This window comes from Ranitomeya imitator, chromosome 1 (assembly GCF_032444005.1).
Source record: "Ranitomeya imitator isolate aRanImi1 chromosome 1, aRanImi1.pri, whole genome shotgun sequence".
NCBI lineage: Eukaryota > Metazoa > Chordata > Amphibia > Anura > Dendrobatidae > Ranitomeya > Ranitomeya imitator.
Window position 1 is genome coordinate 1,221,722,413 of NC_091282.1, and position 107,500 is coordinate 1,221,829,912.

At 47.6% G+C, this 107,500-nt stretch overlaps 1 protein-coding gene across 6 annotated transcripts; it reads left to right on the forward strand.

The window, feature by feature from the left end:
* The first annotated feature begins 25,191 nt into the window (after positions 1-25,191).
* Positions 25,192-86,728, forward strand: LOC138657356 (uncharacterized). Of its 6 annotated transcripts, none has more exons than XR_011317038.1 (10): positions 25,192-25,383; positions 44,802-45,119; positions 47,520-47,582; positions 52,522-52,602; positions 61,216-61,275; positions 76,342-76,449; positions 80,732-80,800; positions 81,024-81,065; positions 82,312-82,702; positions 82,813-82,838. XR_011317038.1 is itself a non-coding variant. In XM_069745096.1 (10 exons), the coding sequence occupies exons 1-10, from the start codon at positions 25,344-25,346 to the stop codon at positions 86,358-86,360; spliced, it is 1,035 nt and encodes a 344-aa protein (XP_069601197.1). In that variant the 5' UTR covers positions 25,192-25,343; the 3' UTR covers positions 86,361-86,728. The 6 variants fall into 6 exon arrangements, 3 of the variants coding, with proteins under 3 accessions (XP_069601197.1, XP_069601198.1, XP_069601199.1); XM_069745096.1 differs by lacking the exon at positions 81,024-81,065 and adding an exon at positions 86,272-86,728 and having other exon boundaries at positions 82,586-82,702; positions 82,813-82,902; XM_069745097.1 differs by lacking the exon at positions 81,024-81,065 and adding an exon at positions 86,272-86,728 and having other exon boundaries at positions 76,345-76,449; positions 82,586-82,702; positions 82,813-82,902.
* The last annotated feature ends 20,772 nt before the right edge of the window (positions 86,729-107,500 follow it).

Here is a 107,500-nt window from a genome sequence, read left to right on the forward strand (position 1 = left end):
TGGGGGGGGCTGCCTTATTAATAGCATCTGTCTATTGGGGGGGGGGGGTGCTGCCTTATTAATAGGATCTGTCTATTGGGGGGGGCTGCCTTATTAATAGGATCTGTCTATTGGGGGGGGGTGCTGCCTTATTAATAGGATCTGTCTATTGGGGGGGGGTGCTGCCTTATTAACAGGATCTGTCTATTTGGGGGGGGGTGCTGCCTTATTAATAGGATCTGTCTATTGGGGGGGGCTGCCTTATTAATAGGATCTGTCTATGGGGGGGGGCTGCCTTATTAATAGCATCTGTCTATTGGGGGGGGGTGCTGCCTTATTAATAGGATCTGTCTATTGGGGGGGGGGTGCTGCCTTATTAATAGGATCTGTCTATTGGGGGGGGGGCTGCCTTATTAATAGGATCTGTCTATTTGGGGGGGGGGTGCTGCCTTATTAATAGGATCTGTCTATTGGGGGGGGGTGCTGCCTTATTAATAGGATCTGTCTATTGGGGGGGGGGCTGCCTTATTAATAGCATCTGTCTATTGGGGGGGGGTGCTGCCTTATTAATAGGATCTGTCTATTGGGGGGGGGGCTGCCTTATTAATAGGATCTGTCTATTGGGGGGGGGGGTGCTGCCTTATTAATAGGATCTGTCTATTGGGGGGGGTGCTGCCTTATTAATAGGATCTGTCTATTGGGGGGGGGTGCTGCCTTATTAATAGGATCTGTCTATTGGGGGGGGGTGCTGCCTTATTAATAGGATCTGTCTATTGGGGGGGGGCTGCCTTATTAATAGCATCTGTCTATTGGGGGGGGGTGCTGCCTTATTAATAGGATCTGTCTATTGGGGGGGGGTGCTGCCTTATTAATAGGATCTGTCTATTGGGGGGGGGGTGCTGCCTTATTAATAGGATCTGTCTATTGGGGGGGGGTGCTGCCTTATTAATAGCATCTGTCTATTGGGGGGGGGGGTGCTGCCCTTATTAATAGGATCTGTCTATGGGGGGGGTGCTGCCTTATTAATAGGATCTGTCTATTGGGGGGGGGTGCTGCCTTATTAATAGGATCTGTCTATTGGGGGGGGTGCTGCCTTATTAATAGGATCTGTCTATTGGGGGGGGTGCTGCCTTATTAATAGGATCTGTCTATTGGGGGGGGGGTGCTGCCTTATTAATAGGATCTGTCTATTGGGGGGGGGGTGCTGCCTTATTAATAGGATCTGTCTATTGGGGGGGGGGTGCTGCCTTATTAATAGGATCTGTCTATTGGGGGGGGGGTGCTGCCTTATTAATAGGATCTGTCTATTGGGGGGGGGTGCTGCCTTATTAATAGGATCTGTCTATTGGGGGGGGGGTGCTGCCTTATTAATAGCATCTGTCTATTGGGGGGGGGTGCTGCCTTATTAATAGGATCTGTCTATTGGGGGGGGTGCTGCCTTATTAATAGGATCTGTCTATTGGGGGGGGGTGCTGCCTTATTAATAGCATCTGTCTATTGGGGGGGGGGTGCTGCCTTATTAATAGGATCTGTCTATGGGGGGGGGTGCTGCCTTATTAATAGGATCTGTCTATTGGGGGGGGGTGCTGCCTTATTAATAGGATCTGTCTATGGGGGGGGTGCTGCCTTATTAATAGGATCTGTCTATGGGGGGGGGGCTGCCTTATTAATAGCATCTGTCTATTGGGGGGGGGTGCTGCCTTATTAATAGGATCTGTCTATTGGGGGGGGGTGCTGCCTTATTAATAGGATCTGTCTATTGGGGGGGGGTGCTGCCTTATTAATAGCATCTGTCTATTGGGGGGGGGGGTGCTGCCTTATTAATAGGATCTGTCTATTGGGGGGGGGTGCTGCCTTATTAATAGGATCTGTCTATTGGGGGGGGGTGCTGCCTTATTAATAGGATCTGTCTATGGGGGGGGGGCTGCCTTATTAATAGCATCTGTCTATTGGGGGGGGGGGGGGTGCTGCCTTATTAATAGGATCTGTCTATGGGGGGGGTGCTGCCTTATTAATAGGATCTGTCTATTGGGGGGGGGTGCTGCCTTATTAATAGGATCTGTCTATTGGGGGGGGGGTGCTGCCTTATTAATAGGCATCTGTCTATTGGGGGGGGGTGCTGCCTTATTAATAGCATCTGTCTATTGGGGGGGGGGGGTGCTGCCTTATTAATAGGATCTGTCTATTGGGGGGGGGGGTGCTGCCTTATTAATAGGATCTGTCTATGGGGGGGGGTGCTGCCTTATTAATAGGATCTGTCTATGGGGGGGGGGCTGCCTTATTAATAGCATCTGTCTATTGGGGGGGGGGTGCTGCCTTATTAATAGGATCTGTCTATTTGGGGGGGGGGTGCTGCCTTATTAATAGGATCTGTCTATTGGGGGGGGGGGTGCTGCCTTATTAATAGGATCTGTCTATTTGGGGGGGGGGGTGCTGCCTTATTAATAGCATCTGTCTATTGGGGGGGGGGTGCTGCCTTATTAATAGGATCTGTCTATTGGGGGGGGGTGCTGCCTTATTAATAGGATCTGTCTATGGGGGGGGGGCTGCCTTATTAATAGCATCTGTCTATTGGGGGGGGGGGTGCTGCCTTATTAATAGGATCTGTCTATTGGGGGGGGGCTGCCTTATTAATAGGATCTGTCTATTGGGGGGGGGTGCTGCCTTATTAATAGGATCTGTCTATGGGGGGGGGTGCTGCCTTATTAATAGGATCTGTCTATGGGGGGGGTGCTGCCTTATTAATAGGATCTGTCTATTGGGGGGGGGTGCTGCCTTATTAATAGGATCTGTCTATGGGGGGGGGGTGCTGCCTTATTAATAGGATCTGTCTATGGGGGGGGGGCTGCCTTATTAATAGCATCTGTCTATTGGGGGGGGGTGCTGCCTTATTAATAGGATCTGTCTATTGGGGGGGGGGTGCTGCCTTATTAATAGCATCTGTCTATTGGGGGGGGGTGCTGCCTTATTAATAGGATCTGTCTATTGGGGGGGGGTGCTGCCTTATTAATAGCATCTGTCTATTGGGGGGGGGTGCTGCCTTATTAATAGGATCTGTCTATTGGGGGGGGGGTGCTGCCTTATTAATAGCATCTGTCTATTGGGGGGGGTGCTGCCTTATTAATAGCATCTGTCTATTGGGGGGGGGTGCTGCCTTATTAATAGCATCTGTCTATTGGGGGGGGTGCTGCCTTATTAATAGCATCTGTCTATTGGGGGGGGGTGCTGCCTTATTAATAGGATCTGTCTATGGGGGGGGTGCTGCCTTATTAATAGGATCTGTCTATTGGGGGGGGGTGCTGCCTTATTAATAGCATCTGTCTATTGGGGGGGGGGTGCTGCCTTATTAATAGCATCTGTCTATTGGGGGGGGGTGCTGCCTTATTAATAGCATCTGTCTATTGGGGGGGGGTGCTGCCTTATTAATAGCATCTGTCTATTGGGGGGGGGTGCTGCCTTATTAATAGCATCTGTCTATTGGGGGGGGGTGCTGCCTTATTAATAGCATCTGTCTATTGGGGGGGGGTGCTGCCTTATTAATAGGATCTGTCTATTGGGGGGGGGTGCTGCCTTATTAATAGCATCTGTCTATTGGGGGGGGGTGCTGCCTTATTAATAGGATCTGTCTATTGGGGGGGGGTGCTGCCTTATTAATAGCATCTGTCTATTGGGGGGGGGTGCTGCCTTATTAATAGCATCTGTCTATTGGGGGGGGGTGCTGCCTTATTAATAGCATCTGTCTATTGGGGGGGGTGCTGCCTTATTAATAGCATCTGTCTATTGGGGGGGGGTGCTGCCTTATTAATAGGATCTGTCTATTGGGGGGGGTGCTGCCTTATTAATAGGATCTGTCTATTGGGGGGGGGGCTGCCTTATTAATAGCATCTGTCTATTGGGGGGGGGTGCTGCCTTATTAATAGGATCTGTCTATTGGGGGGGGGTGCTGCCTTATTAATAGCATCTGTCTATTGGGGGGGGTGCTGCCTTATTAATAGCATCTGTCTATTGGGGGGGGGTGCTGCCTTATTAATAGCATCTGTCTATTGGGGGGGGGTGCTGCCTTATTAATAGGATCTGTCCTATTGGGGGGGGTGCTGCCTTATTAATAGCATCTGTCTATTGGGGGGGGTGCTGCCTTATTAATAGCATCTGTCTATTGGGGGGGGTGCTGCCTTATTAATAGGATCTGTCTATTGGGGGGGGTGCTGCCTTATTAATAGCATCTGTCTATTGGGGGGGGGTGCTGCCTTATTAATAGGATCTGTCTATGGGGGGGGGTGCTGCCTTATTAATAGGATCTGTCTATGGGGGGGGGGCTGCCTTATTAATAGCATCTGTCTATTGGGGGGGGGGTGCTGCCTTATTAATAGGATCTGTCTATTGGGGGGGGGTGCTGCCTTATTAATAGGATCTGTCTATTGGGGGGGGTGCTGCCTTATTAATAGATCTGTCTATGGGGGGGTGCTGCCTTATTAATAGGATCTGTCTATTGGGGGGGGGTGCTGCCTTATTAATAGCATCTGTCTATTGGGGGGGGGTGCTGCCTTATTAATAGGATCTGTCTATTGGGGGGGGTGCTGCCTTATTAATAGCATCTGTCTATTGGGGGGGGGGTGCTGCCTTATTAATAGGATCTGTCTATTGGGGGGGGGTGCTGCCTTATTAATAGCATCTGTCTATTGGGGGGGGGTGCTGCCTTATTAATAGGATCTGTCTATGGGGGGGGCTGCCTTATTAATAGCATCTGTCTATTGGGGGGGGGGGTGCTGCCTTATTAATAGGATCTGTCTATTTGGGGGGGGGGTGCTGCCTTATTAATAGGATCTGTCTATTGGGGGGGGGTGCTGCCTTATTAATAGGATCTGTCTATGGGGGGGGCTGCCTTATTAATAGCATCTGTCTATTGGGGGGGGGGGTGCTGCCTTATTAATAGGATCTGTCTATTGGGGGGGGCTGCCTTATTAATAGGATCTGTCTATTGGGGGGGGGTGCTGCCTTATTAATAGGATCTGTCTATTGGGGGGGGTGCTGCCTTATTAACAGGATCTGTCTATTTGGGGGGGGGTGCTGCCTTATTAATAGGATCTGTCTATTGGGGGGGGCTGCCTTATTAATAGGATCTGTCTATGGGGGGGGGCTGCCTTATTAATAGCATCTGTCTATTGGGGGGGGGGTGCTGCCTTATTAATAGGATCTGTCTATTGGGGGGGGGTGCTGCCTTATTAATAGGATCTGTCTATTGGGGGGGGTGCTGCCTTATTAATAGGATCTGTCTATGGGGGGGGCTGCCTTATTAATAGCATCTGTCTATTGGGGGGGGGGGTGCTGCCTTATTAATAGCATCTGTCTATTGGGGGGGGTGCTGCCTTATTAATAGGATCTGTCTATGGGGGGGGTGCTGCCTTATTAATAGGATCTGTCTATTGGGGGGGGTGCTGCCTTATTAATAGCATCTGTCTATTGGGGGGGGTGCTGCCTTATTAATAGCATCTGTCTATTGGGGGGGGGGTGCTGCCTTATTAATAGGATCTGTCTATTTGGGGGGGGGGGTGCTGCCTTATTAATAGGATCTGTCTATGGGGGGGGGTGCTGCCTTATTAATAGGATCTGTCTATGGGGGGGGGCTGCCTTATTAATAGCATCTGTCTATTGGGGGGGGGGTGCTGCCTTATTAATAGGATCTGTCTATTTGGGGGGGGGGGTGCTGCCTTATTAATAGGATCTGTCTATTGGGGGGGGGTGCTGCCTTATTAATAGGATCTGTCTATTTGGGGGGGGGGGTGCTGCCTTATTAATAGCATCTGTCTATTGGGGGGGGGTGCTGCCTTATTAATAGGATCTGTCTATTGGGGGGGGGTGCTGCCTTATTAATAGGATCTGTCTATGGGGGGGGGGCTGCCTTATTAATAGGATCTGTCTATTGGGGGGGGGTGCTGCCTTATTAATAGGATCTGTCTATTGGGGGGGGGTGCTGCCTTATTAATAGCATCTGTCTATTGGGGGGGTGCTGCCTTATTAATAGCATCTGTCTATTGGGGGGGGGTGCTGCCTTATTAATAGGATCTGTCTATGGGGGGGGGTGCTGCCTTATTAATAGGATCTGTCTATTGGGGGGGGCTGCCTTATTAATAGCATCTGTCTATTGGGGGGGGGTGCTGCCTTATTAATAGCATCTGTCTATTGGGGGGGGGTGCTGCCTTATTAATAGGATCTGTCTATTGGGGGGGTGCTGCCTTATTAATAGCATCTGTCTATTGGGGGGGGGGGGTGCTGCCTTATTAATAGGATCTGTCTATTTGGGGGGGGGGGTGCTGCCTTATTAATAGGATCTGTCTATGGGGGGGGGTGCTGCCTTATTAATAGGATCTGTCTATGGGGGGGGCTGCCTTATTAATAGCATCTGTCTATTGGGGGGGGGGGTGCTGCCTTATTAATAGGATCTGTCTATTGGGGGGGGGGGGTGCTGCCTTATTAATAGGATCTGTCTATTTGGGGGGGGGTGCTGCCTTATTAATAGGATCTGTCTATTGGGGGGGGGGGTGCTGCCTTATTAATAGCATCTGTCTATTTGGGGGGGGGGTGCTGCCTTATTAATAGGATCTGTCTATTGGGGGGGGGTGCTGCCTTATTAATAGGATCTGTCTATTTGGGGGGGGGTGCTGCCTTATTAATAGGATCTGTCTATTGGGGGGGGGGGTGCTGCCTTATTAATAGGATCTGTCTATTGGGGGGGGTGCTGCCTTATTAATAGGATCTGTCTATGGGGGGGGGGTGCTGCCTTATTAATAGGATCTGTCTATTGGGGGGGGCTGCCTTATTAATAGGATCTGTCTATTTGGGGGGGGGGGTGCTGCCTTATTAATAGGATCTGTCTATTGGGGGGGGGTGCTGCCTTATTAATAGGATCTGTCTATGGGGGGGGGCTGCCTTATTAATAGGATCTGTCTATTGGGGGGGGTGCTGCCTTATTAATAGGATCTGTCTATTGGGGGGGGCTGCCTTATTAATAGGATCTGTCTATTGGGGGGGGGTGCTGCCTTATTAATAGGATCTGTCTATTGGGGGGGGGTGCTGCCTTATTAATAGGATCTGTCTATTGGGGGGGGGCTCCCTTATTAATAGGATCTGTCTATTGGGGGGGGCTGCCTTATTAATAGGATCTGTCTATTTGGGGGGGGGTGCTGCCTTATTAATAGGATCTGTCTATTGGGGGGGGGTGCTGCCTTATTATTAGGATCTGTCTATTTGGGGGGGGGTGCTGCCTTATTAATAGGATCTGTCTATTGGGGGGGCTGCCTTATTAATAGGATCTGTCTATTTGGGGGGGGGTGCTGCCTTATTAATAGGATCTGTCTATTGGGGGGGGGGGGTGCTGCCTTATTAATAGGATCTGTCTATTGGGGGGGTGCTGCCTTATTAATAGCATCTGTCTATTGGCGGGGGGTGCTCCCTTATTAATAGGATCTGTCTATTGGGGGGGCTGCCTTATTAATGGGATCTGTCTATTGGGGGGGGGGGTGCTGCCTTATTAATAGGATCTGTCTATTGGGGGGGGTGCTGCCTTATTAATAGCATCTGTCTATTGGCGGGGGGTGCTCCCTTATTAATAGGATCTGTCTATTGGGGGGGCTGCCTTATTAATGGGATCTGTCTATTTGGGGGGGGGTGCTGCCTTATTAATAGGATCTGTCTATTGGGGGGGGGGGGTGCTGCCTTATTAATAGGATCTGTCTATTGGGGGGGCTGCCTTATTAATAGGATCTGTCTATTGGGGGGGGGGTGCTGCCTTATTAATAGGATCTGTCTATTGGGGGGGGTGCTGCCTTATTAATAGCATCTGTCTATTGGCGGGGGGTGCTCCCTTATTAATAGGATCTGTCTATTGGGGGGGCTGCCTTATTAATAGGATCTGTCTATTTGGGGGGGGGTGCTGCCTTATTAATAGGATCTGTCTATTGGGGGGGGGTGCTGCCTTATTAATAGGATCTGTCTATTGTGGGGGCTGCCTTATTAATGGGATCTGTCTATTTGGGGGGGGTGCTGCCTTATTAATAGGATCTGTCTATTGGGGGGGGTGCTGCCTTATTAATAGGATCTGTCTATTGGGGGGGCTGCCTTATTAATAGGATCTGTCTATTGGGGGGGGTGCTGCCTTATTAATAGGATCTGTCTATTGGGGGGGCTGCCTTATTAATAGGATCTGTCTATTGGGGGGGGGTGCTGCCTTATTAATAGGATCTGTCTATTGGGGGGGGGTGCTGCCTTATTAATAGGACCTGTCTATTGGGGGGGGGTGCTGCCTTATTAATAGGACCTGTCTATTGGGGGGGGGGGGTGCCTTATTAATAGGATCTGTCTATTGGGGGGGGGGGGTGCTGCCTTATTAATAGGATCTGTCTATTGGGGGGGTGCTGCCTTATTAATAGGATCTGTCTATTGGGGGGGGTGCTGCCTTATTAATAGGATCTGTCTATTGGGGGGGGGGTGCTGCCTTATTAATAGGATCTGTCTATTGGGGGGGGGGGGTGCCTTATTAATAGGATCTGTCTATTGGGGGGGGGGGTGCTGCCTTATTAATAGGATCTGTCTATTGGGGGGGTGCTGCCTTATTAATAGGATCTGTCTATTGGGGGGGGTGCTGCCTTATTAATAGGATCTGTCTATTGGGGGGGCTGCCTTATTAATAGGATCTGTCTATTGGGGGGGTGCTGCCTTATTAATAGGATCTGTCTATTGGGGGGGGTGCTGCCTTATTAATAGGATCTGTCTATTGGGGGGGGTGCTGCCTTATTAATAGGATCTGTCTATTGGGGGGGTGCTGCCTTATTAATAGGATCTGTCTATTGGGGGGGGTGCTGCCTTATTAATAGGATCTGTCTATTGGGGGGGCTGCCTTATTAATAGGATCTGTCTATTGGGGGGGTGCTGCCTTATTAATAGGATCTGTCTATTGGGGGGGGTGCTGCCTTATTAATAGGATCTGTCTATTGGGGGGGCTGCCTTATTAATAGGATCTGTCTATTGGGGGGGTGCTGCCTTATTAATAGGATCTGTCTATTGGGGGGGCTGCCTTATTAATAGGATCTGTCTATTGGGGGGGGTGCTGCCTTATTAATAGGACCTGTCTATTGGGGGGGGGTGCTGCCTTATTAATAGGATCTGTCTATTGGGGGGGGGGGGTGCTGCCTTATTAATAGGATCTGTCTATTGGGGGGGTGCTGCCTTATTAATAGGATCTGTCTATTGGGGGGGGTGCTGCCTTATTAATAGGATCTGTCTATTGGGGGGGGGGGTGCTGCCTTATTAATAGGATCTGTCTATTGGGAGGGGGTGCTGCCTTATTAATAGGATCTGTCTATTGGGGGGGGTGCTGCCTTATTAATAGGATCTGTCTATTGGGGGGGGGGGTGCTGCCTTATTAATAGGATCTGTCTATTGGGAGGGGGTGCTGCCTTATTAATAGGATCTGTTTATTGGGGGGGGGTGCTGCCTTATTAATAGGATCTGTCTATTGGGGGGGGGTGCTGCCTTATTAATAGGATCTGTCTATTGGGGGGGGGTGCTGCCTTATTAATAGGACCTGTCTATTGGGGGGGGGTGCTGCCTTATTAATAGGACCTGTCTATTGGGGGGGGGTGCTGCCTTATTAATAGGATCTGTCTATTGGGGGGGGTGCTGCCTTATTAATAGGATCTGTCTATTGGGGGGGGGGTGCTGCCTTATTAATAGGATCTGTCTATTTGGGGGGGGGGGGTGCTGCCTTATTAATAGGATCTGTCTATTGGGGGGGGTGCTGCCTTATTAATAGGATCTGTCTATTGGGGGGGGGTTCTGCCTTATTAATAGGATCTGTCTATTTGGGGGGGGGGGTGCTGCCTTATTAATAGGATCTGTCTATTGGGGGGGGGTGCTGCCTTATTAATAGGATCTGTCTATTGGGGGGGGTGCTGCCTTATTAATAGGATCTGTCTATTGGGGGGGGTGCTGCCTTATTAATAGGATCTGTCTATTTGGGGGGGGTGCTGCCTTATTAATAGGATCTGTCTATTGGGGGGGGGGGGGTGCTGCCTTATTAATAGGATCTGTCTATTGGGGGGGGGGTGCTGCCTTATTAATAGGATCTGTCTATTGGGGGGGGGGTGCTGCCTTATTAATAGGATCTGTGTATTGGGGGGGTGCTGCCTTATTAATAGGATCTGTCTATTTGGGGGGGGTGCTGCCTTATTAATAGGATCTGTCTATGGGGGGGGTGCTGCCTTATTAATAGGATCTGTCTATTGGGGGGCTGCCTTATTAATAGGATCTGTCTATTTGGGGGGGGGTGCTGCGTTATTAATAGGATCTGTCTATTGGGGGGGTGCTGCCTTATTAATAGGATCTGTCTATTGGGGGGGGGTGCTGCCTTATTAATAGGATCTGTCTATTGGGGGGGGGGTGCTGCCTTATTAATAGGATCTGTCTATTGGGGGGGCTGCCTTATTAATAGGATCTGTCTATTGGGGGGGTGCTGCCTTATTAATAGGATCTGTCTATTGGGGGGGGGGTACTGCCTTATTAATAGGATCTGTCTATTGGGGGGGGGGGTGCTGCCTTATTAATAGGATCTGTCTATTGGGGGGGGGGTGCTGCCTTATTAATAGGATCTGTCTATTGGGGGGGGTGCTGCCATATTAATAGGATCTGTCTATTGGGGGGGGGGCTGCCTTATTAATGGGATCTGTCTATTGGGGGGGTGCTGCCTTATTAATAGGATCTGTCTATTGGGGGGGTGCTGCCTTATTAATAGGATCTGTCTATTGGGGGGGTGCTGCCTTATTAATAGGATCTGTCTATTGGGGGGGGGTGCTGCCTTATTAATAGGATCTGTCTATTGGGGGGGGGGCTGCCTTATTAATGGGATCTGTCTATTGGGGGGGTGCTGCCTTATTAATAGGATCTGTCTATTGGGGGGGGGGTGCTGCCTTATTAATAGGATCTGTCTATTGGGGGGGTGCTGCCTTATTAATAGGATCTGTCTATTGGGGGGGGGTGCTGCCTTATTAATAGGATCTGTCTATTGGGGGGGGTGCTGCCATATTAATAGCATCTGTCTATTGGGGGGGGGGCTGCCTTATTAATGGGATCTGTCTATTGGGGGGGCTGCATTATTAATAGGATCTGTCTATTGGGGGGGGTGCTGCCTTATTAATAGGATCTGTCTATTGGGGGGGGGGGTGCTGCCTTATTAATAGGATCTGTCTATTGGGGGGGTGCTGCCTTATTAATAGGATCTGTCTATTGGGGGGGTGCTGCCTTATTAATAGGATCTGTCTATTGGGGGGGGGTGCTGCCTTATTAATAGGATCTGTCTATTGGGGGGGGGTGCTGCCATATTAATAGGATCTGTCTATTGGGGGGGGGGGCTGCCTTATTAATGGGATCTGTCTATTTGGGGGGGTGCTGCCTTATTAATAGTATCTGTCTATTGGGGGGGGTGCTGCTTTATTAATAGCATCTGTCTATTGGGGGGGGGGGGCTGCCTTATTAATAGGATCTGTCTATTGGGGGGGGGGGCTGCCTTATTAATGGGATCTGTCTATTTGGGGGGGGGTGCTGCCTTATTAATAGGATCTGTCTATTGGGGGGGGGGGGTGCTGCCTTATTGATAGGATCTGTCTATTGGGGGGGGGGTGCTGCCTTATTGATAGGATCTGTCTATTGGGGGGGGGGTGCTGCCTTATTAATAGGATCTGTCTATTGGGGGGGGGGTGCTGCCTTATTAATAGGATCTGTCTATTGGGGGGGGTGCTGCCTTATTAATAGGATCTGTCTATTGGGGGGGGTGCTGCCTTATTGATAGGATCTGTCTATTTGGGGGGGGGGGGCTGCCTTATTAATAGGATCTGTCTATTGGGGGGGGGGGGCTGCCTTATTAATGGGATCTGTCTATTTGGGGGGGGGTGCTGCCTTATTAATAGGATCTGTCTATTGGGGGGGGGGGGTGCTGCCTTATTGATAGGATCTGTCTATTGGGGGGGGGGTGCTGCCTTATTGATAGGATCTGTCTATTGGGGGGGGGGTGCTGCCTTATTAATAGGATCTGTCTATTGGGGGGGGGGTGCTGCCTTATTAATAGGATCTGTCTATTGGGGGGGGTGCTGCCTTATTAATAGGATCTGTCTATTGGGGGGGGTGCTGCCTTATTAATAGGATCTGTCTATTGGGGGGGGGGGTGCTGCCTTATTAATAGGATCTGTCTATTGGGGGGGGTGCTGCCTTATTAATAGGATCTGTCTATTGGGGGGGGTGCTGCCTTATTAATAGGATCTGTCTATTGGGGGGGTGCTGCCTTATTAATAGGATCTGTCTATTGGGGGGGGGTGCTGCCTTATTAATAGGATCTGTCTATTGGGGGGGGGGGGTGCTGCCTTATTGATAGGATCTGTCTATTGGGGGGGGGGTGCTGCCTTATTGATAGGATCTGTCTATTGGGGGGGGGGTGCTGCCTTATTAATAGGATCTGTCTATTGGGGGGGGGTGCTGCCTTATTAATAGGATCTGTCTATTGGGGGGGGTGCTGCCTTATTAATAGGATCTGTCTATTGGGGGGGGTGCTGCCTTATTGATAGGATCTGTCTATTTGGGGGGGGGGGGCTGCCTTATTAATAGGATCTGTCTATTGGGGGGGGGGGGCTGCCTTATTAATGGGATCTGTCTATTTGGGGGGGGTGCTGCCTTATTAATAGGATCTGTCTATTGGGGGGGGTGCTGCCTTATTAATAGGATCTGTCTATTGGGGGGGGTGCTGCCTTATTGATAGGATCTGTCTATTTGGGGGGGGGGGGCTGCCTTATTAATAGGATCTGTCTATTGGGGGGGGGGGGCTGCCTTATTAATGGGATCTGTCTATTTGGGGGGGGTGCTGCCTTATTAATGGGATCTGTCTATTTGGGGGGGGGTGCTGCCTTATTAATAGGATCTGTCTATTGGGGGGGGGGGGTGCTGCCTTATTGATAGGATCTGTCTATTGGGGGGGGGGTGCTGCCTTATTGATAGGATCTGTCTATTGGGGGGGGGGTGCTGCCTTATTAATAGGATCTGTCTATTGGGGGGGGGGTGCTGCCTTATTAATAGGATCTGTCTATTGGGGGGGGTGCTGCCTTATTAATAGGATCTGTCTATTGGGGGGGGTGCTGCCTTATTGATAGGATCTGTCTATTTGGGGGGGGGGGGCTGCCTTATTAATAGGATCTGTCTATTGGGGGGGGGGGGCTGCCTTATTAATGGGATCTGTCTATTTGGGGGGGGGTGCTGCCTTATTAATAGGATCTGTCTATTGGGGGGGGGGGGTGCTGCCTTATTGATAGGATCTGTCTATTGGGGGGGGGGTGCTGCCTTATTGATAGGATCTGTCTATTGGGGGGGGGGTGCTGCCTTATTAATAGGATCTGTCTATTGGGGGGGGGGTGCTGCCTTATTAATAGGATCTGTCTATTGGGGGGGGTGCTGCCTTATTAATAGGATCTGTCTATTGGGGGGGGTGCTGCCTTATTAATAGGATCTGTCTATTGGGGGGGGGGGTGCTGCCTTATTAATAGGATCTGTCTATTGGGGGGGGTGCTGCCTTATTAATAGGATCTGTCTATTGGGGGGGGTGCTGCCTTATTAATAGGATCTGTCTATTGGGGGGGTGCTGCCTTATTAATAGGATCTGTCTATTGGGGGGGGGTGCTGCCTTATTAATAGGATCTGTCTATTGGGGGGGCTGCCTTATTAATAGGATCTGTCTATTGGGGGGGTGCTGCCTTATTAATAGGATCTGTCTATTGGGGGGGGTGCTGCCTTATTAATAGGATCTGTCTATTGGGGGGGGGGTGCTGCCTTATTAATAGGATCTGTCTATTGGGGGGGGGGTGCTGCCTTATTAATAGGATCTGTCTATTGGGGGGGGTGCTGCCTTATTAATAGGATCTGTCTATTGGGGGGGCTGCCTTATTAATAGGATCTGTCTATTGGGGGGGGGGGTGCTGCCTTATTAATAGGATCTGTCTATTGGGGGGGGGGTGCTGCCTTATTAATAGAATCTGTCTATTGGGGGGGGGGGCTGCCTTATTAATAGGATCTGTCTATTGGGGGGGGGGTGCTGCCTTATTAATAGGATCTGTCTATTGGGGGGGGGGGGCTGCCTTATTAATAGGATCTGTCTATTGGGGGGGGTGCTGCCTTATTAATAGGATCTGTCTATTGGGGGGGGGTGCTGCCTTATTAATAGGATCTGTCTATTGGGGGGGGGGTGCTGCCTTATTAATAGGATCTGTCTATGGGGGGGGGGTGCTGCCTTATTAATAGGATCTGTCTATGGGGGGGGGGTGCTGCCTTATTAATAGCATCTGTCTATTGGGGGGGTGCTGCCTTATTAATAGGATCTGTCTATTGGGGGGGGCTGCCTTATTAATAGGATCTGTCTATTTGGGGGGGGTGCTGCCTTATTAATAGGATCTGTCTATTGGGGGGGGGTGCTGCCTTATTAATAGCATCTGTCTATTGGGGGGGGGGTGCTGCCTTATTGATAGGATCTGTCTATTGGGGGGGGGTGCTGCCTTATTAATAGGATCTGTCTATTGGGGGGGGGTGCTGCCTTATTAATAGGATCTGTCTATGGGGGGGGGGGTGCTGCCTTATTAATAGGATCTGTCTATGGGGGGGGGGTGCTGCCTTATTAATAGCATCTGTCTATTGGGGGGGTGCTGCCTTATTAATAGGATCTGTCTATTGGGGGGGGCTGCCTTATTAATAGGATCTGTCTATTTGGGGGGGGTGCTGCCTTATTAATAGGATCTGTCTATTGGGGGGGGGTGCTGCCTTATTAATAGCATCTGTCTATTGGGGGGGGGTGCTGCCTTATTAATAGGATCTGTCTATTGGGGGGGGGGTGCTGCCTTATTAATAGGATCTGTCTATTGGGGGGGGTGCTGCCTTATTAATAGGATCTGTCTATTGGGGGGGGTGCTGCCTTATTAATAGGATCTGTCTATTGGGGGGGGGGGTGCTGCCTTATTAATAGGATCTGTCTATGGGGGGGGGTGCTGCCTTATTAATAGCATCTGTCTATTGGGGGGGTGCTGCCTTATTAATAGGATCTGTCTATTGGGGGGGTGCTGCCTTATTAATAGGATCTGTCTATTGGGGGGGTGCTGCCTTATTAATAGGATCTGTCTATTGGGGGGGCTGCCTTATTAATAGGATCTGTCTATTTGGGGGGGGGGCTGCCTTATTAATAGCATCTGTCTATTGGGGGGGTGCTGCCTTATTAATAGCATCTGTCTATTGGGGGGGGTGCTGCCTTATTAATAGGATCTGTCTATTGGGGGGGTGCTGCCTTATTAATAGGATCTGTCTATTGGGGGGGGGGTGCTGCCTTATTAATAGCATCTGTCAATTGGGGGGGGGGTGCTGCCTTATTAATAGGATCTGTCTATTGGGGGGGGGGGTGCTGCCTTATTAATAGGATCTGTCTATTGGGGGGGGTGCTGCCTTATTAATAGGATCTGTCTATTGGGGGGGGTGCTGCCTTATTAATAGGATCTGTCTATTGGGGGGGGGGTGCTGCCTTATTAATAGCATCTGTCTATTGGGGGGGGGGTGCTGCCTTATTAATAGGATCTGTCTATTTGGGGGGGGTGCTGCCTTATTAATAGGTTCTGTCTATTGGGGGGGGTGCTGCCTTATTAATAGCATCTGTCTATTGGGGGGGGGTGCTGCCTTATTAATAGGATCTGTCTATTGGGGGGGGGTGCTGCCTTATTAATAGGATCTGTCTATTGGGGGGGCTGCCTTATTAATAGGATCTGTCTATTGGGGGGGCTGCCTTATTAATAGGATCTGTCTATTGGGGGGCGGTGCTGCCTTATTAATAGGATCTGTCTATTGGGGGGGCTTCCTTATTAATAGGATTTGTCTATTTGGGGGGGGGGTGCTGCCTTATTAATAGGATCTGTCTATTGGGGGGGGGGTGCTGCCTTATTAATAGGATCTGTCTATTGGGGGGGGTGCTGCCTTATTAATAGGATCTGTCTATTGGGGGGGTGCTGCCTTATTAATAGGATCTGTCTATTGGGGGGGGGTGCTGCCTTATTAATAGGATCTGTCTATTGGGGGGGGGAGGCTGCCTTATTAATAGGATCTGCCTATTGGGGGGGGGTTCTGCCTTATATACGGGATCTGCCTATGGGGGTGCTGCCTTATTAATAGGATCTGCCTATTGGGGGGGGGTTCTGCCTTATATACGGGATCTGCCTATAGGGGTGCTGCCTTATATACGGGATCTGCCTATAGGGGTGCTGCCTTATATACGGGATCTGCCTATAGGGGTGCTGCCTTATATACGGGATCTGCCTATAGGGGTGCTGCCTTATATATGGGATCTGCCTATGGGGGGTGCTGCCTTATATACAGTAGAGTATCTGCGTATGGGGGATTCTGCCTTATATACAGGATCTGCCTATAGCGGGGGGTGCTGCCTTATTCTACAGGATCTGCCTATAGGGGGGAGTACTGCCTTATTCTACAGGATCTGCCTATGGGGGGAGTGCTGCCTTATTATACAGGATCTGCCTAGAGGGGGGAGTGCTGCCTTATTCTGCAGGATCTGCCTATGGGGGGAGTGCTGCCTTATTCTAAAGGATCTGCTTATGGGGGGTGCTGCCTTATACTACAGAGTCTGCCTATAGGGGTGCTGCCTTGTGCTATATTGAGGACTATCTGGCACATTATACCATATGGAGGTTATCTATGGGGTCATCATACAGTGTGGGGATTACAGTGTTGGAGCCATCAAACAGTTTGAAGGCTACTAAGGCGTCAGTATACTGTGTGGGTGGTACTATACAGTTAGGGGGCATTATACTGTGTATAGGGGAGCTGTACGGGGGGGAGACTCAGGACATTATTAAATGTAAAGTGGGCACTTATTGAAATAGGGGAACTCAGGTTACTGTGACTATCAAAGGGGCACACAGGGGGCATTATTACTTTCTAGGGGCAAAATGTGGGCTCTTTTCTAGGGCACTTGCACCCAGCATTACTATATTATAGAGGGGTGCTTTAGAATTTAGAGGGTACAGAGAACCACAGAGTAGGTGCAGTAATAGGGTCACATACGGCAGCAGCGGCTCAGTATTGGGGTATCAGGTGTAGTAATAGGGACACATACGGCAGCAGCGGCTCAGTATTGGGGTATCAGGTGCAGTAATAGGGGAACATACGGCAGCAGCGGCTCAGTATTGGGGTATAAGGTGCAGTAATAGGGACACATACGGCAGCAGCGGCTCAGTATTGGGGTATCAGGTGCAGTAATAGGGGAACATACGGCAGCAGCGGCTCAGTATTGGGGTATAAGGTGCAGTAATAGGGACACATACGGCAGCAGCGGCTCAGTATTGGGGTATCAGGTGCAGTAATAGGGGAACATACGGCAGCAGCGGCTCAGTATTGGGGTATCAGGTGCAGTAATAGGGGAACATACGGCAGCAGCGGCTCAGTATTGGGGTATAAGGTGCAGTAATAGGGACACATACGGCAGCAGCGGCTCAGTATTGGGGTATCAGGTGCAGTAATAGGGACACATACGGCAGCAGCGGCTCAGTATTGGGGTATCAGGTGCAGTAATAGGGGAACATACGGCAGCAGCGGCTCAGTATTGGGGTATAAGGTGCAGTAATAGGGACACATACGGCAGCAGCGGCTCAGTATTGGGGTATCAGGTGGAGTAATAGGGACACATACGGCAGCAGCGGCTCAGTATTGGGGTATCAGGTGCAGTAATAGGGGAACATACGGCAGCAGCGGCTCAGTATTGGGATATCAGGGGCAGTAATAGGGACACATACGGCAGCAGCGGCTCAGTATTGGGGTATCAGGTGCAGTAATAGGGACACATACGGCAGCAGCGGCTCAGTATTGGGGTATCAGGTGCAGTAATAGGGACACATACGGCAGCAGCGGCTCAGTATTGGGGTATCAGGTGCAGTAATAGGGACACATACGGCAGCAGCGGCTCAGTATTGGGGTATCAGGTGCAGTAATAGGGACATATACGGCAGCAGCGGCTCAGTATTGGGGTATCAGGTGCAGTAATAGGGGAACATACGGCTGCAGCGGCTCAGTATTGGGGTATCAGGTGCAGTAATAGGGTCACATACGGCTGCAGCGGCTTAGTATTGTGGTATCAGGTGCAGTAATAGGGTCACATACGGCAGCAGCGGCTCAGTATTGGGGTATCAGGTGCAGTAATAGGGACACATACGGCAGCAGCGGCTCAGTTTTGGGGTATCAGGAGCAGTAATAGGGACACATACGGCAGCAGCGGCTCAGTATTGGGGTATCAGGTGTAGTAATAGGGAAATATATGGCAGCAGCGGCTCAGTATTAGGGTATCAGCAGGATTAGGGGTTTGTGCAGGTTGAGAATAGATGGTGATGGCTGGAATGTGAGAAGTGAAACGTGTCTTTGTTGTTTTCTCTGCAGACAAGTTGTAGCTGGAAGAAGCTGTCATGTCGGTCTGGGCTAGATGGAAAAGATGGGAAAAGTGACGATTCCATCATAAAGAACGTCAATGGTAAGACATTATCAATAACTGTGCTGTGATCTCTTATATGCTCTGTAGGGCTGGTATATACCACTGACCATATGGCGGTAATATCCATGTTGGTCGTTATATAGAGATTATCTTCAGTAACAGCGCGGTCATCTGCTGAGGTTCTCCTCCACTATTAGGGGGCGTCATCGAGTTGTAATCAAGGTTATCTGGTTAGGGGCCCACTCAGAAGCTTCGCCCCCCCTGGACCAAAACCCTAGCTACGCCTCTGGAGAGAACAGAAGTGGGCCAAGGACTGAGCCCTGAGGTACCCGACAGTGAGAGGAAGAGGAGATGAAGTGGAGTCAGAGAACAGAACACTGAAGGAGCGGTCAGAAAGGTAGGAGAAGAACCAGGAGAGAGCAGTGTCCTTAATGCCCAGTGACTGGAGCCTAGAGAGAAGGAGAGGGTGGTCAACAGTGTCGAAAGCTGCAGAAAGGTCGAGAAGAATGAGCAGAGAGTGGTCACCATTACATTTTGCTGTCAGAAGGTCATTGGTCACCTTGATGAGTGCAGTTTCTGTCGAGTGTAGGGGGCAGAAGCCGGACTGTGAAGGGTCTAGGAGGGAGTGAGTGGAGAGGTAACGGGTAAGGCGGGAGTAGATCAGGCGCTCCAAGAATTAGAGATGAAAGGGAGGTTGGAGACTGGTCTGTAGTTATTTGTGCAGGATGGATTGAGAGATTTTTTTTTTTAATAATGGAGTAATGATAGAGTGTTTGAAGGAGGATGGGAAAATGCCAGAGGAGAGGGAGAGATTAAAGATTATAGTTAGGCGAGTTGTGACGACTGGAGAGAGAGAGACCGGAGGAGATGTGAGGGAATGGGGTCGGTGGTGCATGTAGTCGGATGAGAAGAAGAGAGAAGCCTGGAGACTTCTTCTGTGATGGGATCAAATGTGGAGAGTGAGCCAGGGGAAATGCAGGGATGTTTTACTCTATGCTTGGAGGTTCTGAGGGTGAGGGGAGCTACTTGCTTAAGGGTGCTTCTAAGAGTGTCATTGTAGTGGTGTACAGCCAGATCAGGACAGGAAAAAGAGGAGATTGGGGACAGTGATGAGTGTAGGGAGTCTGAAAGTGTATGAGGGTTAATGGCGTGTAGATTTCTGAATGTGCGGTTAGTAGGAGTGTGCTGGGGTGGGTGAGGGATTGTGAGTGTGAAGGAGAGAATGTTGTGGTCAGAGAGGGGGAGTGGGGAGTTATCTAGGTAGGAGATTGAACAGAGCCGGGCAAAGATCAGGTCAAGGGTGTTACCGTCTTTATGTGTTTCAGAGGTTAAAAGCTGTGAGAGGCCTAGAGAAGTGGTTAGTGATAGAAGCTGGGATGCAGATGTGGAAGTGGGGCTGTTAATGGGGATGTTGAAGTCTCCCAAGATAAGGGTTGGTAATTCTGAGGACATGAAGTGTGGTAGCCAGGCTGAGAAGTGGTCAAGGAAGTGGGTGGGTGAGCCTGGGGGCCAGTATATGACAGCTACTCAGAGGGAGATGGGACGGATGAGAGTGATGGAGCTGAGGGGATGACCTGGAAGGTGCATTGTGGGGAGAGGAGTATGCCGACTCCACCACCAAGTCTGTTTGTGGGTCTCATGGAATGAGAGAAGTGTAAGCCACCATGAGAAATGGCAGAAGGGGAGACAGTGTCAGAATCCTGGATCCAGGTTTCCGTGAGGGCCAACAGATTCAGAGAGTTGGTCATAAAGTAATTGTGCAGGAAAGTAAGCTTGTTACATACAGACCGTGGATTCCAGAGGGCACAATTGAAAGAAGGAGATGAAGGAGTGCAAGTAATATTAATAAGATTACTAAGGTTTCGATGTGAGGTAGGGTAGGGGTTGAGGTTGGGGGATGGTGGACCAGAGTTGGAGGAGATGTCCCCCGAAATCAGTAGGAGTAGGAAGATAAAGAGCAAGCAGTTATTGGAATTGTAAGAAGTTTTTTTTGTGCAATGTGTTTGGGCAAGATGGGCTGAGGTTTTTCAGGAAGATGAGAAGTACATGGGAGCTGTACATGGGAGAGGGAAGGAGAGAGGAGCTGATGTGTACCAGTTGTGATGGAGGGGGAATGGGGCGATGAGTGTGGATGGCAAGGGAACACAGGAGGATAGAAGTAAAGCACATGGATAAAAGGGACTGCAGGGTGTGGTTTACCTGACTCCTGCCCTGATTAACTGCCATGGAGTAACTGCCTTTTGCTTGGTGCTTAATGAAATTGCTTTGTACCCCCACTGCATTTACCCCTTACAATAAATTGCTTGATGCTGAATGAAAGCTCCAGTTTTTACTGAGCAGTGTGAGATCTTAGCAGGGGAGAGGGACATTCGGGAGCTGTCAACTGCTCTGTTGCGGTGATTGATCTGTGTTTTTCTGATCTATGGTAGTTGCCATGTTCTTCGATATGATAACACACCCTGAGCACATCTAGGCCTTCGGGTGGTACACATGTGACTTTCCCCAGACCTAGACACCACAATGTTGTCTGTAACATGTAGACAAGTCTGTGCCATGGACTGATGGCCACTAATTTGATCATAAACTTAAACTTAATAAGTTGAATTGCATAATCCACCATCTGGATTCTGAGATGGAGACATTGCAGATCAACTAAACATGCATGAGCCATCACTTTGCCAGGAAAATATCTGCTTATCATGACAGAGGTGAGGATCTGCACATTGTCTCCATTTTATAGCGCAGGGGTCCCCAACTCCAGTCCTCAAGGCCCACCAACAGGTCATGTTTTCAGTATTTCCTTTCCATTGCACAGGTGATGCAATTATTACCTGGGCAAGACTAAGGAAATCCTGAAAACATGACATGTTGGTGGGCCTTGAGGACTGGAGTTGGGGACCCCTGTTATAGCGGATGAGTAACCAGTGTAATGACTGGAACAAGGTGGAGGCATTGGTGTACAAGCTGTAGAGAAATGCAACCTTGATGCTGATGCATTTAGGATGGATCAGAGAAGAGACGGTTTAGTGACAGAGAGACCAATTAGTAGATTCTTGAGATGTTTATAAGGTGCAGGTTACAGGAGTGAGTGCATGATTGGCTATAGAAAGATATGAGTCAAATATAAGCCCAATAGAGAGAGCATGCTGCTTGGGAGTTGTAGTAGAACCACCCATGGAAAAGGTAATGATGGTTAAGGTAGGTTAGAAGAGAAGGAAACAGATGGAGATTCAGTTTCAAATACAGGCCTAGCACCACCTATTGGGGGTAACAATCTTAAAAGCCAATATCAACACTAGCCTTGTAACATGACTTAGAATAAGAACTCAAACTATATGTGCCTTTTCCAGACAAGTGTTTTGGGAGCTCTGATTTGGCAGGGATTGTTACCTTAACAGGTGGCGCTAGAGATGACGTCCTCTTCCTCCCTTGAGAAGCACTGCATGACGTATAAGGCTACTTTCACACTAGCGTCGTGCGCTGCAACGCAACAACGCTAGTGTTGTTTGTGCCGCCCAACGGGTGCAGCGGATGCAGATTTTCATCGCATCCGCTGCCATATTGTGAGGTGCGGGGAGGTGGTGGGGGAGTTCCGGCCTTGCATGCGCGGTCGGAAAAAGCGGTCCGTCAGCAGCAAAAAACGTTACATGTAACGTTTTTTGCTCCCGGCGGTCCGCCACAACACGGCGCAACCGTCGCACGATGGTTGCGAAGTGTGTCAATGTGTCGCAATGCGTCGCTAATGTTAATCAATGGGGCAAAAACGCATGCTGCAAACAACTTTGCAGGAAGCGTTTTTCCCCCTAAACAACGCATTGTGACGTATTGATAACAACGCCAGTGTGAAAGTAGCCTAAGTCTCCGTTTGTCAGCTTGGCACTCTCCAGAAGGAGAAATGTTCCCCATTATTCCCTAAATAAAGGGTTGATACATGATGATAGAGACAACAGACAATCACTGATATTTTGTAGTAATGCAGGGGTGATGTTAGGAGACGATGTGTGTAATCGGGGACTGGTTACTATCAATAGCTTGGGTGCCAATTAGTATCTTATGGTTTTGGCTATATCATGATGGATTAACCTTGGTATATATTACTATACAAGCCTTATAGGCTGTCTGGGCAAAACAGCTACATATTTATGCACATTGGCACTTTAGCATGGTCCACTTTTTTCTTAGGCAATTAATTCGACATAATACCTATTAACTGGGTTAACAATAACTGGGGAATAAGCTATTTAGACTTACCTCATTATGTACCATAAGTGGGTTATTGTTTTGACATTTGCACTGTACATGGAACCAGTTTTTGGACTGGAGGCATTCTGTATATTATGAAAATTGTATATGTTAAGTAATGAACTTTTATTTCAGTTGTTCATAAATAAATTATTTGTTTGAACAGAACATTATGTGGCCTGATTAATTATTTGGCAGGCCTCTTTTTTGGTGTATCATAGTTTTGAGTGTGTTCTGTGCAAACCCTTGGACTAATATGTATAAACACTAGAAAACATATACAGCTCCCCTATACACAGTATGATGGGCCTACAGCTCCCTATACATGCTAGAATACATCTACAGCTCCCCTATACACAACTCCGCTATTCACAGCATGATACCCCCACAGCTCCCCTATAAACAGTATAATTCGTCTACAGCTCCCCTATACACAGTATGATGAGCCTACATCTCCCTATGCACACTAGAATACATCTACAGCTCCCCTATACACAGTATGATGAGCCTACATCTCCCTATGCACACTAGAATACATCTACAGCTCCCCTATACACAGTATGATGGGCCTACAGCTCCCTATACACGCTAGACTACATCTACAGCTCCCCTATACACAACTCCGCTATTCACAGCATGATACCCCCACAGCTCCCCTATAAACAGTATAATTCGTCTACAGCTCCCCTATACACAGTATGATGAGCCTACAGCTCCCTATGCACACTAGAATACATCTACAGCTCCCCTATACACAGTATAACAGCTCCCTATGCACACTAGAAAACATCTACAGCTCCCCTATACACAGTATGATGGGCCTACAGCTCCCTATACACGCTAGAATACATCTACAGGTCCCCTATACACAACTCCGCTATTCACAGCATGATACCCCTACAGCTCCCCTATAAACAGTATAATTCGACTACAGCTCCCCTATACACAGTATGATGAGCCTACAGCTCCCTATGCACACTAGAATACATCTACAGCTCCCCTATACACAGTATGATGAGCCTACAGCTCCCTATGCACACTAGAATACATCTACAGCTCCCCTATACACAGTATGATGAGCCTACAGCTCCCCATGCACACTATAATACATATTCAGCTCCCCTATACACAGTATGATGAGCCTACAGTTCCCTATGCACACTAGAATACATCTACAGCTCCCCTATACACAGTATGATGAGCCTACAGTTCCCTATGCACACTAGAATACATCTACAGCTCCCCTACATACAACTCCGCTATTCACAGCATGATACCCCACAGCTCCTCTATACACAGTATAATTCGTCTACAGCTCCTCTATGCACTGTATGCTGTAGGGTTCCATGTAGGCTTCCATGGAGGGAGCTGTAGGCTCATCATACTGTGTATAGGGGAGCTGTAGATGTATTCTAGTGTGCATAGGGAGCTGTAACTCTGCTATACACAGTATGATTCCCTAATGCTCCCTTATAAATAGTACACTATGCTCACAGCTCCCCTATTCACAGGATTTTGGGCCTACAGCTCCTTATGCACAGATTAAAGGGTCAACAGCGCCTCTATACACAGTATAATGCACCCACAACTCCCCTATGCACAGTATGATGAGCCTATAGCTTCCTATACACAGTAAAATACATCTACATCTCCCCTATACACAGTATAGTATGCCCACAACTCTGCTATACAAAGCATATCCCCACAGCTCCCCTATGCAAAGTATAATGGGTCAATAGCTCCCCTTCACATAGTATGATACCACAACAGCTCCCCTATATACAGTATGATACCACTACTCCCCAAAACAATGAATAATGGCCCCCACATATGTTCCCACAATGTATGAGAGCCCCACACTGTATGAGGATCCCTTACACTGTAATAAGACCCACCACAGTAACCCCCAAATTGTATGATGCCCCCCCACATTAGCTCCCACACTGTATAATGACCCCCACATTAGCCTCTAGACTGTATAATGGCCCCCATACATTATGATGCCCCCACAGTCACATCACAAGTTACATTTAAAATAAGAACATCATATAGTCACGTAATCCAGGACCCTGACCGGGCCTTGGGGGTGATAGAGTCCCAACTGAGAGCGGTGCCTGAGAAAATGGCCTCATCTGTCCTCCTGGCCATTACGCTACAGGTCTTCATCCAAGTGTAAATCATGTGCATGGTCACAGGCTAGTGCAAATACTGCTTCTAATCTTCGCATAGTCTACTGTAGACGCTGCCACTGATCAGTCCACTGTTTACTATATACTTTGTCACTAGTCAGTCTGAACTGAAGGCTAAACGCTGCTGCTAGTCATTGCACAGCCGGCGTCTGCTCATGCTCTGAATACAGCTTTAAGACTAAGCCTCTGATCTGCTCTAGTTGTCGTCACATCAGGCGATGTGTCATTGACAAAGAATAATATCAGCTTTCAGTTCACAGCCGTGAGACTCATCACACCCCTAATCCCTCCTATATAATGGACTCCTGAGGGCAGTCCGTGGCAAAACAGAGGGAAGATCACTCTGTACCAACAGAGATCACCCGGAAGGAACCAGCATGGCTGGAGTGCTGCTGTCACTGCTCAGTGCAACCCTCTGTGAGTACCGGTGCTCTATGACCCCTTTATCAGGACTCACCCCATAGTGGTACATACAGGGGAGTGCCTCCCCAGCTGCCAGGGGGCGCCATGCACTGATAGCACTGCTTTACCACACAGTACATAGCTCCCTCTTCAGGAAATAGACAGGAAATGATGCAATATCACATGGCTGATGTTTATTCATCTCATAGAATAGCTACTAGTGATGAGCGAGTGTACTCGTTGTTCAGGTTTTCCTGAGCACGCTCGGGTGGTCTACGAGTATTTATGACTGCTCGGAGATTTAGTTTTCATCCCTGCAGCTGAATGATTTACAGCTACTAGCCAGCCTGAGTACATGTAGAGATTCCCCAGCAACCAGGCAACCCCCACATGTACTCAGCCTGACTAGTAGCTGTAAATCATCCAGCTGCAGGGATGAAAACTAAATCTCCGAGCAGTCATAAATACTCGTAGACCACCCGAGCGTGCTCTGGAAAACCTGAGCAACGAGTACACTCGCTCATCACTAGTAGCTACCAAAGGAAATGCTTGGTGTTATGACACCCCCTGCTGTTACTGATAAGTCATAGCGCCCACTGATGGTGCAGACTTGTTATGGAGGTCTCTGGTGGTAGAGGTTTGGTATGGCGCCACTGGTGTTACAGACCTGTTGTGGTGACCTTATTGTTACAGACGTGCTATGGCCCACCTATTGCTACAAGATTTTTATGTCACCCCCTGCTGCCACCTACTAGTTATAGCGCCCCCTGCTGCCACCTACTTGTTATAGCGCCCCCTGCTGCCACCTACTTGTTATAGCGCCCCCTGCTGTCATCTACTTGTTATGGCGCCCCCTGCTGCCACCTACTTGTTATAGCGCCCCCTGCTGTCATCTACTTGTTATGGCGCCCCCTGCTGCCACCTACTTGTTATAGCGCCCCCTGCTGCCACCTACTTGTTATGGCGCCCCCTTCTGTCATCTACTTGTTATAGCGCCCCCTTCTGTCATCTACTTGTTATGACGCTCCCTGCTGTCATCTACTTGTTATAGCGCCCCTGCTGTCATCTACTTGTTATGGCGCCCCCTTCTGTCATCAACTTGTTATGACGCTCCCTGCTGTCATCTACTTGTTATAGCGCCCCTGCTGTCATCTACTTGTTATAGCGCCCCCTTCTGTCATCTACTTGTTATGACGCTCCCTTCTGTCATCTACTTGTTATGACGCTCCCTTCTGTCATCTACTTGTTATAGCGCCCCCTTCTGTCACCTACTTGTTATAGCGCCCCCTTCTGTCATCTACTTGTTATAGCGCCCCCTTCTGTCATCTACTTGTTATAGCGCCCCCTTCTGTCATCTACTTGTTATAGCGCCCCCTTCTGTCATCTACTTGTTATGGCGCCCCTGCTGTCATCTACTTGTTATGGCGCCCTCTTCTGTCATCTACTTGTTATAGCACCCCTGCTGTCATCTACTTGTTATGGCGCCCCCTTCTGTCATCTACTTGTTATGACGCCCCCTTCTGTCATCTACTTGTACCTGTAATGACAGTTTTGCTTTAATTCTTATTTATGGCAACACACTTTAAAAAGACATTAAAAGAGGTCTGGATACACATGATGAGAGCATTATACTGCCTCTGTACAAATCCCTAGTTAGACCGCACATGGATTACTGTGTCCAGTTTTGGGCACCGGTGCTCAGGAAGGATATAATGGAACTAGAGAGAGTACAAAGGAGGGCAACAAAATTAATAAAGGGGATGGGAGAACTACAATACCCAGATAGATTAGCGAAATTAGGATTATTTAGTCTAGAAAAAAGACGACTGAGGGGCGATCTAATAACCATGTATAAGTATATAAGGGGACAATACAAATATCTCGCTGAGGATCTGTTTATACCAAGGAAGGTGACGGGCACAAGGGGGCATTCTTTGCGTCTGGAGGAGAGAAGGTTTTTCCACCAACATAGAAGAGGATTCTTTACTGTTAGGGCAGTGAGAATCTGGAATTGCTTGCCTGAGGAGGTGGTGATGGCGAACTCAGTCGAGGGGTTCAAGAGAGGCCTGGATGTCTTCCTGGAGCAGAACAATATTGTATCATACAATTATTAGGTTCTGTAGAAGGACGTAGATCTGGGGATTTATTATGATGGAATATAGGCTGAACTGGATGGACAAATGCCTTTTTTCGGCCTTACTAACTATGTTACTATGTTACTATGTTACTTGCATTTCTGGTGTTTGGTCGCCCCCATGTGTTCACTGGTTGAAATGACTCCTCTACAGGCTCCCTCTTTTCTCTCTGTGATTGCTGCTTTCTATTCTCATATTTCTTATGTATCTTAAATCCTGTTTTTTTTTGTCGATAAAGCTTTCTGCATTTTTTGGCATAATTTCTATATGTGTATTCTATTTCTGGTTAGTGCTATGGCCGCCTCATGTTTATTTGGTATTTAGTGGGGGTGTTACAATACCCCACTGATGTCCCACCACATATTCTCATTGGTAGCTGACCAGGGTCTCCCCAAACACTCTGCATTATACAGGGGCTGCGACACAAGATCTCCAGAGTATTTATACACAGAAAAAATGCTGGCGCACTACAAATACTACCTATGCACTAATATCAAACGGGGGTGCAGTAAAGTGGCCAAAAGCAATCTAACCAAAAGGAAAAGAAGCCACAATATAATCTGCACACCACCAATAAGTTATATGAAACAAAAGACAATTTTATTGGTAACAAAGGTAATTTAAAAACAGTTAAAAATACACAGAACAACTCCCCCATGAGGCCTGTCCAAAACAATATCTCATAAATGGTATAGATAACACATGGTGCCTGACACAAGTACACAAAATATAAAGGCACAGCTGGGTTTAATCCATACAAATGTATACACCACCTGTTATTCCATCCCAGTAGGGAAATCCAAATCCCGGCTACAAGCCTAATAATATAGATAACCCATGGGAGAAAATATAGAAGATAATAAGATATCAGTCCCTACTAAAGGATGGATAGAGCATGGCCATTGCCCCTAATAAGGCTGTCAAATAAACAAAAAACAAAAAAACCTCAACAGCGTGCGCCCTGACGAAGCGGTCGTTGTAACCGCGATACGCGTTGGGTTCTCCCACCCTGCGGTCCTGATCCATGCATTGGTTGCCGGAGTTACCCTCCTTACTATAGGTTCCTTTTTGGGTTCTCTACGCACGCTGTTGAGGTTTTTTTGTTTTTTGTTTATTTGACAGCCTTATTAGGGGCAATGGCCATGCTCTATCCATCCTTTAGTAGGGACTGATATCTTATTATCTTCTATATTTTCTCCCATGGGTTATCTATATTATTAGGCTTGTAGCCGGGATTTGGATTTCCCTACTGGGATGGAATAACAGGTGGTGTATACATTTGTATGGATTAAACCCAGCTGTGCCTTTATATTTTGTGTACTTGTGTCAGGCACCATGTGTTATCTATACCATTTATGAGATATTGTTTTGGACAGGCCTCATGGGGGAGTTGTTCTGTGTATTTTTAACTGTTTTTAAATTACCTTTGTTACCAATAAAATTGTCTTTTGTTTCATATAACTTATTGGTGGTGTGCAGATTATATTGTGACAAGATCTCCAGAGCTGCCATGTCTGCAGCATAGTCAGAGGTGAAGCACCCAGTAATGGCCTCCTCTGACTGACACCTCCGCCTCTGGTGCAATGGCGTCTGGCAGGAAGCAATGATTCACTTCCTTACAGGGATCCTGACAATGGGGGCCAAACTTTGTGGCTGTGCAAAAAGAAACGCCAATATTAACCCCAGGAGACCTGCTCAAGGGGCCTCACGTGTGGCCGCGTGTGCTTCCTGAGAAAGCCATGCAGCCATCACATGATTGATAGGCGTAAAGATGCGCACTCAAAAAATACGAAAGCTAGGAGACAAAATAGGAGTATCAAATAATTCTAGTAAAAATATATATCTATTTTATTAGAGTATTCTTGTAAAATAGCAATTAGGTAAAAATGACAAAATACAAGACAGACACATAGAAAAGGGTCATGTGCCATGAATATTGCATATAAAGCATCACCCATGTGCTAAGGTAGTATAACAAAGTCAGAGGTATATAAGAAAAACTTTTAGTACAGCGACAAGTGTATAGCAGGGGCAGAGCTTACCAGAAAGCAGGGGCACAGACCCTGAACTGGAAGGCAGAGACCCCAACGCGCATTTCCAGACCGCTTTCTGTCCTCTGACTGTGACGTTCAGGTCAGAGGGTGCAATGATGTGACTGGTGTGCGCCTTTGCCTGAACAGTCACAGTGCGGAGCAGCGGCCAGCGAGGAGCCGGAAGATGGTGGCACTGAGGAGCCCGGAGCAGAGCAGCGGCCAGCGAGGAGCCGGAAGATGGTGGCACTGAGGAGCCCAGAGCAGAGCAGCGGCCAGCGAGGAGCCGGAAGATGGTGGCACTGAGGAGCCCGGAGCAGCGGCCAGCGAGGAGCCGGAAGATGGTGGCACTGAGGAGCCCGGAGCAGCGGCCAGCGAGGAGCCGGAAGATGGTGGCACTGAGGAGCCCAGAGCAGAGCAGCGGCCAGCGAGGAGCCGGAAGATGGTGGCACTGAGGAGCCCGGAGCAGAGCAGCGGCCAGCGAGGAGCCGGAAGATGGTGGCACTGAGGGGCCCAGAGCAGAGCAGCGGCCAGCGAGGAGCCGGAAGATGGCGACACTGAAGAGTCCGGAGCAGAGCAGCGGCCAGCGAGGAGCCGGAAGATGGTGGCACTGAGGAGTCCAGAGCAGTGGCCAGCGAGGAGCCGGAAGATGGTGGCACTGAGGAGCCCGGAGCAGAGCAGCGGCCAGCGAGGAGCCGGAAGATGGTGGCACTGAGGAGCCCGGAGCAGAGCAGCGGCCAGCGAGGAGCCGGAAGATGGTGGCACTGAGGAGCCCGGAGCAGAGCAGCGGCCAGCGAGGAGCCGGAAGATGGTGGCACTGAGGAGCCCGGAGCAGAGCAGCGGCCAGCGAGGAGCCGGAAGATGGTGGCACTGAGGGGCCCAGAGCAGAGCAGCGGCCAGCGAGGAGCCGGAAGATGGTGGCACTGAGGAGCCCGGAGCAGAGCAGCGGCCAGCGAGGAGCCGGAAGATGGTGGCACTGAGGAGCCCAGAGCAGAGCAGCGGCCAGCGAGGAGCCGGAAGATGGTGGCACTGAGGAGCCCAGAGCAGAGCAGCGGCCAGCGAGGAGCCGGAAGATGGTGGCACTCAGGAGCCCAGAGCAGAGCAGCGGCCAGCGAGGAGCCAAAAGATGGTGGCACTGAGGAGTCCAGAGCAGTGGCCAGCGAGGAGCCGAAAGATGGTGGCACTGAGGAGCCCAGAGCACAGCAGCGGCCAGCGAGGAGCCGGAAGATGGTGGCACTGAGGAGCTCAGAGCAGAGCAGCAGCCAGCGAGGAGCCGGAAGATGGTGGCACTGAGGAGCCCGGAGCAGAGCAGCGGCCAGCGAGGAGCCGGAAGATGGTGGCACTGAGGAGCTCAGAGCAGAGCAGCGGCCAGCGAGGAGCCGGAAGATGGTGGCACTGAGGAGCTCAGAACAGCGGCCAGCGAGGAGCCGGAAGATGGTGGCACTGAGGAGCCCAGAGCAGAGCAGCGGCCAGCGAGGAGCCGGAAGATGGTGGCACTGAGGAGCCCGGAGCAGAACAGCGGCCAGCGAGGAGCCGGAAGATGGTGGCACTGAGGAGCCCGGAGCAGAGCAGCGGCCAGCGAGGAGCCGGAAGATGGCGACACTGAAGAGTCCGGAGCAGAGCAGCGGCCAGCGAGGAGCCGGAAGATGGTGGCACTGAGGAGTCCAGAGCAGTGGCCAGCGAGGAGCCGGAAGATGGTGGCACTGAGGAGCCCGGAGCAGAGCAGCGGCCAGCGAGGAGCCGGAAGATGGTGGCACTGAGGAGCCCAGAGCAGAGCAGCGGCCAGCGAGGAGCCGGAAGATGGTGGCACTGAGGAGCCCGGAGCAGCGGCCAGCGAGGAGCCGGAAGATGGTGGCACTGAGGGGCCCAGAGCAGAGCAGCGGCCAGCGAGGAGCCGGAAGATGGCGACACTGAAGAGTCCGGAGCAGAGCAGCGGCCAGCGAGGAGCCGGAAGATGGTGGCACTGAGGAGTCCAGAGCAGTGGCCAGCGAGGAGCCGGAAGATGGTGGCACTGAGGAGCCCGGAGCAGAGCAGCGGCCAGCGAGGAGCCGGAAGATGGTGGCACTGAGGAGCCCGGAGCAGAGCAGCGGCCAGCGAGGAGCCGGAAGATGGTGGCACTGAGGAGCCCGGAGCAGAGCAGCGGCCAGCGAGGAGCCGGAAGATGGTGGCACTGAGGAGCCCGGAGCAGAGCAGCGGCCAGCGAGGAGCCGGAAGATGGTGGCACTGAGGGGCCCAGAGCAGAGCAGCGGCCAGCGAGGAGCCGGAAGATGGTGGCACTGAGGAGCCCGGAGCAGAGCAGCGGCCAGCGAGGAGCCGGAAGATGGTGGCACTGAGGAGCCCAGAGCAGAGCAGCGGCCAGCGAGGAGCCGGAAGATGGTGGCACTGAGGAGCCCAGAGCAGAGCAGCGGCCAGCGAGGAGCCGGAAGATGGTGGCACTCAGGAGCCCAGAGCAGAGCAGCGGCCAGCGAGGAGCCAAAAGATGGTGGCACTGAGGAGTCCAGAGCAGTGGCCAGCGAGGAGCCGAAAGATGGTGGCACTGAGGAGCCCAGAGCACAGCAGCGGCCAGCGAGGAGCCGGAAGATGGTGGCACTGAGGAGCTCAGAGCAGAGCAGCAGCCAGCGAGGAGCCGGAAGATGGTGGCACTGAGGAGCCCGGAGCAGAGCAGCGGCCAGCGAGGAGCCGGAAGATGGTGGCACTGAGGAGCTCAGAGCAGAGCAGCGGCCAGCGAGGAGCCGGAAGATGGTGGCACTGAGGAGCTCAGAACAGCGGCCAGCGAGGAGCCGGAAGATGGTGGCACTGAGGAGCCCAGAGCAGAGCAGCAGCCAGCGAGGAGCTGGAAGACGGTGACACTGAGGAGCCCGGAGCAGAACAGCGGCCAGCGAGGAGCCGGAAGACGGTGACACTGAGGAGCCCGGAGCAGAACAGCGGCCAGAGGGGACGATTTCATTTTTTTTTCTTTTTCATGTTTTTAGAAATACATGGGGCTCATTATACTGTATGGGGATCATCCTATACTGTATTTATTTATCTTACTCACACTACGGTTCCAAAGTTTAGGGTCACCCAGACAATTTTGTGTTTTCCACGATAACTCATACTTTTATTAATCCAATGAGTTGCCAAATGAATTGTAAATCTAGTCCAGACATTGACAAGGTTCAAAAAAAAGATTTTGATTTGAAATAATAATTTTCTCCTTCAATCTTTGCTCCTTTGCAGCAATTCCAGCATTGCAGACCTTTGGCATTCTAGCACTTCATTTGCTGAGGTCATCTGGAGACATTTCCCCCCATGCTTCCAGAAGCTCCTCTACAAGTTTCTTTGGCTTGATGGGCACTTTTTGGTACCATATGGTCAAGCTGCTCCCACAACAGCTCAATGGGGTTGAGGTCTGGTGACTGCGCTGGCCGCTCCATTACAGATAGATACCAGCTCCCTGCTTCTTCCCTAAATAGTTCCTATATAATTTGGAGGTGGCTTTGGGTCATTGTCCTGTTGTAGGATGAAATTGGCTCCAATCAAGCTCTGTCCACAGGGTATGGCATGGCGCTGCACAATGGAGTGATAGCCTTCCTTATTCAAAATCCCTTTTACCTTGTACAAATCTCCCACTTTATCAGCACCAAAGCAACCCCAGACCATCACATTACCTCCACCATGCTTGACAGATGGCGTCACACTCTCTTCCAGCATCTTTTCAGTTGTTCTGCATCTCACAAATGTTCTTCTGTGTGATCCAAACACCTCATACTTGGATTCGTCTGTCAATAACACTTTTTTCCAATCTTTCTCTGTCCAATGTCTGTGTTCTTTTGCACAAATTAATCTTTTCCTTTTATTAGCCAGTCTCAGATATGGCTCTTTCTTTGCCACTTTTCCCTGAAGGCCAGCATCCCGGAGTCGCCTGTTCACTGTAGACGTTGACACTGGCGTTTTGCGTGTACTATTTAATAAAGCTGCCAGTTGAGGACCTATGAGGCGTTGATTTCTCAACTACAGACTCTAATGTACTTGTCTTGTTGCTCAGTTGTGCAGCGTGGCCTCCCACTTCTCTTTCTACTCTGGTTAGAGCCTGTTTATGCTCTCCTGTGAAGGGAGTAGGACACACCTTTGTAGGAAATCTTCAGTTTCTTGGAAATTTCTCACATGGAATAGCCTTCATTTCTAAGAACAAGAATAGACTGTCGAGTTTCACATGAAAGTTCTTTTTTTCAGGCCATTTTGAAAATTTAATGGAACTAACAAATGTAATGCTCCAGATTCTCAACTAGTTCAAAGGAAGGTCAGGTTTATAGGTTCTCTAATCAGCCAAACTGTTTTCAGCTGTGCTAACATTCTAACAAGGGTATTCTAACCATCCATTAGCTTTCTTACACAGTTAGCAAACACAAAGTACTATAAGAACACTGGAGTGATGGATGTTGGAAATGGGCCTCTATACACCTATGAAGATATTGCATTACAAACCAGACGTTTGCAGCTAGAATAGCCATTTACCACATTGTAACAACTCTGCTGGCATCACGTCATGGCCTCACATCTCTCACACAATCTTACCCACTGCTCCAGGCCATGATGTGGTTTCTGTTTCATGCCAGCTCCATGTTCTGTCTCTCTGCTCTCTGCATGCTTCATGGCTGTGTGTATAGGGGGCCGGCGCCTGAACTCTCTGGTTCTTATAGGAATCAGGTGCATCTGTCTAATCAGTTCCTGACCAATTACCAAGAGGCCTCCTGTATATAGTGCAGCTCCACCCTGTGCTCTGGGCCTGTGCAACTTACTCCCTCAGTCAGTTCTTAGCTGCTGAGGTGCCAGGTCCTGTCTCGGTTACTCTCTCTTATCTGCCACCCAGTGGGGCTTAGTACCCTGGTCTCTGTCTTGTGTAGCCACCCAGCGGGGCTTAGTACCCTGGCCTTTGTCTATGTCTCTGTGTCTTGTCTCGTTCCTGACTCTGTCTTAGTCTAGTCCTATTCCACTGTCTGTTTATATGTCTTGGTTTGCCTTTTCTGCTATACTCGCCACTGTCTGTGGCTCTGCTTCTCTTTGCTCAGTTCTACCACAATCTGTGGTTCTGTGTCTCTCAGCTTTTCCCTCAGCTCTGCTCTCTGTAACTTTGCTCTGCACTCTGACCTTGCTTTACATTCTGTGGCTTTGCTCTCTGCTCTGCACTCTGACCTTGCTTCGCACTCTGTGGCTTTGCTCTGTGGCTCCGCCTCCAGCGTCTCTGCTCTTGGCTCCGCCTCCAGCGTCTCTGTTCTTGGCTCTGCCTCCAGCATCTCCGCTCTTGGCTCCGCCTCCAGCGTCTCAGCTGTTGGCTCCGCCTCCAGCGTCTCCGCTCTTGGCTCCGCCTCCAGCGTCTCCGCTCTTGGCTCTGCCTCCAGCATCTCCGCTCTTGGCTCTGCCTCCAGCATCTCCGCTCTTGGCTCTGCCTCCAGCATCTCCGCTCTTGGCTCTGCCTCCAGCGTCTCTGCTCTTGGCTCCGCCTCCAGCGTCTCCGCTCTTGGCTCCGCCTCCAGCGTCTCCGCTCTTGGCTCCGCCTCCAGCGTCTCCGCTCTTGGCTCCGCCTCCAGCGTGTCCGCTCTTGGCTCCGCCTCCAGCGTCTCCGCTCTTGGCTCCGCCTCCAGTGTCTCCGCTCTTGGCTCCGCCTCCAGTGTCTCCACTCTTGGCTCCGCCTCCAGCGTCTCTGCTCTTGGCTCCACCTCCAGCATCTCCGCTCTTGGCTCCGCCTCCAGCGTCTCTGCTCTTGGCTCCACCTCCAGCATCTCTGCTCTTGGCTCCACCTCCAGCATCTCCGCTCTTGGCTCCACCTCCAGCATCTCCGCTCTTGGCTCCGCCTCCAGCGTCTCTGCTCTTGGCTCCACCTCCAGCAGCTCTGCTCTTGGCTCCGCCTCCAGCGTCTCTGCTCTTGGCTCTGCCTCCAGCGTCTCCGCTCTTGGCTCCGCCTCCAGCATCTCCGCTCTTGGCTCCGCCTCCAGCGTCTCCGCTCTTGGCTCCGCCTCCAGCGTCTCCGCTCTTGGCTCCGCCTCTTGCGGCTCCGTCCTTGGCTCTGCCTTCTTCTCTTCTCTTAGTTCCACCTTCTACTCGTACTCAGCCTCCTGCGTTTCTGTTCTTGGTTCTAGCTCTTATGCTTTCGCTCTGCATCCGCTCTTGCGGTCTTTCTCTACTTGTTACTTAGTCCTCCTGTCTGAACAGGTTCCTACCTGTTTCACATACCTGCCTGCAGACCGGTCCCTACCGGTTCTTCCTATGTTCCAGCCGTACCCGCCTGCCTACCAGAGAGCCAGCCATGTCCGCCTGCCCGCCAGTGTCTCTGGTGTACCCGTCTGCCTGTGTCCCAGCCGTGCCCGCCTGTCAGCCAGAGTGCCAGCCGTGCCCACACCGTTCCTTAGTGGGATCAGCAGCCACAGCCAGACTCCACCCTGGAGTAGCACCTGGTAGCTTCCTATTGCACAAGTCTGACCTCACCATCAGAGGCTCCAGCGAACACCTAGGAAGCTGCTTAGTTACGCCCCTTCCAGGGAAGTTCGGTCTGTGGTCCAGCGGGGCCGCACCCCCGTATGCCCGCGCCAACCAGTCTGGGGGCGTGCGCGACACACAATAACAATGTATAGAGTGTATTTCTGAATCATTTAATGTTAAATTCATTGGAAAAAACTGTGCTTTTCTTTCAAAAATAAGGAAATTTCTAAGTGACCCTAAACTTTAGAACGGTAGTGTACAGTGCCTTGCAAAAGTATTCAGCCCCCTTGAACGTTTCAACCTTTCCCCACATATTATGCTTCAAACATAAAGAAGATACCAAATGTAAATTTTTGGTGATGAATCAACATCAAGTGGAACACAATTGTGAAGTTGAACAAAATGTATTGGTTATTTTAAATTTTTGTGGAAATTCAAAACCTGAAAAGTGGGGCGTGCAATATTATTCGGCCCCTTTACTTTCACTCCAGAAGTTCATTGTGGATCTCTGAATGATCCAATGATCCAATCTCTAAATGACTAACGACAGTGAGTGGAGGACAGTAAAACACCTACAGTGCCAATTTTAATGCCAAAAACATCAATTCTTATTTCTTAAGCTTGTCAATCTTAATTTACTTTATAATAATAGTTGCAGGAAAGAAATATATCTGGGTACCGTGTTAGCCAGTAGATAGAAAAATATTTAGAATTGAGAGTCCTCAGTAATTCTAAATATTTTTCTAATAATAGTAAGGCATTGAAAACAGGGGGTAATTTGGCTAAAGTTGTGGTGGGTAGGGCTGGCTCAAGATTTTCATGGGCCCAGGAAATGTGGACTACGTCACGGCAGTGGAGCAGGGAGAGGTAAGTATTTCAACTTTGCAAGTGCTGTGAACCTGAGCAAGCAGGGGGGGCCCACTCGTTGGCATTGGCACTGGCACAGGGCCCCTCATAGTACGGCGGTGTGTTTGCACGGCGGGGGCGCTTCCCACCGGCAGCGACACTTTTGCATACTATGAGAGGCCCTGTGCCAGTGACGTCGCCAACTAGTATTCCTCCCCCTCACCTGATGAAGGAACCTGCACTTTCATCTGCACCTTCCTCTTTGTCCCCGTGTAAGGTGGTATGGTATGTGGGAAGGGGGACCTGACTTTCAGCAGGGTCACATTCTGGCTGTGTAGCGTGCACGGGGAATGTAGTGGTCTGGGTCAATGTACCAGCAGACTCATCTATCACTGGCTGGGCAATGGGCAGGATGAGGAGGAAACATAGATATAGGCCCAAAGAATAAAGTAGGCTAAATGCAGTTCAAAATTGGTAACAGGACTAACCAGGCGGCATAGCTAGGTACTGGGGTGGGCTCCTCTGCTGAGTAGCAGACAGTGGTAGTTGGCGCAAAGTATTAACTGGTCTAAATGGAGGCCAGGGCCCCTGTATATTTTAACTATCATCTATCATTTCAACAAATTTGTATTGGCAGTGCCATTGAAGGATTTAACAGCACAGACTACACAGTGGTGGAGCAGGGAGAGGTAAGTAGTATTGCAAGTGGTAGAGCACTGTTCCAGCTGGGGGGGACACTCTCTCGTGGGCGGCGGTACTGGCACAGGGCCCCTCATATTACGACGGTGTGTCTGACGTTGGGTGCGCACCACCACCATCAGAGACACTTCATTGTACTATGAGGGACCCTGTGCCAGTGCCGTCGCCCAAAAGGGGGCGCACCCACCTGTCCAGGTAAACGGCACTCGCACGGGTGCTTGCGCCAGGTGGTGACCACGGCCCTGTGGGGGGAGTCAGCCCATTTAGGGAGGTATAAAAATGGCCTATGGTGGACATTCAGCTGCTGCAAATGGAGGAATTGGAGCAGTCAGTAAGAGGAGGCCAAAAGCAAGACATTTTTCAGGCAAGCTACGTGTCAGCAGGGGAAGGTGGGGTAAAATAATTTGAAATCCATAGTTGGTTCATTTTAATGAAGGTTAGATCATCAACATTTTGGGTAGCCAGACGTGTCCTTTTTTCGGTCAGTATTGAACCTGCAGCACTGAATACTCTTTCTGATAGGACACTAGCTGCTGGGCAAGCAAGCTCCTGCAATGCATATTCTGCCAATTCTGGCCAGGTGTCTATTTTAGATGCCCAGTAATCAAAGGGGAATGACCTGTGAGGGAGAACATCGATAAGGTAGGAAAAGTACCGTATTTTCCGGCGTATAAGACGACTGGGCGTATAAGACGACCCCCAACTTTTCCAGTTAAAATATAAAATCTTCTCAAAAGTCGGGGGTTGTCTTATATGCCGGGTGTAGTCTTATAGGGTGGGTGCGAAGCAATCTGCGGTCGACGTATATAGTGGGGAGGAGTGGTCCCGATGACGAGGTGAGGGAGCGCCTCACCAGGAAGGTGTAAGTGAAGCAAACTGTCAGCGTCTGGGATGCCAGGGGTATGCAAAAAAGAGAGAGCGCGATGCTGTGCCTAGAAAACCATTCCTCTTTCACTCATCTGGCTCGCCCTCGTATCCTATTATCTCCTTCTCTGCCTCTGCTTCACTTACACCTTCCCGGTGAGGCGCCCCCTCACCTCGTCATTGGGACTGCTCTCCCCACAATATGCGGCGACCGCAGATTACTCCGCATCTGCCCTATAAGACGACACCTGGCGTATAAGACGATACCCGACTTTTTAGAAGATTTTGTTGCCCCCCTACAGCTCGTGTGAGAACCATCACCGCCGCTGTGTGCTGGGAATACCTGAATCAAACGATCTACAAGAGTTGCTTGTTTGGTGTCCAATATTTGCTCAAGGTTCTCATGTGGCATGATGTTTGGTAATTTTCCTTAATATCGTGGATCCAGAAGGCCGGCCAACCAGTAATCGTCATCGGTAGGGTTGAGCGACTTTTACTTTTATAGGATCGGGTCGGGTTTCACGAAACCTGACTTTCTCAAAAGTCGGGTCGAGTGAAATCGGCCGATCCTATAGAAAAGTCGGGTCGGCCGAAACACGAAACCCAATGCAGTGCAATGGGATACTATGGTTCCCAGCGTCTGAAGGAGAGGAAACTCTCCTTCAGGCCCCGGGATTCATTATTAAGTGTAAAATAAAGAATTAAAATAAAAAATATTGCTATACTTACCCTCTGACGCGCCCTGGTACTAACCGGCAGCCTTCCTTCCTTAGAATCAGCGCGTGAAGGACCTTAGATGACGTCGCGGCTTGTGATTGGTCGCGTGAGCAGTCACATGGGCGGTCGCGCGACCAATCACAAGCCGCGACGTCATCTAAGGTCCTTCACGCGCTGATTCTAAGGAAGGAAGGCTGCCGGTTAGTACCAGGGCGCGTCAGAGGGTAAGTATAGCAATATTTTTTATTTTAATTCTTTATTTTACACTTAATTATGGATTCCGATACCGATTTCCGATATTGCAAACATATCGGAACTCGGTATCGGAATTCCGATACCAGATTCAGAAAATCGCCGACCTGATGGCCGACCCCACACAGGGGTCGGGTTTCATGAAACCCGACTTTGACAAAAGTCGGCGACTTCTGAAAATGGCCGACCCGTTTCGCTCAACCCTAGTCATCGGTCATCATTTTGTTAATGCGGGGGTCCCTTTTTAGGATACGCAAGGCATACTCAGCCATGTGGGCCAATGTGCCAGGTGTCAATTCACTGCTTGTGATGGGTTGAGGAGCACTTTCTTGCACATCAACATCACTTGTGTCCCGCAAAAACCCTGTACCTGACCTTGGAACGCCACCAGTTTCTATTGCCCCCTGTGAAGCATCCTCCTCCCATAAATATTCATCCCCATCATCCTCCTCCTCCTCGTCTTCATCCGCCACCTCGTCCAGGAGAGTTCCCTGAGCAGACAATGGCTGACTGTCATCAAGGCTTCCCTCTTCCTCGGCTGCAGATACCAGCTCCTTAATGTGTGTCAAACTTTGCATCAGCAGACGCATTAGTGGGATGCTCATGCTTATGATGGCGTCGTCTGCACTTACCAGCCGTGTGCATTCCTCAAAACACTGAAGGACTTGACAGAGGTCTTGGAGCTTCGACCACTGCACACCAGACAACTCCATGTCTGCCATCCAACTGCCTGCCCGTGTATGTGTATCCTCCCACAAATACATGACAGCACGCCTCTGTTCGCACAGTCTCTGAAGCATGTGCAGTGTGAAGTTCCACCTTGTTGCAACGTCGATGATTAGGCGATGCTGGGGAAGATTCAGCGATCACTGATGGATCAGCATACGGCTGGAGTGTATGGGCGTCCTGCAGATGTGCGAGAAAAGTCTGTGCACCTTCAGGAGCAGGGCTGGTAACTCCGGATAATTTTTCAGGAAGCACTGCACCACCAGGTTCAAGGTGTGAGCCAGGCAAGGAATGTGTTTAAGTTCTGAAAGGGCTATTGCAGCCATAAAATTCCTTCCGTTATCACTGACTACCTTGCCTGCCTCAAGATGTACAGTGCCCAGCCATGACTGAGTTTGTTGCTGCAAGTACTCGGCCAGTACTTCCGCGGTGTGTCTGTTGTCTTCCAAACACTTCATTTCTAACACAGCCTGCTGACGCTTACCACTAGCTGTTCGATAATGGGACACCTTGTGTGCAACACTGGCAGCTGCGGATGGAGTAGTCATGTGACTGCGCTCTGTGGACGAGCTTTCGCTTCTGGAGGAGGAGGAGAAGGGGTGGTGAACGCCTACAGCCAACTGTTTCCTAGACCATGGGCTAGGCAGAACTGTCCCACTATGGCTGTCCCCTGTGGACCCTGCATCCACCACATTAACCCAGTGCGCCGTGATGGACACGTAACGTCCCTGGCCATGCCTACTGGTCCATGCATCTGTTGTGAGGTGCACCTTTCTACTGACTGATTGCCTCAGTGCATGGACAATGCGGTCTTTGACATGCTGGTGGATGGCTGGGATGGCTTTTCTCACGAAGAAGAAGAGAGTCTCTTGTAGGGTGAGCTGGACTGGAGAGCTGCATATGGTGGAACTAGCGGTGGTGGTGGTGGTGGACATGGCAAATTGAGAGAGGGTTGGTGATGGTATTCTTGATGTTGGCCTACATACAGTGTTTCCTACCAATAACCTTGTGGTTCCCTCACTGCTTTGGCCTTGCGACGATACCTCCACATTTGCTGCTGGTGGTGTCCTAACCGGTGGCCTTACAGTGAGGGAAGTAATGTAGCGTTGCTGACTACCTTCATTCTGAGCAGGTGCACCAACGGTATGGGACGTTTGGTAGTTAGTCCACGCTTGCAAGTGCATGCTGGTTAAATGTCTACGCATGCTCGTTGTATTTAAATTTTGAAGATTCTTCCCTCTGCTAAATGTCTTTGAGCATTTCTTACAGATAACTTTTGACTGATCATTCGGATCTCAGTTAAAAAATTGCCACACTGCACTCTTCCTACTATGGAATACCTTTTCAGGCTTTGCACGCTGTGCTACTTTCACCGGATGGCCACGCTGTCCTAAAACTGTTTTTGTTTTTGACAAACGTTTTTGGCCTGATACGGGCCTGCCAGATGACAGCTGTTGCGATGTAGATGGCTGCTGCGGATCATCCTCCTCCGCTTCCGAGCTACTGGCAGCGGCACCCTGTTCCCCCAATGGCTGTCAATCTGGGTCAACAACTGGGTCATCTATAACCTCCTCTTCAATGTCATGTCCTCTGTGTCACTGTGTAAGGTGCTATAGCATTCGGGACAGGGCACCATAGTCTCATCAGGGTCAGATTCTGGATCAGTACACTGCGAGGGCAATGTGGTGATCTGAGTCAATGGAACAGCATAGTAAGACTACGTTCACATTTGCGTTGTGCGATGTTGCGTCCGAGACGCAACGCACAACGCAAAGCAAAACGCACCAAAATGCACGCTAAAACGCAGCGTTTTGCGACGCAAGCGTCCTTTTTTGCCGATTTTTGGACGCAAAAAAAATGCAACTTGCTGCGTCCTCTGCGCCCCACGCTTGCGGCAAAAAAAACGCTTGCGTCGCAAAATGCAGCACAACGCATGTCCATGCGCCCCCCATGTTAAATATAGGGGCGTATGACGCATGCGTCGCCGCGGTTGCGCCCGACGCAATGCAAATGTGAACGTAGCCTAATCTGGCTGTGGCTGTGCATCTGTGCACTCCATGTCCGATTCATCTTGTAATGGGCTGTTAACAATTTCCCTCTCCAACCCAGGCACGGTATGTGTAAAGAGCTCCATGGAATAAAGCGTAGTGTCGCCTGACGCATCCTTCAGCTAGAGGTTGAGTCAGCAAGGAAAGCCAACACTTTTTCATGCTGCTCTGGCTTTAAAAGCGGTTTTCCTACTCCCAGATAAGGGAGCCTTCGAGGCCTTGTGTAGTCAGACGATGACGCTGGCTCAACACCTTCAGCCTTAGGTGCTATTGTGCTTTTGCCACTACCACCAGATGCTCCACCACCACCATCAGTACCAGCTCACAACCACCGCCCACGGCCTCTTCCACCTGACTTCCTCATTTTTTGGAAAATCTAACCAAAATTACAACCGTTATATGGTACTGTAAAACAAGGTAGAAGGTGTATATAAATGTGATGAGATTTTAAATCTCCCTTTTTTTGTGGGGAGACTGAACAAAAAATCAGGCCCTGTGCAAAAAACACAATGTAAGTGGCTGAAAGTGGCTGGAAGATTTATGAAAAAAATACAAGGACTCTAGTACAATTTCAATCTCCCTACAATAATCTCAGGACAAGTATGGCAGCAATAAAAAGGACTGCTGCACACAAAAGTGTGGACAAATTAACAAGATAACTGTGCAGAAAGGAGCAACAGGATTTTTGCTTTAAAAAAAGCAGTTGGTTTGCACAGCGGCGTACAAACAGCAATGCAGCTATCGGGGAGGCTTATAAGGCAGCCTAATAAGCTACAGAGCTGATGCATAAAAATATAAACTCCACTGTCCCTGCAAAGAAAAAGGTGGTGTTGGACAGTGGAAATCGCTACAGCACAAGCAGTTTGGGGGTTAATCTTCCCTCCCTAACTATATCCCTTCTTCTGATGAAGCTGCGGCAACCTCTCCCTATGCTCAGATCAGCAGCAGTAAGATGGCGGTCGGCATGCACGCCCCTTTACAGCCCCTGTGACGCCACAGAAAGCAAGCCAATCACTGTCATGCCCTTCTCTAAGATGGTGGAGACCGAGACCTATGTCATCACGCTGCCCACACTCTGCGTCCACCTTCATTGGCTGAGAAATGGCGCTGAAAGCGTCATATGAAACGCGACTTTGGCGCGAAGATCGCCGACCTCATGGCCAAACCCACACTATGATCGAGTGATTTTCTCAGAGTCTCAATGAACAAGAATCCTTGGTGAAAATCTTTCCTCAAAGATTCTCTTCTACTAGCATAATTCCTACGTGTCTGACATTTAATAAATAATAATCTTTATTTTTATATAGCGCTAACATATTCCGCAGCGCTTTACAGTTTGCATATGCGGCGCCCCAGTGTCCTGGTCATCGCAGTGATGTCATTATCCTTTCAGGGGGAAAAGTGATGTCATGTCCGAAGGCAATGAAAGACAACCACATTCAGGTATCACACACATGCAACATGTTCACACTCCAGACCAGAAGGGGGAGCTCTAAGCCTGTTTAGGGTGAACGCCCCTATTTAACATCCTGATCTGGAGGGAAAAGGGGTTCAGAGTTCAGTTCCTTTCAGGAGGATAGAGGGAGAGGAAGGAGTCCTGGAGCCTGAAGGCTGCAGCTCCTGGAAGAAGACACTAAAGTGAATATATTGCAGAGAGTGTGCAGGAAAGCAGAGCACAGGAGAAGAATATCACAGGGAGTTCAGCCAGGAGCACGCTGCTTCCCTCTGAGGCGCAGAATCCGGTAGCCAGCGCACCGTGGAAGTAAGTGCTCTACGCCTTGCTTCAGAGACTGGCAGGGCAGGTGATTCCAAGTTGCCTGTCCACCCTTGTATACCCAGGAGGCACGGTGACACCGCTCAGAGGCCGGGGCGTGCTAGAGTCCATAACCCAAGTCTCAAGTCACCAGCCATACGGGTTTGTCCTATCCATACCATCTGGGGGACAGAGAGAAAGAGACATTCCATCTCCAATAGTTGTGAGGACCTTACCGAGAAGCTCAGCAGGGAGGAACTACAACACACAGGCGCTAGAGGAAGGCTACTGATTTCCACCTGGACAAGGGGACTCTGGAATTGCCTTCAGACCGACCGGACTCTGCCTGCCCTGTCATCTGGCGCTCCGGGCTGAGGATACCATCTGAAGCCTTCAGTAAACAAGGTAAAAGACTGCACCCTGCCCATATATAAACTCTTTTACTGGACACCACTGAGGGCCACGGACCGGGTCAGCCACCGTGACATCCCCCGAACCGAAGGACCCGGTGCCGAATACCCCATCGGCCCATCGTAGGGGCGATCCACATACACTATCATCGCTCTCCCCGATGAGGTTCACAATCTAAGTTCCCTATTAGTATGTCTTTGGAATGTGGGAGGAAAGCCACACAAAGACGGGGAGAACATACAAACTCCTTGCAGATGTTGTCCTTGGTGGGATTTGAACCCCGGACCCCAGCGTTGCAAGGCTGCTGTGCTAATCACTGAGCCACCAGGTTATACTTGTTCAGACTTCTTAAGACCCTCTGACCACATCGTTCTATGGCTCCTGACAATATAACAGTGATGCAAATTCACCCATACAGAGTGATAAATTTGGATTTTTCTACATTATGTTTTATATTGGTGACTTCCAGTTATTTTTGTCTTTCCTTCTCCAGCCACTATCGGGGACATGAAGATGACGTCCTTGTCGGTGTCGTCCGGATCTTCTCTAAAGTTACCGACTAATTGCAGTTTTGATCCTTCCAATCACTACGAACTTCACGTCACCGATCACCTGATCGGATCATATAGCGATCACTATTTAATGCCACGTCTCAAGTTCTCCAAACGGCTTCAGTTTGACCAGGGGAACTGCACCTTTATACTGAAGAACTTGACGGAGGAGGACAGTAATGTCTACACATTTATCACCACATATGATAAGAAGACAAGGATCCAACTTCAGGTGGAGAACTTCAATATCTCAGTGACAGGTGAGTCCGTGACCGCAGTGGCCTTAATAAGACATGTCTTGCATTATTCATGAAGAATTATAATTCTTTCAGATTTTTATGGTATATCTTACAAATTGTGCTTTATGCCAAAGATAAATGATCCATTCACCTGCTCCTCGTGGCCATTGTCTCCACACACAACTTCACCGAGGCCATTATAAGTGGTGGACGTGAGGTCATTATTTGAGGATCATGCACCCTGTAGGGAATCCATTTCTACATTTTATAATATATCCAACACTCAGGCAAATTTTGTAATCCCCATGAACCTCTTACTGCCGCACCCAACTTTGCCATTGCAAATTATTTTTTTTGTCCCGTTTTTCCTAAAGCCATAGCTTTTTTTATTTTATAGTCAACAACATGTCTGTTTTGAAGTTTTTTTGTTTTTCTTACCAGTCAGATAGTAGAATTCTGAAGACACAAAAAGAGCACAGCGAGGTCAAAAAATACTCTGTTGTAAAAAAGTCACAGTAAATAAGCAAGTGCTAGTCAAAAAAATGAAAAAAAAAAAACAGGGTATTTAGTTAATACGTTTTTTTGCAAAAAAAAGTATGTTAAGCTGCTCCACCAATCGTCAAGGTATACCCATAATAGAGCAGTCCTATCTAATGTACATAATCCCTATCTGATGTATTTAAAAACCTGATCATCTGTAAAGTACCTGTATAAGCAGGATTCAGAGAGAAAATATCCATGAGGACATACTAGATGAAGCAGCTTCAGAGCAAATGGCCCACAGAGGAGTGGTGGACTCCCAGTTTTGTAAAAACAAGAAAACAATCATAGAACCTAAAACACGTGAACTACTTGCACAGTGAACAAGTCTGTAGGAACCCGTTCACACCATCAAGAAACCTGAAGACACAAAAAGAGCACAGCGAGGTCAAAAAATACTCTGTTGTAAAAAAGTCACAGTAAATAAGCAAGTGCTAGTCAAAAAATGAAAAAAAAAAACAGGGTATTTAGTTAATACGTTTTTTTGCAAAAAAATGTATATTAAGCTGCTCCACCAATCGTCAAGGTATACCCATATTAGAGCAGTCCTATCTAATGTATATAATCCCTATCTGATGTATTTTCATTTTTTGACTAGCAGCTTGGACTGCTATCTGATGTATTTTCATTTTTTGACTGCAGCATGGACTGCAAAACGTCCCGCACACTGACACGTACCGGCAACTGGGAATCAGCGGTACTGTTTGCGCTGTTCCCTGATGCGGGGTGCGAAAGGCCGCTCTCCTCATTCTCCCCTGCTCTTGCTGCAATCAGAGCTAGCAGGGAACAATGTTGAGAGTTGTAGTCTGTTGATAACAACGACATCAGGCACGGCTGATGAGTATTAATCAGCCACTGCCTGCGCTACAAATAAATACATTTAAAAAAACGTCATGGGTTCCCCTTTTTTTTGTTTTTTTTTTGATAGACAGCCAGACACAACTGATGGTTGCAGGCTGCAACCCTCAGCTGTCAGCTTCAGCAAAGTCTCCTCTGGTTATCAAGAATAGAGGGGTCCCCATGCCATATTTTTTAATTATTTAAGTAATTTTAAAAAAATGGCATGGGGTCACCCCAATTTTGACAACCAGCCTTGCTAAAGCAGGCAGTTGGGGTCTTGTATTCTCAGGCAGGTAAGGGGCCATGGATATTGCCCCACCCAGCCTAACAATAGCAGCAGCCACCCAGAAAAGGCGCATTTATTAGATGTGCCAATTCTGAGACTTTGCCCGACTGTTACCACTTGTCTTGTATTGGTGGCAAGTGGGTTTCATATTTGTGGGGTTGATGTCACCTTTGTATTGTTAGGTGACATCAAGCCCACGGCTTAGTAATGGAGAGTCATCTATAAGACACCTCTCCATTAATAATCCTATAGTTATATGGTAAATAAACACACAACCAGAATAAAGTCCTTTATTTGAAGTAAAAAAGTAAGTGTTTTATTTAAAAGTAACAAACACAGTTATACTCATGTAACGCCTAATTCCACTGAAGCCCTCGTCTCCTGTAATAAAACAAAAATAAAAAACAACTATGATAATAATAATAATCTTTATTTTTATATACCCCTCACCTGTCCGTCGTTCTGTCCCAAGCTGTAATCCATGCCTGGGGATAAACAGTTTTCAATCTGGATAGTGCCAAGAAATGAGATGGGTTTAACAGGACCCCTAGTCTTGATCTTGTTGGTCGACATCTTCCAACCTCCAATCTCAGCTGTGAAGTGTTCTAACCTACGTGGTGATGGTTTCCATTGTGCCCTTGGTCTCTTTCCATCTCTGAGGATGATCATGTTATAGCCGAGCGAGTTCTCATATAGCATATCATTGTACCGGGTGTTTATATTCACACTTCTCCTGTTTCTCTCTGTGATTTCAGGATATGTCGCACCGGTGCCACCGCTGAACAACTTGTCACCACATCACGAGGACAATGTTTGTGGTGGGTTTCCCATTTGAGAACTATAAAGTTTTGTTAAATTGTTCAATTTATACAAATATCCTGAAACGTGCATCACGTCACAGCTGATGTGTCGCCCCAGTGTATCAGTGTAGCCTGGTATACCATAATGTCTCCAGCACATAGCTGATGGGTTGTTACAATGTATCGGTGTAAATAAAGTCTAGGAGAGAGTGGAACTAGTCCCAGCAGCCGTACTAATGTGACACATTGTAACAGCAAATCCACATCAAGATATAGAGAATGCTCTGAGGGCAGACCGGCCTTAACATGAAAACACAAAGGCTGTGATGAATCAGGACGGCATTGTGCGCCATTCCTTACGTGGGTCTTCTGGACTAATCGGTGTGCGGCTCTTAATAAATTTGGCGCCTCTTTCAACTATGTGCCATGCCCCCAAACAGCTCCGCCCAATTATCAAAATGCAGGTGGAGCTAACACAACTGGCATAAAAGCAAAGTTGCCAAATTCTCCAGCATCTGTGAATTGTACAGATATTTTACAATATCCCAAACTGTTGGACTGGGGTCAAAATATCTGATAAAGTTGTAGAAATGTTTATTAGAAGATGATGGCGAGCGATCTACAGAAGATGACGCCAGAATCTAGGAACTGGGGGGATCACTGGCGTTCCCTGCATTCAGTGCCACCCAGGACCACAATGTAGAGAGGAGCAGATCATGCAAACTACAAAACTCTTGGTGCGTTTTTACCAGGAAATTTAATGCACAAAAGTAATTATTCTCCACAAATGTAATGTCCCTTAGGCTGCCGTCACACTAGCAGTATGTGGTCAGTATTTTACCTCAGTATTTGTAGCCAAAATCAGGAGTGGAACAATTAGAGGAAAAGTATAATAGAAACATATGCACCACTTCTGCATTTATCACCCACTCCTGGTTTTGGCTACAAATACTGATGTAAAATACTGACCGAATACTGATAGTGTGACGGCAGCCTTATTATCTGTATCTCTCCAGACCCCAGAGGGTAATAAATGTCATATGTTAATAATAATAAAAGAATCCTTCTACCCACTGCTCACCTCTCCGACCCCGCCACCCCTCATCGCTCACCTCTCCGACCCCGCCACCCCTCATCGCTCACCTCTCCGACCCCGCCACCCCTCATCGCTCACCTCTCCGACCCCGCCACCCCTCATCGCTCACCTCTCCGACCCCGCCACTCCTCATCGCTCACCTCTCCGACCCCCGCCACTCCTCACCTCTCTGACCCCGCCACCCCTCATCGCTCACCTCTCCGACCCCGCCACTCCTCATCGCTCACCTCTCCGACCCCCGCCACTCCTCACCTCTCTGACCCCGCCACCCCTCATCGCTCACCTCTCCGACCCCGCCACCCCTCATCGCTCATCTCTCCGACCCCGCCACTCCTCATCGCTCACCTCTCCGACCCCCGCCACTCCTCACCTCTCCGACCCCCGCTACTCCTCACCTCTCCGACCCCCGCCACTCCTTACCTCTCTGACCCCACCACTCCTCACCTCTCTGACTCCCGCCACTCCTCACCTCTCTGACCCCTCCACTCCTCACCGATCACCTCTCCAACCTCCGCCACTGCTCACCTCTCCGACCTCCGCCACTCCTTACCTTTCCTACCCCGCCACTCCCCACCTCTCTGACCCCGCCACTCCTCACCGCTTACCTCTCCGACCCCCGCTACTCCTCACCTCTCCGACCCCCGCCACTCCTCACCTCCCCGACCTCGCCACTCCTCACCGCTCACCTCTCTGACCCCACCACTCCTCACCACTCACTTCTCCGACCCAACCACTCCTCACCTCTCCGACCCCACCACTCCTCACCGCTCACTTCTCCGACCCCACCACTCCTCACCGCTCACTTCTCCAACCCCACCACTCCTCACTGCTCACCTCTCTGACCCCACCACTCCTCATCGCTCACCTCTCCGACCCCACCACTCCTCACCTCTCTGACCCCACCACTCCTCACCGCTCACTTCTCCGACCCCACCACTCCTCACCGCTCACCTCTCCGACCCCACCACTCCTCACCGCTCACTTCTCCGACCCCACCACTCCTCACCTCTCTGACCCCACCACTCATAGTAACATAGTAACATAGTTAGTAAGGCCGAAAAAAGACATTTGTCCATCCAGTTCAGCCTATATTCCATCATAATAAATACCCAGATCTACGTCCTTCTACAGAACCTAATAATTGTATGATACAATATTGTTCTGCTCCAGGAAGACATCCAGGCCTCTCTTGAACCCCTCGACTGAGTTCGCCATCACCACCTCCTCAGGCAAGCAATTCCATATTCTCACTGCCCTAACAGTAAAGAATCCTCTTCTATGTTGGTGGAAAAACCTTCTCTCCTCCAGACGCAAAGAATGCCCCCTTGTGCCCGTCACCTTCCTTGGTATAAACAGATCCTCAGCGAGATATTTGTATTGTCCCCTTATATACTTATACATGGTTATTAGATCGCCCCTCAGTCGTCTTTTTTCTAGACTAAATAATCCTAATTTCGCTAATCTATCTGGGTATTCTATCCTCACCGCTCACTTCTCCAACCCCACCACTCCTCATCGCTCACCTCTCCGACCCCACCACTCCTCACCGCTCACTTCTCCGACCCCACCACTCCTCACCACTCACCTCTCTGACCCCACCACTCCTCACCGCTCACTTCTCCGACCCAACCACTCCTCACCTCTCTGACCCCACCACTCCTCACCACTCACTTCTCCGATCCCACCACTCCTCACCGCTCACCTCTCTTACCCCACCACTCCTCACAGCTCACCTCTCTGACCCCACGACTCCTCACCACTCACTTCTCTGACCCCACCACTCCTCACCGCTCACCTCTCTTACCCCACCACTCCTCACCGCTCACCTCTCCGACCCCACCACTCCTGACCGCTCAACCTCTCCGACCCCACCACTCCTCACCGCTCACTTCTCCGACCCCACCACTCCTCACCGCTCACTCCTGCGACCCTGTCACTTCTCACCGCTCACCTCTCTGACCCCATCACTCCTCACCGCTCACTTCTCCGACCCAACCACTCCTCACCTCTCTGACCCCACCACTCCTCACCACTCAATTCTCCGACCCCACCACTCCTCACCGCTCACCTCTCTTACCCCACCACTCCTCACCGCTCACTTCTCCGACCCAACCACTCCTCACCTCTCTGACCCCACCACTCCTCACCACTCACTTCTCCGACCCCACCACTCCTCACCGCTCACCTCTCTTACCCCACCACTCCTCACCGCTCACCTCTCCAACCCCACCACTCCTCACCGCTCAACCTCTCCGACCCCACCACTCCTCACCGCTCACTTCTCCGACCCCACCACTCCTCACCGCTAACTCCTGCGACCCCGTAACTTCTCACCGCTCACCTCTCCGACCCCACCACTCCTCACCGCTCACTTCTCCGACCCCACCACTCCTCACCGCTCACCTCTCCGACCCCACCACTCCTCACCGCTCACTTCTCCAACCCCACCACTCCTCACCGCTCACCTCTCTGACCCCACCACTCCTCACCGCTCACCTCTCCGACCCCACCACTCCTCACCTCTCTGACCCCACCACTCCTCACCGCTCACTTCTCCGACCCCACCACTCCTCACCTTTCTGACCCCACCACTCCTCACTTCTCCGACCCCACCACTCCTCACCGCTCACCTCTCCGACCCCACCACTCCTCACCGCTCACCTCTCCAACCCCACCACTCCTCACCACTCACCTCTCCAACCCTGCCACTCCTCAATGCTCACCTCTCCGACCCCACCGCTCCTCACCTCTCTGACCCCACCACTCCTCACCGCTCACCTCTCCGACCCCACCACTCCTCATTGCTCACCTCTCTGACCCCACCACTCCTCACCGCTCACCTCTCCAACCCTGCCACTCCTCACTGCTCACCTCTCCGACTCCGCCACTCTTCACCTCTCACCTCTCCGACCCCTCCACTTCTCTCACCTCCTGGCTTTCTGACCCTTCCAGTCTTCATCACCATCCATCCAGTCCTTGTGGCATCTTTAGATTGCTACCACTCACGCTGAAATCTTCAGGTTTCTTACACCGTTCCAGGCCTGATCAAGGTAAGAATCCCCAGCTCACTTAAAGAGATTTAATGCTCATGATGATGATGAGAGGATGCGACGAGGATCAGACACAGGTGACATTGAGGAGCGATGGGACCATACAGGAGAATGGTAAGGTGAGTTTAAGGATTTCTTTTATTTTCTACCTTTTAACCTTTTGGTGACCTTCTATGGTTCAGAAAAATGGCAGCCATTCTGCTGATTCTGCACAGAAGCAAATTACAACAAATGCATACTTTGGTGCATGCAAATTTTCTGGTAGAATTCAGTTATACTAGAATTTTCTCATCTCTACTAAAGTGAATTGTTATGAAGGTAATATAAAGTAATTGCTGGGGACTTGGGAGTATGAGATCTGCATGCATGGGAAATAAGTAGTATAATGAACTAATCGCTTTGTAAGTCCAGTCCTTGGTCCCTTGTCCAGCAACCTCATCGATGATCTATGGCGACTGCATGGGAGTCCTGTAAACTGTCTCCAACCTCCTGGAGTCCCCGACACTCCTTCTGATTTGTATTTTGACACCATGGATGTAACGTCCTTTCAGGCCTAAGGAAAGGTACCAGCATCAAGCAGGAGGCAATTCATAGAGCTCACATCCGGCAGACTCCAACTAAAGGACCAATGTCTCAGGGCCCTGCAAATTGATTCACTTATCTCCAGTAATTGGTTAACAAGTGATTGGAAACAAATGAAAAAGAACATTTTTACTTGCTATTGGAGGCATCCACTTCTGGCTCAACTTTATAATGAGTGATAGGAAAGTGGTGTCAGTAATGGTGCGGATAACGCTGTCCCTCCTCACAGGATTTGTGGCTGCTTGCTTCCTGCTGGATCCTTTGATGGCTGCCATCACAATGAGTATCTATCGGCTTATCCTCTGGTACGGTGAGTGTTGCACCATTACCTCCTTAGTTTTACATTGCAGTCTTCCATTTAGGGGTCACTAACCTCATCATGTCCTGCATGGTGTCACACTAGAGCCCAGCAGCATTACATCCCACCAGGTAAACCCTGCACAGGAGAAAAGGTTAAGGGGGCTCAATATATAAAAATGCTGCAGTCCATGTACTGAAGGGTAGCGGGGTCCCACAGATAAGCCTCCCCAAACAGCCCACCTTGTAATATAACAAGAACTGGAGACCATGACATCTCCCACACTTTATTATGTCATTGTATCCATGCTTTCTAAGGGTGCAGTCTCCTCCTCCTCAGGGCTCTAACCAGTCAGGTGTTTCCTCTACTTGTTCCTTCTTCTCTCCCATCGTAGTAAAGCACAACACTGATACAGAACTGCAGCTGCATCCCCCTCCTCTCCACTCTCTGTATTGTACTTACTGGAATATGCTAAACTATATTTATATTTTATTAAAAAACCTTGTAGCGCATCTGTGCAACCTAATATCACTGATCTGTGGCTGATGGACTCCCTGGACTCAGCCAGCCTCAGTGTCCCAGCGATGCTGCAGATGCAAATCTGTCCACACTAGTAGCATCAGAGTGTACACAGCACACACCAGCTGCGCCTGGTTCTGCGGGCATCACTTCCCAGGGCTTCTCAGCCACACGCCCTGTCTCACAAAGCTGTGCCATTTCCTCTGTCCGATCAGGACCTTGTGAGATGACAGCCAGCAAACTCTTCACCTCAGGGGACGACATCAGTGGTTCCTCCTTCTCATCGACTAGGACCTTGAAAACGAGCGTTGCAGGAACACTTGGCATTTTCTCCCCTTCTCCGGAGCATCCGACATTGTGGTACTGTCTTGCTCTAGGTGAGGCTCTTCTCTTTCTGCCGTACCACTCTCTCCAGGGGCGACGTTCCCTTCAGTTATCAGGACCCTCAGAGGGGTGAGCGGATCTCTGCCACCGCTCTTCTCGGGTAGGGCAATTTCTGGACATGTGTCCCACCCTTCTGCACGATTAGCACTCACGTCTGCGTCTGTCTGGAGGGCGCTTCAGTCTGGATCGTCGACCTTGGCGGGTGACATCTCACATCTGCGGTTGCTCTTCACCCCAGGATACGGAGTTACACTCTGGGGCCACCACTGAAGCCTTCTTCATGCTACGCACCTCTCCACTATCTCTTTCTGGCGGCTTCCACATGTTACCTCAGGGTATGCCGCTGGTCCCCAAAACGGCAGTAAAGGCTTTCCCCAGACTCTCAATCTCTTCCCAGATTCTTCTTATCTTAAACTGGGAATCCCGGGTCCATGTCATCTCCTCTTCATTCTGACTGGGTGCCCCGCAATTGTAGCATGTAGGCAGTCTTCTTCGCCGAGCGGCACTAGTCTCACTTTGGGGGGTGGTCTCTCTTTCTTGCACCGGAGGGCTGTACTCTGCAGCAGGGGTCTTCTTATATTCAACCACTTCCTCACGGAACCGCTTAACCTCCTTCTTCAAGTCTTCTACTTATTGAGGGGCTGTTACCTCCCCTCTCCATACCTTTCCCACTGGCACCACCACCCCTTGCTCTTGCTCGCGCATGCGTGCCTCACTCCTGACCTCAGAGAAAGCCATATCTGGCTTCACGCACATGCGCTCTCGCAGGGCCTGTTTCATCAACACATCTCGCAAGCCTGTCACCAGTTGGCCTCGCAGCACAACGTCAATTGCCCCCACACCTACGCCATCCTTCCGTATGATGGCAGTATGAAGCTCCTGCAGGGCATTCATATATTGTGTCACGGTCTCCCCCTCTCTTTGTACCCGGCGGAACAGTCGCATGCGCAGCTCCCCTACGTCATCAGTGGGATCCCCATGCGTCTCCTCAAGTATACGTAATACTTTGTCCAGGGTATCTCTTGCCTGGGGGGGGGGGGGGTCTGAGCATAACAGAGTCCTGTGCATCCCCCTCTAGGGCCATTACAGCTATTTCCGCCTGCAGAGCTGGCATCATAGGATGCATCCGCATCATCCCTCGGATGCGCTCCGTCCAACTCCACAACATGACATCGCTCCCCGGGAATTTTGGCAGGTTAACTAACATGGCTCCCAGGGAGATGCTAGACCTGGAGCCTCCCCCAACTGCTTGGTCTGCCCTTTCCTCGCTACCGTGTGACATCCTGCCGACTATGCCAAGTGTAATAGGGTGCAGGGTTGAGTATGTCACCACGGAACAGACAGACCAACTGTTGAGGGGAATTTATTAGCAGGAGTAGGCCAGGATCACACACAGCGAGATACGGCCGAGTCTCACTGGTTAAAACCCAGCTCTTGCACGGCAATCCGGAGCGGAGCGTGCAGCCGCATAGCAATACATGGAGCTGCATGCTCTGCTCCGGAGTGCCGGTGCCAGAGCTTGGTTTTAACCAGTGAGACTCGGCCGTATCTCGCTGTAGTGTGACTCCGGCCGTAAGCTTCTCCTCGCAGTGAGTAAACGGGGTTAATAGAGATAACGCAAACAGTAAACAGTTAAGCGGAATCGAAACAGTTAACGAATGTTCTTGTAACTTATCAGTCCAGGGCGGTCCTGACTGGAGGGTCCTTATTCCAATGTGGGTACAGTCACCAGCAGTGCTTGAAGGTCCTGAAGTCTCTCCTCTGTCTCCTGGGAACTGGAGACTCCGGGGTTAAGTCTTTGCAGTCTTTTTTCCCAGTGCAGCTGGAAGCAGGAAGTAACAGCCACTCTGCTGGGAGTCTCTGTATATTGGGCTGGCAGCCTCTCTCTGCAGCAGCAATGCTACACACACACTGAGCAGTTTACTTTGTCACACTCAGGGGTCCTGGCTTGTCAGTGCGGTCACCGGGGCTGCACGCTCAGGTCACTGTAAGGGGATACGTCTTCTCTGATTACGGAGGCTTCCAAGTCCACACTCTCACATCCAGCCTCCACTATGGCTGGTATCTCAGCCTCAAAACCCATATGACTGGTGACTTGAGCCTGTTTATAGGGTCTCTTAGATGATCCGGCTCTGTGGGGTGTCACCGTGCCTCCTGGGTATTGGGGCGGACAGGGAACTTGCAGTTCAGCTGTCCTGCCGGTCTCTGATGTAAGGCGTGGAGGTCCTCACAACCTCGGTGTTCCAGAAACTGCATTTCTGCGCCTCAGTAGGAGGCAGCCTGCTCGGGGCTGGTCCCCTTCTGGTATCCTCTCCTGCACTTCCTCTCCTGCACGCTCACTGCAACATATCCAGCTTTCTTAATGTCTCTTTCTTGGGAGCTGCAGCTCTTAGGGCTTGCACAGCTCCGTGAACCCTCTGTCCTCCTCAGACTGCTGTCTGGAACTTTCACTCCCACTTTCCCTACAGACTACCAGTTATATATACAGTCATGGCCAAAAATATTGACACCCTTGCAATTCTGCCAGATAATACTCATTTTCTTCCTGAAAATGATTGCCAACACAAATTATTTGGTATCATTATCTTCATTTAATTTGTCTTAAATGAAAAAAACACAGAAGAGAATGAAGCAAAAAGCAAAACATTGATCATTCACACAAAACTCCAAAAATGGGCCAGACAAAAGTATTGGCACCCTCAGCCTAATATTTGGTTGCACAACCTTTAGCCAAAATAACTGACCAACCGCTTCTGGTAACCATCAATGAGTTTCTTACAATGCTCTGCTGGAATTTTAGACCATTATTCTTTGGCAAACTGCTCCAGGTCACTGATATTTGAAGGGTGCCTTCTGCAAACTGCCATTTTTAGATCTCTCCACAGGTGTTCTATGGGATCCAGGTCTGGACTCATTGCTGGCCACCTTAGAAGTCTCCAGTGCTTTCTCTCAAACCATTTTCTAGTGCTTTTTGAAGTGTGTTTTGGGTCATTGTCCTGCTGGAAGACCCATGACCTCTGAGGGAGACCCAGCTTTCTCACACTGGGCGCTACATTATGCTGCAAAATTTGTTGGTAGTCTTCAGACTTTATAATGCCATGCACACGGTCAAGCAGTCCAGTGCCAGAGGCAGCAAAGCAACCCCAAAACATCAGGGAACCTCCGCTATGTTTGACTGTAGGGACCGTGTTCTTTTCTTTGAATGCCTCTTTTTTTCTCCTGTAAACTCTATGTTCATGCCTTTGCCCAAAAAGCTCTACTTTTGTCTCATCTGACCAGAGAACATTCTTCCAAAACATTTTAGGCTTTTTCAGGTAAGTTTTGGCAAACTCCAGCCTGGCTTTTTTATGTCTCGGAGTAAGAAGTGGGGTCTTCCTGGGTCTCTTACATACTGTCCCTTTTCATTCAGACGCCGACGGATAGTACGGGTTGACACTGTTGTACCCTTGGACTGCAGGGCAGCTTGAACTTGTTTGGATGTTAGTCGAGGTTCTTTATCCAACATCCACACAATCTTGCGTTGAAATCTCTTGTCAATTTTTCTTTTCCGTCCACATCTAGGGAGGTTAGCCACAGTGCCATGGGCTTTAAACTTCTTGATGACACTGCGCCCGGTAGACACATGAACATTCAGGTCTTTGGAGATGGACTTGTAGCCTTGAGATTGCTCATGCTTCCTCACAATTTGGTTTCTCAAGTCCTCAGACAGTTCTTTGGTCTTCTTTCTTGTCTCCATGCTCAATGTGGTCCACACAAGGACACAGGACAGCGGTTGAGTCAACTTTAATCCATGTCAACTGGCTGCAAGTGTGATTTAGTTATTGCCAACACCTGTTAGGTGCCACAGATAAGTTACAGGTGCTGTTAATTACACAAATTAGAGAAGCATCACATGATTTTTTGAACAGTGCCAATACTTTTGTCCACCCCTTTTTATTTTTGGTGTGGAATTATATCCAATTTGGCTTTAGGACAATTCTTTTTGTGTTTTTTTTTTCATTTAAGACAAATTAAATGAAGATAATAATAACAAAGAATCTGTGTTTGCAATCATTTTCAGGAAGAAAATGAGTATTATCTGACAGAATTGCAGGGGTGTCAATACTTTTGGCCATGACTGTATATATATATGGGGAGTCACCTAGTAAATAGGATCAACAGCTCCCCCTGGTGGCCTGGAGTGTGAATGTGTTGCATGTTTGTAGTACCTGGTTACAGTTATTCTTTCTTGCCTCCAAATGTAGCATCACTCTCCCTGTGAGGAAAGCGACATTACTGTGATGACCAGGACCCTTGGGCGCCACATAAGCATCATGCTTTTCTGAACTATCGATTTGGCAAATAAATTGTTTTACAGAGTTTAATAAATGCACTAGTATTCTTGAGTGAACCCGATAGAAGAAAGGCGTGGATTGGAGAGTCATCCATCACACTGCTTTACATGCTATGGAGGCACAACCAAAGAAATGAGCCAGAGTGCATGCTATTAAGTGAAATCAGTAGGCGCACATTCACACTGTGGCCATTTACAGTGGTTTGTGAAAGTATTTATCTCCTTAGTTTTTTACCTATTTTTTCCCATGACAACCTGTGTTTAAATATTCTTGTAATCTGATTTGTGTGTGATGCATCAGCACGAAACAGTCTAAGTTGGCGAAGTGAGAAAAATATGGGCTTAAATGTATGGGATACAATTAATAAAAATTGGCAAATTGTACACATGTATTCACCCATTTTGCTATGAAGCCTCTAAAAATTTCTGGTGCAAGCAATTCCCTTCATAAGTCCCATGCTTAGTGACAGGACGCCCCCCCTGTGTGTAATACAAGTGTCACATGTCTGTCAGTATAGACACTTTACCTTTACTGAAAGGCCACAGAGGCTGCAACACCATTAGTAGTAGGCACCACTAACCAAACAACACCACAAAGACAAAGGAGAACTCCAAACACCATGAAGACAAAGCAGAGCTCCAAACAACACCACAAAGTCCAAGGAGATCTACAAACAACACCACGAAGACCAAGGAGATCTCCAAACACTCCAAACAACACCATGAAGACCAATGTGATCTCCAAACAACACCATGAAAACCAAGGAGATCTACAAACAACACCATGAAGACCAAGGAGATCTCCAAACACTCAAAACAACACCATGAAGACCAATGTGATCTCCAAACAACACCATGAAAACCAAGGAGATCTACAAACAACACCATGAAGACCAAGGTGATCTCCAAACAAGCTAGTACAAAGTTGTTGAAGTACAAGTCAGGGTTGGGTAATAAAAATAAATATATATAATCTCTGATGATCCCTCGAAGCACCATCAAATCCATCATCAAATGGAAAGAACACAGTACCACAACAAACCTACCAAGAGAGGCTGCCCACCTAAACTCTCAGCCCACTCAAGGAGGGCATTAGTCACAGAGGCAGGAGAGAGACCAAAGGTGACCAAGAAGTAGCTGCAGAGTTCCTAAACAGAGAGTGGGGTATCTGTTCATATGACCACAATGAGCTGTACACTCCATAGAGGTGGCTTTTATGGAAGGGAGGGCAGAAAAAAGCCTTTACTTTTGAGTTTGCCAAAAGACCTGTAGGAGACTGTCCAAATGTATTGAGGAAGGTGCTCGGGTCAGATGAGACGAAAATTGAACTTTTTGGTCACCAAGGTAAATTATATGTCTGGTTTCCAAACCAGCACAGCTCATCACCCCAAGAACACCATCCCCACAGTGAAAAATGGTGCTGGTAGTGGCATACTGTGGGAATGTTTTTCAGCTGCAGGGACGGGGATTATGCTCCAAGTCCAGGGGAAGATGGATGATCCGAAATACAGGGACATTCTTGAGCAAAACCTGTTTGTCTGTCAGTGATTTGAGACTGGGACGTAGGTTCACCTTCCAACCAGACAATTACCCAAAGTATGCTGCTAAAGCAACACTTAAGTGGTGTAAGGGAAAACGTGTAAATGTTTTGGAGTGGCCTAGTCAAAGCCCAGATCTTAATCCATTGGAGATTTTATGGTCAGAATTGAAGATCGCTGTTCACCAGAGGTAACATCTAACCTGAAGGAGCAGGAGCAGTTTTGCCTTGAGGAATGGGCAAAAATCCCAGTGGCCAGATGTGGAAAGTCATAGAGACTTATCCAAAGCGACTTGAAGCGGTAATTCTTGCAAAAAAGGTTCTCTACAAAGTACTGACTTTAGAGGGGTGAATAGTTACGCACACTGAAGTTTTCAGTTATTTTGTCTTATTTTGTTGTTTGCATCACAATAAAAAGAAAAGCAAATGTTCACAGTTGTAGGCATGTTCGTTACATGAACTGGTGCAAACTGTCAAGAAAAAGTGAAATTCCAGGTTGTGAAGTAGTAAAACATGAAAAATGCCAATGGAGTGAGTACTTTTGCAAGCCACTGTAGCAGACAAAATTAAATCCCCTGCAGTAAGTAAATAACTATTAATAGTACATAGAAATAATGAGTCGCCCGCCAGGGCTGTGGGGTACTCGGCACCAGATCCGGTACTCACAGGGGTATGTCACAGTGGCGGTGAACCAGTCTGTGGCCTTGGGTGCCCATGTTAAAGGGAAAGTTCTTAAAGGGGTTTTTGAATAAAGTTAGTGTTCGTGACGCCACCTGTGGTATTCGGTCAGTGGGGACCGACGCTGCCTAAAGGGGTCCGCTGGGGTGATGTTATGGCAGCTAGATGGTATAACTTCCCACAGGTGACGTATATTCCCAGGGCTCCCGGTGTATAGGTGAAGATGGTGAATGGTGCAGTAAAGAACGAGGACACAGGTTTGCAGTCTCCTTACCTGGTTTACTGAAGGCTTCAGGCAGCCACAGTCCAGGGCACCAGATCACAGGGCAGGCAGGGTCCGGCCGGTTTGGAAGCGAATCCAGAGTCCCCATTACCAGGTGGAGATGAAGCCTTCCTCTTAGCACGGTGGCATTGTAGTCCCTTACTGCCTATGGCTTCTGATAAGGTCCTCACAGTTCTACTCTCTGTCCTCCATAAAGGTGGGACACAAACCCGTATGACAGGTGACTCGAGCCTTTTTATAAGGTCTCTATCACGAACCGGGCTCTAAACTGTTCTTTCTTTCTGTAAGTCAGTATCCTGCACCTTTGGCTGCACGGCCCCTCACACGTCTTCCTGCCCCAGACTGCTCCAATCTGCTCTCTGGCACTGACTGTGTAACTTTCCCTCCAAACCAAAATTTATATATATATATAGGGGAGCCACCCATAAGCAGGTTCAGAGCTCCCCCTTCAGGCCTGGAGTGTGAACATGTTGCATATTCGTGTTTACCTGATAGAAGAGATCTTCCCTTGCTTCCAAGCGTGACATCACTCTCCCCGTGAGGAAAGCAATGCCGCTGTAACAACCAGGACTCTGGGGTGTTACAAATAACATGGTACATAGTTGACACAATTTTTTATCAAAAGAAGGTAAAAGTCGATCCACCTGGAGGCATAAACTAACTATTGAAGAGAGACGTTATGCAAGTGGGAATGACTCTTGTCCTCTCCGTTCTTTTGGTTCCATTTACAAGACATTTTTTAATGGGACTATTAGGGGTAAAACACATTATAAAGTATCCTCACGTGATGTAAGTGATTAATGGTAGGAAAGTCCCATCTTGAGGTCAGAGCTTCTCTCATTCTGTGTCTGTCCTTTTGATATTTATTGTATATTCTCTCTTCCTTTTCAGTTGAAAAGTTTCCTGGATCCACGCCTCCTTGCTTGCGTCAGATTTCTTCATTTCTTGTTGGTAAGAGGAATCTAAAACCATGATCTAGCATAAATCATTAGTAAACCGGACACTTTCCACCACAAGAGCATAAACAAGATCGGGTCAACAAAGTGATCCTTCACGCTGTTCAACAGAACATCAGATAAAATGCAACTTCACCGCATTTAGGATCTTTAAAGTGAACCTGTCAGCAGGATTGTGCACAGTAACTACAGTGTTAGGCCGGCGCCATTATATTGACTGCTATCTTTATCTGGGGCGGGGCTGTGGGTGGGGCTTTGGGCGGGGTCTTCATGTGGTTCTCTGATTAGGTATTCACGAGTACGGCTTCTGACAGGACACTGATCCCTCACTGACCCGCCCCCTACTTTACATAATGAATATTATATATATATTTTAAAAATATTACCTTGTTTTTGATGGTATACATAAATTAAAAAAAAAGAAAAGAAAAAGAAAAAACAGTTTCCGATAGCTGCTACTGCACAGGTCTAGAAAAAGAAAAGATGGCGCCAGCCGTGCCTGTGCAGTAGCAGCTATTGGCGATCTGGCAGCTGCTACTGCGCAGGCGCGGCCGGGGCCATTTTCAGAATATTTTTTCTTCTTTTTTATATTTATACCATCAAAAGTAATAGCTAAATACACATTATAGATTTGATCATGATGAAGCGCAGGCACCATCTGCCTCCATAAGGTGATTTAAAAAAAAAATAAATAAATAAAATAAAATATATATATATATATATATATATATATATATATATATATATATATATATATATATCTCAATATATATATAAACCCAGACTCATATTGCGAAGTGTCCAGGAACCATGTCCTTGCAACTGTCTATACTACTCCAAACAATAGTTTAACTAAATAAGGAGAAAAACCGGCGCATTCAGAGTTAATATAAAATGTACAAAAGTTTATTGAAAAAAAACTTAAAACACACATACATACATGTACATAAAATAAGGACACCAAACGCTAGCCTCCCGTAAAACACACAAAACCATATAAAGTGACCAACCATTAGAAAATCACATGCGAATAAGAGGGTATGCCATATCCGAAACCCATACACGGATCAATGTACAAATCCTATCAATAATCAACGTGTTTAGTCTGTGATCCAGGGTTCGGAGCGGACTAAGGAGAAAACCCCCATGATACAATATCCATAGCATCAATAACTAGAATCCAAAATTCATATACACCTCAACACCAATATATAATAAACACTTTTCTCCATCAAAACGAGGAGAAAAAAAGAGGAATCCACAAGAAAAATAAAAATGTACGTAATTTATTACAAAAATTATGCAACATGTAAATGGCAACAGATTCAAACAAAACAAAGGAATCTAGTTTAAAAACATACGGCAAAAGGGCAAGCAGTAGTAACTTCATCGTACCTAATATACAAAAAGGAGATGATAGTATAATTCCGACCCTCTATATCCCAAACCTGATCACTCAATGTCATTCGGTCCCCATGTGGAAGAAGCCTGGTAGGCGAAACGGCGCTGTCGGGGTAACGGCACGGGCGCAGCATTTGCACCATCTAAACATATCATGTAAGTTTACCGGTATTTTGGCTTTAACAACTATGATAGATATTTAGCACACCACTCTAGCTGGCTTAAGATTTCATAGGCTTAGTTATGCATTGTTTCACTCCTTAGAGTGATCAGGTTTATTCAATTTGAAACCAGTTGATCCTCTGACACTTCATACTATCGGTGCATTTTCAAATAGCCATTTTTTTCAAAAATATTTTTTTCAAAATTCTTTTTTGTCGGCTTTTCACGACTATATCTATTTATCCCTTGTTTTATATTTTTTTGCATTTTTTGCTGTAAAATCATATGGTGCCTATATCAGTATAGGATTACAGCAGTGTTGCTTTCCATCATATTTTGGGATATAGAGGGTCGGAATTATACTATCATCTCCTTTTTGTATATTAGGTACGATGAAATATCTATGTTACTACTGCTTGCCCTTTTGCCGTATGTTTTTAAACTAGATTCTAGAGTTGAGCGACCTTGACCTTTTTAGAGTCGAGCCGGGTTTTGCGAAACCCGACTATCTCAAAAGTCGGGTCGAGTGAAATCGGCCGATTATGACGTAAAGTCGGGATCGACCGAAACACGAAACCCAATGCAAGTCAATGGGGCAGCATAGTCGGCAGTGAGTGGGGGCCAGGAAAACACCTAGAGTGCCCATTTTAATGTCAAAACCATCCATTCTTCTTAATGAAGCTTCTCAAGCGTAATTTACCTTATAATAATTGGAAGGCATTTGAAATTGGGGGTCATTTGGCTAAAGTTGTGTGGGGTAGGGCTGGTTCAAGTAATTAGTGGGCCCAGGAAATCTGGACCACGTCACGGCAGTGGAGCAGGGAGAGGTAAGTATTTCAACTTTGCAAGTGCTGTGATCCTGAGCAAGCAGGGGGGGCCCACTTGTTGGCATTGGCACTGGCACAGGGCCCCTCAAAGTACAGCGGTGTGTTTGCACGGCGGGGGCGCCTCCCACCGGCAGCAACACTTTTGCGTACTATGAGAGGCCCTGTGCCAGTGACGTCGCCAACTAGTATTCCTCCCCCCACCTGATGAAGGAACCTGCACTTTCATCTGCACCTTCCTCTTTGTCCCCGTGTAAGGTGGTATGGTATGCGGGAAGAGCAACCTGACTTTCAGCAGGGTCACAATGTTGTTGTGTAGCATGCACGGGGAATGTTGCGTTATGGGTCAATGTACCAGCAGACTCATCTATCACTGGCTGGGCAATGGGCACGATGAAGTGGAAACACAGATATAGGCCCAAAGAATAAAGTGGGCTAAATGCAGTTCAAAATTGGTAACACAGGAATAACCAGGGGGCATTGCAGTGGAGGACAACTGGAATGAGAGGCTGACACAGAGAGTAGGGCCAAATCAGTAAGTAGTCGAAATGCAGTTCAAAATTGGCAACCGTAGTAAACAGGCGGCACAGCTTTGTTCAGTGGAGGAGAACAGCAAGGAGTGGCAGACACCGATAGTAGGCCCCAACCCAACTAGTAGGCCAAATGCAGTCTAACATTAACAACTACTTAACGAGAGCCTTAAAATGGAATTTCAGGACAGGAAACCAGGAGAACAGCAAGGAGTGGCAGACACCGATAGTAGGCCCCAAACCAACTAGTACGCCAAATGCAGTTGTTCCATTTAACCACAATTTAATGAGAGCCTGAAGATAGAAGCTCAGGAAAGGCAACCTGGGGAACACCTTGGAGTGTAACACACCATCTCTCTCCACCCCATACCCATTTTGTAGGCCTAATGCAGTGTACTTTTCTACAACTACTAAACGAGAGTCGGAAGACCGAAGCAATGGCAAGGAAACCTGGGGAACACCTTGGAGTGTAACACACCATCTCTCTCCACCCCATACCCAATTTGTAGGCCTAATGCAGTGTAGTTTCCAAGAACTACTAAACGAGAGCCGGAAGATCGAAGCTCAGGAAAGGCAACCTGGGGAACACCTTGGAGTGTAACACACCCTCTCGCTACACCCCATACCCAATTTGAAGGCCTAATGCAGCGTAGTTTCCGACAACTACTAAACGAGAGCATGAAGATCGAAGCTCAGGAAAGGCAACCTGGGGAACACCTTGGAGTGTAACACACCCTCTCTCTACACCCCATACCCAATTTGAAGGCCTAATGCAGTGTAGTTTCCAAGAACTACTAAACGAGAGTCGGAAGATCGAAGCTCAGGAAAGGCAACCTGGGGAACACCTTGGAGTGGAACACACCATCTCTCTACACCCCATACCCAATTTGAAGGCCTAATGCAGCGTAGTTTCCAACAACTACTAAACGAGAGCCGGAAGATCGAAGCTCAGGAAAGGCAACCTGGGGAACACCTTGGAGTGTAACACAACGTCTCTCTACACCACGGAAGGGCTGATTCTTAGGAAGGAAGGCTGTTGGAAATAAGCATTGCGCGTCCGAGGGTGATTATATTCTTATTAGGTATATACTCACCCTCGGACGCGCCCTGCTTCTTTATTTGGAATGAATGTTTATTTGCAATGTGGTGTTGACTTTCTCTATTATTTTGGTAATTAATGATTTTATTATTTTCATTGTTTTGCATCTTCTCGGCAATAATATAAAGAAGACGCGACAGGACAACACTCGGTGGATGCCATATGTGTGTTTTCAATTTAAAAAACCTTTCAGTTAACTACTTGCAGGAGAAAGTAATTGTAGCTGGTGGCCATTTTTAGTACTGTACCAGATTTTAGTTGTGTGTTTGTTTTTAATGTTAAAATGTCTGCATTTGATATCTCACCAGTATTTTCTTTTTTATAAGCAAAATACTTTTTTTTTTATTTTATGATGTTGGTTCAAGGGGTACACGGGCAGCAGTAGACAGGTCAGTGGAGGCCTAGTGGAAGGAGGGACCGCAGACAGGCTTCGAAGCCCTAACATAATAAATTGGGCTGCCTGTAGGCAATTTAAAATTGGTTCCAGGGGAACACGGGCAGCAGTAGACAGGTCAGTGGAGGCCTAGAGGAAGGAGGGACCGCAGATGCGCCAATGTTTCCCCCATACCAAATTTGTAGGCCTAATGCAGTGTAGTTTCCAACAACTACTAAACGAGAGCCGGAATATCGAAGCTCAGGAAAGGCAACCTGGGGAACACCTTGGAGTGTAACACACCCTCTCTCTACACCCCATACCCAATTTGAAGGCCTAATGCAGCGTAGTTTCCAACAACTACTAAACGAGAGCCGGAAGATCGAAGCTCAGGAAAGGCAACCTGGGGAACACCTTGGAGTGTAACAAACCCTCTCTCTACACCCCATACCCAATTTGTAGGCCTAATGCAGCGTAGTTTCCGACAACTACTAAACGAGAGCATGAAGATCGAAGCTCAGGAAAGGCAACCTGGGGAACACCTTGGAGTGTAACACACCCTCTCTCTACACCCCATACCCAATTTGAAGGCCTAATGCAGTGTAGTTTCCAAGAACTACTAAACGAGAGCCGGAAGATCGAAGCTCAGGAAAGGCAACCTGGGGAACACCTTGGAGTGGAACACACCATCTCTCTACACCCCATACCCAATTTGAAGGCCTAATGCAGCGTAGTTTCCAACAACTACTAAACTAGAGCCGGAAGATCGAAGCTCAGGAAAGGCAACCTGGGGAACACCTTGGAGTGTAACACAACGTCTCTCTACACCACGGAAGGGCTGATTCTTAGGAAGGAAGGCTGTTGGAAATAAGCATTGCGCGTCCGAGGGTGATTATATTCTTATTAGGTATATACTCACCCTCGGACGCGCCCTGCTTCTTTATTTGGAATGAATGTTTATTTGCAATGTGGTGTTGACTTTCTCTATTATTTTGGTAATTAATGATTTTATTATTTTCATTGTTTTGCATCTTCTTGGCAATAATATAAAGAAGACGCGACAGGACAACACTCGGTGGATGCCATATCTGTGTTTTCAATTTAAAAAACCTTTCAGTTAACTACTTGCAGGAGAAAGTAATTGTAGCTGGTGGCCATTTTTAGTACTGTACCAGATTTTAGTTGTGTGTTTGTTTTTAATGTTAAAATGTCTGCATTTGATATCTCTCCAGTATTTTCTTTTTTGTAAGCAAAATACTTATTTTTATATTTTCTGATGTTGGTTCCAGGGGTACACGGGCAGCAGTGGTGTGGTCAGTGGAGGCCTAGTGGAAGGAGTGACCGCAGACAGGCATCGAAGGCCTAAAATAATAACACATGGCTGTAGGCAATTTTAAATTGGTTCCAGGGGTACACGGGCAGCAGTGACCTGGTCAGTGTAGTAGTAGTTGAAAGAATGGACCGCAGACAGGCATCGAAGGCCTAAAATAAAAAAATTGAGCTGGCTGTAGGCAATTTTAAATTGGTTCCAGGGGTACACGGGCAGCAGTGGTGTGGTCAGTGGAGGCCTAGTGGAAGGAGTGACCGCAGACAGGCATCGAAGGCCTAAAATAATAACACATGGCTGTAGGCAATTTTAAATTGGTTCCAGGGGTACACGGGCAGCAGTGCCCTGGTCAGTGTAGTAGTAGTTGAAAGAATGGACCGCAGACAGGCATCGAAGGCCTAAAATAATAACACATGGCTGTAGGCAATTTTAAATTGGTTCCAGGGGTACACGGGCAGCAGTGGTGTGGTCAGTGGAGGCCTAGTGGAAGGAGTGACCGCAGACAGGCATCGAAGGCCTAAAATAATAACACATGGCTGTAGGCAATTTTAAATTGGTTCCAGGGGTACACGGGCAGCAGTGGTGTGGTCAGTGGAGGCCTAGTGGAAGGAGTGACCACAGACAGGCATCGAAGGCCTAACATAACAAAAATGTCAATACAATGGTATTGTCAGTGGCAGGCATTGAAGGATGTCAGCGCATAGACTAAACATTGGTGGAGCTGTGAGATAATTTTGCAAGTGGTAGAGCACTGTTTGAGCTGGGGAGGGGGGAAACTGTCTTGTGGCCGGCGGTACAGGCCCAGGGCCCCTCATATTACAACGGTGTGTCTGACGTTGGGTGCGCACCACCACCGCCAGAGACACTTTATTGTACTAGGAGGGGCCCAGTGGCAGTGCCGTCGACCAAAAGCGGGCTCACCCACCTCTTCAGACAAACTGCACTCTCACGGGTGCTGTCGCCAAGTGTCGATACCACGGCCCCGTGTGGGGAGTTTGGCCATTTAGTGAGGTGTAAACATGTCGTATGCTGGACAATCAGGTGCTGAAAATTACGAGATTGGAAAAGGCATTCAGAATAGTCCACAGGCAAGACCTTTTCATAGGAAAGCTAGGTGTCAGCCGGGCAAGGTGGGGCAAAAGATTTCGAAATCCAGTTGTGGTTCATTTTAATGAAGGTTAGATCATCTACATTTTGGGTAGCCAGACGAGTCCTTTTTTCTGTTAGTATTGAACCTGCAGCACTGAATACTCTTTCTGATAGGACACTAGCTGCCGGGCAAGCAAGCTCCTGCAATGCATATTCTGCCAATTCTGGCCAGGTGTCTAATTTTGATGCCCAGTAATCAAATGGGAATGACGGTTGAGGGAGAACATCGATAAGGGATGAAAAATAGTTTGTAACCATACTGGACAAATGTTGTCTCCTGTCACTTTGAATTGATGCTGCAGTACCTGTCCTGTCTGCGGTCATAGCAAAATCACTCCACAACCTGGTCAGAAAACCCCTCTGGCCAACGCCACTTCTGATTTCTGCCCCTCTAACACCTCTGGTCTGCTGGCCCCTGCAGCTCGTGTGAGAACGATCACGGGCGCTGTGTGCAGGGAATGCCAGAAGCAAACGGTCAACAAGAGTTGATTGTTTGGTTGCTAATATTAGTTCCAAGTTCTCATGTGGCATTATATTTTGCAATTTGCCTTTATAGCGAGGATCAAGGAGGCAGGCCAACCAGTAATCGTCATCATTCATCATTTTAGTTATGCGTGTGTCCCTTTTGAGGATTCGTAAGGCATAATCCGCCAGTTCTCAAATCTGCGGTTGTGCTTGGTTGAGGGGCAGTTTCAGGCAAATCCACGTCACTTGTGTCCCTCAAAAAACCAGAACCCGGCCTTGCCGCGCCACCAATTTCCAGTGGCCCCGGAAAAGCTTCCTCATTAAAAATATAATCATCCCCATCATCCTCCTCGTCCTCCTCCTCCTCTTCGCCCGCTACCTCGTCCTGTACACTGCCCTGGCCAGACAATGGCTGACTGTCATCAAGGCTTTCCTCTTCCTCAGCTGCAGACGCCTGATCCTTTATGTGCGTCAAACTTTGCATCAGCAGACGCATTAGGGGGATGCTCATGCTTATTATGGCGTTGTCTGCACTAACCAGCCGTGTGCATTCCTCAAAACACTGAAGGACTTGACACATGTCTTGAATCTTCGACCACTGCACACCTGACAACTCCATGTCTGCCATCCTACTGCCTGCCCGTGTATGTGTATCCTCCCACAAAAACATAACAGCCCGCCTCTGTTCACACAGTCTCTGAAGCATGTGCAGTGTTGAGTTCCACCTTGTTGCAACGTCTATGATTAGGCGATGCTGGGGAAGGTTCAAAGAACGCTGATAGGTCTGCATACGGCTGGAGTGTACGGGCGAACGGCGGATATGTGAGCAAAGTCCACGCACTTTGAGGAGCAGGTCGGATAACCCCGGATAACTTTTCAGGAAGCACTGCACCACCAGGTTTAAGGTGTGAGCCAGGCAAGGAATGTGTTTCAGTTGGGAAAGGGAGATGGCAGCCATGAAATTCCTTCCGTTATCACTCACTACCTTGCCTGCCTCAAGATCTACAGTGCCCAGCCACGACTGAGTTTCTTTCTGCAAGAACTCGGACAGAACTTCCGCGGTGTGTCTGTTGTCGCCCAAACACTTCATAGCCAATACAGCCTGCTGACGTTTGCCAGTAGCTGCCCCATAATGGGAGACCTGGTGTGCAACAGTGGCAGCTGCGGATGGAGTGGTTGTGCGACTGCGGTCTGTGGACGAGCTCTCGCTTCTGCAGGAGGACGAAGAGGAGGAGGAGGGGGTGCGAACGGCTACAGCCAATTGTTTCCTAGACCGTGGGCTAGGCAGAACTGTCCCAAACTTGCTGTCCCCTGTGGACCCTGCATCCACCACATTCACCCAGTGTGCCGTGATGGACACGTAACGTCCCTGGCCATGCCTACTGGTCCATGCATCTGTTGTCAGGTGCACCTTTGTGCTCACAGATTGCCTGAGTGCATGGACGATGCGCTCTTTAACATGCTGGTGGAGGGCTGGGATGGCTTTTCTGGAAAAAAAGTGTCGACTGGGTAGCTCGTAGCGTGGTACAGCGTAGTCCATCAGGGCTTTGAATGCTTCGCTTTCAACTAACCGGTAGGGCATCATCTCTAACGAGATTAGTCTAGCTATGTGTGCGTTCAAACCCTGTGTACGCGGATGCAAGGCTAAGTACTTCCTTTTTCTAACCATAGTCTCATGTAGGGTGAGCTGGACTGGAGAGCTGGAGATCGTGGAACTAGCGGGGGTGCCGGTGGACATGGCAGACTGAGAGACGGTGGGAGATGGTATTGTTGCCACCGGTGCCCTAGATGCAGTGTTTCCTACTACGAAACTGGTGATTCCCTGACCCTGACGGCTTTGGCCTGGCAAAGAAACCTGCACAGATACTGCAGGTGGTGCGGAAAATGGTGGCCCTACACTGCCGGAAGGGATGTTGCGTTGCTGACTAGCTTCATTGGCCGAGGGTGCTACAACCTTAAGGGACGTTTGGTAGTTAGTCCAGGCTTGCAAATGCATGGTGGTTAAATGTCTATGCATGCAACTTGTATTGAGACTTTTCAGATTCTGTCCTCTGCTTAAGGTAGTTGAACATTTTTGACAGATGACTTTGCGCTGATCAATTGGATGTTGTTTAAAAAAATGCCAGACTGCACTCTTTCTAGCATCGGATACCTTTTCAGGCATTGCAGACTGAGCTTTAACCGGATGGCCACGCTGTCCTCCAACAGGTTTTAGCTTTGCCACGCGTTTTGGGCAAGATATGGGCCCGGCAGATGGAACCTGTTGCGATGTTGATGCCTGCTGCGGCCCCTCCTCCTCCGCTTCAGAACTGCTGCCGCCTGCACCCTGTTCCCCCAATGGCTGCCAATCGGGGTCAAGAACTGGGTCATCTATTACCTCTTCTTGTAGCTCGTGTGCAACTTCGTCTGTGTCACCGTGTCGGTCGGTGGTATAGCGTTCGTGATGGGGCAACATAGTCTCATCAGGGTCTGATTCTTGATCAGCACCCTGCGAGGGCAATGTTGTGGTCTGAGTCAAAGGACCAGGATAGTAGTCTGGCTGTGGCTGTGCATCAGTGCACTCCATGTCAGATTCAACTTGTAATGGGCATGGACTGTTAACTGCTTCACTTTCTAAGCCAGGGACGGTATGTGTAAAGAGCTCCATGGAGTAACCCGTTGTGTCGCCTGCTGCATTCTTCTCTGTTGTTGTTTTTGCTGAAGAGGACAAGGAAGCGACTTGTCCCTGACCGTGAACATCACCTAACGACGCGCTGCTTTGACATTTACCAGTTTCACGAGAGGAGGCAAAAGAGCTAGAGGCTGAGTCAGCAAGATAAGCCAAAACTTGCTCTTGCTGCTCCGGCTTTAAAAGCGGTTTTCCTACTCCCAGAAAAGGGAGCGTTCGAGGCCTTGTGTAGCCAGACGACGAACCTGGCTCCACAGCTCCAGACTTAGGTGCAATATTTTTTTTTCCACGACCAGCTGATGCTCCACCACTACCACTACCATCATTACCAGCTGACAATGAACGCCCCCGGCCACGACCTCTTCCACCAGACTTCCTCATTGTTTTAAAAACGTTACCAAACGAACGGTATTTGTTGCTGTCACACAACTTACACGGTGAGCTATAACTTCAGTATGATTTAGCTACCCCTTTACAGGTGGGTGAGACCACAACGAAAATCAGCCACAATGTTACACACTCTGTTGTTGTTGGCAACAAATGAGATGGCACACACGCAGGACTGTCACTGAAGCGCAAATGTAAATATTTATCTCCCACTGATTTGTGTTTGTTTTTTTTAAAAGGGAGACTTCAGAAAAAAAAAAAATTAAAAAAAAATTATTTTTTACAGAAGAATTTATAAAACAAATAAAATGAAATGATTGTTTCAGGGAGAATTTAGGAAAAAAAAAAAAAAAAAGGCTTTGTAGGGCCCACTGAGTGAGAGAGGACGCACACAGGAGTCAGGAGTGGCACACAAGTCCAGAGGCCAATATTTATCTCCCACTGATTGATGTAGTAATTTTTTCAGGTAGATTTTGGAACCCAAATCAAGCAAAAAAATTAATAGGCTTTCTATGGCCCACAATTGGGGAGAGAGAGAGAGATGGCACACCCAGGAGTCAAGACTGGCACACAAGCAGAAGGGGCAATATGAATCTCCCACAGATTTTTTTTTTTTTTTTTTTTTCAGGGAGACTTGAGAGAAAAAAAAATACAAAAAAAATGATTTTTTTCAGGAATAATTTAGAAACCAAAGAAAATAAAATGATTGTTTCAGGGAGAATTTAGAAAACAAATAAAACCGAAAATAGGCTTTCTAGGGCCCACTGAGTGACAGATGACGCACACAGGAGTCAGGAGTGGCACACAAGCCCAGAGGCCAATATTAATCTCCCACTGATTGATTTAGTGATTTTTTTTGGTAGATTTTGGAACCCAAATCAAGCAAAAAAATTAATAGGCTTTCTATGGCCCACAATTGGGGAGAGAGAGAGAGATGGCACACCCAGGAGTCAAGACTGGCACACAAGCAGAAGGGGCAATATGAATCTCCCACAGATTTTTTTTTTTTTTTTTTTTTCAGGGAGACTTGAGAGAAAAAAAAATACAAAAAAAATGATTTTTTTCAGGAATAATTTAGAAACCAAAGAAAATAAAATGATTGTTTCAGGGAGAATTTAGAAAACAAATAAAACAAAGAATAGGCTTTCTAGGGCCCACTGAGTGACAGATGACGCACACAGGAGTCAGGAGTGGCACACAAGCCCAGAGGCCAATATTAATCTCCCACTGATTGATTTAGTGATTTTTTTGGGTAGATTTTGGAACCCAAATCAAGCAAAAAAATTAATAGGCTTTCTATGGCCCACAATTGGGGAGAGAGAGAGAGATGGCACACCCAGGAGTCAAGACTGGCACACAAGCAGAAGGGGCAATATGAATCTCCCACAGATTTTTTTTTTTTTTTTTTTTTTCAGGGAGACTTGAGAGAAAAAAAAATACAAAAAAAATGATTTTTTTCAGGAATAATTTAGAAACCAAAGAAAATAAAATGATTGTTTCAGGGAGAATTTAGAAAACAAATAAAACAAAAAATAGGCTTTCTAGGGCCCACTGAGTGACAGATGACGCACACAGGAGTCAGGAGTGGCACACAAGCCCAGAGGCCAATATTAATCTCCCACTGATTGATTTAGTGATTTTTTTCAGGTAGATTTTGGAACCCAAATCAAGCAAAAAAATTAATAGGCTTTCTATGGCCCACTATTTGTGAGAGAGATGGCACGCTCAGGACTGGCACAGAAGCCCAGAGGCCAATATTAATCTCCCATTTTTTTTTTTTCCAGGGAAAATTTATAAACCCAATAAAAAAAATAATAATAAATAGGCTTTCTATGGCCCACTATCTGAGAGAGAGAGATGGCACGCTTAGGACTGGCACACAAGCCCAAAGCCCAATATTAATCTCCCACTGATTGATTTAATGATTTTTTCAGGTAGAATTTAGAACCCAAATCAAGCAAAAAAATTAATAGGCTTTCTATGGCCCACTGAGTGAGAGATGGCACACACAGGAGTAAGGAGTGGCACACAAGCCCTGAGGCCAATATTTTTCTCCCACTGATTGATTGATTGATTTTTTCAGGTAGAATTAGGAACCCAAATCAACCCAAAAAATAAATAGGCTTTCTATGGCCCACTATTTGTGAGAGAGATGGCACGCTCAGGACTGGCACACAAGCCCAGAGGCCAATATTAATCTCCCACTTTTTTTTTTTTTCCAGGGAAAATTTATAAACCCAATAAAAAAAAATAATAATAAATAGGCTTTCTATGGCCCACTATCTGAGAGAGAGAGATGGCACGCTTAGGACTGGCACACAAGCCCAAAGGCCAATACTAATCTCCCACTGATTGATTGATTGATTTTTTCAGGTAGAATTATGAACCCAAATCAACCAAAAAAATAAATAGGCTTTCTATGGCCCACTATTTGTGAGAGAGATGGCACGCTCAGGACTGGCACACAAGCCCAGAGGCCAATATTAATCTCCCACTTTTTTTTTTTTCCAGGGAAAATTTATAAACCCAATAAAATAATAAAAAAATAGGCTTTCTATGGCCCACTATCTGAGAGAGAGAGAGATGGCACGCTTAGGACTGGCACACAAGCCCAAAGGCCAATATTAATCTCCCACTGATTGATTTATTGATTTTTTCAGGTAGAATTTAGAACCCAAATCAAGCAAAAAAATTAATAGGCTTTCTATGGCCCACTGAGTGAGAGATGGCACACACAGGAGTAAGGAGTGGCACACAAGCCCTGAGGCCAATATTTTTCTCCCACTGATTGATGTTGTGATTTTTTCTGGTAGATTTTGGAACCCAAATCAAGCAAAAAAATAAATAGGCTTTCTATGGCCCACTGAGTGAGAGATGGCACAGACAGGGATGGCACTCTAGCAGAAATGTCAATCTTAATCTCCCACAAAAAAAAAAAAAAAAAAAAAAAAGGAACTGTCCTTCAATTACTATCTCCCTGCAGTAATCTCAGCCAGGTATGGCAGGCAGCAATAAGGAGTGGACTGATGCACAAATTAAATAAAAAGTGTGTACAAACCAAAAAGATAGCTGTGCAGAAAGGAAGGAACAAGAGGATTTGTGCTTTGAAAAAAGCAGTTGGTTTGCACAGCGGCGTACACACAGCAATGCAGCTATCAGGGAGCCTTCTAGGGCAGCCCAATGAGCTACAGCGCTGAGGGGGAAAAAAAATGTAGCTTCCACTATCCCTGCACACCGAAGGTGGTGTTGGGCAGTGGAAATCGCTACAGCACAAGCGGTTTTGTGGTTAATGGACCCTGCCTAACGCTATCCCTGCTTCTGACGAAGCGGCAGCAACCTCTCCCTAAGCTCAGATCAGCAGCAGTAACATGGCGGTCGGCGGGAACTCCCCTTTATAGCCCCTGTGACGCCGCAGACAGCAAGCCAATCACTGCAATGCCCTTCTCTAAGATGGTGGGGACCAGGACCTATGTCATCACGCTGCCCACACTCTGCGTTTACCTTCATTGGCTGAGAAATGGCGCTTTTCGCGTCATTGAAACGCGACTTTGGCGCGAAAGTCGCGTACCGCATTGCCGACCACGCACAGGGGTCGGATCGGGTTTCATGAAACTCGACTTCGCCAAAAGTCGGCGACTTTTGAAAATGTTCGACCCGTTTCGCTCAACCCTACTAGATTCCTTTGTTTTGTTTGAATCTGTTGCCATTTACATGTTGTATAATTTTTGTAGTAAATTACGTACATTTTTCTTTTTCTTGTGGATTCCTCTTTTTTTCTCCTCGTTTTGATGGAGAAAAGTGTTTATTAAATATCCATAGCATGCCAACTGGCGTAAAAAAGCCCTGGTGGGAGTACCCTATTAACCCTCTTACCAATTTACAGGAGATAGAATGAGTTGGGTTTATTGATAGGATTTGTACATTGATCCGTGTATGGGTTTCGGATATGGCATAACCTGATTTTCTAATGGTTGGTCACTATATATGGTATTGTGTGTTTTACGGGAGGCTAGCGTTTGGTGTCCTTATTTTATGTACGTGTATGTATGTGTGTTTTAAGTTTTTTTTCAATAAACTTTTGTACATTTTATATTAACTCTGAATGCTCCTGTTTTTCTCCTTATTTACTAGATGGTGGCCCGATTCTAACGCATCGGGTATTCTAGAATATGCATGTCCACGTAGTATATTGCCTAACCACGGAAGAGCTAGATACACCTCTGCATGAGTGTAATGACAGGCTTTTTTTGTTGTAATACAGTAATTACCCCTGTTGGTTTCTGATTTTTAAAAAACCAAGGCCCGGGTTGGGGAACAGCACATCCATTCTTCATATTGCTGTCTGAAGTGGGGTGACCAATCCAATAGACTCTGACCAAACAAGTAAGAGTTATGCCTGAACTCCTTGCTTCCATGTTCAGTGACCAAGTATGAACACCAAAGATCTTCAATAACCAAAAGATAGGTTTCCAGAGGTGGGCAGGGGAGAGTCAAGTCTAGAAATCTCTAGAAGATTTTAGATTACTGTTCTTTCTCAGATTTAGAACTTTAAAGCAAATATCCTATAACACAACCCTGAAGCAACATGAGCTTCTCAAGCTGTTGTCGGAAAGGTCCTTAGAAATGGTTGCCTTGTGGTGTAGGTGATAGGGTATAAACCTTCTCTGTCATTTCAGGAGATTTATTCCAGAATGTCGTCAACTCTGGTTTTGAATTTAGTGAATGGTTTTCTCTTGGCTCTCAGCTCCTGGGCACCGTCCTGTTCATTGTGTGGAAGGTTCATGGTAAGTCCTTTACCTATCTGTAAACCACATATCCAAGCCCTTTCCACTTCCTGCCGACTTCAACTCAAAAATATTTCACGAATCCATTCATTCCTCAACCAAGAATCTGCAAAAACCCTAGTCCATGCCCTCATCATCTCTCGCCTTGACTACTGCAACCTCCTGCTCAGTGGCCTCCCCTCTAAAGGTACCTTCACACTAAACGATATCGCTAACGATCCGTGACGTTGCAGCGTCCTGGCTAGCGATATCGTTCAGTGTGACACCCAGCAGCGGTCAGAATCCTGCTGTGATGTTTTTGGTCGGGGCTAGAAGGCCAGAACTTTATTTGGTCGCTGGCTCTCCCGCTGACATCGCTGAATCGGCGTGTGTGACACCGATTCAGCGATGTCTTCGCTGGTAACCAGGGTAAACATCGGGTTACTAAGCACAGGGCCGCGCTTAGTAACCCGATGTTTACCCTGGTTACCATCCTAAAAGTAAAAAAAACAAACGCTTCATACTTATCTTCAGCTGTCTGTCCTCCGGAGCTGTGCTTTCCTGCACTTACTGTAAGCACAGCGGCCGGAAAGCAGAGCGGTGACGTCACCGCTCTGCTTTCCGGCCGCTGTGCTCACAGCCAGTACAGAGAAGCACAGCTCCGGGGACAGACAGCGGAAGGTAAGTATGAAGCGTTTGTTTTTTTTACTTTTAGGATGGTAACCAGGGTAAACATCGGGTTGCTAAGCGCGGCCCTGCGCTTAGTAACCCAATTTTTACCCTGGTTACCGGCATCGTTGGTCGCTGGAGAGCTGTCTGTGTGACAGCTCTCCAGCGACCAAACAGCGACGCTGCAGTGATCCAGATCGTTGTCTGGATTGCTGCAGCGTCGTTTAGTGTGAAGGTACCTTAACACTCTCGCACCCTCCAATCTATTCTAAACTCTGCTGCCCGACTAATCCACCTGTCCTCCCGCTATTCCCCGGGCTCTCCCCTCTGTCAACCCCTGCACTGGCTCCCCATTGACCAGAGACTCCACTACAAAACCCTAACCATGACATACAAAGCCATCCACAACTTGTCTCCTCCATACATCTGTGACCTCGTCTCCCGGTACTTACCTACACACAACCTCCGATCCTCACAAGATCTCCTTCTCTACTCCCCTCTTATCTCCTCTTCCCATAATTGCATACAAGATTTCTCTCGAGCATCACCCCTACTCTGGAACCCTCTACCACAACATCAGACTCTCACCTACCATCGAAACCTTCAAAAAGACCCTGAAGACCTACCTCTTCTGAAAAGCCTACAACCTGCAGTAACCACCGATCGACCAAACCGCTGCATGACCAGCTCTACCCTCGCCTACTGTATCCTCACCCATCCCTTGTAGATTGTGAGCCCTCGCGGGCAGGGTCCTCTCTCCTCCTGTATCCTCACCCATCCCTTGTAGATTGTGAGCCCTCGCGGGCAGGGTCCTCTCTCCTCCTGTATCCTCACCCATCCCTTGTAGATTGTGAGCCCTCGCGGGCAGGGTCCTCTCTCCTCCTGTACCAGTGATGACTTGTATTGTTTAAGATTATTGTACTTGTTTTTACTATAAATTACAAAGAAGGCAACATGAGGCAACATAATTTTAGGACAATTGTATAAGTATAAAAATATCATAAATTAGTAACTAATTGTCCAAAAGAAGTACCAAAGCCATGGATATCAAAAATAATGATAGACTAGCTATCAAACGATACATGGGGGGGGGGGGGAGAACAAACTCCAAAAGGTAGCCAAAGTCTATAAAAATGCTTTATTAGTGCAGGGCATGAGAGTGGTGACAGCAACAAGAAGTCACCAGACGGAATAAAAAGCAAGGGTACTGGGAAACCACAAAATGCCATTTAAGAAATGTAAGATGTATAGAACATAATCATAATAAGTATTCCCGGGCGAGAGTACATAACAACCATTGTAAGGTGCAACATAGGGAAATGTAAGAGATAAACATACGAGATAAACATGTACATATACGTCATCCCAGCTCAGCAAAACAGGAGCTGGATGTATAACCAAGTATAATCAATATGACCTATATTACATTAACAATAATAAATAAATACATCACCCGGGAGATAACAGCAAGTGCAGGCAGATAGTGGGTCCCAGCGCCCGCCCCAACGCGCGTTTCGGGAAACCTTCGTCAGGGGGCCCTTTGTTCTCCCCCCCCCCTTGTTTTTACTATGTATAGCCCTCATTACATGTAAAGCGCCATGGAATAAATGGCGCTATAACAATAAATAATAATAATAATGATAATAATAATCTGTGTAAAATATAATATTATAAAAGAGGAGGCTTTACATAACGAGTCAACCCTCAGTTATATCTCGGTCGAATTACTGCTCCTGACCCTTAGATTCGGGTTTATGAAGGAAAGTATTTATTTTACTTAAGATTTTTTATTGTTTTATTTCCACGGAGAAGCCAAATATGAGTTTCATAGAAACATCTGTGGCTTACTTTTTCTGCTCAATTTATGTCCCATGTGAACAGACATTTTAACCCCTTCACTCACTGGCAATTTTTTTTGATTTTTTTTGTGCTTTCATTTTTTTCCTCACTTTCTTCCATCAGCTGTAGCCTTTCTCTTTTTAGATTGATATAAATGTGTGGGGGCTTAATTTTTTTTTTTTTTTTTTTTAGAACGAGTTGTAGTTTTGAATATCTCAAATGTACTTTATTGTGTCCTGCACCAAATACGGTGATAAAAATGAATTTTTTAGGGGTTTCTTTTTTGTGGCATTCATCACGAGGTAGAAATGAGCCGATTCTTCAGGACGGTATGATTTGATGCGATTCCAAACTTTTATCACTTTTCTGTTTTATTGGTCAAAAAAATGTATTTCCATTATCTGGGACTTGTAACTTTCTTATTTTTCCTCAATAGAGCTATTTGAGGGCTTAGTTTTTTTTGTGTTGAGATGTCACTTTTATTGATATCATTTTGGGGTACATAAAACCTTTTCACTGCAATTTATTGCATTTTTGAGAGGTGAAACAACAAAAATGGTAATTCTGATATTACATTTTTATATTTTGATAGATTGGCCTTTTGTGTGACTGACTATATCAGAATGTTTGTTTTTACAATTTTATTCTTTCCTTTTCTTTTTTTACTAGGAAAAGGGTGATTTAGATTTTTGTAACTACTTTTTCAAACTCTATTTTTTTTAAAATAAATGATACAAACAGAGCTAAAGTATTCCTATTATTTTGTAAATTGGCTCTATTACCGTTATGTTCCACCTCCTTTTGTTGACTTGAGCTTTCTTTATAAGTATACTGGGTTCAGGAAGCTCTGGGAAAAAGAACATTTGACCTTAGTGTGGCTCTAAAGCAAAACCGTGTTGCTCTTGTCAATAAGTGCCTTTTAATATGGGTGGCCCCCCTCTAGAGTCAAGCACTCTGCCCCACCCATCTTTCCTACATAAGGTCATAATTACGATTACCCCCTGGCTTCCTTTCTCCTCCCCCATTGACATGAGGCTGGATTGCCACAAGGAGAGGTAGGACATATAGTGATTAACGACCATCCATATTAAAAGGTCACCTTGACGTGGTTGAATGCTTTAAAGCTCTTTGATAAAAAAAAACCCCTCTAAGTACCTTTACTTTTTTTTTTAAACATCTATAGCAATATTAGAGTTTATGTGCTCATTAATTGCAGGGTGGTGATGCATTGTATGTGCTAGCCAAAGTGCATCATAGCCGATTAACCCTGCTGTTGTCTTCGGTCAAAAACGACCGACCTTGAACTTCAATATTCTTTAAAATATTCAGGATGCGGCTCTGAAACCCGTAGCCGACCGACCCATCCTCATTTAAGTCAATCAACCACAAGTTTCAGAACCGCTTCTTGAACAACCCCAAAAATACCAAAGTTCAAACCACAGCAGGGTTAATATTCAGATGCTCAGACACGGACTGGGTGATTCCTCATCCCCTCCCTCCGATCAGCTCCCTCTATGGACATACCATTGGGTGCGATTGGGTTCTTCTCAGCTCCAGGAGCCACAGAGCAGAGTCCTGACACTAAATTATTTTCTTTGAGAGGGAAGAAGGTACAAATCCTCTGAAATTACCATTAGGACGCTTCTATTTGATAGCATCTAAATAAGAAAATATGTTGTGATCTTGGAGGAGGTGGGTTGCAGCCATTGCCCCATCACATGGATTATTGAACCCTGTGGCCTCTAATAGTTAATACAATGCATATATGGAGGTAACCTTAGATCTCTTTTCACAGGTCATGAGCACAGCGTCATGTGGCCAATCTTCTCTGCCATCGGTTTTATTATAGAGGTGGTGATAAAATGTGAGTAGGAGCAAATTTAGTCGAGTGGACTTAAATTCTTCTCAAATTTTACAAAATCTTGAATATGGAATTTTTTTTTTACATTTTTTTTTCTCTCTCTTCAATTCACCATTTTGCTAGACTGTAGAGGGCCAGGCAAAAGGTTTAAAAATAACTTGCCTGTCCTGCCATCTGGTCATTGACATCCCATCTTTTCTCTTTCCCTGTCACTTATTCTCTTCAGCATCGCCACTCCAAGCCCCGGCTCTTGTCCTGAGATGTCACTGTGAGTAATACTTTGTGGCCCATGTTGTGACATAATGATGCCCAAGTGATGGCATGACGTGATGTTGGAAGCCTTGTTGAACTGGAAGGCGTTCAGATGTTGCTCCTGGGATCTGTTGTAGCCATTCTTCCAACTTAGGGGTCACTGCTCCAAGTGCTCCTATCACCACTGGAATCACTGTTGCCTTCACCTTCCACATCTTCTCCAGTTCTCCTTTGAGGCCCTGGTATTTCTCCAGCTTCTCATATTCCTTCTTTCTGATGTGACTGCTGTCTTCGGATCCTTGGCTACTATCACAATGTCTGGTTTGTTCGCCAACACCTGATTATCCATCTGGATCATGAAGCCCCACAGGATTTTAGCCCTTTCATTCTCTACCACTTTCTCTGGGGTCTCCCACCCAGACTTAGGGGGACTTAGCCCAAATGCCGTGCAGATGGTTCCTGTATACAATTCCCGCTACGTGGTTGTGGCATTCAATATATATGCTGTTCTTGCATTTTGCATTCTGCCACTATGTTTTGGACGGTTTCTGAGGTTTCTTTGCATGGTCTGCACCTTGGGTCTTCTCTTGTGACATTTGGTAAATTCCAAGCCTAGCGAATCCCTTCACTCAACCCCCAAAGAGATTCGTGGGGTAATAAATGACTTTCAGTGCACTCTGGAATTTTCTAAGCCCCCAAAATAAGGCAAGGTCTTATGAGCGTGGCTCTCTTGGGGTACGGTCAGACGGAGTGGCACTGATGCAATCAAATACGTGGTGGAGCGAAGTCGCAGCAGTTTGTGACTTGAATTATTAACGGGTGAATTCATTTTCTGGAGAAAAAAAATACATAAAAAACTAGGAAAAAAGCTGTGTTTTCTTCACAACTGCATGACCCTATGGGCTCGCTCACACTGGCGTATAACACAGATGAGTGCCATTATCGGATAGCACTCGGCCCAATGTTATACTATAGGGCAATGCAGATCTGCAATTACTTTCTCATGCAGTCTCCAATGATCGGACCATGTGCACCTATACTAGTCTATGGGTGCAAGGGAAACATCGGACTGCACTCAAATGTCATCCCAGGGCAATGTAGGCTCATGGAGACAATGGAGAAGATGGACAACTGACATTCTCCATCTTCTCTGCACCTGTCATATGAGAGAATCGGATCACACTCTGAGCGTCATCCGCATAACCAGCCTGATTCTCTCCCCAGTGTCATTGAGCCCCAATAATAGGTTGTGTGTTTTTCAGGTTGAACAGTTCTTTTGTGTTGTGGTTTCCAGCAGCATCGATGGGTCTGTGCCGCCCTTGTGGCCCTTCCACATGGTTGCTCCTATGGCAGTCAACTACCAGGGACCAGCGCAGATCTTCAGCGCCTTCTCCTCTGCGTCCATTATGGAATCTCAGGATCTGTCTTGAGAAGAGTCTTCCTATATTCATTTTCTCATCACTTCTTATTAAATCTCTTCTGTCCAGAGAACAATTGTTTCAGGTTTGATGGAGTCTCACGTCCTCATTTTTTCAGGTTCCAGATATCTATGTACCTGTCTGCAGCTGGCTGTGCAATACTGCCCCCGTTATCTGATGCTTTTTCGGCCTCTTCTGACGTCTGGCTCCATAGTGGTGGCATTTTCTGCAACACGTAAGTGTCTAGATTCGAGACAACTCTCGAAGTCATTGGATGACTATTCTCTCCTTTTACAATGTTTCACAACGTTGGCTGTAGATAATATGTTCATTTTGTTTCTTCAGATAAAGACATCACGATGACCAGGAAGATGTGGTACCTTTGGGCTGCCATGGCATCCCTGATGATACGACTTGTGCTCATAGCTTTCTTATGTAAGTTCTGAGCCTCACAGTGCAATCCCTGATAGAAAAAAATTATATGGATATAATTTTAGGAAAAGTTGTGTATTTATGCTGTGACCCTGTACCCAACATGTGACCCTGCTAAGCACATGCTTGTCAACAGTTTTGTCTCACGAAAGAGACTGCCCTGCAAAGCAAGCCTCCAATATAGCAGGATTAACTCTACTTTGTGTTGAAAAAAAAGCCAAAAAACAAATTAATTTTCATCATAAATCCTTATTTATTTAATGCCATAATCTATATTATTTGAATAAAATTGAATTAAAAATTCAGTACCCTGCACTTGACATCACTTGTGGAGGCGGCAATGTTTTCTGTTCACCGATAATTCTGACAATGCACACAGACAGTGCACTCTGCTTCTGACTGGTTACTGCTGATTTGAGCTGGTGAGAGAGTGCACTGTCATTGTGCACATTGCACAGTACACAGTAAAGGGGCTAGCCAGCCACTAGATCAATGAGGACTGATGATACTTCATTTCAAGAAGGGGGCAGATGACTGCTGATGTTTGAGGATCCCAGCATGCACTGGGATTCTCATACAAAGCATCATCAAAAAAGAAGTGAAAAAAAAAAAACACAAAAGCAGTCAGTGTAATGAGGGAAGTATAAGGTATTTTTAGTTCAAGTTAATTAGAAATAGTTTAGATTATGACTAGGGATCAGTGAACCCAAGCTGTAAGTTTGGGATTTGCATCGGACACCTAGTACCCCGTTTCGAACTCAGAATTTTTCAGAATGTCCGTTTTACTGTTCGGGTTCAGTGCTGAATAAAGTTTGTTGAAAGGCAGCAGCACAGCCAATCAACAAGCTTTTAAGCTGTGGGCACTTCCAGAGTCATTTGGCGGGCGCCACCCTTGACCCGGCCTGTATAACAATCGGATCATGGGTGGTGACGCTGCTCAAGTGAATAAAAACTCCCTGACACATTTCCTGGTTTATCCATTTATTAAAAAAAAAAATCCCAGCAGCTTTGACGTAAGCCTTGATGTTCCCATGATGTCCAGTGATTCTCCAGTGCAACCAATGGAGGGTTGTTCTGAGAACTTGATCGCAAGTGACCTATACAGCTTCGAAAAATGGGTAAACCAGGAAATGTGTTGTAGAGTCTTATTCAAATAAAAAAATTTTTTCCCTGTGTCTGTTTCTTTTATTTTTGATTACTGGGTTAGTAATGGGGGTGTTTGATACATGCCCCTCCATTACTAAAACCTGGGCATGATGCCAGCTGAGATAACACAGCTGACTTCAACCCCAAACACTATTACCACATTGCCACCACACCAGGGCAATCAGGGAGAGCCAAATCTAAGCACCAAAATATGCACGTTTAATGCATCTGCCAATTCTGGGGCAACAGAAGGCCAGTCTTATTAAGCTGGGAAGGGGCCAATATCCACGGACCTTCCCAGCCAATTAATATAAACCCACAGATTTCTGCTTTGCCTTAGCTGGTTATTAAAAATAGGGGTAAATCCCACGTCTTTTTTTTTTTCTAGGGTCCCCCATTTTTAATAACCAGCAAAGGCAAAGCAGACAGCTCAGGCTTATATTAATAGGCTATGAATATTGTCCCTCTCCCAGCATAATAACACCAGCTCACATCTGCCTGCTTTGCCTTGACTGGATATAAAAATAGAGGGGACCTCCATGTCATTTTTTTCACTTATTTATTAACAGGTACAGTAAACTGCATATGTGAGACACTGCTCCCACTTCTGCCTCCTGGTCCAAAATTATAATTTAAGTTTTTTTAATTCTATGCTATTTTAAGTAATTTCCCTATCCACATTTGCTGGGCATTTGTCCTACTCTTACCCCCATTTTGATTCCTTATGCAACCCTCTAGCCCTTACTATGACCATTTTACAGCACCAAAGTTCAAGTTCCCATTGACATACTGGGTTAACCAAACCAAACTTTGAACTAAATTACAGCCAAACCCTAAGAACCTAAACGTCCACGGGTCCTCTCATCCTTAAATATGACACTGAATAGATAGGGATTAAGGATAAAAATAGATTTGTTTTTTGCACCACCCCTTTAATGCCTTCATGACATGCGCCGTACTAGCACAGCGCATGTCGTGTCTCCCCCTTTGATATAGGCTTCGGTGCTGACCCCACATCTTTCCCTACACATGTCCGCCGTTTTGAACAGCGGACATGTGCCTCTAACAGCCTTGGGTGGAATCACGATCCACCCGCATCTGTTATCCTGTTAAATGCCGCTGTCAATCTCTGACAGCAGCTTTTAGCACGGGCTTCCAGCAAGCGCTCAGGAAATCCCACCCATTGGTGACCCCATCACGTGATCAAGGGTCACTGATGGGCCAGCATGACAACCAGAGGTCTCCAGCAGACCTTTATGGCTAAGGATTGCTACGAGTGCCGCCCGGTGGTCGGCCTGCATAGCAAGTCAGCAATTCTGCTACATACGGCTGATCTGATCATCACCTGCATGTAGCAGAACTGATCGGCTTATGGCAGCTTCTAGTCTCCTATGGAGAGTATTGAAGCATGCCAAAAGTTAAAAAAAAAGTTTTAAAAATATTAAAAGAATTAACAATAAAAGTTCAAATCACCCCCCGCTTGCCCCATTCAAAATAAATTAAAAAAAAATTACACATACACATATTTGGTATTACAGTGTTCAGAATCGCCCGGTCTATCAAGCTATAAAAAGAATTTATCTGATCGGTAAATAGCGTAGCGACAAAAAATTCAAAACAAAAGAATTACTTTTTTTTGGTCACCACAATATTGCATTAAAATGTATTAATGGGTAATAAAAAGAACGTATCCACACCAACATGGTATCATTAAAAACGTCAGCTCGGCACATAAAAAATAAGCCCTCACCCAACCCCAGATCACGAAAAATGGAGATGCTGCTATCTCGGAAAATGACACATTTTTTTTTTTCACAAACTTTGGATTTTTTTTCACCACTTAAATAACAACATAAAAAACAACCTGTACATGTTTGGTGTCTGTGAGCTCGTAATGACCTGGAGAATCATAGTGGCAGCTCAGTTTTAGCATTTGGTGAACATGGTAAAAAGAAATCCTCAAAAAAGTTGTGGAATTGCACTTTTTTACAATTTCACAACACTTGGATTTTTTTTTCCCCATTTTTGAGTACAAGATGTGGTTAAACCAATGAAGTTGTTCAAAAGTACAACTCATCCTGCAGAAAAACAAGCCCTCACACGGCCGTATTGACGGAAAAATAAAAAATGGCTTTGGGAAGAAGGGGAGCGAAAAACAAATGCCAAATAAAAAAAAGAACTCTGTCATGAAAGGGTTAAATTTATATATTTTTACTCTTCTTGTAGACTGGAAATCAAAGAACAAAAATGAGAAAAACAACGAGGACTCCAACACGGACCCAAACTCATTGTTGGGAGGAAACCAGAACCTCTAGCAGGAAGACCTGGCAGGGCAGTGATTTCTAGGATCTACAATACGTTAGGTGTCTAGGTATTTTTGGCAATAAGAACTTTTTAACAACTGTGGTCAGGTGTTTGGCATGTCCTGAAGGTTGTTGAGATGTAATTTTCGTGTAAGTGTTTGAGATGTTATTCCAGGAGGGACAGTGCTCTCCAATATATGTAGCTCATCATTATTTGTATACTGTTGACCAGTTCAGATGAATTTTTATCCTCTGATTTTGGTGTAAGGTGTATGTCATGTAATTTATATTCTGTAGTATACTATATATTTATTTTATTCTATGCATTATATGTTCTTTTTTTTTTAAATTCTTTTTATTAAAGTTTTATAAATTGGTAACTACAAGTATTATATACATCAAAAGACTGACCGTCACTTCCAAACAGAAATCAGGTGTGTACAGCAGCTTACTATCAGGATCCTGTCGACACCGGTGCACTGCCACGGCTGAGCAGGGTGGCTCACCAACACTGCGGGAAAGCCCGGGGTCAGATACCGCAGGGAAAACTCAGGCAGACGGGACCTGAGCAGCGTGCTGAGGATGGCAGAAAACAGAAGGACCTGCGATCATGTGACCACAGGGGCGGGGTTTAGCATCCTGTGCTGGAGGTGAGTGCAGGATTGTACATGGACCCTGAAGTAGAGGAGAGGGGCACTCAGGTCAGACAGGCGGAGGTTATACACGGAGAGGGCGGCGCGGTGCAGGAGGGGCGAGCAGAGAATAGTCAGAACGTAAGCAAGGAGTCATACACGGAGATAGCAGCGCAGTACAGGAGGGACAGACAGAACTCTAAACGGGGACAGAACCAGATCAGAACCAGACAAGCATAAAGTAACACAGGCACAAAGCCCAGACACAAGCACAATAGGGTCACACACACTCGGCCAAGGGTCAGAGTATAAGTGAGGAGAAATGAGCAAACAATGAGACTGTAAGAAGCCTCCCAGAATCCCATAGTGAGGCCACCCAGATTAACCTTTGAACTGCCTAATCCCACAAACTATGCAGATCATGACAGTACTCCTCTCTCAACGGGGGACCTCCAGACCCCCAGGTTTACCAGGATGCCGGGCCTGGAATGCACGAACCAGACGGTCAGCGTGTACCGATCTGGCTGGTACCCATGATCGATCTTCCGGACCATACCCGCTCCAATGTACCAAATACTGCAAAGACCCTCGAACCCGCCTGGAATCCACAATATGTTGTACCTCAAACTTCATATGTCCTTCAATCAAGATAGGAGGAGGAGCAGCTTCAGTATCCTCCATCACCGCGCCCCAAGGGTTTAAGTAAAGACCTAAGAAAGACATTATGGAGTTTTAAGGAGGGAGGAAGACGGAGGCGATAGGTTACCGGGTTCACTACTTTGATGACCTCATAGGGGCCAATAAATTTAGGTCCCAGTTTGGTGGAGGGCAATCGAACATTTATATTTCGTGTGGACAGCCACACTCTATCCCCACAGCAGAATCCCTTTTCCTATCCGCAAAATTTTTATATTTCTCCTGAGCTTTAGAAATATTTAAACGAACCTTAGTCCAAAGATCCTTGAGACGACTGACCCCATCCTCTGCCCCCGGACAACCAGAATCTATTCGAGAAAATTTGCCAAAATGAGGGTTAATCCTATAATTAATAAAAAATGGTGACCTACCGGTAGATTGGTTTACCCGGTTGTTCAAGGTGAATTCTGCTAATGGTAAGGCATCAGACTAGTCGCTTTGCAGGGTAGAAGTCAGGCAACGAAGAATTTGTTCAAGCGACTGGTTGGTGCGTTCAGTTTGTCCGTTGGTTTCTGGGTGATACACTGAGGAAAAAAAAAGAGATATCCCCAATTTTTTTGCAGAAGGCCCACCAGAATTTAGAGACAAACTCAGTCCCTCTGTCTGACACAATATTCATGGGGACCCAGTGTAAGCGTACCAACTGGGACAGTAAATATCTAGAGAGCGTCTCTGCTGAATGTAAACTTGTCATGGGTACAAAATGTGCCAACTTAGAAAATCTATCCACCACTACCCAAATAACCGTATTACCACGGGATGATGGAAGATTGGCGATGAAGTGCATGGACAAGTGAGTTCATGGCCTTCCTGGGACTGGCAAAGGCACCAATTCCCCGGCTGGCCAGCAACTCGAGCTCTTAGAACGGGCACATATCCCACATGCTGCAACATGTTTCTTGATATCTGAAGCCATTAAGGGCCACCAAAAGACCCTTGCCACTGCTTTCCGTGTGGCGGCCATACCAGGGTGTGCACTCAACTTCGAATCATGGAACTCCCACAGGAGTTTGTTGCACAAATGCTGCAGGACAAACAATTTGTCTACAGGTTTGGAACTTGGAGCCAAAGATTGAGCTCCCACAATCTCTCGCTCCAATTCCAACGACATCTCGGCAACCACAAGACTGGGTTTAAGAATGGGGGACGACGGAATGGGGGGTGGATAATGGCTCAAAACTTCTTCGATAAGGCATCAGCCTTTATGTTCTTAGACCCTGGCCGAAAGGTAATGGAAAACTGAGATCTGGAAAAAAAAAGTGACCAGTGAGCTTGCCTGGCAGTCAGTCTTTTAGCAGATTTGATGTACTCTAAATTTTTATGGTCAGTGATAACCGTAATAGGATGAGCCGCCCCCTCCAAAAAGTGCCTCCATTCTTTGAATGCCAATTTAATGGCCAGAAGCTCTCTGTTGCCTACGTCATAATTTTTCTCTGCCAGAAAAAATTTCTTAGAAAAATAGGCCTGAGATTAGTCAGAGAAGCTGGTCCTTGCGACAAAACTGCCCCACCCCAACCTCGGAAGCATCCACCTCAACCACGAATGGTTTGGAAGGATCTGCTTGGACCAGAATTGGAGCAGATGAAAAAGTTTTTTAGCATTAGAAAGGATTGTTTAGCTAACGAGGACCAGTTTTTGACATCTGCCCCTTTACAAGTGAGGTCCGTGAGGGGCTTAGTCATCTGTGAAAAACCTTTAATAAACTTGCGATAATAATTAGCGAATCCCAAGAAGTGCTGGAGTCCCCTAAGGTCCCGGGGCTGGACCCACTCCACAATAGCTTGCACTTTCTTAGGATCCATGCAAAACCCCTGAGGTGAAATTATCAGACCTAGAAATGACAATTTCTGAACAAAAAATGAACATTTCTCGAGTTTGACGAACAATTGGTTTTCTCTGAGCCTCTGAAGCACTGTTTTAACATGTAACAAATGGGAAACTCTGTCAAAAGAATATATCAGGATATCGTCTACGTATACCACTACAAAACGGCCAATGAGATCTGAAAATACCACATTGATAAAATTCTGAAACACTGCGGGTGCATTGGTGAGCCCAAATGGCATTACTAGATTTTCGAACAACCCCTCAGACATAAGGAAAGCCGTTTTCCACTCGTCCCCTTCTCGTATTCTTATTAAGTTGTAAGCCCCCCTCAGATCCTGTTTAGAAAACCATTTGGAGCCAGAGAGCTGGTTACAGAGATCAGGAATCAACGGTAGGGGATATGTGTTCCTGACAGTAATTTTATATAGTTTTCAAAAGTCGAGGCAGGGACATAGGCCACCATCGTTTTTCTTAACAAAGAAAAACCCCGCTGCTACCAGGGAAACTGAGGGTCTAATGTGCCCCTTATGGAGACTTTCAGAAATATACTGTTTCATAGCTAGGCGCTCGGGGCCCGGCGGATTGAACAGGTGAGCTTTGGGCAATTTGGCCTCAGGAATCAGATCAATGACACAATCAAATGGCCTATAAGGGAGTAACGCCTCAGCCTCACTCTCAGAAAACACGTCCTCAGGTACTCCGGAATACCCTCCAGACTAATAGAAGACACAGAGACAGGTTTAGCGATTTTCACACAACAAATAGATTTATGGTAACAGTCAGCACACTTAGACACCACTTAACAATCTCCCCAGATTCCCAGTCAATCACTGGGTTATGGCACCGAAGCGACGGCATGCCCAGCACCAGCCCTGCTGATAATTTGTCCATGACAAAACATTCAATCTCTTCCGCATGGGAAGAACCAATTTTCAACACAAAGTGCCCAACGTTGAAACTCTGCACAAAACCACTCAGCCAAGCGTTTACCCTGATCCACACTCATGACCATATCTTCAGCCATACGTACTCTATCAAGCTCATCATATATGCGGCCCAAGGCTTCAAAGAAGGCATCGACAGTCATTCTCTCGGGGGCAGTGGGAGACAGAGAAAAAAGCCCATGCTTGGGGTGCACCCTGCAGTCAGGGTTGCCACTAGGAATTTTGGGGCCCCATACTGGCAACATTTTCGGGGCCCCCCCTTGAGACTCCGCCCAGGCTCCACCCCAGCCCCGCCTCCACCCCTCGTGCCATCCACAGTCCCACTGCCCTCTCTTGCAAAAACTCCACTTCTGCACCACATCCTCACCAATCACACATTTACAGTTCTCATCACTACATACATGGCCAGCAGCTTTTGTTTTGGCCAAAAAATGTTTTAATCCACCACCAACACAAGGTAGACTCTTCTGGCCGGACTCTACTCTACTGTAACTTACTAAACATTTGTTAAAATATCCAATACAATTTAGGTATATTTTTATTTATTTTTCAATTTTTAAATGAACAATAATATCACAAACAAAGAAAAATGCCGCCACACCATGATCACACACCATGTTACTACCACATAGTGACCTATAATACCACATACAAGAAACAAATACCGCCACACCATGTCCAGATCACATATTACCACCACAGTGACCAAATAATAGCACATACAAGGGACAAATACCGCCACACCATGGCCGGACAACATATTACCACCGCATAGTGACTGAATACTGCAATACTGATCATTAATAAAAAAAAACAGAATACCATCACCATAAGTGCCATTATACACAGGAGATCTGTACTTAGTATGCAGTGTCTGTGTACAAGTAACACACTAACTCACCAGTGACGTTTCTTGGTGAAGTCCTTCAGCCTCGCTTTCCATCTTCATCCAGCACAGACCACCATCACTTCTTCCAGCCAGGGCTCGTCTCTGCAGGAAATAACATAGTTATCTAGAGCTCCGCTTGCAGAACACATTGCTTAATTGCTTAATTTTTTCCCGACTTCTATACTACACCAGATGAAGAAAAAAAGGCGACCTAGTGTCGCTCTGCACAGTCACAAGACCGCCCCCCATTTAAAACAGTATCCTCAAAAAATAAAATAAATACATCACTGCAGTAATAATATCCCTTAATTAGCCCCTATGGTAATAATATCCGCATCCTGGCCCCGTGTATCTCGTTCCTGGCTCCAGCCATATGTTCTCCCATCCTGCCCTCATGAGTATCCATTCTGCCCCCATATGATCTCCCCATCCTGTCCCACCTGTCCCATTATCCTGACCCATCTGTCCCATTATCCTGCCGCCCCATCTGTCTCCATCGTATCTATCCTGCCCCGTGATCCTGCACCATGATCCTGCCCCATCTGTCTCCATCCTGCCCCATCTGTCTCCATCCTGTCTCACATCCTGCCCCCTGTGTCTCACATTCTTCCCCTTGTCTCACATTCTGCCCCGTGTATCACATTCTGCCCTGTGTCTCACATCCTGCCCCCTATGTCTCACATCCTGCCCCGTGTCTCACATTCTTCCCCTTGTCTCACATTCTGCCCCGTGTATCACATTCTGCCCTGTGTCTCACATTCTGCCCCCGTGTCTCACGTTCTGCCCCTTCTCACTTCCTACCCCCTGTCTCACATCCTGCCCCCGTCTCACATCCTGCCCCGTCTCACTTCCTGCCGCCCTGTCTCACATTCTGCCCCCTGTGTCACAAATTCTGCCCCGTGTCTCACATTCTGCCCCCGTGTCTCACATCCTGCCCCGTCTCACATCCTGCCCCCTGTCTCACATCCTGCCCCCTGTCTCACATCCAGCCCCCCTGTCTCACCTCCTGCCCCGTGTCTCACATTCTGCCCCCCGTGTCTCACATCCTGCCCCCTGTCTCACATCCTGCCCCTTGTCTCGCATTCTGCCCCCTGTGTCACAAATTCTGCCCCCTGTGTGTCACATTCTGCCCCCTGTCACAAATTCTGCCCGTGTCTCACAGCCTGCCCCGTCACAAATTCTGCCCATGTCTCACTGCCTGCGCCGTCACAAATTCTGCCCGTGCCTCACATCTTGCCACTTGTCACACATTCTGCCCCCCTGTGTAGTTTCCATACCTACCCCTGTGTCTCACATTCTGCCCCGTGTCACACATTCTGCCCCCTGTTGTTTTCATTCCTGCCCCCTGTGGTGTTTCTATTCCTGCCCCCAGTGGTGTTTTAATTCCTCCCCCCTGTGGTGTTTCCAGTCCTGCCCCCAATGGTGTTTCCATTCCTGCCCCCAGTGTTTTCATTCCTGCCCCCTGTGGTGTTTCCATTCCTGCCCCCTGTGGTGTTTCCATTCCTGCCCCCAGTGTTTCCATTCCTGCCCCCAGTGTTTCCACTCCTGCCCCCAGTATTTTCATTCCTGCCCCCAGTATTTTCATTCCTGCCCCCAGTATTTTCATTCCTGCTCCCAGTGTTTTCATTCCTGCCCCCTGTGGTGTTTCCATTCCTGCCCCCTGTGGTGTTTCCATTCCTGCCCCCTGTGGTGTTTCCATTCCTGCCCCCAGTGTTTCCATTCCTGCCCCCAGTATTTTTATTCCTGCCCCCAGTATTTTCATTCCTGCCCCCTGTTGTGTTTCCATTCCCGCCCCCTGTGGTGTTTCCATTCCTGCCCCCAGTGGTGTTTCCATTCCTGCCCCCAATGTTTTCATTCCTGCCCCCAGTGTTTTCATTCCTGCACTCAGTGTTTCTATTCCTGCCCCCAGTGTTTCCATTCCTGCACCGTGTAGTGTTTCCATTCCTGCCCCGTGTAGTGTTTCCATTCCTGCCCCCAGTGTTTTAATTCCAGCCCTCAGTGTTTCCATTCCTGCCCCCAGTGTTTCCATGCCTGCCCCCAGTATTTTCATTCCTGCCCCCAGTGCTTTCATTCCTGCCCCCAGTGCTTTCATTCCTGCCCCCAGTATTTTCATTCCTGCCCCCAGTATTTTCATTCCTGCTCCCAGTGTTTCCATTCCTGCCCCCTGTGGTGTTTCCATTCCTGCCCCCAGTGTTTCCATTCCTGCCCCGTGTAGTGTTTCCATTCCTGCCCCCAGTGTTTCCATTTCTGCCCCCGGTGTTTTCATTCCAGCCCTCAGTGTTTTAATTCCTGCCCCCAGTGTTTTCATTTCTGCCCCGTGTAGTGTTTCCATTCCTGCCCCCAGTGTTTTCATTCCTGCCCCCAGTGTTTCCATTCCTGCCCCCTGTGGTGTTTCCATTCCTGCCCCCAGTGTTTCCATTTGTGGCACCCCTAGAGGTATTTGCCACAAATATAGTTACTGACACTGAATACAAATACTAAAATAGCAAGACTGCACTACCACCTCCGGCCAGAAGGGGGAGCTCCAGAGACTCCCCTTGATCCATTCTGGTCTGAGAGAAGAACTGGCAGTTGGGCTAAGGAGCTGATAGTGAGAGGTCATACAGCTGAATTTCTAACAGCCCTATGACGGTTTCCAGGCCCAAATCACCGGCCTGAGGAGAAGAGCGATAGAGAAAAAGGACATTGTGAGAACCGGGTAGCATTAATCACTACCCAGAACAGGCGCAAAGACGGATACCGGATCCGTGGCTGTATTCATTACATATAATACAGCAACCGGAAAAACGTGAGGTGATATCAGCTTCACTATGGTCGGACGCAGCAACAGACACAGGGTTCAGCGGTACTCCCGGAGGGGGGTAAGCCGATAAAAGGACTCGGGTTGCCCGTCGAACCAGGGCCCGGAGGGGACAGATTGGGCCGGCAGCCAGTTCACATACAGCAGCAGGGCCACACAGATATTGCGTACAATAAGAGGCGAAGACCCCGGCAGGGTCAAAGTAACTCAGAGTTCCCATACAGACTCCGGTGACAGGACTGGTTGTAAATCCTTTTATGTTGAAGTAAACTGGTTAAACGTTTCAGTGCCTCAGTCTTTCATTTGGACAATAGCCATCTATCCAGGATCGGGATCGTCACCGCTGGGAGAACCTGCTGTTGATCAAGTAAGTGCCTGTTCCCTCACGATACCCTTTACACTGTGCATTGCCTGAGGCCACAGCATCGGGTCAAGCCACCCGTGACATCCCCCTCAAGAGACAGACCCCATTGGTCCGGTGCTGGGTACCCCGGTCTCTCGGGCGTCACAATTGGCGTCACGAACAGGATCGAGCCAGCCCATATACCGGGTATTGTGTGCCGTGATTGGAGCCCAAAACTTTGAAAACTTGGATGAAAAATCTTGAAAATTGACTTTATTAAAGAAAATTCCATTTCCCATTAAAAACTATTGAAAGTGACTTTTCCCCATTGGTTATAATGGAGTAAAGATGGCCGCCATCCCCTGAGGTAATCACCTCCTAACCGTTAGGCACGAGACTGTTAATTGAGTTACGCCATTACCTGAGCCCCAGTCTAACTGAAAAACTTCAGAATCCGCCATTACAGAGCGCGTGGCGGGCGGGAGCAGCAGTGGGCGTGTCATTGTGGGCGGCACCAAGCTGAGCGCTCTGACGTCAGAGTAAGGGGAAAACCAATCCTGCTGCACAGCGGAACGAATCTACACTATCCCGACGGAAGCGGAGGAGCGGAAGGGTCCGGATTAACTAAGGGGGCACAGTATGTCGCAGCACGGAGACGCCGCAGCACCCGGCGGGGCTAATGCAGCTGAAAGACAGAGTGTCAATAGAGAGTCCGGCAGCGCAGCGGTGCAAGGAGTGGTGCCCATCATGCCGGTGCTGATGCCATATACCCCGGGTGGCCCATGGCTTCCAATGTATGAAGGTGAGCCTAATACCCTTGACGATTTCAGAGAAAAGATGCTGGCCCATTTTGACATGTTCCCTGTGGGTGAAGTTCAGCGTGTTAGTCTCCTGATGATGCAGTTAAGTGGCCATGCTAAGCGAGAAGTCACAGCATGGGCAGCTGATCTAAAAGGCACTGTTGAACGCATATTTGCTGGATTAAAAGCTACATTTGAAACCACTGCCAGCAGCAAAGCTAAAGTACGATTCTTTAATTGCAAACAAAAAACTAATGAGGGCGTGAGAGACTTTGCCTTAAGCCTGCAGGAAGCCCTTTAATCACTTACACTGGCTGAACCCATTTTTAACACCGGAGCGGATAAACTGCTAAGAGATCAATTTATTGAGGGACTCTACACCCCTTCTCATCGGGGGCATGTGAGCATGCTTGTTTTTAAGAACCCTGAATTGACATTTGCCCAATTAAAGGAGAGCGCTATACGTCTCCAGCTGGCAGAGGCACCTCGGGATCAGGATCCTGCGCAACCCATGGCAGAGGCACCTCAACAACAGGGAGTGCCAGTGACATCAGCTATGTCCGGGGCCATTGCTAAGCCCCTGGGGCCCAGTACTAATGAGGCTCTTCAACAAAAGCTTGACTCTTTAACTGATGTTTTTGCTTCAATGGCTAAAACCATGCAGGAGATGAGAGGACCCAAGATAGAGTTCGCAAACCGTAGAGAGGATGTTCCATGGATGAGACCCCGGAGATACCCGACATGGAGAGGACGACCCCGCAACCGCTACCAACCGGATGGACAGCCCATTTGCCGCCGTTGCCAGCAGCCAGGCCACTTTGCACGAGATTGTGATTTAAATGGGAATCCCCTGGGAATGCGGGCCGCTTCGCAGGAATGAACTTTCAAGGCCCAACACCCTGGCACGACAGGTACATCGGAGGACGACCCATTATCCCTATCGTGCTGGACGGAATTCCCCTCAATGCTTTGCTGGACACAGGTTCCCAGATTTCATCTATACCGTATATCCTTTATAAGAGGTACTGGGCTGAGGCAGATATTGATAAAGGGCCCTCTGATGTTGAACTAGATATATGGGCCAGTAATGGTAAGTTGGTACCGAAACTAGGATTCAGGGAGATGACCATAAAGATTGGTAAAGTAGAACTGAAGAAACAGGGTATAATTGTTGTTGATGTTGACCGGCGGAACTGTGAACCAACTGTATTGATAGGAATGAATGTGTTAGAGAACTGCTTTTCCGAAGTCATTTCTGTCTTACAGCAAATTGCTGAAACTGCCCAATCCTGCCAGCAGAGAGTTCTCCGGAGGGAAATAAAAGTATTGATGTTAAGGCAACAGGTAGAAGTTGCAGGTGGAGAAATCGGCAGTGTGAGGGTAAGTGATCCAACATCTATTGTAATCCCACCAAAAACAGAAATGCTGGTATGGTGTAGAGCAGCCATTGGTACTAAGGGACGAGATTATCAAGCCTTAATAGAACCAGTGTACACCGACAGCAGGCCCACTATACTCACAGCACGAGGGGTAGTCGAGGTACACCGGGGACGAGTGCCGGTACGACTTTTGAACTGTGGAGAGGAAGAGGTCACTTTGCCAAGGTATGCTACAGTGGCAAAGCTATATACTGTTGACAACAATGCCATCACAACCATTGAGCCCTTAGAACCAACCTGTCAGGTGGAAGGCAACGGCTCAGACGGAGAATTGGAGGATTGGTGTCAACAGCTACACGTGGGCATAAATTCAACACCTACCCATCAAAAACAAGGGGTGTATAGGCTAGTGACGGAATATGAACAAGTCTTCAGTAAACACCCATTGGACTTCGGACGGATAGAAGGGGTAGAACACACAATCCCCACCAGTGACCATCCCCCAATAAAAGAAAGATATAGACCCATACCGCCCGCTCACTATCAATGTGCAAAAGATATGCTGAGGGAGATGAAACAGGCCGGGGTAATAAGATACAGCTGTAGCCCCTGGACGGCCCCTGTAGTGATTGTCAAAAAAAAGGACGGAACCATGAGAATGTGCGTAGACTACCGGCAGATTAATAACATCACCCATAAAGACGCCTACCCCTTGCCTAGGATAGAAGAGTCCTTGACTGCTTTGAAATCTGCTAATTATTTTTCCACCTTAGACTTAACAAGCGGGTATTGGCAAGTCCCTGTGGCTGAGAGAGATAAGGAAAAGACGGCATTCACCACACCAATGGGTCTAAGTGAATTTAATCGCATGCCGTTCAGACTCTGCAATGCATCCGGTACCTTCCAGCGGCTGATGGAATGCTGCCTCGGACACAAGAACTTCGAGACCGTCCTCCTGTACCTAGATGATGTGATCGTCTACTCAAAGACTTACGAACAACACTTAAAAGACCTGGCAGAAGTGTTTGAAGCCTTATCCAGGTATGGCATGAAAATCAAGCCATCCAAATGTCACCTTCTCAAGCCAAAGGTACAGTACCTGGGACACATCGTGAGTTCGGAGGGAGTAGCACCAGATCCCGAGAAAATAAGCGCCATAAGGGATTGGCCAAGACCTACCAACGCAAAAGAAGTGAGGCAATTCCTGGGATTGGTGGGTTACTATCGCAGATTTATAAAAGGATTTACCAAATTGGCAGCACCCTTGCAAGACGCCTTGGTAGGGCAGACGAAGAAACCTTCAAACCGAAACCCTCCTTTTCAGTGGAACGATGAAAGGGAAGACTCCTTTGAACAACTAAAGAAGGCACTAACCGGAGAAGAGGTTCTGGCATACCCAGATTACCATCAACCTTTCATCCTCTACACCGATGCCAGTAATGTGGGACTAGGAGCGGTGCTGTCACAAAAGCAAGAAGGTCGGGAGAAAGTCATCGCCTTTGCAAGTAGAAAGCTCCGGCCTACTGAAAGAAATCCAGAAAATTATAGCTCCTTCAAATTGGAACTACTGGCAGTAGTTTGGGCTGTGACTGAACGTTTCAAACACTATCTGGCTGCTGCAGAATTTATTGTCTATACTGACAACAATCTGTTGACCCACCTGGACACAGCCAAATTAGGTGCGTTAGAACAGCGATGGATAGCCCGGTTATCTAATTACAACTTCAAGATCAAGTATCGAGCAGGTCGCAAGAATGGAAATGCCGATGCCCTATCCCGGATGCCACACTTGAGAGATGTAACGGGGGAGAAGAAGAAGAAACGGGGGAGCTTGAAGAAATTGAACTACCAGCCTTCCATCATCCCAAGGCAAAACATCATCAGTCAAGTACCTATCAGAAACAACAAGAGGTGAATTTTAATCCGTTAGCACACCATAGATGGGCTGACACCCAAGACAGCAATCCGGCTGTGAAGTTGGTGAAGGAACTGCTGACTGAGCAAAGTGCATATCCCGATGAGGATGCCCCAGAAGAAACGCATCAACTCTGGAAAGAGAGAGGCAAAATGTTCCTGTATCAAGGGAAGCTCTGTAGAAGGTACACCAATCCGAAAACACATGAATTGGTTTGGCAGATTATCGTGCCTAAACAAGATGTCAAGATGGTCCTCGAAGCTTACCATAATGGTGCTGGTCACTTCGGTTGGAAAAAGTTAGAAGTACTTCTAAGAGAAAGATTTTATTGGGTCGGGATGAGAAAATCAATCGAACAGTGGTGCAGAAATTGTGGCCCGTGCAACCTCAGAAGAAACGATCAAAAGAACCAAAGAGCACCACTGCAGCCCATAATCACCAAACAACCACTTGAACTTGTAGCCATGGACCACGTGAAGTTGACACCAAGCCGGTCCGGCTATGTCTATGCCTTGACCATCGTGGACCATTATTCACGCTTCTTGGTAGTAGTACCCGTAAAAGATCTGACAGCAAAAACAGCAGCCAAAGCGTTCCAAACGTACTTTTGTAGACCCCATGGATATCCGGAACAGGTTCTCACCGACCAAGGTACAGCCTTTGAATCAGAGATCTTCAGAGAATTCTGTAATATGTATGGTTGCAAAAAGATCAGGACGGCGGCCTATCATCCACAAACAAACGGCTTATGCGAGAAGATGAACCATATTGTAATAGACCTACTAAAGACTTTACCTGAGGCAGAAAGGAATCAATGGCCAGAGAAATTGCCTGACTTGGTGGATCTGTATAATCACGTCCCGGTGAGTTCCACCAATTGCACCCCAGCTTACCTTATGCGTGCAAGACCCGGTCAATTACCAATCGATCTAGAAATGGGAATTCTGAAACCAGACGCAGAAGTCCAAGACTCCAATTGGGATATCATACGGCAAAAGCAGTATCGCCAAGTGCAAGAGAGTGTGGAAAGAAGCCTTCAGCAAACTAGAGAAAGACAAGAGCGAACTTTCAACCAGAATGCTCTAGCGACCCCATTAAGACCGGGTGACCAAGTGCTCAAGAGAAATCGTCGAACCAATAAACTAGACAATCAGTGGGAAGCCGTACCCTACACAGTTTTACCAACAAGAATGGATAATCCTAAAATGTGTCTCATTAGCAAAAACGGGGGCTTAACATCTGTACTAGTGTCAAGAGACAATCTTAAATTATGTCCGGGAGCATTGAAAGAGCCAGAAGTTGTCCAGCCAGAACCAGAAGTTATTCATCCCATGCAGGTCCAACCAGTAAAGGAAAAAGAAGAGGAAATGTATCACACCTGTATAGGAGACTTTCCCAAAACCCTACTAACATACCATGGTGCAGTAGTGGTTCCCATGGTGGCCTTTTACCCAACACCGAACCCAATACCAGAAGTCCCAAGACAGGAAGAGGCTGACCCCGTACTACAGGAGATTCCAGGCCAGGAAGAACAGATTCCTGATCAGAGTGATCCCATTCACGGTGGACTTGCCAACTCCATAGTCGTGGAATTATCTTTAGCAGAGCGGGCAGATACTACATCCGCAGTAGACAGTAGTACACCATATGAAGAGACACCGCTATTACGTAGATCACAGCGTAGTACCCAGGGTCAATTACCGGCCAGGTATGCGGATTACCAACTATAAAACTATAGTCATTGTTATCATTCTGCAACGTTTAAGCCCAGTACCTACAGAGACTTGTCTGTATGAACTTCTTGCATATTCTTGAACTTTTTATCAGCCCGGAGGCACTAAATCAAAGCTCCGGAAAGACTGCTTTTTTTTGAACTTTGCTTTTTGCTCTTTTTGAACTTTCTTTAGACGTTATATTGATAACTCCGTTGGAAAAATGGAACTAAATTCTTAGACACAAAGTGCAGTGCCTTTCCTAGTACCTTCAAGGATAGAACTGTATTAATGGACGCTATTTGAAGTGACTTTTTACAGAACTCTATTTTTGTTTCCTTGAGTGGTTTTTGTAACTTTTCATTTTTAAGACTCTGTACATATTAATTGTTATTTCAAAATGTTATCGTCCCACAGTCCCGGAGTACTGTTCTTAACTAAGGGGGAATGTGGCACCCCTAGAGGTATTTGCCACAAATATAGTTACTGACACTGAATACAAATACTAAAATAGCAAGACTGCACTACCACCTCCGGCCAGAAGGGGGAGCTCCAGAGACTCCCCTTGATCCATTCTGGTCTGAGAGAAGAACTGGCAGTTGGGCTAAGGAGCTGAAAGTGAGAGGTCATACAGCTGAATTTCTAACAGCCCTATGACAGTTTCCAGGCCCAAATCACCGGCCTGAGGAGAAGAGCGATAGAGAAAAAGGACATTGTGAGAACCGGGTAGCATTAATCACTACCCAGAACAGGCGCAAAGACGGATACCGGATCCGTGGCTGTATTCATTACATATAGTACAGCAACCGGAAAAACGTGAGGTGATATCAGCTTCACTAGGGTCGGACGCAGCAACAGACACAGAGTTCAGCGGTACTCCCGGAGGGGGTAAGCCGATAAAAGGACTCGGGTTGCCCGTCGAACCAGGACCCGGAGGGGACAGATTGGGCCGGCAGCCAGTTCACATACAGCAGCAGGGCCACACAGATATTGCGTACAATAAGAGGCGAAGACCCCGGCAGGGTCAAAGTAACTCAGAGTTCCCATACAGACTCCGGTGACAGGACTGGTTGTAAATCCTTTTTTTGTTAAAGTAAACTGGTTAAACGTTTCAGTGCCTCAGTCTTTCATTTGGACAATAGCCATCTATCCAGGATCGGGATCATCACCGCTGGGAGAACCTGCTGCTGATCAAGTAAGTGCCTGTCCCCTCACGATACCCCTTACACTGTGCATTGCCTGAGACCACAGCACCGGGTCAAGCCACCAGTGACATCCCCCTCAAGAGACAGACCCCATTGGTCCGGTGCTGGGTACCCCGGTCTCTCGGGCGTCACACATTCCTGCCCCATGTAGTGTTTCCATTCCTGCCCCGTGTAGTGTTTCCATTCCTGCCCCCAGTGTTTCCATTCCTGCCCCCAGTGCTTCCATTCCTGCCCCCAGTGTTTCCATTCCTGCCCCCAGTGTTTCCATTCCTGCCCCCAGTGTTTCCATTCCTGCCCCCTGTGTTCTTTTCTTTCCTGCCTGTTGGCCTAATGCATATTGATCTGTATGTATTGCAACAACTATTGTTTGTTTAACATGATGTGATTTATATATCTGCATGCATATTGTTCACATGTCAACAAAGTAAAAAAAAAAAAAAAAGAGTCCTCATTTACAGACAGGATGTTCCTCCTCCCCTTCCCTGTGAGCACATTTCTTGTGTGGAGCTGAAGCAGAAGGACTCACAGCAGATCTCTCTCTCTCTCTCTCAGAAACCAGATTGATCCTGTTCTCATGTTTTAAGCTGGATATTCTTAATTCTTAATAAATGAACATTCTCTGTTGCTCATTGTGGACATCACGCTGATTAGCCTGCTGCTAACAGGTTATGGGCCCAGGAGTCAAAGCAATCCCAAACCTCCAGAGCACAGAGATAGAAAGACAACAGCAAACTGAGAAGAAGTAAAATGGCCACCAGCAGCAACTCCACAAAGTTTACAGTGCCAAGCCTGAATAACCAGAACTACCAATCCTGGAAATTCAAGTTGAAGATGCTGCTGCTAAGAGAAGGTACGTGGAAATACACTCAGGACCCTAAGCCTGACCCAGTACCACAGGAATGGCTAGAAATGGATCAGAAAGCACAGAGCACCATATCACTCAGTATAGAGGATGATCAGATTGTGCATGTGTGTAAGTGTGAATCTGCAAAGGAAACGTGGGAGCAGTTGCAGAAAGTACATGAGAGAATAAATTTAAGAAACAAACTCTATCTAATGAGAAAGCTGTATCAGTCTAAGCTACATAATGACCAGGACATGCAGGACTACATTAGAAATACTCTGGAGACCGTAGAGCACCTGCGGGGCATTGGGGAAGATATGAAGGACTTCCATGTAGCAGCACTATTACTTAGTGGTCTCCCAGAAAGCTATGACACGCTGGTAACTGCACTAGATGCACGCCCAGATGATGAGCTGACATTGGAATACGTCAGAGGAAAGCTTGTAGATGAATATAAGAGAAAGGCAGAAAATGTGAGCAGCAAGATATGTAACAAGGAAACTGCTTTACAAACACATGATGTGCCCACTAGCAGAACCCACCCTAAAGAGACACGTGAATGATTTGTATGCAAGAAGCCAGGTCATTTAAAAGCTGAATGCCCCCTGCGGTGTTTCCATTCCTGCCCCCAATGTTTTCATTCCTGCCCCCAGTGTTTTCATTCCTGCCCCCAGTGTTTTCATTCCTGCCCTCAGTGTTTCTATTCCTGCCGCCAGTGTTTGCATTCCTGCCCCCAGTGTTTGCATTCCTGCCCCGTGTAGTGTTTCCATTCCTGCCCCGTGTAGTGTTTGCATTCCTGCCCCGTGTAGTGTTTGCATTCCTGCCCCGTGTAGTGTTTGCATTTCTGCCCCCAGTGTTTCCATTTCTGCCCCCAGTGTTTCCATTCCAGCCCTCAGTGTTTCCATTCCTGCCCCCAGTGTTTCCATTCCTGCCCCCAGTGTTTCCATGCCTGCCCCCAGTGTTTCCATGCCTGCCCCCAGTATTTTCATTCCTGCCCCCAGTATTTTCATTCCTGCCCCCAGTGCTTTCATTCCTGCCCCCAGTATTTTCATTCCTGCCCCCAGTATTTCCATTCCTGCTCCCAGTGTTTCCATTCCTGCCCCGTATAGTGTTTCCATTTCTGCCCCCAGTGTTTCCATTCCAGCCCTCAGTGTTTTCATTCCAGCCCTCAGTGTTTTCATTCCAGCCCCCAGTGTTTTCATTCCTGCCCCGTGTAGTGCTTCCATTCCTGCCCCGTGTAGTGCTTCCATTCCTGCCCCGTGTAGTGTTTCTATTCCTGCCCCCAGTGTTTCCATTCCTGCCCCCTGTGGTGTTTCCATTCCTGCCCCCTGTGGTGTTTCCATTTCTGCCCCCAGTGTTTCCATTTCTGCCCCGTGTAGTGTTTCCATTTCTGCCCCCAGTGTTTCCATTTCTGCCCCAGTGTTTCCATTTCTGCCCCCAGTGTTTCCATTCCTGCCCCCTGTGGTGTTTCCATTCCTGCCCCGTGTAGTGTTTCCATTCCTGCCCCGTGTAGTGTTTCCATTCCTGCCCCCAGTGTTTCCATTCCTGCCCCCCTGATTTCATTCCTGCCCCCTGTGTTCTTTTCTTTCCTGCCTGTTGGCCTAATGCATATTGATCTGTATGTATTGCAACAACTATTATTTGTTTAATATGATGTGATTTATATATCTGCATGCATATTGTTCACATGTCAACAAAGTTAAAAAAAAAAAAAAAAAAAAAAGAGTCCTCATTTACAGACAGGATGTTCCTCCTCCCCTTCCCTGTGAGCACATTTCTTGTGTGGAGCTGAAGCAGAAGGACTCACAGCCGATCTCTCTCTCTCTCTCAGAAACCAGATTGATCCTGTTCTCATGTTTTAAGCTGGATATTCTTAATTCTTAATAAATGAACATTCTCTGTTGCTCGTTGTGGACATCACACTGATTAACCCGCTGCTAACAGGTTATGGGCCCAGGAGTCAAAGCAATCCCAAACCTCCAGAGCACAGAGATAGAAAGACAACAGCAAACTGAGAAGAAGTAAAATGGCCACCAGCAGCAACTCCACAAAGTTTACAGTGCCAAGCCTGAATAACCAGAACTACCAATCCTGGAAATTCAAGTTGAAGATGCTGCTGCTAAGAGAAGGTACGTGGAAATACACTCAGGACCCTAAGCCTGACCCAGTACCACAGGAATGGCTAGAAATGGATCAGAAAGCACAGAGCACCATATCACTCAGTATAGAGGATGATCAGATTGTGCATGTGTGTAAGTGTGAATCTGCAAAGGAAACGTGGGAGCAGTTGCAGAAAGTACATGAGAGAATAAATTTAAGAAACAAACTCTATCTAATGAGAAAGCTGTATCAGTCTAAGCTACATAATGACCAGGACATGCAGGACTACATTAGAAATACTCTGGAGACCGTAGAGCACCTGCGGGGCATTGGGGAAGATATGAAGGACTTCCATGTAGCAGCACTATTACTTAGTGGTCTCCCAGAAAGCTATGACACGCTGGTAACTGCACTAGATGCACGCCCAGATGATGAGCTGACATTGGAATACGTCAGAGGAAAGCTTGTAGATGAATATAAGAGAAAGGCAGAAAATGTGAGCAGCAAGATATGTAACAAGGAAACTGCTTTACAAACACATGATGTGCCCACTAGCAGAACCCACCCTAAAGAGACACGTGAATGATTTGTATGCAAGAAGCCAGGTCATTTAAAAGCTGAATGCCCCCTGCGGTGTTTCCATTCCTGCCCCCAATGTTTTCATTCCTGCCCCCAGTGTTTTCATTCCTGCCCCCAGTGTTTTCATTCCTGCCCTCAGTGTTTCTATTCCTGCCCCGTGTAGTGTTTCTACTCCTGCCCCCAGTGTTTCTATTCCTGCCGCCAGTGTTTGCATTCCTGCCCCCAGTGTTTCCATTCCTGCCCCGTGTAGTGTTTCCATTCCTGCCCCGTGTAGTGTTTGCATTCCTGCCCCGTGTAGTGTTTGCATTCCTGCCCCGTGTAGTGTTGGCATTTCTGCCCCCAGTGTTTCCATTCCTGCCCCCAGTGTTTCCATTCCTGCCCCCAGTGTTTCCATTCCTGCCCCCAGTGTTTCCATGCCTGCCCCCAGTGTTTCCATGCCTGCCCCCAGTGTTTCCATGCCTGCCCCCAGTATTTTCATTCCTGCCCCCAGTGCTTTCATTCCTGCCCCCAGTATTTTCATTCCTGCCCCCAGTATTTTCATTCCTGCTCCCAGTGTTTCCATTCCTGCCCCGTGTAGTGTTTCCATTTCTGCCCCCAGTGTTTCCATTCCAGCCCTCAGTGTTTTCATTCCAGCCAGCAGTGCTTCCATTCCTGCCCCGTGTAGTGTTTCTATTCCTGCCCCCAGTGTTTCCATTCCTGCCCCCTGTGGTGTTTCCATTCCTGCCCCCTGTGGTGTTTCCATTCCTGCCCCCAGTGTTTCCATTTCTGCCCCCAGTGTTTCCATTCCTGCCCCCTGTGGTGTTTCCATTCCTGCCCCCAGTGTTTCCATTTCTGCCCCGTGTAGTGTTTCCATTTCTGCCCCCAGTGTTTCCATTTCTGCCCCCAGTGTTTCCATTTCTGCCCCAGTGTTTCCATTTCTGCCCCCAGTGTTTCCATTCCTGCCCCCTGTGGTGTTTCCATTCCTGCCCCGTGTAGTGTTTCCATTCCTGCCCCGTGTAGTGTTTCCATTCCTGCCCCGTGTAGTGTTTCCATTCCTGCCCCCAGTGTTTCCATTCCTGCCCCCCTGATTTCATTCCTGCCCCCTGTGTTCTTTTCTTTCCTGCCTGTTGGCCTAATGCATATTGATCTGTATGTATTGCAACAACTATTATTTGTTTAATATGATGTGATTTATATATCTGCATGCATATTGTTCACATGTCAACAAAGTAAAAAAAAAAAAAAAAAAAAAAAAAAAAGAGTCCTCATGTACAGACAGGATGTTCCTCCTCCCCTTCCCTGTGAGCACATTTCTTGTGTGGAGCTGAAGCAGAAGGACTCACAGCAGATCTCTCTCTCTCAGAAACCAGATTGATCCTGTTCTCATGTTTTAAGCTGGATATTCTTAATTCTTAATAAATGAACATTCTCTGTTGCTCGTTGTGGACATCACACTGATTAACCCGCTGCTAACAGGTTATGGGCCCAGGAGTCAAAGCAATCCCAAACCTCCAGAGCACAGAGATAGAAAGACAACAGCAAACTGAGAAGAAGTAAAATGGCCACCAGCAGCAACTCCACAAAGTTTACAGTGCCAAGCCTGAATAACCAGAACTACCAATCCTGGAAATTCAAGTTGAAGATGCTGCTGCTAAGAGAAGGTACGTGGAAATACACTCAGGACCCTAAGCCTGACCCAGTACCACAGGAATGGCTAGAAATGGATCAGAAAGCACAGAGCACCATATCACTCAGTATAGAGGATGATCAGATTGTGCATGTGTGTAAGTGTGAATCTGCAAAGGAAACGTGGGAGCAGTTGCAGAAAGTACATGAGAGAATAAATTTAAGTAATAAACTCTATCTAATGAGAAAGCTGTATCAGTCTAAGCTACATAATGACCAGGACATGCAGGACTACATTAGAAATACTCTGGAGACCGTAGAGCACCTGCGGGGCATTGGGGAAGAGATGAAGGACTTCCATGTAGCAGCACTATTACTTAGTGGTCTCCCAGAAAGCTATGACACGCTGGTAACTGCACTAGATGCACGCCCAGATGATGAGCTGACATTGGAGTACGTCAGAGGAAAGCTTGTAGATGAATATAAGAGAAAGACAGAAAATGTGAGCAGCAAGATATGTAACAAGGAAACTGCTTTACAAACACATGATGTGCCCACCAGCAGAACCCACCCTAAAGAGACACGTGAATGTTTTGTATGCAAGAAGCCAGGTCATTTAAAAGCTGAATGCCCCCTGTGGTGTTTCCATTCCTGCCCCCAATGTTTTCATTCCTGCCCCCAGTGTTTTCATTCCTGCCCCCAGTGTTTTCATTCCTGCCCCCAGTGTTTTCATTCCTGCCCCCAGTGTTTTCATTCCTGCCCCCAGTGTTTTCATTCCTGCCCCCAGTGTTTGCATTCCTGCCCCGTGTAGTGTTTCCATTCCTGCCCCGTGTAGTGTTTCCATTCCTGCCCCCAGTGTTTCCATTCCTGCCCCCAGTGTTT

What these genes read in the sequence shown, in the direction of transcription:
- LOC138657356 (XM_069745096.1), top strand. Translation starts at nt 25,344, where the DNA reads ATGGCTGGAGTGCTGCTGTCACTGCTCAGTGCAACCCTCT. An exon ending in ACTGCTCAGTGCAACCCTCT is followed by an intron (nt 25,384 to 44,801) that starts GTGAGTACCGGT and finishes TTCCTTCTCCAG; the next exon opens with CCACTATCGGGGACATGAAG. An exon ending in GATTTCTTCATTTCTTGTTG is followed by an intron (nt 61,276 to 76,341) that starts GTAAGAGGAATC and finishes CTGTCATTTCAG; the next exon opens with GAGATTTATTCCAGAATGTC.